General features: G+C 37.0%; 1 protein-coding gene and 1 long non-coding RNA gene across 2 annotated transcripts; both read right to left on the bottom strand.

Moving 5' to 3' along the window:
* Nucleotides 1-67,658: 67,658 nt before the first annotated feature.
* On the bottom strand, nt 67,659-109,213 carry LOC117417326 (uncharacterized). Its single transcript, XR_009330681.1, has 3 exons — nt 108,999-109,213; nt 90,044-90,289; nt 67,659-68,683 (listed from the first exon to the last, which is right to left on the bottom strand). It is a non-coding gene; the product is annotated as an uncharacterized LOC117417326 (long non-coding RNA).
* On the bottom strand, nt 81,128-83,312 carry LOC117423372 (transcription factor Sox-2). The gene has a single exon (XM_034039009.3). It carries the CDS (start codon nt 82,950-82,952, stop codon nt 82,005-82,007), a length of 948 nt encoding a protein of 315 aa, XP_033894900.2. The 5' UTR covers nt 82,953-83,312; the 3' UTR covers nt 81,128-82,004.
* Nucleotides 109,214-144,179: the final 34,966 nt, after the last annotated feature.

Genomic DNA, 144,179 nt, shown 5'->3' with positions numbered 1-144,179 from the left:
GTCAATAACCAATCAGCTGCTTCCCCTATTGACTGATATGCTTTCAGCCAGTAATATGCTTTGACCCAGAAAACACAGCTGGGGTGAAATAACCCTGGGAGTGCAAGTGCAAACAGATAACCCAAAATTATGATATAGCAACTGAGTGCTTTGTTTAACCTAAAATAGTAGCAGAAATCATGTTTTAAAATTAAAATGTGTGTTATAATAACAAAAAAAATGTTGTGTGCAAAATTGAGACCTATGTAGCTACCGGAAGTGTGTGCTGCGCTTAATTTGTTTTCCATTTTATTATATTATAAATACAAAAAAATATATATATATATATATATTTTAGATTATTGTATCTCATTTTGTTTAAGTTTAAATTACAAACATCTTAATTCCAGCTCAGATTGAGTTTAAATTTAAACCACAAAGGAAGATGATAAGTCGAGGTCACATCAGCTGCATTTCCTGCTCTAGAATGTGGAATTAAAGAGAGGACATAATACTGTGCTAAATGGTTTTAATATAAAGGGCTTTGTAACTGATATATTACCTCAGAATGGTCTGATCTCGTGATATGACTAATTGCTACTGGAAGCTCCGTATTCAGCACTGCAGCACAAAGAGGCAGGAAGAGCACCAAGATATCATTATTAATATTCACATTACACTTTCACATACACTATAGAATTTAGCATAATATAATATTCCATCTGAAAGAAAGAAAATATGATTAATTGGATAAAATGAGCCTACATACAATGTACATTAAAATGCTAAATTCATATTCAATTTATTTGTATTTCTTTGTAACTTATTCCCTTTATAATTGTGCTTAATCTTTCATATTTAGCCTACTATGGCAGGAATGTATGTATGTATCATGCTTGTATGTGACTGTAGCCCTTACAATATATAAGCCTGTTAAATTTTAAATGTAACCACAGTTTGAGATGATTATATCTGTATTTTCCGTGCAGCAAGATCTCATCTCAGTTAAATCAAGCCGGATTTAGCCACATCCATTTCTTTTTCTTGACCGCAATTAACTTTTTCAGTGGAGAAATGTAATTTGACTAATATAATTGGCATAATTATACACTGACAATATTGTGCAATTACCTGATTATGTCACACAAAAGCAAGTATATGGGTGTTCTTTTGGAGCCCAAGAACGTTGCAAGAATACAAAAAAAGTGACTGTCGATTGTCGAAGACAGTTGACAAGTGGTCTGGGATTGCTCAGGCTATAATTGGACACAAACTAACCAAGAGAGGAGACAGCCATATAGATGAAGGCACAAATTGTCAGCCGGATAGTTGTTTCAAAAAGGCTATGATTGTGCAGCCATTTATAAGTATCATTCTTGGTTTAATTTGGCCTAGGAGGTCAACAGCTGATAATAAAGAACCATTTAAAAATGAGAATGATGACTTTCTTTCCCCACAGACTTGAAAACATGCAAGAATGGAAGCAGTAGCATTTAGAGTATGTGCGCCTCAAAGGTTATTTCCTACATGTAATAAATATTAGTATTATACAGTATAACTGGGTGTAGTGCAGAGTTTGTTTGTTTTTTACATGAGAGATAAAACTTGTTTTCCTCTTGTATAGCCAAACTTTTACAAAAGTGAGGGTCTTATAGACAATCAAAAACATAAGAAATGAGATTGGTTTTATGAGAACCATTTGGTGTTTTTCCCAGACAGTCACCAAACCTCATCCACTGCTGTCAGTCAGAGTAGACAGTTGAAAGCAATATTAGAAGAGGTAATTACATATATCAATCACCAGCTTTTGTCCCAGAGCAACTGAGACTTACAGTAAAATGGGTTACAGGGAAACACTGTCCTGGATTAAAAGTGAGGGTGGCTTCACTCTACTTGCCTGCTGTTACTTTCAGCTCAAGGCTAGAAATGTTAGCAGTGCTTAAAGGAATGAAAATTATGCTGATAATAGCACTTTGGAAAAGTACAACATAAACCGAGCCTCTTCTTTTACAGGCATCTGACACTTCCCATGTCAGAGGGTTATCTCCTAACAAAGGTAGGTATAAGAAAGCATCCTCCAGCTTTAACCTTCACACAATGTGATCAACAGATCTGTCCAGTTGTCAGTTACCGTTTTAGAAGATAAAACCCAAATATCTTTCCATGTCCTGGTTGCATTTGACACTGGTGGCCATTCCACAGCTGTTTGCCTTAACGAAACCTGACTACTGAAATGTAACTGTCAAGTGTCTTAGTTGATATCATAATACAGTGCACTGAAAATAAATTTCTACCTTTAGCAAATTAAATCAGGTTAACGGTATGTTGCAGATCACCAACAATAGCCAAAACATTCAATTTGCCCCTACAAGACACTAATGCCTTCCAATGAGGATTACATTGCTTAAATATTGTTCTTTCAGAAACTTTCACAGGTAAAAGCTAATCAAGACTACTGAAACAAGACTACTAAAACAATTAGATTTTTCAAAGCGTTAGGTGTTACAACTTTTAAGCAAAGACTTAAAAAAAAACACTTTCTATTTGTATGTCCATGCTAGATCCAATGCAACATTAAGTAAAGTTTAAAGAATGCATAACAATACACAAAGGAAAAAGTTTGAACTTTGATCTGAATGCTGATCGTGATTTGAATGATGCTGCAGTATTTACATTACAGTACATCAGATGAAGTGGATCCACATGATATGATGTCACTTTTTAAGTCTTAATCTTTTTCAAGCAGTTCAAGCCAAACAGTATTCTCAACATGCTGTACTGCTTTAGTTAATCTTCATAATAGCAAACTGGGACAATTTGTGATATGTATGTGCTATTAATATTTAACCTATTGAGAAAACCTTACATCAACATAATGTTTAAGATGACATATTTATTTTAAAGTAAGCAGGGTTTACCTAAGACACAGTATATACAAAATAAAACAAAAATCCTAAAGAAATGTATTTTGGTTGTCTGACTCAGCATTTTCAAATGATGGTCATCGATATTTCAAAAGGACAACTTGCACTCACAAGTGATCTAGCAGGCCTGCATTTGTCTTTATTCATTTGTGGTTGACTTGAAAGAGCAAAGATTGACAATGCATGTAAGATTACCTCCTTTAGATTTCTTCCAACTCTGAATTACCTTACCCTCAATTATCTAAAATGACACATGTTGACAGGTATTTGTAATGGAGTTTAAATAGAAGATTTGGGATTGCTTTATTTCATGCAAATCTAACCAAATAGATTAAAGCTGATTTGGTTAACGTAAATAATAGAAGACAAACTGTATCTGTTTTATTTAAAAGTAAAACACTTTAATTTTAGTAAAGCACATCAACTTTTACTCACTGGGTTTTCTAATGAAAATTCCTTTGTTGGTTCTCCACAGGATTTCCCACCATTTTTCTCTCTCTGATGAACTCCCTATGGTTGGCCAGTAGGATTATCTAATTTTAGCCAATCAGCTTGGGAGCTGGCACAAAGGGAGAGAAGGTATCTGCAGCCCTGGCAACAGTTGGTTGTTCCATGCACATTTTCGGATCCGCTGACATATTGAAAGCCACTAGGTAGCTTTTTAGATGATTAATCTTTTCCCCTGTGAACCTGCTTGAATACATTAGTGAAACAAGTATGATAAATGTGTTTATCCCATGATAATCATTAGAAAATTACCTGCAAAAGCAATTCTCATTAGAGCTTGGTTTATGAATGGCAGACCATATGGTAGATGAAAGAAGCCAGAAGTAATGAAATCTGCCTGAATCTGCAACAGGTTACAACGTTTAGAATGCTGGACCATTTTCAGTTACACAACAAAAGGTAAAGAGCAAACATAAAATCTTTACAGCAAAAATCTTATTAACTGCATTTAGAAAACAAAACGTAGTTAAAATGAACGCTTTCAAATTGTAGATAAAAGCCCATAGCATTGGAATGCCATTTAATGTTGTTGTAGTTCCTTTTTGCTACAGTGCTGCCTCGCAATAAGGCTCTTGGTTATAACACGCCTCGGATATAACGCTCCTACAGCATGTCTCCCAATTCCCTATACTAGTGATTCATGCAATATTTCTTCAGTAAATACAGTATTGGTGTTGTTCAAACTATAATCAATTTCTCAGTCTAACTTCCGTTTCTGTCTCTCCCTTTTGATACAGTATCTGAACTGAAGAAAAGCTGCACTGGCACTTTATAACACAGACATCTTATTCAGCATTCGTTTTTTAACTAGATAAATATTAGGCCTATTACAGGGTTGTCTTTCCTAATATATTTACTTTTTTGCTGCGAGAGGAGCTGCAGCTTTCTCCGGGAGACGAGATGCTTCAGCTTCGCTTCAGCCCCACTCCGGCAGCCGAACCTGGGGCGAGCCCATTCCCTCTTCCCCTTTCCCAACCTGCTATCCTTCTCGCACTTGGTTTGCTTGTCTGTTGCTACGAACTGAACTCCCGACCACCGTTTACCCAGGCTATTTATAGTTTAAACTGCTAATTAAAATGATCCATGAGTAGGAATGTTACCATTTTTTCTTTCTTTTTTTTTGTAAAAAATATAGTGTTGATTACTTGGTGCTTTATGCATGGTTAATTCACAGAAAGTTACATTTTTGCTTCACTATATATGCATTATAGAGAGGGAGTTAATTTATTTTGTATTTTAGTCAGATGTGTGTTGTTATGTGTCCCACAGCGCCCCCCACCCCCTCCCCCGTTTATAACGCTCTTCGATTACAATGCTCATATTGTGTGTCCCTCAAAACCCGTGTTATAGCGAGGAAGCACTGTATTTTACAATACAATATCCAATGAATCCACTAATATAGGGTGAGATTATGATTAAGTACAATTAAAAATAAATCATTGTTATTCAAATGTTGTTAGATAAATATGATATTAATGTATTTATTTTAACTACCTATATATTATAGAAATACATACATATTCACACATGTAAATTGTTTTAGACATATAAAACAATTAACACATGTGAATAGGTATGTAAATCTAAGATATATTATATTAAGCAAACGGATGTGTCACAGAACTAGCAAATTTATGTGATTTCTTGCCGATATTTAAGAGTGTAAATTTGACATTTTTATGTAAGATTTTCTTTAATATCACTTAAAAATACATACAATTGTACATGTGAAATATTGTACTGTGCTGTATATAATAAAGCAAAATATATTGAAAAGTAAGTGCATTATATTAAATAAATACATAAATAAATAAATACATTTTAAAACAATTAAGTCCTGAAAAGGCGAAGTGCTGTATGGGAGAAATTAATCATAAAGGTCCTTTATTGTTTCACCTATTTGCCTATTTTATGTAAATCCTGCTAATTGTGTTGTGTTTTGAGTGTGTTTTGTTCACTGGGAATGGCAGTGATAACCTCAAGACATGTTTAAACTCTCAGAATCTTTAACCACTACAGTAGTGGTAACCATCCTGGTGAGATATTGTGTGCTGAGGGGCTGCTTGGAGGTAAACAAACGACAGATTAAAACTTTAATGTTTGACAAAGCATGTGCCCTGTGTGACCCCTGGCTATTTCAAAGGAAGTAATTCAAATCAAACATGTTTTTTGGGAATGCATCTTTTGTATTGGGGGTACTTACAGTAGATGTATACTTTGTTCCCTAATAAAGTTGATTATTACAAAAATAAGTAATAAGCCAGAAATTAATATAGTTCCAGTACATTTATTTATTTATTTTTATATAGTGTAGATAAAGTTTGATTTGTGATTGCTACACAGTTCAATATGGGGTCATATAGGCCTCTGTTTATTCAGGGTTGGCACGGAAATGCTCTGATACAGACAACACTGTTTTCACACTCTATTTCATCACTCATGGACACAAAATAACTGTCATTCATCATCTCAAGAAACACACGAGCTCACAGTATAGTATTAAAAGGTTAATAATTTAAGAGGAACAAATTTAAAATTTGACACCGATTGGTTCATGTTTTCAAAATCCATCCTGCATAAATTATTTAGGGTGAAAATCCAATGTGAGTGCACTGAACCATAGCAATAGATGGAGAGGACTGATCTGACATCACCCTGGCTGGAATGAACCAGGAGCATAAGGTTGCTGTATAACAATAGGTTTTACAGACTGTTCAAATGCACGCTCCTGCTGTAGGGATCCCTGGACAAACACACTTTTTATCTCTGTACTAACCTTAGTCATATGCAGAGCTCTGTCTAGCAACACCTGTCTATACATTAATGCTCAAAACCAAAGAATGTACTATGTTTTGTTAGTGTTAAGGTTAGAAGTTGGATTACACTGTTCATTTTTGAATGGTAAAATCTGCTGGATAATTTTTCTGACCCTAAAGAGATTTTTCTCAAACTATTTTGCTCCAGCCTATATGGCATACCTCACAAGAAAATGGGTATTACTTAAAACCTGAAAGCTTTTGTCATGACCAGAGCAGTCAGGCCTTTAAATATTAATGATATTATTAAACACATGATTTTCCCAAGATGCCTTTACTGGGAGTACATTACAGTGCTTCATTGACTGGTCCAAAACAATACTGCACAGGCTTCTGATTACCGATAACTCCTTGTTCTATGTGGAAACTTTCAATTCCAATTTCAATTTGTGCTCGTTAAATATCAAAATATCAAAGAAAACTATGCACCAAATTTAGACACAGATGAACAAAACCACCAAAAAACACTAAGCACGGGTGCCATGATGTTTAGAAGCCTGTGTGATTATATTTTTACAGCTGTAAACAACAAAGAGGGACCCCTATTGCTCAGGATCTTACTGTGTGTTGTGTTTTGATATTGCCATTCCTCTGTTTTTTTTTTTTTATGATATTTGATTTCCTCCAAACAGTGAAATGCTTGCGACTCTGGGCTACCGGTATTCACTTTTTTATTTCTGTGGGATTCTAGGTTCAAACTTGCTGCACTTGTTGAAGGGTATGTAAATGCACTCCAGTTCTGGATTAACTGTAAAAACATGCATTCAATTCCTAGTTCCGTTCCCTCATTTTCATAAGAAAACTGGTTTTTATTATTATTTAAAGCTGTTAACCTTCTAGTGAACTTTAACACGAAAGGGTTGAAAGAAATGTACCTTTAGAACCATCCCAATGAGTCACCACATCTTCTTAAAAAAACATAACAACAGCCTAATCTCTTTAATAAATGTCATTGTCACTGACTGGAAAAGTTGAAATGTTAAGACATGGGCATATGTTTTGTCCTCTATTTAGGATATGCGCTGTTACAAAAGACACTCATATATGAATATGCTCATACATCATTTGCCTGATGCCCAATCCACAACTTGAAGCAATAGGAGTCTCAATTTAGCTCAAGGAACTGTACACAAACAACTGTAGATAAATATTAACCTTGTTTAAATTGTATTATCAATGTCCATACCAATATCTATTCTGTAAATACATAAGAATGTAAAACATGTTGCTTGTTTTGTGTGCTTTGGTATTTAATAATAATAATAATAATAATATGATACAAATACTGATTAGCAACTATAATCATTTTATTAAAGGTATTGATGATTTTTATACAATTACCACTTTATTACCACACCATGAGTGGAAATATGAGTGTTATAAAGTAAGGAAAAAAGGTCTAGAATGTTTCAGTTATATATTTTAAAACATTGTGTATTAAACACATTCTATCACACTTATAGATTTTATGTACTAATTATTTTTATTACCCATTATAATACCAATAATAGATGTCAAACTAACTACAGTATGATTGTAAGCTGACAATAATAATAATAATAAAAAAAAAAAAAGAAAACAGCTAAAATCAAGTCACATTTAATTAACAAAGGCAACAATGTGAGGCATTTTGAGTTTTCATGTATTTATATTTATAGAGCTTCTTGACTAATATTTTTAAACTTAGTAGATCATGGCTTTCAGAGATATTACCTAACAGATGCATACTGTACTTGTTTTGTGTCTCAGCTGAGAATAAAAAAAAATAAAAAAAAAATAAAGCAAAACTCATTTACACACTGGTTTGATTGCAAGATAAATGGCAATGTTTAATTAAACTATTTATAGAACAGAATCCACAAATGATACATACTGGAACTGCAAATGTGATCGTGTTAAGGTATAAAATTATTCATTTTCAAACCATATGGAAATGATTATCGTCATTGAAATACAGTAAATTATCATCATTGAGACATGGTACATAAAATAATGAATAAACCTTTATACACTGTACCTATTTGAAAAAAAAAATCTTATGCACACATAAGAACTTTTTTTATTGCCGTTGCAATGAGTAAATCAGTCATGTTGGAGACAGTAGTAACATGGGTCAGTTCATTTTAAGTTTCAATGCGTGCTTGTTGCAGGTAGGAGAGCAAATAAATGGTGGCTGTAGTGCGTAACTAAATGTGGGTCATGAATGATGGTATGTGGAATGAATAGAAAACACTAGTCATCAGGTATGTCTGAAACTGTCTTCTGAACTAGGATTACAAATACCTCATCACTCACAACCATATTGTGCTCATTTCAATTATTTCAGACTGTCATGATAACTGATTGTGAGTATAGCGTAGTAAGCAAGTAAGACATCAGAACTTCAGTAAATGTATGTCTAGTAAAACATAGACAAGGATCATCCAATTTTGACCTTGATGTTTACTGTACTATCCCGTGATCATTAATAATTTCAATTTTTATTCATGATATTTATAAATCACGTTAACCAATCCCCACTGAGGAAAAAACATACGGCAAAGTTCAAAAAGTAGAAAAACAGTGCCAGACAAACAGATCCTTATTTCATCAGGAGGAAGGTTTGCTGCCGTGTCTTTTAACATGTTTAACTGGAACCCTTGTAACAGAGAGAGCAAACAATATTAAAAGACACGATCGAGAACAAGGTCAGTAATGGAAGTACACCAGTATCCATTACCAGTTGTTGCGTGAGTATGTTTTAGTGCTGTGTTTTAGTTTGATTTGTTGTAGTAGTTTTAACAAGGGAGGCAAACGCCATAAAAGAAAAGAGCACCACATGCTTTAGGTATGGTTTTTTTTTTCATTTTTAACACAGTCATCTCCAACAAGTCTAGAAAGCACTGCCTACTGTAGATCACAATACAGTACATCAGTAACCATGAACGGTATCCCACCATTTCTATCCTTGTTGTTTTGATGGATATTTTCCACATATTAGCTTTCAGAGACTTTCTCTGATCGAGGGCCCTTACTATGCAATGATCATGATTTTTAAGTTTACTTGTATAATCGTGAGCTGAGCCACCAGTGATCAACATGAACGTTCAAATTTGTTTTCCAAGTATGTGTTACTGTTTTTTAGCAATAGTAAAACAGAGATTAAAATTGTGCGTGCGTTCCATAGACAATGTGAAAAGGTGATCAGGCTACCTACCTGTCTGGTTTATTATTTTAGAGCTTATTCTGGATACTCATACCTGCTTATTTGGATCAGGGTAACATGATGACAGTTCTTTGTATTCCTTTCAGTCTTCCATCCCTCACAAGGCATTTCGGTGTAAATCTCTCAGTGAATAGTATTTACATATTTATAAACTAGATATGTGGGCAAGCATGTAACCTACCAGGTGGTGCTTTTCAGTGTTTTTTTGTTAAACACAGCAGATAAAAAAAAAAAAAAATCACTGTGTGGCTACATGTCAACAAAGCTGTGCATTAATCATGTCAGCAAGTCATGAGCACTTGGATTTTATATAAGCAGCAAGTCTCCTAATTCTAAGAATTACATTTGACCATGGGAGGTACTAAAAAGCTACTGCAATTACAACATCATTTAAATGTTTTGTCAATTTAAGTTATAGTTTTACAAATAATAATAATAATAATAATAATAAAATAGCTTGAACATTGTACATTCATATTGTTTGAATGTTAGTTTAAGCAAGTGTTTTATTGACCCTGCAAGAAAACAATTTGACAGGGTAAAGAAACAGCTTCTTTATGTCACATAACTACCGTTAGGCAGCATCCATGTCCATCAAATCCGGTCTGAATGTCAAGTTCTTGGATTACTTTTGTCAAAGTGGATAATCACTCATCAAACCAAGGGCCCTATTCCAGTAATATTTAGGAAAATAGAAGTGCAATTAAGAGTACATGGATGACATGTTCATTGAATGCAAATAAATATTACACCACCACGTCACTTATTTTATTGCATTTGAACTTCTCTGGGGACATTGGCATTGTTTAAATAAACACAGGTGGGGATAAAAGGAAATGTATTCCCATTAGAGTTGCTACTGTTTGTTAATCTCTGCAGGGTATATAACATGATGTTTTATTTTCTGTGTTTGCTTTACATTATGGCTAATCTGTTTTACTTCTGTATCAGCTATAGCCAGCACAGGTTTGCCTCAAAAGTTCAAAAAAACACAGAAGAATGTAAATACTGATACTCAAGGCTATTTAAAAACAGGACCCTGGGGGTTTGAACACCATTTTTCTTTGGTCAGTTAATTATAGAAAGGTGAACTATAGTTTATTTTGTTCCCCCATTGTTTAGGATGTTGTACAACATAGCTGAAGAATGCAACATACAGTATGCACATAGGGGTAGGTGGTGCGTCTGTCGCAAACCAGTTGCAAATGAGTCAGAAGTCTCGGGTGAAATGTACTAAACAAGTGCAATGCTGTTAGTGACTTTTTAGGGAATGCTTTGCGGCTTTTGGTTAAAGCGTAGATGAATGTGTAATTATGGGCACTCCTGCATAAATTCACAAAAAGGGGGTGGAGGGTGCAAATGAGGGTTCTTAAATATTATAATGAGATGTACGAAAGCAATGAGATGTGCAGGCAATTGCGACACTTGCAATTGCATCAATTTGTTAAGAACTTTTGAAAGCATGTTTTAAACAATTGTTGCTGGCATTTCACAGTCTGCCTTTTCTCATGCGTTGCCAGTTATGCACAATGCATTTTTGAGGCGAACAGCCAAATACCTATTTTTCCCTAAAAGCAGGGTGTTCTTACAAGCCTTGAAAACAAATTTCTATGACATTTCTGGTTTTCCTAATATGTTGGGAGCAATAGACTGCACACATGTGCTGCTAACCCCTCCAGCTCATTCTGAACATCTGTATAGGAATTGGAAGCACACCTATTCTATTAATGTGCAGGTGGTTTGTAATTGTGCACAATTTAGCACCCCTGACTAACTTAAATAAAAACAGACATTTGGCTTATAAGCTACTAATGATAATATGAATTAGTGGTATAATGCAAAATTTGTTGCTGGTCCTTTGAAATTTGTATTAACGAGAATTAACTGTCCTTCTGTAAGTCTCATAATGTCAATGCGGCACCATGATCTACTTTGTGTTAATTGTCTAGGCTGCCAAGGTAATAATAATAATAATAATAATAATAATAATAATAATAATAATAATAATTAAAAAAAAAAAAAAAAAAAAAAAAAAAAAAAACAACAGCTAAAATCATTTAGTTTCAATTTAAAATAATCTCTGTGTACAGTGCAACTGCATGATTTATTTTGTGTTACCATACCGGTAGCCTACAGGCTAAAGTAAAAAGAAAGTGTGCTAGGTGTTCATTTGATTTTACTACTGTACTGTATACTGTATAGGTGTACTGTACAGATTTATATTTTTGTTCAATGTAATGTGTAGCCTACCCAAAACACATTAGTGTTATTTCAGCATAATGATTTATACATTTAAAATACATTGAGCACTATCAATGTATGTGTGTGCGATTTTATTATATTTTTTTAAACCCAATATCTAATGTCGGACAAACATATCCAGTTTAGCGAGGGGCTACTGTGTGATTATGAAAAGCTTTTTGATAGAAACACATTTTTTATTTGGAGGTGAAGGTGGGGGCCCCTCTATAGAATCGGATGGTATTAAACTGCTTTTCATTTTTTATATATACAGTATAACAGTATTTAAATAGGTAAAATGAATACGGAACAGACTGCATTGTACAGAGGACATTTATTATTATTATTATTATTATTTGTTTATTTAGCAGACGCCTTTATCCAAGGCGACTTACAGAGACTAGGGTGTGTGAACCATGCATCAGCTGCAGAGTCACTTACAATTACATCTCACTCGAAAGACGGAGCACAAGGAGGTTAAGTGACTTGCTCAGGGTCACACAATGAGTCAGTGGCTGAGGTGGTTACAAGCCCTTTTCTTTAACCACTGGACCACACAATGTTATTTTGATTCTTGCACCCTTGCATGCATAGACGTTATCCTTCGGGCACCCTCTGCTGCAGCAAACCACAACTCGCTATTTATTTGAACAATCTCACTAAAAATATGCAACAAATATTTAAATTAATATATTGCAGCCCTTTTGATTAACATATTTTCTCTTAGTGTACTTAGAAAATGCAAATTGCGGTATGTTTGCGCTGCAACTGGCTCATCTTAGTACACCTACCCCAGTCTTTTGCTGAGCACTCCCAAGGTATGGCATTTCTAAGGTCATTTAGAGGTGACACTGTTAGAAAAGTGTCTTAACGTGAGAAGTTCTATTGATGTACATTCAGGTACAATAACATCACTTTCTGTATTTCAAACAGTATTTTTCACTCCTAACTGTAAATTTACAATCAATAAACAACTTGGCCATCTACTTATAAATTAATGTTTGGGTAAAAAACATGTTCCCGAACCAACAAAACCTAGTCATCTAAAACTGAAACCAACAGCATAACAAAACAACCTGTTTGTGAATTTGTTTCAAGTCAAACTGATGAAATGATCTGAAACATTACTTTGAGTTTGCTGCAATGCTACCTCTTCAGAGCGCTGTAGTCAGTTAGAGATCTATGCACTGTATTATGAGAATGCCATGCAAGTAAATTGGCATCATCACTTTTTTTCCAGTTCTGTACTATTAAGGGTTGCGCTGTATATTTTTGCATTGTACAATGACAAGATTCCTGTGTAATGTGAATTTCATTTGTCATGCCAACCCTAACACAAACATTTGCAGCTGTTCATCAGGAAGCTTGGTAATGATATGAAATCTGAAGCTCTGCTTGAACTTTTATACTAATTCAATAATTACTGCTGTGTCTAACATGGGCCCCTTGCCAGCAATTACACAACCTGCACTTTCAGTCACAGAGGTTAACACCTGAGTTCAGATTCTAATTAGCATGTTAGGTAGACTTTTGTTTAAATCATATCAGGCTATAGAGTTTTCCCAGAATAAGGTTTCAACAATCCACTCAGATAAATGTAGCCCTGCTCACTCTTTTTACCTCGGCATTGCATTATTAAATTCAAGTTTGGAGCCGCTAAAACTTCGAGATCTAGCAGTCTATGACTTATTTTTTAATGTCAATTTGAAAGTTACTTTTGATAAGAACAATAAACCTATTCAATTATATATATCATATCAGCATCATTGCTGAATGATCTGCAATCACAACAAATACACAGCCGTCTCTGATGTGCTACATGTAGAAACCCAAACACTAGATAAAATACGATAAGACAAAATGTCTTTTGTACAACACTGTACCCATGACAAGTACACATATGACCTAAGTGTCAGCAAAACAGGGAATTAAATATTGAGTTAAATATAAATACACGCTATGTGGACTTAACGACTTTAGATATACAGCTGTTATGTTTGAAATCGTTTTTAGCTATTCATACTGCAAATCCATAAAGCCTTGCCAAATGTAGGAATAATATAGTTATGAGGTATCTGATAACACTTGTTTGATTTTCAGGTTTATGAAGGAGTCAAAGCTTTATTCTGTCCAACAATTCATTTCATTCATTCAGTTGTTTGCTTTTCATAATTAATCCAAACTGATCACCTATTTGAGCAGACCCACCTAATTTAAATGTCTAGTGTAAATGTGTTGTACAGTATATAAACAGTTTAAAAAAAAGATTCACTGATTACTAGTCATGTTTAAACGGTCTGTGAGTCTATAGCTGCATAGAATTTATTCCATAGAGTTGTTTTTGTTTAATAAAACAATTATAATAATAAACGTGTATCGTATATTAAGGGCTTCTGTTATCTGTGTTTATTTTTAATCACTTTGTAAATGGCCAAATGTAAATGTTTATATGTGGTACTTTTGCACAATCTTGAGCGAAAAATGTAAAATCTTGTCCCAGAGTGGCTCACCTGGTAAAAGCACACCCACGTGGTGTGCAGGGTGAATCATACAGCGCAGGTTCACATCCTGGCTGTGCAGAGTTGCTGGTCTTTGCTGGGGAATCCATAGGGAGTTCAGCATTAGGGCTGCTACGACGATTGATTCCATTCCTTATTATATAAATACTGGACAATCAATTAAATAATTACATTTTTGTAATGCGCATAGTTAATAACGTTATTTAAAGGGAGGGAGAGGGAGGGGGGGAATCTTGTATACATATAAACAAGCACTACTGCTACAGTTCTATGTCAGTATAAAAAACATTAGAAAGACCACAACAATCACACAGTAAAAATAAAAATAAGTCAAACTAAACTCACCACAGCTGTGATCAGACAGTAATCCAAAACAAGGACAACAAAACGCAAATCTATAGTCTAGCAAAGTGTGTGTGTGTGTGTGTGTGTGTTTTCTTCTTTCTAAGTATGAACATGTCCATTATAGTTATCAGATGTATTTATGACAGAAATTAAAAGTCTTTGTTAAATAATTGTTTTATGGTTTTTAATAATCAGTTTTATTAAAAACATAATAGTACATCCTCTCTCAAGTTCCTGGGTGTAAAAGAGAAAGTGGCTAGGTTGGGATCGGAGGTCGCCCACTGAACCTTCGGTTCTCCTGAGCTGTGTGGGGGCAATCATCAGTCTAACAGCACAGCAAACTAAGGCACAAAACTCCATTATACTGCTGTGTTTACTTCAAAATACTAAAACACAAATCTTATCATTTAAAAAATACTTTTATGTTCTCCCTTTATCTAGATTTTGTTCAGCCAGTAAGGTAGTTTCCCCAGAGGCCAAAGTTGTTTATTCCGCATCAAATAACATTTTAGCAGAAAGCTCTTTAGCTCTTTATATATTTTAGCTCAAAGAGCCAGCTGCCCAACGTTTCGATATGTTGTACATATCTTTCATATATACGTTAATTGAGTATTCTATATTACATAACAAGTACAATGTAACAAGTACAAATTAATTCAATTAAACTCTCCGTAGCAATGCACAATATATTAACTAGAGCTTTATTTTAAAGGTATTTTTGAGACAGAATAGCTGAATACAGATTTGATGGTAAGCTATATTTAGTATGCACTGAATACAAAGGGTGAAGGTGTAGGTGTAAATACCATCGGACCAAAGTGGTACATAGAAAACATAAAACCAAGCGATCTCAGACCCAGCAAGCTCTAATTCAAAAGATAGTGTGTCAATATCAGCAGTACACACAGTTTAAATAACCTGTTCCACTTCACTTAATGTTTTTAAACCCGGAAAGCAATACTTTCCGGTCTGTCTGCTATAAAACTATATATATATATATATATATATATATATATATATATATATATATATATATTACATTTATATATTACATTTATATATTACATTTCTTGTATTATTACAGTAGGTTAAATATTGCTGTTTGTGTATTTTGTAATATATGCAAGTTGCTTCTTGCTTCATTGTTTAAAAAAAAAAGAGAAAAAAAAGTTGAAATCAGGTGCGGTCTATCTTATGATAACAGGGCTGCACTTTCTGTGACCTCTAAAGTCATACTTCCTGTAAACAGGTCCAATATCTAAAAAGAAGAAACATGACTCCCTTACTAGGGTGCACAAGCATTTGATATACTGACTACCTTCTTTGCTAGGGCAACGAGTCCTCCCCCTGGGAGAAGAAAAAACTTGTTGAGTCAATGGTATGAACTAGCCTGTGTAAAGAAATGGAGGTGCCACATAGCTCAGGTTTTTTGCCTTTTCCCGTCTCCAATTCATTCGTTAACCCTTCTCTGTTTGGATACAGCTGCAGCTAAAAGACTCACAGCTCTCCCCATTCCCTCTAACCAGCTGCTCACGGCTGCAGCACAGTAGAGAGATGTCACAGGCCATCTTTCTTGCTTCTTTGCAGAGCCATCACAGGTCATAATTTCTGCTTGACTTGCAGGTTGTCATAAGTTGTCGTTTTGGTTGCTATTTCGCGACAACTAATGAAGCTGATAATTGGAAGATAAATAACTTCATATACTCCAGCTAAACACAAACCAGAGAACTGTGAGAATAAGCTGGGTTAGTTATGTAGGGAACATAAGTGTAATAAATTAATACATCAATAATAACACATGTAGATGTTAACTGCTATACATTGTAAATGTTTATAGTTACTTAAGGAACCATGGATACAAATGATCTACAAGGAATAACTAGTTATTATATGGCAGCAGTGTGGAGTAGTGGTTAGGGCTCTGGACTCTTGACTGGAGGGTCGTGGGTTCAACCCCAGGTGGGGGACACTGCTGCTGTACCCTTGAGCAAGGTACTTTACCTAAATTGCTCCAGTAAAAACCCAACTGTATATATGGGTAATTGTATGTAAAATAATTGTGATATCTTGTAAGTCACCCTGGATAAGGGAATCTGCTAAGAAATTAATAATAATAATAAAATTTAATAGACATGAGGTTTATTTGGTTTTAAGCATTGTGGTCTAAGTTTTTATCCCAAACAGTCCTTTCAGACACAGACCAGTTTGGGGAAAAAAATACTCTAGTGTAGTCTCCAATGAATTATATATATATATGTTTTAAAACAATAATTAACTCACAATGTTTTTTTAGTGCTCTTAAATGCAACTACTTTGTTACTAGTGACAACTTATTCCTTTTAAAATAAACTGAAAACAAGCATTTTTTCCTGTGAGTCATTTGGTTAAAAGGTAAAAATGTAATACTGTATGAAAAAAAACAATTCATATTTGCATGTCTCTGAATGCACGTACAAGTTGTTTTTCGTAAGTGGAAACTACTGCAATGGCCACAAGTTTTGCATCAACTGGAATTTTAGGATTGAGACAAAAACTACATGAACATAATTTTTTTCTTTGATCATGTAAACAAAGAAACTACAAAATGATATTATAAAAGTCTACCGGAAGCCCTAATAGTAGTATAGTATTTCATGTTAGATTTCGAAATGTCATATTTTTACATTTTTGTTAGTTTTTCATTACATATATGGAAAACTAGAAAGCGGTATGTAATTCAATATGTTAACGTAACATTATTCAGTAGGTTTCATTCTACTTTATGAAGCAAAATTAGTTAATTCTATAGGGTGATGCAAAACTTTTAGCTATAGCTATAGATATATTTTTAATGAAGATGACATCAACTTCCAGTAGTATTAGTTTAGAGGGGCCTGTACAACACAGAAGAAATGTTTTAGTGTCTGGACGTTCAGTATTGATGCCACAGAAAACCAGTGGACACCCCAGACTAGTATTATAACTATTTATGAATATATTTATGGTATTTGTTAAGCTTTAACCATCTGTGGATTGATGCTGCAGGCACCCCTGCTGATTAGTTAGTAAGTCTGCTTAAGCCCATCTTCTATCACTTTAAGAACACCTTTTTCTTGTTTTCAGCAAAGCCCACCTCATTTTTCAGCTTAATTACACATTTTGCAAATAATACATTTAGAAGGTTAAGTATTAACCCCAAAAGCATGTTACTTACTAATTGGGCAATTAATGCCCAATGTAGACACTTTAAAAAATACCAGTATTGTAAATCTTTGCAATGTTGTTTGGCAATGTGCCATACATTTTAGTGTCAGGGTATAAATAACTAAATGTGTGGTGCTTTATTTTGATGATGTTTATTTTATTCAGTCAGATTCTGAAACAGCATTGCCATTTGTTACATTTTTGTAAATGTATTTATTCAATGTCTAGAGTGCTGTGGTTGCAAAACAACAGAAGTTTGTCCCATGGATTAACTTGCTGTCTTCTTTGAACGCCCTGCCAAGAAGCACTACCTCTATTCTATTTTTCCAGCAAATTAGTTTTGAGAAAAAACATCCTTCTCCCAGCTCAGGAGCCCTTGGTCTGACAGAACCTGTCAGGGAGATAAGATCTGTGAGTGAATTAAGAGGAGGGGAAAGGCCAATCCCTCGTAGTCATCTTGCAGCGATTAACATCAGGATAATTATAACTTTTATTGCTGTGGGAAATTGCCTCTACAGACCGGGGCAACGCTACAAGGAGGTAACTGGAAGAAGTTTTATTTTTTAATTACCGTAGCTAATATTTGTTTTAAAAACGACTGAACTTTGACCACTTATAGTACTCACTTTTATTCACTTTCATACCCAGCTAGAGTTGATAGTTTTATTCAATTAAACCATATATATGTATTTGTATAATTTTTACAATTTTTTTTTTTTAAATAAAATCCTTCACTAAAAAAAAAATAAACAGTGTTTGCTGTGTCTATCCATGTACACCTTTCTACTGAACAAAAACATTTAATGTCAGATCTTTTTCTTGTGGGCAGTCACATATTTTTATAGTGTGATTAGTCAGTCGTCACTTAGACACAATGCACACACACAAGCTTGACTTCTGATATGTTTTCCAGCCATCCATACTAATCTGATGTAACAAACAACCAAGAAAGTCCTGTGGCAAAGTGTAGTGCACAGGTGTAGAGGTGATGCAATGCGTAAACAGATGACAGACAACAAAGTTCACCGTCCAAACAATCCTTTATTTGTTTTTATAATCCCAGTTGTTTGGTGACCATAAATAATAATCCCAGGCAATACACAGCAATGTGTCAAAAGGTCCGAATGTGTGCATTTTGATTGTTCTGTTGCTGCTGCTTTTGCTGGTGCTGAGCTGATTTTAGATTGTCCTGGGCCAAACGACTGACCAAATCCAGGCGATCTCTGAGTAGGAGCACATGCTACACTACATTTTTGGATGAACCTTTGTGCTCTTCCCACCCCTCTCTCAATAGATCAAGGATGCCGCAAGGCTGTCGTCCGTACAAAAGCTCGAAGGGGGAGAACTCTGCGGCACCTCTCTCACTGCAAAAAGGAGGTAGGAAAGAAGCATTGCCCATTTTTGCTCTTGGTTCCACCAAACCGTCCATCTGTGGATGAAAACAGATGTCCGGATGGGACGTATTTTTTATATTTTATATACTTGCTGTAACGTCTGAGACAAAAAGTTAGTTTCATGATCAATCAGTATCTCTTTGGGGATCCCTATTCTAGACATAATCTGCACTAATTCCTTGGCTATTGCAGCTGCACTAGTAGATGTCAATGGAACTGCCTCTGGGTAACGCGTTGCATAATCTACCACCACTAATATATACGTATACCCAGAGTCAGAAGGTAGCAAATGGCCTACAATGTCCATTGCAATGCATTCAAAGGGAGTGGAAATGACTGGCAGTGGGACCAAAGGCACTTGACCAGGCGCTACTCGCTGGCAGTCTGGGCACGTGGCTACATATTTCAAAACTTCCTTATGAAGTCCTACCCGTGGCAGGGTTCACCCTGTATAATAATTGCCCATTGATAATGAAGTGTGGATATACTAGCGCCCCAGTGTCTTCAACATCCTTACCTTCAATAGATCAGACCTGTCCCCAAGCATGCACCAGTGTGGAGTCGTTGCGCTGGCACCACACTAGGCCCGCGCTTCGGTCCCACATGTCCAGTATATTGAGAGGGGCCGGAGTAACATCTGCCCTGGATGGCCCAGTAACCCCGCCCTCTCGGTCACACTGCGTACCGACTCCCTTTGATTGGCGTTTGATACCATCCAAGCTTTCTCCCACCAGACCCCAACCTCGTCTCATTGATGCACCTTCTCTCTTTTTTTGTTTTTCTAGGACGAAAAAGGGAAGAAAACAATCGTTTCCCCTTGTTTTTCTGCCACGTTTACGTGGACGGTCGGGACTGCCTTTTTAAGCAATTGTTTATACTCTGGCCAGTCCCGGCCCAGAATTACTGGGTGTGGTAGCTTTTCCACCACCCCCATTACGAGGTGACGCTGCATCGGTCCTGCCAATATATATATTTTTAGTGTGGGGTATGCAGCCGTATCTCCATGGATACAGGAGGAGATCACCACCTGACCTTGTGGCTGCCACACACACCGCCCAAGAGAGCTGTCCAAATTAAGGTCTGCCCACACCCTGAGTCCAATAATGCATGGGTACTCACTTTACCGACAACCACATCAATGATACAAGGCTCCTCCCGACCATTTACCCCTCTCTTACCCATTTCTGATGCCAGATAACATGCCGCCACGTTGCACTTTATTGCTGGGAGCACAGCTGGGCAGTATATCCTGTGGGATGGCACCTGGAATAGATAGGAGGGGCAGAAGGGACTGGGGTTACATATCTGTCCCGCTTCTGATAAGGCAGCGAGTCAGGGGCATTGAATCTACTCCAGCTGGGGGTCAGCCGTCGCCTCCATGGTAAGGAGGTTGGGCTGCCCATTGGGGTCGGTGATCTGGGAGGTCTGGAGAGGAGATGGTGGAAGTGGAGCCAGTCCCCTGCTACTGGGGAGCTAGCGATCAGTAGGCTGGTCGGAGAGGAGAGCAGGGAGTCCTCGAAGTCCTTAGCCAGTTGAATTGCGGCTTCCAGGGTGGCCGGATTGCGGCGCCGTATCCAAGTTTGGGTCTCGGTGCCAACCACATGGCAAAACTTCTCCAGAGCGATGGCTTCGCCCATTTGCACCCCTGTTTTCTCGCGAGGGCAAAGCCAGTGCACTATGTGGTCGCACAACTGCTGGGCAACCACCCTGGGGTGGGTCTCCGGTGTCTGCAGGTACTCCCTGAAGCACACCCATTGTGTTTCTCCAGTGATGTTCAGATGGCCTGCTTGACCATGTTGTACTTGCTGGCCTCTTCCTCGTCATAGCCTGGTAGACTGCTTGGGCATCCCCGATTAAGCAGCTGCACAGCTGGCTAGCCCAATATTCCTGAGGCCATGACACGGCGGTAGTCAGCCGTTCAAAGGCAACCAGGTATCCCTCTGGGTCATCCTCTGTTGTCATTTTCTGCGCCCGCGCTTTAGGGGGCAGCATCATGGGTCATGCTGGTATTTGATGCCGATCCTCTCGATCAGCGCCGTGTACCTCTCCTCTCTCTTTCTTTCTGTAGCCACCTGTCTCTGGTCCAGCGCTTCCTGCAGCACGGATAATGCAGCGACATCCATGATCCCATGTTCTGACACCACGTGTGGCAAAGTGGTTTGTAGTGCACAGGTGTAGGGGTGATGCAATGCGTAAACAGATGACAAACAACAAAGTTCAAAGTCTAAACAATTCTTTATTTGTTTTTATAATCCTGGTTGTTTGGCAACCGTAAATAATATTGCACAGTTTAAACCACGGGGTTCAGTCCCGAAATAATAAACATGGTATAAACACACACAGAACAAAAACACAATCACAAGTCCAGAGTGCGTGCTTTGGTGCAAGTGGTGAAATACAAGTTATTAGTGAACAGTAGTGCAGTGCTGTCCGGGTTAGTGCTGGCCTATAGCGACAGCTCCCGGCTAGTGTTAGCTGTCTAACAATGACAAACAATGATAACAAAGGAACAGATCACTCTGAGACATTCCCTGATATACCTCCAGTCACACCCCCTTTAGTAGCGAGTGCAATCACGTCTCCAATCCATGACTCACACATCGCCTACCGCAGTAAGGCACTGTCTTCTAGTATTGTGGCTTTGCCCCCTTTTTGGATGGCCGACTTCCGACTGACCCTGGAATGAACTGTCAAACCATCCAGTCCGGGGCACACTGTTCCTGTTATACAGCGCCCTCACAGGTCGGGAGGGAGATTGTTGATTAGGATTCTTTCGCTCTCTATCACAGGTCCACATACTTGTTTTTTCAGTGTGATTCCTACTGCATCATTACAGTGGGGTTAAAGGTCATTTTAAAACTATGGAACTGTCATGCTCCATTATTTACAACAATGGCTGAGAAGCCTAGCATTTAAAACAATGGGAAGTTGTTGAAAAGCTTTATAACAACTCCCTTCAGACACCCTGAATATCAATCTTTCCAGGAGATGGTTGTTACCACTGAAACTGATTGATGTGAAGAAATGTGGACAGCATATGGAGAAATATCCACTGATAGGCAAATGTATAAAAGTGACTCAAAATTAGGTTAAGAACTGTCAATTTATATATTCTGTAGTTTATAATGAGACATTATATAGCACAAGGTTTTTTGCCTAACACAGCAAATAACACCAATGTACGCTCGCAGCTGCTTAATAGCCTATGTGTAGGTCTTCAGGGTTTTTGGAGAATCCTTTGTTACAACAATCTGCAACTGTGCATTTTTTGTTCCCTCTCCATTATGAAGCTGTACACAAATTATCAGAACTATCCAAAAAGGAAGTTATACGCCCCACAAGAAAACATATAAAAACAGTGCTCTTGTTTTATATGCTTCCGGCATATAAAAATATCTTTGCTAATTTGGTTGTTGCCTCAGAATGCTCTGCTTGTAATAGTCCCTAAACAACACAGCCATTAAAAATTGCATTGTTCTTGGATTTTAAGACCAACTCTTTCCAAATTTGTGACGTATTAGGTGTCATTTATTTAGTGATATTTAGGAACCATTTATCTCTCAGCAGGAATAACCAGCAACTACCATCCAACCATTCACAAAGCTGTGAACTGTCTTGAATTTACACCAGACTGTCTGGCTAGGTAGACTTTGACACAAAAGATTTATTGTCCATTCTTTTATATTCTTCTCAGACACGATGGAAGAACTATGCTACATTGAGGCATATGTATAAATAAATCTTTTATTTTGCATATTTGCATGCAAGTGATATTAATTTAACAGAATGGCATCTCCGGTGAGTTTGTGTTTGTAACACTCAAGTCTCTTCCCATCAATCTCTGTATAAATATTGCTCAGAGTATTAGCTCCTCGGTGGGCCTTGTCTCAGCATAGCTTTTGAGAAAAGCAGGCTTGTTTAATTTTAAATCAGGCTTATTAGGAACAGGTACTCAAGGAAATGTAGAAATTGTAGCTATCTAATTAGAGGAGCAGGAACCCAGTCAGACTGAATGCAGGTAGCTCTCCTAAACATTATGGGAACTAATGAAAGGACCTGATTTCCTACTTTAAACAAAGAAGCAATCAGCTGCCTGTGGTAACCCTTAACAACTTACACAGAAAAGCAGATTACTAAGCAAATAACATTTTTTTTTTTTCAAAACCACAGCCAACAAGAATTGAAAAATTGTAATGTATTTCCCAGCTCATTTACTGACTTTTACTAAGGAAGAAATCTGTGCATTTTTTTTTACTAAAATACTTAAACCTCAATTGAGTTAAAGCTATTCTCTTTATGTTATAATTGTAGTCTGCAGTTCTCTTAAGTTTCCAAATGCTTAATGTATTATTGCTTTGTGCACTTACAGAAAAGTGGACAGTGGTTTTGATATGATAGAATACTGGTACTGCTACTGCAAGAAATTATTGGTCTGTATTGGGTCATTCCATTGTGATACTATGTGTATGTTAAAATATGATAGCCTCCTACCACTCATAAAATTGTATAAAAAGTATAGATTCCATTTTTAGAATCTTTTTTGGGTAAAGCAGTATGTTCTGTTAAAATGATTTTACTGCTCCTAACCTGATATCTACTGGCCTAATCTAAACTAATGTGGTAAAACCAGTACCGCAGTCCACCCTAATGTTCAATCAGAGGAAATCGAATATTTGTCTTGGTAACACCAAAACATCTGAGGCATCAAATTCAAATGAAAGACTAAAAAAATATGAACCTCAGATTGAATTAGCTTTGTGTGGCAGAGTGTCCAGTCCCTTTGTTTATTATTTATTTTATATTATGATTTATGTTTATATGACGGCAAAAGCCGATTATTGTTTGTTATTGTTTTGTATGTATATTTTTAAAAACCCTGTGAGGATGCGTGACTGATCAGCTAGTGATTTATTTAACTAGCTGACAGTCACGCATCCTTATTAAACTCGTGCAGACTATGACCGAGGGGTAATAGCATAATTAATTAACAGCTAGTTAACCCCTCGGCCAGAATATAAAAGCCTGCAGCTGTCCGCGCTCGGGAGAGAGAGACTGAGCGAATGCTATCGAGCAGAGAAAAGGTACACGTTATGGAAAAGCCATATTACTTAGTGTCTGTTTATTTGTTTATTTCTATTTGTTTGGCTAACATGCCTTTTTGGTTTGTAGTGTTTTGTTTTGTTTGAACTGTTTGTTGTATTTAATAAAACACTGAGCACCGTAGCGCTGCAGTTTCACCACCGCCATTCATTGTTTTGGTTTCTGTTCCTGGTCTGTGACGTCAGCACCCACACACCACTCAACAGCTCGGTTACACTTTGACATAATTTCCTTTTAGATATGAGTGTCATCTGTTTTAGTTTCAGTATATTTTCAAAGCAATTACCTGTCAGTCATTCTTTAGTGTCTCTCAGTGATGAACCATCACATGACAGATTCCCCATGGAATCAGTAGCATTGTCTCCACAATGGTCACCCATGATCCCTCCAATGAAAGAGAGAACATTTCTTAAACTTTTCATTTGACAGCCATGTAATATGGTGAAATATTGGTGGTTTCAGAGAATTGTAACAACAGAAGTTCAATTTATTTCCATTTGCCCCGTATCGAAAGGGCCTGTGTAAAACCGAGCAAGATTGCATTACATTTCCCTGTGCTGTTCAGAGAGCATCAGAAAAATGTTGGTTGTGTCCCAGACTGTGCATCTGCAACAAAATTAATAAACCCCACCCTCTCTCCCTCTCTCCCTCTTCCTCAGCTAAGAACCTTGGAGTCACCCTGGACCCCTGCCTCTCTTATTCCCAGCACATCTCCACTCTGGCACGCACTTGCAGATTCTTCCTGAGCAACATCCGAAGAATCCGACCCTTCCTCACCAACTATGCTACCCAGCTCCTGGTCCAGGCCCTGGTACTCTCCCGCCTAGACTACTGCAACTCCCTCCTGGCTGGCCTCCCTGCGTCCGCCACCCGTCCGCTCCAGCTCATCCAGAACTCTGCTGCTCGCCTGGTGTTCTCTCTACCTCGCTTCGCCCACGCTACTCCACTACTCCGCTCGCTCCACTGGCTCCCGATCACCGCTCGCATCCAGTTCAAGACTCTTGTACTAGCCTACAGATGCCTTGATCAGACTGCACCCAGCTACCTCCAGACCCTCATCTCTCCCTACACCCCCACTCGACCTCTCCGCTCCGCCTGCACTAGAAGACTGGCTCTACCTCCGCTACGCTCCCCTGCCTCCCGAGCCCGCTCCTTCTCCACCCTTGCTCCGCAGTGGTGGAACGACCTTCCTACAGATGTCAGGACTGCCCAGTCCCTGACCACATTCCGGCGCCTCCTTAAGACTCACCTCTTCAAACAGCACCTGTAGAACTCCTCTGTTGTATCCTGGGACACTATCACCCTTCATTTAAATATGCTTTATTTTGCTCTTATCCGCCCCCTATTTTACTGCATTTAATCCTGTACCTCAGAATATTGTAATCTGCCAAGTGTTTAATCTGTAGTATTTTGTACTTAATCATATCCTGATGTAACTATCACTATTTAATCATATCCTGATGTAACTTTCACTATTATCTGCTGTATTATTGAATTGTGGTTTGTCACACTTGAGAATTATTGTATTTCTTGTTCTTATTGTATGACTTATATTGTAACACTTGAATGTATTTGCTTGCGATTGTAAGTCGCCCTGGATAAGGGCGTCTGCTAAGAAATAAATAATAATAATAATAATAATAATAATTTAGTAGAATCCTAATCTGCTAATTATATTTATACCACAAAACACGAAAAATGATGTCATAACATACGGGGGGGGGGGGGGGGGTATGTTATGGAGCAAAAACTAGTTGTATTCAATGTATTCCTTTTAGATCATAATAATGTTTGTTATTTGAGTGTTCTGTTGAGTTAAATACAAAAAAATGTTGAAGAAAAATATGACACAATACAACGTGCCCAAGGCGTTTCATTTCAAGTGTTTTTTTTACATTATGTAGCACCCTGTCAATATAAATGTTTTGTGTGCCAGCATCTTGCATGGTGGTATCAAGATAAACAGCTTATGCATCCAAAAACATACAGAAATGGCTTGCTGCCTCCGTGGCACAGGAGACTGCCTGGGTGTTCCAGGCAGCCAGTCTTTTGGTCTGTTGCTAGCCTGCGGTAGGCCTTTCATCCACACCCCGCTCAACCAGTTCTACAAGAATACACCGAAATTATCAACGATGGTTTGAAGTCTAGACCATCATGAGGGCATGCATTTCTGTGGGGGCTGCTGACAAAAAAGGTGAATCCATCCACAGAAAAGGGTGTTGATGCTTCTCTGAAGCCAGAGGAACAGGTGGGCTTGACACCAACATGAAAACTGGACATAATTTGCTATATCCACTTCTGCATACAAAAGGCGTGCTTTAGGTCTGATTGTGTTTGACTTCCCCTTGTGACGTCTTGAAAGGACTGAAAGTGTGCTCTTTACTCTACTGTTACTCCAGCCACTGTATTATTTTCATACAATTAACCACAGTGTTGGATAATATAGTCTTGAAGTGCAAATAACAATTTGTCATTAGCAAAATATGTGCAGTGTGAAGGTAAGACCATATTTTACATGCAGCACAACAGGTATCAACAGTAGAGTTAAGAACAGAGTGGTCAAAATAATTAGATAATAAAATGGCACATGAACAAACTTGAAATTACTGTGGCTTTTTTTTGTTGAAAATGATTTTAGTCCTTTGAAAATTAACTCTTTGCCTTTGTACTAAAAATAAACCACTTTTAGTGTTAAATCTCTGATTAAGAACACAGCTTGTGTTACAGATGACACAAACTGAGATGCCCATAATCAAACACAAGCTGTGTTGCTTTTTGCATGTTTTTAAGAGTGTACATATTTTTTCATCACTGAAATATTTACTGAAATACTGTAGTACTGTAAGGAAAATAAAATATTAAAAATAAACATAAAATGAGTGATGCAAAATTAAATATGTCTCAGATTCCTGTTGCTGGCAAACATACCATTTCCCCATTGCACGGAAACTTAGGTAACTCTGGTAATAAAACCATATTTAACTAAGGGTGTGTATTTAGACTTGATCTTACCCCAGTGATTTATTCATTAGTTGGAATTCAGTGTTTAGTTTTTGGATTCTTATCAGTACTTAGCCAGTGTTTGCATTAGATTTTCACCTGATGGTGCAATGCTATCTGTTTTCACAAGGTAAAAAGGGTTCACCAGCTTTCTAAATCTAAATTCAGATGATGGCAATAACATTACGACCCATTTCAACTACCTGTATATATTATGAGGCATTAAAAACAAACAGACATAAATATATAATGTAGAGATATTTATTGTTTTAGATGTATACATATGTACTGTGGAGTAGTGGTTAGGGCACTGGACTCTTGACCGGAGGGTTGTGGGTTCAATCCCCAGTGGGGGACACTGCTGTTGTACCCTTGAGCAAGGTACTTTACCTAGATTGCTCCAGTAAAAACCCAACTGTATAAATGGGCAATTGTATGTAAAAAAATAATGTGATAACTGTATAATGTGAAATAATGTATAATGTGATATCTTGTAACAATTGTAAGTCGCCCTGGATAAGGGCCTCTGCTAAGAAATGAATAATAATAATAATGTACTGGCTTTGTGAATATACAGTGTTACTGCTCATTGTTTGGTATTTATATCATAGCCTATAGCGAATAATTCAGTTTCTTTTAATTTACAAACGCAGCACATTAACACAAACAGAAAATAACCACGTAAAAATAGCATAATGTCATACATTTACCAGTACTTTATATAAGATGGGCAATTTTACACAGGCAGTGAACATCATTTCAGAATGAATTTGAGTTTGTAAGTTTTCATTGCCTTGAGACCATGGCCGTAACTAGCTAGGAGGATACAGAGGTCGTGTCCTCGGTTGTTTTTTTGCATCATCAATGCTGGTGCTCATGTAAAATTTCTGGTACAGTACAAAAGACTCCTTAATTTTCTCTATTGGTTTGCCGTGTAACATAGAGTTGACGGTTGAATAGTAAATACCAAGCAGCCATATAAATACTGCAGCTATAGCTTGAATCCTACGTTTGGCCTCGGTAGAATGTCAACTCTGGTTACGACACTGCTTGAGACAATCAACTTGAAACACTAAATAAGAATGAGGAATGGGACAGATGAGTCTATTTGACTGATTTTCTTTTTTTTTGTTGCACTCCAAAATGTTGTCCCACCTTATTTCCGATTGATCATCCGATGCTTTAATGTGTGTTGTTTTTCATATATTTCTCCCACAGACCTGGCTACTCTTAGTTTTCAGTGTTTTTGACTGGCACACACCAGAATCTCTTTTGTTGGTGTTTCTAAGCAACTGAACAGCTGAAACTTACTGGAGGATAATTCTGAACTATTTGCGAAACAAAAAGGCAAAAAGAAAAGAAACAAAAAAAAATGTTTAGTGCATATGCTTTCTTTTAATATCACTGCAATGATATCTGCAGTTAAATTAAAATTAAATGATATGTAAATCTTATGAGTCGTTAAGAGAAAAGCCATTCCCAAAACTCAGGGTGGGCCCAAATACACCTGAAATTTAAACATTTGACTTGTTTGCTGTTGTTGATATTCATCAAAGTGTTAACTCTAGACAAATGTTTGTTAATATACAGGGGTGACAGTCTCATGTTAAAGTTAACCATGGTAAACTGTGATTTTTCAATCAATATATTACACATTACTTAACTTTTACCATGGTCTACCACAGTAATCTTTCTTAAGTGATATATTGTTAAAAACAAAACAAACAAAAAAACATTATTATTATTATTATTATTATTATTATTATTATTATAATAATAATAATAATAATAATAATAATAATAATAATAATAATAAACCTTTATAATTAGAAACCTATATTTGATGTGTTGGCTTTGCAGCATTTGTGAAAAGCATGTGATTTATTCAAATTCAGCATCTCCCAGACCAATTTATTTCAGTAAAATCAACATGATTAGCCAGCCAATAAACCTGACAGTATAAACAGATAACAGGTCCATTAATGAGCCTAAATTTGTGAAACATCGTTGCTGATCTGTTTGGAAAGGGATGAAGCAGATTTACAGCATTTTTCGAAGTTACTTGCACATCAGCCAGCAAGTGAAGAGATAATTCAGTTAAGAATTATATAATTACTTTCAGTTTGCTTAAAGCTGGGAAGAGTTGACACAGCGATTAGGCAAAATGAGATGGAAAAGTAGGGTTACATTATACCGCCTGAGCTCAGGTTGTTCAGAGGCCTAGTCCCAGGACTTGTTTGAGGACAGATTATCTTGACAAATTGGATAAACATCTTATGCATGACAGAACGCTGATGGAGAGTCTGTTCAGCAAGCACACCTGGTAATAGTTTGCTTAGTGTGTAACTAAGGTGTGCAACTAACCCTGGCTTCTCCCAGAATGCTTTGTTTACCAATGACAGGTAAAGGCAGGTACAGGGCCTAGGCCATGGAAATAGTTGAGGCAGCTTTGCAGATGTCTTTCCAGTGTTTTGGTGTCTAAAATATCTTGAGACTAGACCTGGGCACAAAAGAATACTGCTGACTTTTACAAACAGTTCCACCTGAGATGTTCAAAATGCTCTCAGTCTGGAATGCCCCAGGGCAGATTAAAATGGAAGGAGCAGACAAACAGTGCACAGAACGCTCCCTCCACTTCTTGGCTCCCTTCCATGGCTGTCATTTAACAAAGGTGAACTGTGCTCGTATGAAACATTATCAGTGAATTCAGTGTGTTGAAAATCAGCCACTCAGTGAGAATGGACACAGTTCCAGCAAGCATATTACCACATCTTTTAGATTAAATGCAATTACAAGTGCCCATTGCTTAAAACACAGGAACAGGTTGAAAGAGAAGCAGCTGAAAAGCCCAAGTATGTAACAAAATATTGATATATTTTACAGGAACAAGTTTATGTTATGTCAGGTACTTATACATGTTGATTATCATTGAATGTTACCAGCTGAATGGCGAGTAAGTAGGAATTTCGTGTCCAACTGATGATGTAGGATATGATCCCTACAACTAGTATTTTAACAATTGTCCTTGAAACATGCAGGGCAATATGTTTAAGTGTCATAGTTACATTGGTATCTCCATATATAGTATTCCAGTTACAAAACCATTATCAAGTTTTGTTTTACTTTTACTGAATCCAAGAATGACAAAAAAGTCTACTAATATTGGTTTGAAGGCTGGAAACAAATAACACATGCTTTTAAATCCTTTTGCTTGTATGTACCGGTAATAATGTTGGTTCACCTTAACATTACCAGTATGATTTTAGAAATGAGCCCTAGGATTACATTTGAATTATGGTAACACTTTTTAAAAAATTGCAAATTACAAAGCAAACAACAACCGTGATATAAAAAAAAAACTGATGGTGTTATAGCATTATATGAAATGTTAGCGTTGAATAATTGCATACAGTTATCACGTTTTTTGTGCTACATTTTAAAACATGAAAAATGATGTCACCACATCCAACAACATTTGAGTGTGCCCCTCTTGAATAATCTGTTGTCAGTGGTTAAAATTAAAATACTTAACAACCAAGATTGTGTTTTGTCCCTATTAAAAATAATGCCCCCTAATTACATTTAATTACAATGTAATTACAGATACAATACAATAGCATTTGTGAAACTACAAAAAAAGTTTTAGGACACTGCTAATATGTTTAATTAGATCATTGTAATGTACTTAAAGTGTAATATATATATATATATATATATATATATATATATATATATATATATATATATATATATATATATACAGTATAAGAACGTAAGAACATAAGAAAGTTTACAAACGAGAGGAGGCCATTCAGCCCATCTTGCTTGTTTGGTTGTTAGTAGCTTATTGAACCCAGAATCTCATCAAGCAGCTTCTTGAAGGATCCCAGAGTGTCAGCTTCAACAACATTACTGGGGAGTTGGTTCCATACCCTCACAATTCTCTGTGTAAAAAAGTGCCTCCTATTTTCTGTTCTGAATGCCCCTTTATCTAATCTACATTTGTGACCCCTGGTCCTTGTTTTTTTTTCAGGTCAAAAAAGTCCCCTGGGTCCACATTGTCTATACCTTTTAGGATTTTGAATGCTTGAATCAGATCACCGCGTAGTCTTCTTTGTTCAAGACTGAATAGATTCAATTCTTTTAGCCTGTCTGTATACGACATGCCTTTTAAACCTGGGATAATTCTGGTTGCTCTTCTTTGCACTCTTTCTACAGCAGCAATATCCTTTTTGTAACGAGGTGACTAGAACTGAACACAGTATTCTAGGTGAGGTCTTACGAATGCATTGCAAAGTTTTAACATTACTTCCCTTGATTTAAATTCAACACTTCTCACAATATATCCGAGCATCTTGTTGGCCTTTTTTATAGCTTCCCCACAATGTCTAGATGAAGACATTTCTGAGTCAACATAAACTCCTAGGTCTTTTTCATAGATTCCTTCTTCAATTTCAGTATCTCCCATATGATATTTATAATGCACATTTTTATTGCCTGCGTGCAATACTTTACACTTTTCTCTATTAAATGTAATTTGCCATGTGTCAGTTCTGAATGCTGTCTATATCATTTTGAATAACCTTTGCTGCTGCAGCAGTGTTTGCCACTCCTATTTTTGTGTCGTCTGCAAATTTAACAAGTTTGCTTACTATACCAGAATCTAAATCATTAATGTAGATTAGGAATAGCAGAGGACCTAATACTGATCCCTGTGGTACACCACTAGTTACCTCGCTCCATTCTGAGGTGACCATATGGCTCCATGTTCAGCAGGACAGTTTGGGATAGTTCAGGCTTTTCAACTCACAACCCAATGTATTTTGGTAAGCATAGTCCTGCTTCTCTTAAAGGAATGGTACCCGAGACAGGTAAAATGTACCAGAATGCATCGGGTTGTGAGTTGAAAAGCCTGAACTGTCCCAAACTGTCCCGCTGAACACAGAGCCATATGGTTTCACCCCACAGATACAGTATCTGACGTTTGCCAACATTTTCATCATAGAAGAAAAAATTTACAAAAATATGTAAAAGACCACTGGGATATGTTCTTTTGGTTCTTGAGTATATTTTGAAAGATGTCTTGTAATTTTAAATAACTCCGTAGTTGGTAAGTAAGTCATTCGTAATGTTCGAGATGTAACCTGCTTTCAAATGTGTACCAGTACTGTATGTCAAATATTTTTTTAAGTTTGAAAACATTTCCAATTTATAATGACTTCAAATGTTAGCATATCCTGTATTATATATATATATATATATATATATATATATATATATATATATATATATATATATATATATATATATATTACCTTTTACCTTTTTCTTTTTTTTTTTTTGAGAATTTGGCTTAATTTCAGTCACACGATTAAGAGTCGACCAGTACTTTAAAGCAATGGAGCTGTAAAAGTTCAGAATTAGAAGAAAGCAACACCACCAGCACATGTGTCACAATACTACATGTGAGTATGTGGCGGAGTGTCCCGCCCCTATTTATTATTATTTGTATTTTTGTTTGCGGCGCGGGTAAAAGCGCCGCGTCTTTTATTGTTATATTTAAAAACCCCGTGAGGATGCATGGCTGATCAGCTACTGATTATTTAACTAGCTGACAGTCATGCATCCTTACCAAACACGTGCAGACTCTGGCCGGGGGATAATAAGATAATTACCAACTAGTTAAATCCCTCGGCCAGAGTATATAAACCAGCAGCACTCTGCACTCGGGGTGTGGAGTGTTCGAGAGTGGAGAACGGGAGAGAGAGAGGAAGAAAACAATTGCTAAAACGTGCTGGAGTATCCAGCACGAAACTTACTTGTTTGTTTATTCGTTCGGCCCTCGTGCCCTTTTGTTTGGTGTTCTGTTAAATCTTTTGTTTTTGTTTTGTTTATTAAATACGCTGAGTGCACCAGCACTCAGCTTCAACCGCCCATCCACTGTTTTGGTTTGAATTACTTCCTGGTCCGTGACGTCATCCACATCACCACTGCGAGCCAGACTGCCACATATGGTGTCCTGCGTGGGACAAACAACGCCTCCAACAGCCGGACCAGGATTGAAAAGTGCGTTTTTTTTTGTTTGTTCGTTTTTTTTTTCTCAAATTAAAAATGGGGAAAAGTAGCCGGAGGAGAAAGCAGCAGCAGCAGCAACAACAGCAGCAGGAGGCGCAGCAACATCAGCCTTACCTTGCCACACTGGATATCTGCCTCACCTGCCTGAAGGGTGAGGAGTGGTGCTTCGCGGTTGGTGAGGTTGGGCACGTGGCACCAGACCAACCCCCTCCATGGCAGGAGAAAGAGGAGCCAGAGCGTCCAGTGAGGGAGGACCTGCATCCTCCAAAGAGGACGAATGCACTCTCCTCTGAGGGAGTCTGGGACTGGCTGGTGGAGCCGGGGAGGGATTATGAGGAAGCCCTCCCTGCAGTGATCAACCTCCTGTGGGCAAGAGATGGGGAGCGCTGGGAGGCCTGGGAACAGCAACACCACCCAGCTTCCCTCCCAGACATCGCAGCCATGGTGTTCAACTACCTGGCTGCGGATATGGGAGAGACCCTGCTGCTGCCATCTCCAGCACAAAAGGGAGAGGAGCCATCGCTACCGTCTCCACCAGCAGAGGGAGAGGAGCCATCGCTGCCGTCTCCAGCGCCAGAGGGAGAGGAGCCATCGCTGCCGTCTCCAGCGCCAGAGGGAGAGGAGCCATCGCTGCCGTCTCCAGCGCCAGAGGGAGAGGAGCCATCGCTGCCGTCTCCAGCGCCAGAGGGAGAGGAGCCATCGCTGCCGTCTCCAGCGCCAGAGGGAGAGGAGCCATCGCTGCCGTCTCCAGCGCCAGAGGGAGAGGAGCCATCGCTGCCGTCTCCAGCGCCAGAGGGAGAGGAGCCATCGCTGCCGTCTCCAGCGCCAGAGGGAGAGGAGCCATCGCTGCCGTCTCCAGCGCCAGAGGGAGAGGAGCCATCGCTGCCGTCTCCAGCGCCAGAGGGAGAGGAGCCATCGCTGCCGTCTCCAGCATCAGAGGGAGAGGAGCCATCGCTGCCGTCTCCAGCATCAGAGGGAGAGGAGCCATCGCTACCGTCTCCAGCATCAGAGGGAGAGGAGCCATCGCTACCGTCTCCACCAGCAGAGGGAGAATGCCTGCTGGTTCCACATCCACCGTCGTGGGAGGACTGCTTGCCCCTCCCACCTCCACCAGCAGAGGGTGAATGCCTGCTGGTTCCGCCTCCACCGTCGTGGGAGGACTGCTTGCCCCTCCCACCTCCACCAGCAGAGGATGAATGCCTGCTGGTTCTGCCTCAACCGTCGTGGGAGGACTGCTTGCCCCTCCCACCTCCACCAGCAGAGGATGAATACCTGCTGGTTCCGCCTCAGCCGCCGTGGGAGGACTGCTTGCCACTCCCAGCTCCACCAGCAGAGGGTGAATACCTGCTGGTTCCGTCTCAGCCGCTGTGGGAGGACTGCTTTCCCCTCCCACCTCCACCAGCAGAGGGTGAATACCTGCTGGTTCCACATCCACCGTCATGGGAAGGACTGCTCCTGCCCTGCCTCGCACCACCCAGGGATGCCTGCCTCGCATCGCCTGGGGCTGCCTGTTCCACATCGCCTGGGGTCGCCAGGGATCCTGCTTCGCCTGGGGTCGCCAGGGATCCTGCTTCGCCTGGGGTCGCCAGGGATCCTGCTTCGCCTGGGGTCGCCAGGGATCCTGCTTCGCCTGGGGTCGCCAGGGATCCTGCTTCGCCTGGGGTCGCCAGGGATCCTGCTTTGCCTGGGGTCGCCAGGGATCCTGCTTCGCCTGGGGTCACTACACTGTGGTCGGAGCCCCACGGAGGGGAGCTGCCGGCCATGAAGAAAGGGGGGGAGGTCAGGAGACCAGCTCCCCCAGCCGCACTTTCGCGGCCGGAGATCATGTGGTCAGAGCCCCACGAAGGGGAGCTGCCAGCCATGGAAAAGGGGGGGGAGGTCAGGAGACCAGCTCCCCCAGCCGCACTTTCGCGGCAGGAAATACTGTGGCTGGAGCCCCGTGAAGGGCAGCTGTCAGCCATGGAGAAGGGGGGGGAGGTCAGGAAACCAGCTTCCCCAGCCGCACTTTCGCGGCAGGAAATACTGTGGCTGGAGCCCCGTGAAGGGCAGCTGTCAGCCATGAAGAAGGGGGGGGAGGTCAGGAGACCATCTCCCCCCGCAGCAATTTCGCTGCAGGAGAAAGGGTGGCCAGAGCCCCACGGAGGGGAGCTGTCGGCCATGAAGAAGGGGGGGCAGGTCTGGAGACCACCCCCAAAAATTTTTTGGCCAGAGGAGCTGGCCGGTGCGCGGGCCATTGGAACACTACGGCTGTTTGGGTGGGAGGAGGACATCCCACCGTGGCCGCCACCTTTGGTCCGCTGCTGCCCCTGTTCCTGCGCCGGGACTGCTAACCGGGACTTTGGGGACTAAGGGGGGAGGTGGCCGAAAAGGCCATGTGTGCTGCGCACAAGGGGGGGCATGTGTGGCGGAGTGTCCCGCCCCTATTTATTATTATTTGTATTTTTGTTTGCGGCGCGGGTAAAAGCGCCGCGTCTTTTATTGTTATATTTAAAAACCCCGTGAGGATGCATGGCTGATCAGCTACTGATTATTTAACTAGCTGACAGTCATGCATCCTTACCAAACACGTGCAGACTCTGGCCGGGGGATAATAAGATAATTACCAACTAGTTAAATCCCTCGGCCAGAGTATATAAACCAGCAGCACTATGCACTCGGGGTGTGGAGTGTTCGAGAGTGGAGAACGGGAGAGAGAGAGGAAGAAAACAATTGCTAAAACGTGCTGGAGTATCCAGCACGAAACTTACTTGTTTGTTTATTCGTTCGGCCCTCGTGCCCTTTTGTTTGGTGTTCTGTTAAATCTTTTGTTTTTGTTTTGTTTATTAAATACGCTGAGTGCACCAGCACTCAGCTTCAACCGCCCATCCACTGTTTTGGTTTGAATTACTTCCTGGTCCGTGACGTCATCCACATCACCACTGCGAGCCAGACTGCCACAGAGTACAATTAACAATCTCAATAATTTCCATGTGGAGATCCCTTAGCACAATACATTGCATTCTGTGCTTTCCTAAAAATAATCCGAAAGCAAATAACTCCTTTTCTGCTGGTGAGAATGTGTGAAAGGGCCTACTAATTACGTGACAAAAGGACAGAAAAACAAGTGTAGAGGAAATACAGGGCTGACCATATAAAAGAGCTTTGTGTACTATTCTGTTTGCCTCCTACTGTCTAAGTGTATCATAGCTGACATTTCAGTTTCATTAGTGGGGCTCCATGAATAGAACCTGTAGGACGTGGTCTGAATAAAAGAAGGGGATATGACAGCAGTGTTTTCAAGTTAACTCTATTAAAAGAGGCAGCTTTCTCTTTCTAGATCAGTGTTCTGCATGGTCAGTGAAGAGATGCCTTTCCCTTTTTTGTAGTGACTTGTGGTTAAAACAGCCAATGAGACTGTGGTTTTCTTTGGTTTCTGTAATTCCTTTGTTACTCATTTATTCATAAACAGAACAACATATAAATTATATTTAAAAGTGTTGCAAGCCACCTCAGCATTAAATATGACATTTCAAGATGACATTTTAAGTACGGCATATGTATGTTCTACAAAACTGTGGTGGCCACATCGAAATACAGACATTTACAGTTTCTTTACCATTCTAGCAAAGAAAGCAAAGACTCTGCAGTCACTTTACTGTATCAAATCCAGCTGCATCATCAGAAATGTGGGGTCTTAAAGCTTAAAGCATCTATACAGTGAAAAAAATGTGCATCACATCTATATGGTTTGAGGCTCTTTGTTTTTAAAACAGGTAAACCTGATTGCAGAGCCATTACCATTTGCTGGCGCATCCATCTTTGTATCCTGCCTGCTTGTGTAGCAGTAGAGGCGTAGGCGCTAATATCATTTGTTGCAGGTGGGACTGTTTGATGGGTGCACAGGGTGTCAGAAGAGGTTCCCATTGAACCTCGGATCCATACAGAACTGCTTCCAACCTTGATCAGAACGCATTATAATTAACATTTTACAAAAGCAATGTTTTAATTTGGTGGTGAAATATTTTTCCACCATGGAAATACAGCTGACACTTACTTTTCCTAAACAAATTGCTCTTTTATAAGCATATTCATTTCCAAATGAATGCCCTAAATAGAACACATTCAGTTTATCACAAACATTTCACATATGCTATGTAAAGATTTGGTAGTGCTATTCATCAGTAAGTGTTTGAGCTAGGCTTTCCAAAACCCAATTCATTCCAGCCTTTATGTTTATGAAGAGATTGGCATTGACCAGGCTTTTTACTAGATGAGGAAGGTCATAATTAAAAGGAATTGAGCTTCAGCCAACCATTTTAATGGTGAATCACGAAGCCCATAAAAAAAAAAAAAAAATCTTCCTGATGTGTTTAAAAAAAAAATAGCAGGAACAGCATGGAATGAAACAGTATGACCAAGTCTTTTCATGGCTTTCTGCCATATGTGTATACAGTATATTTTTCTTTCACAATCTTTGCTTGGCCATGGCAAAAGGTGTAAAGGGTTTGACTTTATCGGTTGCTGATGCTTATTGATGCTAACTGGGACAGTGAATTGTTCTGCAGGTCTGCTATACCAGTGGCAGTCCAATTCCAGTTTAGGGAATGCTCAAAACTGCATTGACCACAGTTAGGGACAAAAATGCATGCTTGGTTTTATCAAATCTACCTAATTTTCAACCTGTTGTAGCACTTTTTTTTACTGTTTTATATTTTTTCCTTATAACTTTATTCGCTGTCATAAAATAATGTATCACCATTGCATCTTTCGGTGTACCCCATACTTGAAATACAGCAGCATAGGTTAAAAATATTCTGTATGCACAGAAAGAGGAATACACCATCTTAAATGGTGTATTCATTAAGTATGGTCTTTATTTCTTTTTAACATACAGCAGGTGATTTTTAAATGTATTTCTTAAGTCCTTGATCTGGTTTCAGATAGCGTTAAAATGGTCTTAGGATGTGGTCCTGTTCCTGTAGAATTTGTGGGGGACAGAGTTTAGTGACAATACTGTTATGCTGTTATCTGTTTATGTTTGCATTGTCTGGACTAGAGATTATCCATTGTAATAAAAGCACTGCATTAGCTCGCCTATGTTTATTAGCTGTTGGTTAAACAAGCACTATCTTCTTTGCTGTGCTAACATTCTGACTGAATAGTTTTGTATCTGTAATGTGTACTTTATAGACATACTCACACAGCATATCACTATATTGGTTGTCGAACTCTGCCTGCCCCAATGATGATTTGAGCATATGTGGCGGGGTGCCCCCGTCCCTGTGTGTATTTTTGTGTTTTATGTTGTATGTGGCATGTTAATGTTGGTGTATATGTACTGGTGCAGGGGATATAATGTGGGGCTATGTAGCACAAGTGTTGTTAAAATGTATATTTGTATTTAGGCACAGGGATTGCACAATCACTCCACTTGCAGAATAAAATGGGAGTTAATATGGAAGCACAGGGAGCACATTTAGTTCACGTGCAGATGTACTGAATGATTGATTAGCAATCGAGCCTTGGTACAGCTGCACAAAATATGTAGTGTTTCACTCACTTGGGGTTTGGGTGTACAGTGAGGAGGTATTGGAGAGAGAGGAGAGAAACAAAATAATAATAACATTTGCTATCCGTGCTGGAAACACAAACATGATACTTGTTTGGATGAGTGTTCATTTTGTTTTGTTTGTTCAGTGTGTTTCTGTTTGGTTTAAACCTTTTTAGTTTGTAATAAACCGGTGCAAGCAGCGCATTGACATTCACTGAACAGACTGTGTCCATTCAGTTCCTGGTCTGACGTCACCGCACGACCCATCGTGTAACAGCATATAATGAACATACAGAAACATTGCTCTCTGACCATTCAATATAATACATTTCTTTCCTTTTGGGAGGTGGATGAAAGATGTTTTAGGTAACAGAACTTGAGTAATCATGCAAAGAGATGGACAACTTACACTTTAAAACCCAGTTTAGTGCTAAAACCAGGAGGAAACACAAGGGACGAGAACGAACTTTCTTTTTTTTTTACACAAACATGCAGTGTACCCCATTCTCAGCACATTTTTCTTCAATTTGTTCTTCAGCTAACAAGAAATGGCTAACGTGTTTAGCCATTTCAGCACTGGGTAGAAATGTCTACACTTAATGAAACTTTTTATTTTGGGACATTAGGGCAGCAGTGTGGAGTAGTGGTTAGGCTTTGGACTCTTGACCGGAGGGTCGTGGGTTCAATCCCAGGTGGGGGACACTGCTGCTGTACCCTTGATCAAGGTACTTTACCTAGATTACTCCAGTAAAAACCCAACTGTATAAATGGGTAATTGTATGTAAAAATAATGTGATATCTTGTAACAATTGTAAGTCGCCCTGGAAAAGGGTGTCTGCTAAGAAATAAATAATAATAATGATACCAATACCCCCTCCCATGTACATACATACATAAAGTTTGTATGTACATGACATACAAACTTTATTTGGAAAATTGCACAATAATATACATTCACTGATCTACACTGATCATCAGTGAACTATGAGAAACAGAGTGATAATTTATTTTACTTTAACTTTATAAAATCTATCTATCTATCTATCTATCTATCTATCTATCTATCTATCTATCTATCTATCTATCTATCTTCTAATGGTTTTAGCCTTTAAACTATTGTCATTAAGACTTGAATACATCTTACATTCACAACCCTGAACATATATTGGTCATGACCTTAGCCAGCCATCTGCTGCACTATTATTATACATACTGTACGCACAGAAGGTCCATAACACCAAGCCAACCTCCTTGTGCAACAAATTGTTAAACGGCTGCATAGTTTGTTGGCTTTTTATAACATTATGAAATGCCTGAACGGATCTGCAAAGGTTCAGTGCCAGTTGGGAGGTTGGTTCAGAGTAGTGCCAAAGTTTAGATCTAATCCAAACTTGTGTCTCGGGAGTGTAAGCAGGATTTATGACAAGACAAAAGGGCCAGGGATCCTCATCCCCAGGGATGTGCATCCCGCTCTGGTCCATGTTTGGTTGTATAATGCTGTTTCATGGAGGAAACTGAGTCTTAGAAACTGTAATTTAAGTTTGAATTTCAACTGTGTGCTACAGGGCACCTCTGCTGCCCTGTACATTATTTATTCTGTAAATAAATTATTAAAACAAATACACCTCTCAGCAAAAGTGAGGATGATTATGATTCAGTATCAGTGGCTTCCATACTAGTATTCCAAAACTGGATTGAACACAGGGTTTACTATTATTATTATTATTATTATTATTATTATTATTATTATTATTATTATTATTATTATTATTATTATTGTCCTGTGACAGAGAAAGAATGAATCTTGGTTACAAATCTCCCTCCTGACCTGTAAGGGCGCTGTGTAAAGGGAACAGTGTGCCCCGGATTGGATGGTTTGGTAATTCATTCCAGGGAAAGGTGGAAATCGGCTATCTAGAAAGGGGGCGGGGCCACAGTACACCATGTCATCGCCCCAGACGGGAACTGATGTCTCAATCCTGGATTGGAGGAAAAGCGATTGCACTCGCTAACCAAGGGGGCGTGGCTGAAGGTACAAAAGGGGATGTGGCAAAGCGAACTTTTCCTTTGTTATGATTGCGAGAGAACCGCTGAAGGACTGTAGAGTAACCGTGAGTATTTCGTGTTTGTTTGTCATTTCTAATTGTATTTGTTTGTTCTTGTTAGACGGCTAACACGGTCCGGAGCTGTCGCTAAAGGCCAGCACCAACCCGGACAGCACTGCACTACTGTTCACTAACACATTGTATTTCACCACTTGCACGTTAGCACTCACTCTGGACTTGCGATCGTGTTAGTGTTCTCTGTGTGTTTATACTGTGTTTATTATGTCGGGACTGAACCCCGTGGTTTCACTGTGCAGTACACATTGCTGTGTATTACCAGGGATTATTATTGACGGTCGACAAATGGCCCAGATTATAAAAACAAATAAAGGATTGTTTGGACGGTGAACTTTGTTGTCTGTCATCTGTTTAAGCATTGCATCACCTCTACACCCACGCACTGCTAACCACTTATATCCATATTAAGATGTGGCTTGCAGTGCGCAGGTATAATTGGTGCAGTGCTCAAGAATAACACACACAAGACAGTGAAAGTTCAATAAATCAGCTCCTTTATTTGGCTAGGTTGCATGTCAACAACATATAAATAATAAGCATGGGCTCTACACAGCCATGTGTATCGCTCCATGCTCCAGACAGTGAGTGCTCGAGTGCAGGTGGGGTGAAAGACAACAGTTTGTGAAACAGCGGTGGAGTGTAATCCGGGCTTTGGTGCTGGCTAATAGCAACAGCTCTTGGTTTGTGCTAGCTGTCTAACAGTGACAAAAGACAAACAGTTAGCACAATCAAACAAACAAAACACTCACAATAATTAATGACTTCCGTTTCCTAAATGGGTCCTCTCAGTAACCATAAAAAAGGAACAAATTACATCGTCCCACCCCGTGTTATACCCTTAGTCACACCCCCTGAGATAGCTAGTTAAATCACATCTCCTCCAATCCATGACTGACACATTGCGTACTGCATTAGGGTGATGACTTCAGCCATTGTGACTCCACCCCCTTCCGACTGACCCTGGAATGAACTGCCAGACCATCCAGTACGAGGCACACTGTTCCTGTTATACAGCGCCCTCACAGGTCGGGAGGGAGATTGTTGACTAGGATTCATTCACTCTCTGTCACAGTATTTATCATAGTTTTTCTCATATGAGTTTTGCAAATAATGGTACTACACCTAAATGAAGATTTTACACACTTAATTCTAGAATAGTCTCTTTACTTTCAGAGTACCTCTTTAAATGTAGGTGTTTAGCATTAGTCACTGATACTACATAAATTGCCAGATATTCATACCATTTGATTGAGCCCCGCCCCATATCATTTTGACAATGTGAATTTACTGATGACACCTACTGTGGCAAAACAGGTTGAAAAAGTGTCTGTTTATTGCAACACCTACCAACCAATCATAATGAGATAGCTTCTTCTGACATAATCTTTTGAAACAATCTTATTTAAGAGTATGTAGCGGGGTTCCGAAAAATATAGCATTATTATTATTATATTATTTATTTCTTAGCAGGGTGACTTACAATTGTTACACAATTTCACATTATACAGATATCACATTATTTTTACATACAATTACCCATTTATACAGTTGAGTTTTTACTGGAGTAATCTAGGTAAAGTACCTTGCTCAAGGGTACAACAGCAGTGTCCCCCACTGGGGATTGAACCCACAACCCTCTGGTCAAGAGTCCAGAGCCCTAACCACTACTCCACACTGCTGCCCAGCATTATGCATCCCCAGTGTTGCTACAACTGTTTAAATAACGTACCAGTAATTATTTTTATTGTTAACACCCTGACAACTTTTTACACTTATAATTTAAACTATAAAATCTGTTTCAAAGCTCTTTTCAAAATGGCCACTCTATGGGATTATACATGCGATGTATGGGATTATTTATATTATTAACAGATGGATGAGAGTCTAAACTAAACACTAAAGGATTGTAGATGAAGATTCTGAAAGGAGAGTAATAGGAACAATTGCATAGATAGTATGGTGGTTTAAACAGTATAGATGACAGGCTGTTAGGTACAAATTTAATTAAAATAGCTCAGTCAGAAAGAGATATTTTCTCTCATATAGTACTGTTTACATTTGGGACAGCTCCACCCCAAAAGTAAACTTTAATGAACCAACACAGAGAGTGAATTGTAACAGAGCCCTTTAGTAAAGAAGGGAACGGATTCTGGTTTGCAATTAACAATTGCAATTTCTTTCCAAAATAACTTAAGGGAAAGTAACAAATATAAATATTGGTAACAACTCTATACAGAACCACCGTCTCTGTCTCACAAATGGAATTTACATTCCTGGGATTCAGGTTAATTGGAAAAGTATTTTTTTGTACAGTTGAGTATATACAGTATATAGTCAGTTGTTGGAAATTCTGGCCTGTGATTGGTTAAAACCTCAAGGAGAAAAAATAGTTTGAACTATTGCCCTAACATCCTTACACCACCGGGCAATAGTCTCCATCTGTCACGTGATTGGTTCACATCACTGTCAGTCCTGCCCCTTTTCCAAGGAATGCCCTCCACTTCCACTCCAACAACAAGATAAAATGGCTGAATGAAAAAACTATTGAATGGCGATTCTGTGACTTAGCAGAAAATGAATTACAAAACATACTACAAAAGAAAGAAAAAAAACTTGTGGTATGAACTTCAAAAACATTTTCTGTTATTTATTTATGCAGTTTATTAGTTATTTATTTATGCTGTATTAGCTATATTTAAACAAAATACTGTAAAGCCATAAATATTTGTGACCAAAATATTTGTCGAATCACACTCATAAAACCTATTGTGCTCCAGAAATGTTGGCAACCTGTTGCACTGGTAGTAGTATATTACTTCATTATATGTACAGCACTAAGATATTCATACCAAAAATCTTTAGTTTTTTTTTTTCATACAGGAAAAACACATAATAAAAGGCCAGCAAATATTTGTGGCTTTACTTTATATAAAGTCATTTTTACTATCCAACCTTGCCTGTCTTATTATTTTGACTGACTCATATATTAATTACGTACTGCAGACTGAGCTTATAGTTGAAAATTAAATGCCCTTGGGGCACCTTTACGTACACAGGCAGAGAAATTGTGAAAAAAAAAAATATATATATTTTAGGACTTTACTCCAATATTCTGGGAAATTGAAAGAAGTCATCTCTAGGGTTTATTATTCACGGCAAACAGATGTTCTAAGGGGGAAACGTTATAGATTAGGATAGTACCAGTAATAATGATAATACTGGTTCGCTAGGTTCACCGGGTTTTCATCATGAGAGGTTAGTGCTTTTTCAATTAGCGGGAGTCTTTTAAGCCTCAAGCTGCATACTCAGATGTTTTTACAACACACGCCACTGTTACACTACACATCTGTCAAGTGGAAAATGTACAGATTCCAAATTATTTAAAATGTGTCATGCTCCCAGGCCAGGGGTGACTGACACTAAATAATTTGTGTTACATGGTAATCCACCAACGTTCACCTCCTCATACGAAAACACAGTATACAGTTACAAATGCAGCTTTCACTGCTTCTGTTGTAATGCTGTGTTCACCATCGAAGTGGAACATAATGAAAATATAAAGTAAGAAAAGAATAGCAATTTAAGAATCCACTTTTTTTATTTTAAAGGCAAAATAGTTGGTGCTTCTAATATTAACAATGACATAAAAAAAACATAAGAGAGATAATCATCTTTTACGTTATAGATTAATTATTTTTTGGAAGGAGAAAAATACCTGGTTATTAGCAGTATAATACAAGGGGGTCTATTCAATTGATCTCAACTATGGGGGATCCAAATAATGCCTTTGTTTAAATATTAAATTAGGAGCAAACATGGAATTTTACTTCCATTCACAGATATAAAATCAGTTACTTGGTTTTCTCAGATGATTTAAAAGATGATGTTATTTTGATATGCCACCGTTTAGAAATGGAATAGACCACAAGGTCTCTCAAGCACTCTAGTTTTATAATGTTAACATGGAATTTTCTTCTTAATAATACTACTACGAGAGGTCACACTTTTTCAGAGCTCCTCCAGTAGTGCAATAAAAACATTAAAAACAGTTGTTTAAACTTTTTATTTTTCAAATCTTTTTATGTTTTCTTTTTTTTTCTATAGTAGGGCACCTTTTTGTTAAAAATCATTTGATGTAGGTGTTTTATTTTTATAAAAAAAAACACAGTTTTGTCTTTTTCTTTCTCTCCCTGTACTTGTGCTTGTTTGCAAGTGCAGGAGGGATTTTTTTAACACTTCTTTTATTTATATTTTAATTTTACCTTAAAGGCATTTGGTTTTTGTTTGTATATATTTTATTTTTATACACAAAACTGTTTTTAGTTTTTATTTAAAAATGGAATAGTTTTTTCAACCCACATTTCTCAGGATTGTAGTTGAGTTGGAACACGCCGGAGGGCTGTTCCGGTACTTTTTTCAATAGGCAGAACCTTGATTTAAGAATTAACTGAAAAATCTTTTTATGAAAATGTTTTTATAGCGCCCGACCGCTATAATTTTCAATGCGTGCGCACTGATGAAGCAATCTCTGTTCCATGTGGAAATCAAAATAGTCTTTCTGTACCATGCCATTGAATAAGCATTAGGAACCAAAAAAATCAGTGTCCGTCTCCAAAAACTGCAGCGTATTTTAAATGTTTGCAGTCAAGTCACACACATCTCCTGATTCCCGCATAATTGTATGATTCAGTCAGTTGTCATTGTGATGCAATGAAGAGAACATTAGGAACTTGTATTACAAACTACAGTACTAAAGTTTATCAAGCTAGTTTTTCTAGTAAAAATGCTGACGAAGAAGTAGCCAAAGTGTGTTTTTTAATCTAGCCAAAAACCACACTTACATTTAAGATTTAATATATATTACAAAAGCATAAATAAGTGCTACACATTCATTTAAAATAATAAAAAAACACAGTAATGTTAAAAACTATGTATTTATTTATCTGTTTTGCTTGTTTTTTTTCTCAAAATTTACAGTACCAGAACCGTGTTTTTTTTTTTTATCTGATGAGATCAGATGCGGTAGGTCAAAGAAAAAATGTATTCAGAATGTCCTGTAAAATTAAATTATCCAGAACTGTTAGCGGGTATAAATTCTTTAAAAATAAATTTAAAAACAATTGCAATTGTAATGATACAGTTCTTAAATTGGTGATGAATAAAAAAATAACAGTATTTGTGTAATTCGTAATTTTATTGAATGCAATTAAAAAAGACAGAGGGAGGATGTGATATACTATACAGGGCATCATGGTGATTGAAGTTCTGCGCTGGTGATGACCTTATAAACGAAAGGAATAGAAAAAGAACATGCACGATAAAAATAACCAAACAGTATTTACCCGCAAGATGTTTTCAAAACAAGACACATTTGGCTGGAAAACTGACTGGGGGAATAGCCTATTATAGTCACATGCAAGACGCATGCATTACCTATTAAATGTTACCTCAAGCTCAATGAACAAATAAAACATGAATTCGTTTCATTTTTGTTTAAGAAAATCTATATTTTATTGGCGTTCAGGTACTTTCAGATTTAAGACTACACCACTGACATTTCTGCTGAGTGGGGGAGGGGCAGGCCGGTAGCACAGGCCGTGTGCTCCTTTGTTTGGCTCCTGCCCTTTTATTATTTTTTAATTTTTTTAGTTTAAAACTATTTTTTGTTTTAAACTTTGATTTGTTTGTTTTTCCTTTTTTAAAGAAAAAAAAAGTCCTTTTTGTGTTTGTCTTGTGTTTTTGTGTGCCCCTCCACTGATTACAGTGTAGGCTGTTATTTGTCCTGTGTTGTTATTATTATTTGTTTATTTAGCAGACGCCTTTATCCAAGGTGACTTACAGAGACTAGGGTGTGTGAACTATGCATCAGCTGCAGAGTCACTTACAATTACATCTCACCCGAAAGATGGAGCACAAGGAGGTTAAGTGACTTGCTCAAGGTCACACAATGAGTCAGTGGCTGAGGTGGGATTTGAACCGGGGACCTCCGGGTTATAGGGCTGTTTCTTTAACCACTGGACCACACAGCCTCCTGTGTGTAGAGGTCTTCACGGGTCCAAATTAATCAACCCGACCCGACCACGAACCGACAATTATTTACCCGGCCTGACCCGACCTGATGTCAAATTCTTGTTATTAGATCCGGATCCGACCTGGCCTGAAAAAACAGTGGAACGCTTTTCCTTTCCCCAGCTTAGTGTATGCACTGACTAGATAGGTTTTTTCCAGTCAACCTGGAAATCTGGCTGAACTACAGACAGTGTTTATTCCATCATGAACCTACAGAGAGGACTGTAAATTTTAATATATAGTATGTTTGTGTAAAAGATGCAATGATAAATACATTATCTGAAAAGCAAATTAACTGAAGTACGATCTCGTAAATGCATGATTTTATTACAAACTTAACACAAGAGCAAATGGAATTATGATGTAAGATCTAGTGGTGAGTTAGAGGGTGTCCCTGAGAAAGAGACACTCACTGGAGCCCCTGAAAGGAAGGGTGGGAAAGCCGTCTGTAAAACAAAACACCTCACCCCCAGGGGCTTGAGCCTTCCACCACCAGAGGAGGAACTGTTGTGCCTCCCGGGACGCAGCAGGGGGTCTCTTCCGGTGGGATAAGGGGGAAGAGGATCTAGCGTCCGTGACGGTGGCCATGGTGCCAGTTGAGCACGCCACTGCCTACTGTTGTTTTGTGTGGTCTTTCTGGGACTTCTGGATGGCCTGGCACAGCAGGCGATCTCACATTCCCATGTGGAGTCAGTGGTGCTTGATCTGGAGAGCCGCCTGGCTCGCGGGGACCAACTCCATCAGAGCTCGTATGAAGAGAAGAAGAGCACCTAGCGGGACCTGCAGCTCCAGCGGTCCCTGGGGGCGTTTGTGCGCTTGCGGGTCCAGTTCCTTCGGGAGATGGACCGCAGCACACACTTCTTCTATATGTTGAAGGAGAAGAAGGGAGACCGCAAGAACATCACCTGCCTTCTAAATGAAGTTAACTGTAGAGGAATCCAAGTGGAGGTACAGCCCTTTTGAATAAAGACACTGAATTGGAGAAGAAGAAGAAGAAGAAGAAGAAGAAGAAGAAGAAGAAGAAGAAGAAGAAATTGCTGCGTAGTGATATTAAACCACAAAAGCTTATACAATGGCATGCTTTTTAGGAGTTTAAAGACCTTAATTTAACAAAATAATCTTTTGGAATAGTCAACATATTGAAACTCTTGGTAGCGCATAACTTCTTCTTGTCAATAAGCTACAGGTTTTGTTACATTATTGGCTGCTGATTTGTTAAATGTTAGAAGAAACTGAACTTGTCTCAGCATTGAAAATGGTTTATTCACAAGCCCATACAAGCACTGGCAGAGAGAAAGGGCTGCTACGTTTGAATTGTATACCAAGACAGAGCCCACAGGTGTGTGTCTAATCATCATTTCCCAAGACAAACATTTTGATTGGGAATTTAAGCAGCCTTAGCATGATGAGGAGCACTATCTTTGCCTGCCAGGCCATTTATCTTATTATTTAAAGGAAGTCACACCTGGGAAGACAAACATGAATACAAGCACTATAATTACTGCAAAGACAAAAAGTTAAACATTTACAGGCCTCTTTTTGACATGGATGGATCACAGCCAGTGTTAATGGATTTACTACCTCATCATGAATTACAATATATTTGCTCAGTGTTCTTTTAGTGACAGGAAAGGTAAGGGACTGATAGCGAGTAGCGACTTCATCTAATTGTGGACACTTTTGCGGGGCCTGTCTGAGTGTATGAGAAATATTTTTGGGGTAGTTGGTAAGAACATTCAATAGGACTCTTCAAAGTGCAATTTAGTATAAGACCACTTAAATGGAAACCGCCTGGTCAAAATGTTGTTTTCTTTTTGAAGTGTTAAGGGTTCTAAAGGTTGTAAACATGCATCTCTGTAAAATTCATGTTGACAAACATTTTGGGAAATGCCTTCATCAGTGTGGATAACTGGAATCACAATCTAAATGCATCTAAATGCATTGGTTAAAATGTTTGTCTATGCGTTTTGTTTTAGGTCTAATGTTTCGCAATGTCAGCAGTGTTTCAAAAGCTTTTTTTTCTGTAGTTGTTCCCATATGTATCAAATACAAAACCTTTTTTTTTTTTTAAAGCAATAGAAAATTGTGAAATGTAGAAAGTCTTTAAATTACTTCTAGTACAGGCTGATACTGGACTTGAAAAACTGCACTTACTGAGTTTTTTTTTCTCCTAAACTGATGGGGAGAGAGCCTAGGGGCCTCTCCAGTTGCTATTGTGAGTCCTTTACTCAGTTCTGTTTGGGGTCATTGTTCTGAACAAATCATCCATGGAGAATCGAGCCCTCCAGCTCATTACATATTCTCAATTCGAGGTGACCATGGGAAGTTAGTAAAGCCTGGTCTTGGCTGCTAATTACCTGTTCAAACACCTTGTAAATACCACTATAAACCCCCCCAGAGACTGAAATCAGCTTTTTAACCACAGACACTAGGGCCTGTACCTCCTCCAAACCCCCAGTTCTAAAGCCGACCAGGTTATCTTTCCTTTGGGGTCATTATTCTGTGATGTGATGAGTTGTTTACAAACACTAGACTATTTATTCTTCCTATAAAACAACATTAAGACCCATACCTGCGCAACTGGTCTGAAAGAAACATGCCCAAACCTGATGTGTAACTATGTTGTTGTAAAGCAGACTGTAAGAATGCAATTAGTAAAGACTGCAAGATAGCCATTTAGGGGATTATTTGACATCTGACATTTAGAGGGCATAGTTCAGGTTGCACAAATTATTACAGAATATCCAGGACTTGAAAGATGGAATGTATAAATTAACCCATTTTATTTGAACAATTACAGATATGGCCAGAAGTTTTGCATCACCTAGAATGTTAGGCTTGAGACAAATTTAAAATGATTAGATGTAACATTTTTATATTTTTGTCATTTTTTCATTAAGTATATGGAAAACTAGAAAGTGGTAATTCAATATGTTTACATAACAGTTTTCCATTTGCAAATTGGATTCCATAGTTTACATTGCAATAACTTGTTGCACTTTCTTTCTCAAGGGAACATGTGTTTGAATCAAAACATTGGAGGTATTTATAGGTTTTTGATGGCATGACAACTACTTATTGTTTATGTTCAAATCCATGATTTATTCTTACATGATGTAATTGTGTTCTATATATTGTGACATCATTTTTACTTCTATCTTTGAATCTGTATTCATTCTAATTAACATTACTTTATATACACTTATATTTATATTATCATGCAATGCTGGCTCTGAGAATCAGCCTTGATTTTAGCTGTTCTAATACTACAAACTATTATACTATATTAGGGCTGCCAATCAATTGCAGTTAATCGCACTCCTCTGTTTTGACCCTCTTAGCATACCGTAACTCATTCCCTGTGGCACCATTTTTGAGTATGTGCAACGCAATGAGTGCAGTCGATGTTTGCATAGAAAATTTGTCATATAACTGTATTAGGAGCAAAGTACTACAAGTATAATACTATAATAGTATTTACAATTAAGGAGAATATAACCCTTACTCAACGAATGTTTTATTTTATTGAGACCATTTTAAGTTATTAATAAAATAAAATGTTTTTCAGTAAAGGATACCTTTTAAAAGGAAACTGATAAGACAATATGCAGTATAATTTCAAATGCATTAAGGAGTAATAAACTGACTCCATTGTCATTTAGCAGTTGGTTCAAACAATTTCACAGCAAATGCTGGAGTTTTCGCAAGACACAAGATACATTTTTTTTTTAATCGCTTAACAGTCCTAATATATATAGTTATTTATAAATTGTATATGTGGACACAATTCCACTCATGGTTGCATCACTCTTGTTTCTTATAATTAATGATTTTTCTCGTGCTTTAATGTTGTGAGACACATCCTCAAAAGTGCTTAAGAAAGACCTCTATGGTGTTGAAATGATACACTGTTGATCCTTGATGCGTCAATCAACGTTATCATCAAACTCATCTCTTGTTAGTAAACAAACTCACCCCACTATTTATTCTCCTAGAAAATATTGTTTGTGTTGGTGCATGGCATATCGAGCAGATTCATTCTTTTCAGTGTGAGAGAAAGTAATGCTTAAGAATGGAGAGATGAGCTTGGAAGGTTGAAGAAGAAGAAGAAGAAGAAGAAGAAGAAGAAGAAGAAGAAGAAGAAGAAGAAGAAGAAGATGCTGGAATATGTCAATATGAGGTATAGTGGGATAAGTGACCACTGCAGTGGAACAGAAAGACCTTATGAAGCTTAAAACAGTTTGCAAGGAGGAAGCAACCATCCACTGGGCTGTGGTAAATAAAATAACATCAGTGGGGTGATTTGCAAGCATGTAATGTGCTTTTGTCTAGTTCTCTTGGGGGGGGGGGGAGTCTTTGCATTTCCTTCCCGGCAGGGTCCCAATGTTTCTCCTGCTGGATACAAAGACCAAGAGCCCTGACCACTCCTCCAGGCCATTCAGCCCCTGTGCAGCCCATGCTCAAGTCCAGCCAGGTTCAAGGGAAGAGACAGAACTGTCCACATCAGTTTCTTTTTGCAATGCATGTTAAAATGTAAAACACCAGAGTGAGCACAGCTGGAAGAAACTTTCACCAAGTGGATTTGTGCCAGATTTCCTTTTTTAAGAACAGAATTTAAATCAAATTTATTTCTTTTGTTTTTATGTATCCCCCAACTCCCCTTGAAACTACTTAAAAAAAGGTCCCTTGCTGACTGAAATGAACTATGTTCCTAGATGAAGGAAGGTTATAATATTATGGGTTAATGGAAGCTGTTGGTTTTCAGGTGTCACACAATGGGTCACTACATGGAGCCTACGAAAACCATGGATGGGTTCAAAAGAATCTTAGAGACAGCCTTGTGAGAGGGTGTTGGACTTGCAAATACAAGCACGCCAATCCCAGTGTACCATTGAAATGTAATTGGTATTCTTCAAAATCAACTTTTATTGAGAACAATATAATTCAAATAAATCTGATTTTCTTTGTCCTCAAGAATAATATTTTTATCAGCTTTTTTGGTGAAGGAAACTGAGTGAATTTGGACCATACCTCTTCAAATAGGGAAAGATTGATTTTAGTGGAGAATATTCATGAACTATAATAATTTCATAGTTTGCTAAAGAAGTAACATTATAGCTAATTCACTTGCTTCTTGTGCCTTTCACACCTCTGAAAGCCTGGCTGTCAAAACAACTCAGAACCAAAGAGAAATATAGGGTCCACCACAGGACCAAAGGACATTTGTGTAATATATAACATGCAATCTAAACCATAGTGCTGGTGCTACTTCACATGAACATTTCAATGGTCATTTCAGACACAAACTGCCCCAGTTGCTATCTTGATCCGCCAGATACCAATTTCCATATATTTTGGGAATACCCCAGTGCTCTGAGGTCACTGCCTTTCCTTCTCTATTGTGTGCTAAATCAGGGGTACTATACACTTGCAAGCAGACCTGCAACAAAAAACATGATATTGTCATGAAATGGATTCTGGTTTGCAGAGGTATCATTTTCTGGCATGAACCATGCCAAATGATCTCGTCCTCAATAACAGCCTGGCTGTCTGCTGTGGTTGAGTGGTTAAATTGGTATTATATATTATTGAGCTTTACTTTATGTGTATTTGTTTGAATGTTTGTTTTCCAATCTGTGTTGTTGTTCGCATATCATGATGAGATTTAGTGGTTGTAAAAAAAAACTAAACAATATGAAACACACTCACAGAGTAGCCTTGGATTACTTGCAATGTGCACCTTGAAAATTCTACTATAGTATATCAAATACTGTTATCAGTATCGGTGTCGGCTTGTGCAAATTTGTAAAACAACACTTTAATAATATAATCACAGTAAACAATTGCATATAATAATTATGCACTTAAACTTTAAGCAGACTTTTTCCTATGGAATCCTTTACATGCAGCAAAGAGAAAAAAAATTAAAGGGAAACCTTTACATGTCTATATAAAAAAACAACTTACAGGCATTCACTGCATTCCTGTGAAATAACAATTACAATCTCAAAGACTAGCAGCTCTCCTTAAAGAAGGTTAGTCAATCAAACAAACAAGCAAACAAAGCTGTGGTAACCAGAACAAAGGCCCGTGACAGTTGCAGATGTGGCTCTCCCTGTGGGTCTCTCTGAAATGCCACCACCTGCAAGAACTCCAGGATGTCTGATTTTCTTTCACTCGGCTGCATCAGAGCCTTGTGACACTTGCGTTCGCAGTGAAAGGAACTCTGGAATTTACAGTATTCTATCCCTGTGGGGAGAGACAAAGGGGTAAGGGGGAAGGGTTAGGGGTTTACATTGGTGCTACCATGATGCCTTGCACCTGGCTTGTAAATGACAGGAATGCAAGGTGGGCATGTAGCACTGATTTGTGACCTCAGGCACTGATATTCAACTGCAAAATATTATTTCTGTTGCTTTCAAGTCCTCTGATGTTTGGACCAAGGCTGTTGTTTTTTTTCGTTCTGAACACTTAGGAAAACACTTGGAGAGTGTATGCTTTCTTTACAATCGCCCTACTGAGTGTTTTTCCCCATTTATATGATTTGAATGCATGTAAAACAGACTTCAAGGAACTTTAATGGATACTGCAAAATAAATAAGTACATACATATAATGATAATTATAATAATGATTTATCTTAAGAAGAGTGTAGTGCTGTTTGTGGAAGTCCATCCTAAACACTGGGGTAGCTCAATAGGCTGTAAGGTAAACCTAAATGAAGAACTAGCTTTTCGATAACAAGTTGTTTTGAGCTGGTAATCCCATTACTTACCTACTTTTCTGTTCTTCAGCCATGAAGGGTGTGGTTAATGGGAGGGAAAGAGACAGCTATTGAGAGATAGTGTGAGGGTGAGAGAGGGATAGAAACAGAATATTCTCAAATGGAATTAATTATAAATACACATAAAAACAGCTCTAAATACCACCACCAGTGAAAAATGACTCCTTGTGTACCAAGGTTAGGAAACACAATTTAACTGTGCATATCTTTTTATTGATAGAAATCTGTTTTATCATGTGGTATTTATATTTCTCAGTAATAAGATGAAGCGGAGCCACATTTTATTAAGTTAAAATCTATAAAAACTACATTTTTAAAGAATATCATTCTTTTCTAAGGCTGACAGGTATACAGAAGTGTATGTGCTTCACTGTGCTTTATCAATCTTAACTTTCCCTTTTTAGTCCGATTTTATACGCGGCCCATTTAAAGAGAAACTGTCCTTGGCCCCAAAACCTCTTTTGGAATCTGAGGGCAGGACTGTATATTCACAAAGAATTTCAGAGAGACGGGCTGCCCAGCAGCAAATTAAAAAAGTTTAGGCCTCAAAGAATGAGCAGCCTTGTTTGGCTCTACACTCTGCAGCTGCCTCTTTTTTTGGTGGTTTATTACACACGGGCATCTAATGAATGGGAGCTGCTGTTTTACAGTACGTCACAGTTACTTGTCTCCTAGCCCACCACAGATCTGACTGATCAACTGCAAGGCACTGCCATCATAATTCTTCCTAGGAATGGGAGTATAAAGAGGGTTTGTTGGTGGTTGGCTAGACCTACAAAGTCCTGCCTTTAGGGCCTGTTGATGCCATCCCTAGTTGTATTCTTTGGCATAGTAAGGTACAGAAACATGGATTGTTCCCTTGTTTGAGAGAACGAAAATAGTGTAATGACGGACATTAGAGGAGTCAGTCCTCAGGTTCAAGCTGGGTTAGGACTTCCAAGAGTTACATTGCATGTGTATGTGGGGGGGGGGGGGGAGCTTTCTCATAGTGTTCGTTTATACTTTGTTGTATCACTTCTACTAGGACCACATGAGGATGACAACTGACAATCTATGATCTTTGAAGAATGGTGTGCTTGATATATGGTCAAGATTTTGCTGTATTATTTTATTATTTTTATTTTTGTACAAATTGCTTTTAATCGTATGCTTAAACCCATCTTCAGGCTGTAGGGAATAAGGGACCCCCCACTGTGCAGGTACTCTGAATGGGATATACCTTGGGATGGCACAACTTTAAAAATATCATTGGTGACCATTAAAATTCCTTAAGCACATATTATCTACAAGATTATTCAAACTATGCATACAGGTGGGATTTGTATCTAGATGTAAAATCCATTTGCATTTTAATCCCACTGCTGTTCTTTTGCTGGACCCGATTTGTGGTAAAACTGTATTCCTTGCCTAATTTACATGACAAGAAACAAGCAGATTCCAATTAACCCTGCAGGCCAATCTCACATTTATATGAACAAGTATAATTACCTAAAGAATGTGCTCCAGGCTTTTAGATCTTTCTTTGATCATGCCTCTAGATAATGTACATTTTCATTACTTAACAAACAGATATTATCTTGCACATTTTTATTGTCAAGTAGTTCTGATTTATTACAGTTTATCTCCTAAAAGGTTCCAAAGACCTACATTGCAATATGTGTTAGCCGTAATCATTAGGTCTAGATCTTTTACTTTATGAAGTAATGCATTTTCTGTCACGCTTAAGAACACATTGATCATTAAATAAAGGAGCAGCAGTTTAAGGAAGCATTATAAGCCACTTTTATTTTTGGAAACAGTATATTATTATTATTATTATTATTATTATTATTATTATTATTATTATTATTATTATTATTATTAATTAGTCATTTAGCAGATGACTTACATAGACTAGGGGGTGAACTATGCATCACTGCTGCTGCAGAGTCACTTACAATAGTACCTCAGTTTTACATCTCATCAAAGGACAGGAAGTATATTACACATCCTTCCTTTCCATAACAGAATTCTACAAATGTGTATCCCATTTGATTTTGAAGTTCATTAAAAAAAAAAAAAAATGTAATTTTAATTCAAAAGCACATGCAGTTTTCCTGTTCATGAATGGAGTAATCCAGACAACCCAAATTTAACTCATATGTCCACTTTCTCTGTTTTATTTGTTTACATATTTATTGTCTCCTAATTCTACCTTAAAAAGTGAATGACTGATTAGACTCTATATATTTAATATCCAGCCACAGTTACAGAATCAACCATGCATAAATGAGACCAAATTCCTTCATTGATTCAGGTGTTTTCATGCTCACTCTTGCTTCAAGGCCTTGATGGGGCTTGTTCAGGCAGTGAGTCTACTTCTAATCTATTCTTCATTACAGATTTTTACATGGAATAAATTTGACCTTGCTCTCTTTGCAGCTTGTATGTTGACCCAGCACCCAACACGTTGTCCAGTTGTTGTGCTGGGTGAAAATCTTCTCCAGTTCGTTCCAAATTAAACAATCTCCAATCCTGCCTTTCCATCATGTTTTGCTGTTTTCATGTACCATTTCCATCAGCAGATGTTTGAACGATGTCCATCGCATTGCTTTTGCACCGGACGTTCTTGTAGAGCCCAGTATACATAGATCCATATGCTCCATCAGATTGGTCAGACCTGAGCACACTCACACAAGAAACAACATTTTTACTATTAGCTGGCCTTGTGATTCGAGCAGCAGCTGCAGTCCCAGTTCAGTTCAAGCCAGTGATATACCTGTTGACTCTGCTACCTTTTCATACCCCACGAATGCACCTGTTGCTGCTTTATTGTAACCAGCTCAGAGCTGCAATCAAGATCAAGGAACAATTTACTGGCATCTGCATTGGCCTCTCTCTCTCTCTCTCTCTCTCTCTCTCTCTCTCTCTCTCTCTCTCTCTCTCTCTCTCTCTCTCTCTTGTTCTCTCTCTCTCTCTCTCTCTCTCTCTCTCTCTCTCTCTCTCTCTCTCTCTCCATTGCCTATAGTCAAACAGTGTAGGGTGGGTGCTACGTGAGCTTCCACACAAAGCTCTGCCCATTCTTCCAATCCCAATATGAAAGACCACCCTGGATAGTCAGCACTGGGCTTACCTCAAAGAAACACTGGCAACGGAGTCTAATTGAGCAGAATTGTATTTGAGGGCTAAGTGGAGACCCACAAACAAGCTCGTACCACTTATGGCTTAAGACAGATTTGAACACTGGTTAAAAGGAGAGAATGCTAGTGCATAGTAACTGCTGTGTCACCCACCGTCTTGCTTTTGTTATATAGTGACACAAATTTTTTGGTGCCTTTTGGGCAAAGTGTTGCAACCTTTATTGGCTATTATTTATACCTCAGTAATTTTCCTTGTATAGCTTGACAGTTTAACAACTGACACTTATCAGTAAAATGTCTGTTCTGTATATTGCAATATTCATATCTCACATAGAAAATAATTTTTTGGCTTTGGGGTCGTACTTGGTTTACTTTCACAATGAGCAAGAAATTAAATCTCTTTGATCAATTTTAGAGCACTGAGAGACGTAAAACTATCAATAATTCCGGAAAATACCGTCAACGCACCGGAGATGCACGAAGTTGGCGTGACGTCACTAGGGGAAAACATACCAGAAACAGCTGAGAGATATACATGTCTTCAGACTATGAAAACGATCATTACGAATTTCTCCAACGTTTTGAGTAGTCTGTATTACAATAAGGACAGCGGGAGTGGGGTGTGTAATGAAAGAAATTGTGGGGAGGAACAATAAGTGGTTTGAGGCCCGATTCTGAACTGTTTTGAACCTCCAGCGGGAGAAAATAACCACGCTGGCATGAGGAATGCGAGCGACACGCCCCCTTGTCTGCAGGTCAGCAATTCTGAATGTTGTTCTTGTATACAGTTAACCCCAGCTAGCAGTTCATTTATTGCAATTTTAAAAAATAAAAAAAATAAAACAACAAAAAAAATTGTGTATTTCTATATTTGGTTTGTTTTACCATTTATATCTTGCAAATGGTGTTTTCAGTTTCCCATCCACTTCAAAAATAAAGCATTGAATATTACAGGGCGGAGATGACTTGCATGGTCATGTATAGCTCTTCAACTTCATTCATGAAATAAACACTTATGCTTTCTCCGATTTAGTGAAATTAAATAGGCCTAACCTCCTTGTGAACTACACGTAATTATTATTATTATTTCTTGGCAAATGCCCTTACCCAGTAATGTGCATATGAACATTACTTTAAAGATAAAACTGAAAATCGTAAGCTTACCTAAAAAAGATGGATTAGTGGATTAATTCTTTTGATTTCTGCATCAGAAATCTTGAGCACGCAATGTGTTTGTACTGGTTTATAGTACTGTGACGTTATTGTTTTTATTAAGTCAGCAATATGAAAGCCTTGCTCATGTTTATTTTCTTTGGGTAGTTTTGGGCCACTGAGTTTATTTGATAACGGTATATTGTATAATAATAATTATGATAATAATAATAATATCTGACGTCTGAAAAAACAAATGCAACCCTTGCAGATAACTGATTATGTGCAGTGGATAGCCTAGTAGTATTGAGCACTAGTGCACAGGGTAAGAAAAAAAATCTATGGTATGAAGTGTCTTATAGATGCAGCTATTTAAAAATGTAGTTTTGATATACAAGTAAACGGTACAAAATTGTTTAATTAGGCTGGTAAAAAAAAAAAGTTTCTAAATGGTTCCGCTGTTGTCAGGGGAACGTGAATCAATGGTCATCACTAGATGATTGTCTTCATGAACAGCTGTCTTTGTAAAGGTCTCCGTGTGTTTGTGAACTTGTGTACCAGTGTCTTCCAAAAGAGAAAAACTCAAATTTGTACCTGCCAGAAACCAACAAACAAAAGCTTTAGTCTCCGTGTTCCGTGTTGTACGAAATGATCATTGCATTGTGCACTGACGAACTTGTGGACTTCACAGGAAGTCATTTAGAGATATTTTGAAATTACTTCCTGCTCATTTCGAGATATCTCTAAATGATTTTATCTCTAAATGAACAGGAAGTTATTTCAAGATATCTTCAAATGATTTAGAGATATCTTTAAATAATATGGAAACCATGTGGATTTTGCTAGCCAAACTGTCATTTAGAGATATCTTAAAATGAGTATTTTAAAGATATCTCTAAATCATTTGACGATATTGCTAAATGACTTTCTGTTATAGAGCATTTCACAGAAAGTCATTGAGAGATATCTCTTAATGATTTAGAGATATCTGAACAGGAAGCCATTTAGAGATATCTTCAAATGATTTAGAAATATCTTTAGAACCCTCATTTTAAGATATCTCTAAATGACAGTTTGGCATACCATGCTAGTAAAATATGATTTAAATATATCTCTAAATCATCAGAAGATATCTCAAAATAACTTCATGTTCATTTAGAAATATCTCTAAATCATTTTAAGATATCTTCAAATGAACAAGAAGCCGTTTCAATATATCTCGAAATGACTTCCTGTGAAAATGCTTTATGTGAACAGGGAGTTATTTAAAGATATATCTAAATGATTTAGAGATATCTTTAAATTAACAGGAAGTTACTTAGATATATCTGAAAATTATTTAAAGATATCTCAAAAACATTTTGAGATATCTTAAAATGATTTAAAGATATCTGAAAATGCATTTTAGATATCTCATTTAAAGCTCCATTTAAAGATATCTGGAAATGATTTAGAGATATATTAAAATATTTAGAGATATCTAAAAATTAATTTGAGATATCTCTAAATGATAATTTGGCTTGCCATATAGAGCAGGCAAGACACCTTAGCATATAACATGATGGCCATTTGTGATTAATAATTTTATATACGCATTCATGCATTGAGCATTAATACTCAGGTAAATGCTATTAGTGTGTTTGTGTGTTTTATATCCCTTTCACATGACTGTACATATACGGACACATATACACAGAGATAACACCAACACTTCTAATTATTGCATGCATAGTATTATTCAGGCATACCACTCCATTGACATCAATTAATCTTCTGTGCAAATAATCATAACATTATAAAATTATACATACACTGCTGTGCAAAAGACATGTTGCATTTTTCTACTCTGATGCATTATGAGCATCAGCAATTTACTCAAAGCCTCCACTAGTGTTTCTACTATTATAACAGCCTTGACTTGCATAAAGAGGGAAAAACATTGAGCGAAATAGCTCGGATCACTTGATTTTCAAGGTGTGGTATCTGAAGCATAATCAACAAGTACAGAGAAACATCATCTGTAATTGACAAACCCAGGACTGGAATACCCAAAAAGCTGTCTGACAAGGATGAGCAATACTTGAAGATAATATCCTTAAGGAATATAAAGAAGACAAGCGTTGAATTGATAACAGAACTGGCAAAAGGCACAGGTGTCGTTGTCCATCCATCAACAGTCCAAAGCACTTTTGACTATTGTTCCATTGTCCAATTTCGGTGTTCTTGTACATATTTTAGTCTTGTTCCCCTTTCTTAACAGAGGTATTCTTACTGCAACACATATATATATACAGTGCCTTGCGAAAGTATTCGGCCCCCTTGAACTTTGCGACCTTTTGCCACATTTCAGGCTTCAAACATAAAGATATGAAACTGTAATTTTTTGTGAAGAATCAACAACAAGTGGGACACAATCATGAAGTGGAACGAAATTTATTGGATATTTCAAACTTTTTTAACAAATAAAAAACTGAAAAATTGGGCGTGCAAAATTATTCAGCCCCTTTACTTTCAGTGCAGCAAACTCTCTCCAGAAGTCCAGTGAGGATCTCTGAATGATCCAATGTTGACCTAAATGACTAATGATGATAAATAGAATCCACCTGTGTGTAATCAAGTCTCCGTATAAATGCACCTGCACTGTGATAGTCTCAGAGGTCAGTTTAAAGCGCAGAGAGCATCATGAAGAACAAGGAACACACCAGGCAGGTCCGAGATACTGTTGTGGAGAAGTTTAAAGCCGGATTTGGATACAAAAAGATTTCCCAAGCTTTAAACATCCCAAGGAGCACTGTGCAAGCGATAATATTGAAATGGAAGGAGTATCAGACCATTGCAAATCTACCAAGACCTGGCCGTCCCTCTAAACTTTCAGCTCATACAAGGAGAAGACTGATCAGAGATGCAGCCAAGAGGCCCATGATCACTCTGGATGAACTGCAGAGATCTACAGCTGAGGTGGGAGACTCTGTCCATAGGACAACAATCAGTCGTATACTGCACAAATCTGGCCTTTATGGAAGAGTGGCAAGAAGAAAGCCATTTCTTAAAGATATCCATAAAAAGTGTCGTTTACAGTTTGCCACAAGCCACCTGGGAGACACACCAAACATGTGGAAGAAGGTGCTCTGGTCAGATGAAACCAAAATCGAACTTTTTGGCAACAATGCAAAACGTTATGTTTGGCGTAAAAGCAACACAGCTCATCACCCTGAACACACCATCCCCACTGTCAAACATGGTGGTGGCAGCATCATGGTTTGGGCCTGCTTTTCTTCAGCAGGGACAGGGAAGATGGTTAAAATTGATGGGAAGATGGATGGAGCCAAATACAGGACCATTCTGGAAGAAAACCTGATGGAGTCTGCAAAAGACCTGAGACTGGGACGGAGATTTGTCTTCCAACAAGACAATGATCCAAAACATAAAGCAAAATCTACAATGGAATGGTTCACAAATAAACATATCCAGGTGTTAGAATGGCCAAGTCAAAGTCCAGACCTGAATCCAATCGAGAATCTGTGGAAAGAACTGAAAACTGCTGTTCACAAATGCTCTCCATCCAACCTCACTGAGCTCGAGCTGTTTTGCAAGGAGGAATGGGCAAAAATTTCATTCTCTCGATGTGCAAAACTGATAGAGACATACCCCAAGTGACTTACAGCTGTAATCGCAGCAAAAGGTGGCGCTACAAAGTATTAACTTAAGGGGGCTGAATAATTTTGCACGCCCAATTTTTCAGTTTTTTATTTGTTAAAAAAGTTTGAAATATCCAATAAATTTCGTTCCACTTCATGATTGTGTCCCACTTGTTGTTGATTCTTCACAAAAAATTACAGTTTCATATCTTTATGTTTGAAGCCTGAAATGTGGCAAAAGGTCGCAAAGTTCAAGGGGGCCGAATACTTTCGCAAGGCACTGTATATATATATATATATATATATAATACAAAATTGCAAAACTGTGTGAAACATTCAAGAATTGGCTATACTTAAAGAAAAGTATTAATTATTTTTCTTCAGAAAACTGAGAAACAGCTTAAAAACACTGTTTAAATAATAAAATTAAAATGTTAATCATTTATAACAACATACCTAATGCATTATTTAAATAAATTACAGTATGTATTATTATTATTATTATAATAATAATTATTATTATTATTATTATTATTATTATTATTATTAGTAGTAGTAGTAGTAGTAGTAGTAGTAGTAGTAGTAGTAGTAGTAGTAGTAGTAGTAGTAGTATTTTTCATTTATTTATTTCCCCTCAAACAAGAACTGTGTTCCTCCAAGCTGGGCCCCATGTAATGCTGCAAACTCCACTGAAATGTTGAGTTCTCTTTTGTTGTGCTGTGCTTCTGCTCCATGCTGACATCATACACTGCTAATCTGTTAAAAACCCTCTTTCTCCAACAGCAGCAGTTTTGAAACAAAACTGCCATGACACCGATGAGTAATGCCAACTTGCCAAAAAATAAAACAGGCTGCTAATCATTGCACACAACTGAGTCCAACTGACTATTTCAAAGGTAATCAGAAATGTATCTCAGCTGCCATCGACATTTTGTATTAATACAACTAGGGGAGGGAAAGTTGTCTTTGATCAGATTTTAAAGTTTTAAACAGGGAATATGAATATATCAGGGCTTATGCTGAGTCTTTTGTTTTAATATTTACTGACAGAAAAGCAAAATTAAGGAAAAAAAGCCTCTTGAAAAAGCTGCATATATGCTAGTATATTTTACAGCCAGATTTTTTTTTTCCTTTTACAGTGCTAAGTTTTTAAAAAGGAAAAAAATAACACTGAAAATGTGACAAACCTACAGTATTAAGGAATGTAATGTTATTTTCAGTCCAGTTAAATAAAAAAAAAAATATATATATATATATGTTTTATACATTAATATATATGTTTTATATATTATATATATATATATATATATATATATATATATATATATATATATATGTTTTTAACAGGAACATCAGCAAATAAATAAATAAATAACACCCTAAAGTAAAGCACAAATCATAAACTTTTGACTGATTGTTAAAACAAGAAACAATGGTTCCCAAATCCCTGCTGTATCCTTAATCTTTAAAAGAATGATACTGCAAAACATCTTTGCTTTAAAATGAAAAAGTGCTTTAGAAAGTAAATACCCTCACTGTACCTTGTTTTGCCATTATACATATCTGTGATTCTTTCTAATAGGCTTTTTTTTCTCATTTCATGTATGTCTTGTTACAGATGGCTTTCCATAAATAAATCTACACTCTACAAATGATATCCAGCACTGTAAATCAAATGTTTAAGTACATTAGTATGCTTTACTCAATAATGTATTTTGGTAGCACTTGAGTTGTGTGCATATAAAGTATTTTCTCTAAATGTATTTATAAGCTGTTGCAGATCTATGTTACAGTGCAGTTGATTTGACTGCCTTCAAAGTCACCTATTTAAACAAGTCCAGATAATCTGTAGTGTGTTCGGGGTGCATTGCTGCCTAAATAAAATGCAAAGGGCAAAATAATTAGAATACTGTACTGTATATTCTGTGTTAAAGTAGCCTACCAAAATAATCCTAACTACTGTACATCAAGGACTGACCAATCACATTGAAGTGTAGGTGAGATGGGAGTGGTCAGCAACAAGAACACTTGGAAGTTCATAGAATATTGTATTGAACTCTGAGCAGATCTACCAGACATTTTAACATAGAATGGCTGGAGATTTAGCAGAAATATTGAAATACTATTTAATATTGAAACTTTTTATATTATTGCTATGTTACATGGGTAACATAATAGTTGCTTATATGTAAAAGGCTTCTAATCATCCTCAATAGGTCTTCTTTGTTCTCAGGCATTAAAGAGCTGTATCTGGCAATTGGGATATAAAAACTTTGGTGCACTTTTAATGACTATAAAAGCTATAATTTCTTCAGTAGAATTAGATTAAATTAGTTTTACTAGAATTAGTTAACAACTTGGTTGTAGAATTGTCACTCTTGAAGATACATTAATTCCACCACATAAAATAATTTCTGTCATAAGTGACTTCAGCAATTTGTACTTAATTTTCTCAGGTATAAATGTATCATGGTTTCTGTAACTAAGGGTGATTTCTTGTTTATTGTGTCTCTAACCAGCATTTGTCTAACAGCCAGGACACCGATGACAAGTCTAGCATGGTGACAATGTGTTGGATCACATCTTCAGTGGTCACACGTCTTTCATTTGTGAGGTCAGAATTATTTCTCTGATTTGTAAAATGCTGAAAATGGAGCTCAGCAGACCAGCCAAGATGACTGAATCTAGCTATACAATTATTAAGCAATTGTTTTAACTGAGCTAATATCTCATGAAAGCTTAATGTTCCATCAATCTATAATACGTACCAGAAGCAAACAACTTATCTTTGTTAAAACCCCATACTCTTCTTGTAAAAGTAAATTACAATGTGATTTAAAGATTAGTTTTGTGGAAGGTAGCACATGTATCTCTGCATACATTGTACATTTTGAGTTATATGTTGCAGAACTAAAAGTGTTCAGAGTTGATTAATACTCTGAGATTAGCAGTACTACTAATGCACATGCATTCAGTAACTATTTTCTTAGCTATTGAAAATGTTTAATAAGCTTTTAATGACCACCTAGCACACATCCACTTCTGAAGGGCCCCCTCACAGCACTCAGTAGAAATCTGTCATTGCCAGCTAAATCCTTGCCTAGGTTGTCAACCATGCCTGTGCTAGACAGGGTCACAGGGTCAAAATCGATTTGACAGGCCACCTGGAGAGCCCAGGCTGTGAACTGACTCAAAAAATGTATATCAGAGTTGGAATGGCTTACCACTAAGGGCTAGGCCTGGGCTAACACCCCAACTGCAGTCCTAGGCCCAACAGAAGCTGGCTCAGGGAGAGGCCGGAGTTGTTGACCTTGCAAGCTGACCCCTTCAAACTTTAGCTGAATTATTCTGGCAGTTTCCACGGTGACTAGGCACCCCAAGCTTATCCAACTTACTGAAAAAACGGGAAACAACATTTCAAGAATCTAATAAGCAGTAATGCAAATGTTACTTCCATTTTTTGGTTGACTAATGGTCAAAACCTGGTCATCTTGGCATCTCTTTAGGCTTTGACAGTGTTTTTTTTATTATTATTAATTTATTCACAATTTGTTTTTGTTGTTATTCCAGATTGTACCTTTACTTTTGAAAGAAACCAACTACATATGTCAGTGATTATTGGAATAAATCGGGGATTACAGCTTCCATTGACCATGGAACACATTGTGATGAAAATCAACACAAAAAAGGTCTTTGACTTTCTTAACCCTTTTGTTGTTTTTAGAATTAAGGAATTGTTCATGCTCAGGCTATAAAACAGAACTTCCTCAACAGCCTAGAACACAGAGTTAATGGAGGCCATGACAATGGGAAATACTTCTGAAAAGAGCAAATATTGACTTTGACAGTGAAATCACCAGAAAAGAATAATAAACACCTTCTTTTTAGAATTTGGAGCTGTTTTTTTCAGAAAGAAAAGATTCTTTACACTATAGTTGTTCTGTGTTTTTTTTTTTTTTTGTTTTACTGCTTATTATGCTTCATCATGCACGGTACAAAATCTAGTATTGCATTTGTTTGGACTACTCTAGTAGCCTACCTTTCCATTTTGATTTCTGAAAATCTTATAGTTGATGTCTGACTGTTACAGATTTTAGAAGTAGTTTAACTGATGAATAAGCCCATACTGTTGTTGGGCTGTTATGCCCTGTGAATGTTTTTCAGTTGAAGTGAGGTTAGTAAGGCTGTGTGGTCCAGTGGTTAAAGAAATGGGCTTGTAACTAGGAGGTCCCCGGTTCAAATCCCACCTCAGCCACTAACTCATTGTGTGACCCTGAGCAAGTCACTTAACCTCCTTGTGCTCCGTCTTTCGGTTGAGACGTAGTTGTAAGTGACTCTGCAGCTGATGCATAGTTCACACACCCTCGACTCTGTAAGTCGCCTTGGATAAAGGCGTCTGCTAAATAAACTAATAATAATAGTAAACTGTGTGCTATAACACTCCTAATGCACTAACCCTAGCTTGACCAGGTTGACCCTGTGTCTGCTGTCTTAAGCCGTGTAAGTAATGAGTGATGATGGATGAGATGGTTAGGAAATGGTTGCAAATACTCGATGGTCATCACTTTCCATAGACAAACCAGTTTCTAAATCCAACTGCTAACCAACTTTTTTTTTTTTTTTTTTTTTTTTTTTTTATTCAATGTGGGATGCTACAAATATCTGATATTTCCCCACTGGTTGCTAGCATGTTATTTATAAAAAATAAATAAATAAATAAATAAATAAATAAAACTTTCACTAACTGTTATTTTAAAAAAATGTATTCATAAAAACAAAAACAAATAAAAACAAATGCCTAAATAACTCATATGTTTAGTGTGAAAAGGACCCATTATTAAAAAAATATTAAGAATAATAAGTTCCCCCAATAAATGATTGTACTCATTATTATTATCACCCAAGGTTTGGTCATTGTGAAGTAGAGCAGTGGATAATTTGTCGATTCTGTAATGCTGTGAGCTAATCCTAAAGCTCAAGTGTCCGTAAGCAAAACTTCAGAAAAATTTATTGAATGTGACAAATACAAGGTGACAAACAATCAATAGTGGCACATTTCAAAATCTTCTTTTGTTTGCAGGTGCTGTCTCAAATATCTGCTTTAGGTTGTGTGTGTATATAGCCATTAATTGGTTTAAGCTAAGATGAATGCAATACATTGACTTTTTGGGAATAACTGCGGTGATTTTGAAGTTATATTGGGAAAATAAATACTGGCTAGACCTGATTCTACAAGCAGTGAATGGGTGGCCTCAGTGAAATAAAACTACAAATGCTTTTAAATGTACACACACACCGAGAGCCACATTCACATAGTGAAAAAGTAACAATTAAAAAAGAAGGAAACAGCATTGATATTAAAAATAATTAAGATTAATTTAACGGCTTTTTCGCACAGCTTTGCTTAATTTGTCAAATGTTTCGCTTTATACAAAAAAAGTGTAAACTCACTTTGTAGACATGCTTTGTAAATATACTACTAAAAAAGCGCAAAACCCCATTAAAAAAAAAAAAAAAAACATCACAAGCAACAGTAATCACAAACATCCATGTTGCCCTTTCTTTTCTTTTTCTACCATAACTTTAATATAAGAATTAATACTTTTAGCATTAAAAATCAGAAAATAATTTAAATTAGGACTTTTTTTCTCTCTCGTATGAATATCTCACAGTAAGACATCCCTTTTGCTTTATCATTTAAGTAGTCACTCTATCTCCAAACAATACCAGTGTTTCAGGATACACGTGTAGGATATATTATAAAGGCATAATGTCCATCAAGATTGAAGCAAACGAAATATGACCATGTCCGAAACGATGTTACCTGATTGCCTACAATTTGCTAGCACTGACGTTTAAACAAAGTAAGCCTATCTCTATAAACTATTCGGCTCTATGTGTGTGTACCAGATGCAGTGTTTAAATCAAAGTGTGGAGATGAGCGACACCATTCAAGACAATTTCAACAATAGAATTTATTCCATACACTGTAAAATGAAAAACAACAACGTATTTTTACGTACATTTCCTTAACATTGAGTTGATAAAACCGTATTTTGTATAACCGTATTCTGCGTCGTCAATATTTCTGTAGCAAGGTGAAAGTGGCATTGCACGTTATTTTAATGCAGAAAGTGAAAAATGATACTACATCGTTACAGCCTACATGCCCAGGACACACACAGGGCTCGTTTGACTGCGCATGGTAATAGTGGAATTTTAGTGCAGTAGACAGTGAAATCTCATCCAGGGACCTGATTCACGTTTCTGAGGGAACTGTCATTTCCAGGAGGGGGACACAATGACGAGCCCAGGAGTGATAGAGCTCTGATCTCCACGATGAGGAGATAACCACCTGATTAAAATGACTCGCTTGTTCTCTTCAGTCACTCGATCAGCGTGTGAACTCTCCTTATTTACAATCAAATGCAATGACCGATTGCCATATTTCTGCCCTTGTTGTACCTTACCTGTCCCATATTTCGTTGTGTGCAGGTGCAAATCACAAGTTACAATTGAGTTTGACCAGAAATACAACTCAAAAGTGTATTTATGGACGTATGCGTTTATTTATTATCTCAAGGCATTTGCACGCATACTATTATTATTATTATTATTATTATTATTATTATTATTATTATTATTATTATTATTATTATTATTATTTATTTCTTAGCAGACGCCCTTATCCAGGGCGACTTACAATTGCTTTCACATTATACATTATTTCACATTATACAGATATCACATTATTTTACATACAGTATTTAACTGTTCTACACAATTAGCGACAAAGAAATTCTCCTGGAGGCTGGGCATCCTCATTCTGTGTAACAGTGCAGTATCTTTGGGATTCTGTCAAAGAAACTGATTAAGCGTTCTTTTATAAATAAATCAAAATCGCATTGCAGGGATTAGCAGTCCTAAAATGTGATGCAGAATGACTGTCTCCTTGAAGTTGCTCTTCGGTGCAACAGGTGCCTGTGGAAATAAATGAGAAATTTGATGAGTTTTTTCTTAACAATCATGAAGCCTTTGACTGCAATAATGTGACGTGAAAAGCAGTTAGGATAGCGTGCAGGTGTGAGGTTGAAAGGGACAGCTAACATACAGTGAGGCTACTTTAGAATGAAGAGAAATTACACTCCTAAACCTCTAAACTGGTTTTGAGGAAACTTGACAACGACAGACATCATGTAATTTTATTTTGATAATAACTGAAAATATGTTTTTAATGTCCATTGAAATTCCCCAAAGGGTAGGCCTACTCATATATATATATATATATATATATATATATATATATATATATATATATATATATATATATATATATATACACACACACACACACACACAAAATGTGTTTAATTAGGAATGCCTTAATTTAAGAGTTAAAGAAAAAATGAGCAAATAATGAAAAGGAAGAAAAAAAAGGAAGAAATTGCTATAATATATGCCTACGAATAAAGTTTGAAGCTATTTATTATAGATGGTGAGTTTTCTTTGCTGGTTATATAGCATGCACGTTCTATTAAGTTTTATGTTGTTCTAATGCGCACATTGCAACGCGTATGTCTATGATACATACCTAATTATTTTACAAAAAAAAAAATTAGCAGCCCCCGCATCCTTCGTTTTTATTTTGCAGCTGATTTATCTTGCTTTATGTCTCTCATTGCTTACTACCTCTCCCATCAAAGACTCGAATTGACCCCCTGAGAATAAATGAAAGAGACCTCTTACATTCCAGCACTGTCTCCAATAGGGTTGTAGAAAATGAACCATTCAGAGTTTTAGACCCATGGACCACAATGGAGCATTAATTGGGTTGATGAAATCCACAGAAATGTATGGATTCGACATAATCGAGTTTCCAGTGCTGGCTGTATATAGAAAAGGCAAGCAGCTGGAGAATAGAAGTTACTGTTGGAGTGAAGTCATGCATATAATTGAGTATATTTAACACAACCATTTTAAAATGATCAATGATTAAGATTTTATGCTGCTGGATTTTTTTCACGTGTTATGTGAGTTTGAACGACGGAACGAGCCAGAAGCAGACGTGAAAGCATACCTTATGCACGATCAAAAAAAAAAAAAGTATTTAGCCTATAATAAAAATAAAAAATAATAGTCAGTATTATATTGGACTTGCCACATATATAAAATAATCTTTTTCGTCTTAGTTTACCATTACTAGTAATCTATAAGTCTCTGACACAATGCAACAACCTACGTTCTTTTGCTTTTGAGTTCAAATCAATTTAATAAACAAACTGTGGGATTCGTCTTTGGATAAGATGGAGTGTTTATAACTTAGATTAAGGACATAATGAAAAACGATTGTAATTTATTAGAAACAAATGTGAATGTTAGTCATTTAATATTATGTATAAGGCACTATAATCTGTTCAAATCCACAATGAATTAACCGTTTTTATTCAGCTAGCTGGGTTGTAAACAAGCCCACGCGTTTGGGGATGAGTTCTCCTCTTATTTCCATTCACAGTACTCAGGCTGTGCAAAGGAAATAAAAAAGGCCATTGTGGGGTCCATTGACAAACCAGACCAACTTTTGTAAACCCTTTCTCCTAAAAGCACACAAATCGCTGATCGCTTAAAAAAAATATGAGTGTGTGTGTGTGTGGGGGGGGGGGGGGGGGGGGGGGGGGGAGGGGGACGAACTGTTGAGAGTTTTAGTAAATGATAGATCCACAAATACATATACGCTCCCATACAAGATTATGGCCAATTTTATGGCCATTTGGCGGGTTGCGCGTGATACAATTGGGAATTATTTTAAGTGACTGCGGCATAATACATAGGTTTTTATAGAAAGTGTTTATCAAAAATGATCAATGTCACGTTTAAAATGTATTAAGTTTACGCACAAGTCAGTTTCAACCCCGAGATTTCTCTATTATTAGTGTTTTCTTTTTAAGTTCGAACATAACCCATTCACATTAAGAGGTTACTAAAATTGAAAGCCTCTTTGTTATAGGCATGTTGGCACTTTAATGCTAATTCGGACAATGAAAATTGAAGATTTATATCTCTTGGAAAGTAGGACAAGCCAGATGGTAATAGCGTCATTAACAAACAAACTTAGGACGTACAAGTGAAGCCTGAAATTGGGAGGGATTCTGAGAACAATGAGATCTGCTGTTGGAAAATACCTCATTTCTGCCCGCTGAAGAGCTGCGTCAGAAAAAGAAAGTTTGATCTGCGGGTATATGTACCTCTGCACCCCAGTTAAAAAATAATATCCACTCTATACTTTTTAATATCGTGTCATTTCATGCTGAATAATAATAATAATAATAATAATAATAATAATAATAATAATAATAATAATAATAATAATAATAATAATGTCAAGTTAATTTGGTTGTGGGTGTCTTGGAGTAAAACTAGACAAATGTTTCGGGTAATTCCTTCAACAGTATCGTTAATAAATTACACAAATAACGGGCGTTGCTATAATATATTATACAGCTTACTTTACTGCATTCTGACACAAGCTCCCAAATGTGCCACCAGCCACCAAATACTCGTTTTATTACAAATGTAAAATATTGAAAACATCTTTAACAAATCTTAAAACACTACTACTACTACTACTACTACTCCTACAAAAACAAAACATAACTGCTTTGGAAAATCATGTCTCAACGTCAGTAACCAAATAGTGAAAGTAATCAAATCCAAACTTAACGATGCTCTTTTTTTCTATATTGAGCGGATCTTAAAGAGCCTATGGGACATACCCTCGGGAAATAATTTACCAAAAATAGAATGCTCACAGTTTGTCACAGGCTGTTTTCCTGGATTCTAAAGGCCCCGATCAAACAGGGTTTGAAGTAATCTACATAATATATCCGGATGGCAGTGTTACAACATGCACCTGCAGGGAAGCTGTATCTCTGTCCCTCACAGCGTTTGTTACAAACCGTGACTACAGGAATCTACTTGAGGTGGATAAATGCAACAGTTGCTTGGGCAAATACATACACACATAAAATAAAATAAAACACACACACACGTACGCACGCACGCACGCACGCACACACACATACACATATTCGTTTCTTTATAGTAACCATATTATGACAAACAGTTTACATACATGTATTTTTTCTATAAAGAAAAGACAAAACACGAGGTTAATAGTGTGGATACTTAAACAGTATTTACATAGATCGTTGTGCTGTGTAACATGCTCTCAAAAAAAACATTTTAAAGGCCTTTTAGTAGAAAGCTGGTCTTTTTCCATTGCCATACTGATACGACGACTACTACTACAAAGCACACGTGCATCTTACTTAAGAATTGTCTATAAACCTTAAAACTGCACACTAAATAGTCCGATAAGAAGGAAGCGAATCGGGAATCTTAACGCTGTTTAACATTTGTTGAACAAACCCTGCAAATTATTCTGTTTGCGAGAATGGCATGAACGTATTACTTTCGCCTCAAGGCAACCTTAAGAAATTAGCACAAATGATTAATGTTTACAGCAGGGTTCCTGGGTATGCCGTCTTAGAGTATTATACACGGTCTTTAGTAGAAGAAAGGGGATTCAGCTTGCGGTTATATGCCAACAAAAGTTTTAGTTATTTATAGTTACAATGTACAAAACAGTAATTATTGATCAACCTATATAGTTATCCCAAGTTGTTGTTATACATAGACCAAAAGAAGCTGTTAATTTAACAGGCCTTAGATAACGATAATCAAGAAGTAACCCATTTTACAAACCACACCACACACACAATCAGCTGATGATAGCTTGGAAACAATAGATTCGGTGTATTTGTAAAATATACAGTCTAATAACATAATAAATAAATAAATAAATAAATACCATCAATTTGTATTTAAACTTACACCTGTTGATGAGAATAATATGTGCGCCAAACTTGGTTAAAAACGTTTTGTTATTTCCAAAATGCACTTTTGATCTTTACGTCGTTTACGTTCTATTTACTTGCATTGCATCACCCCTTTCTGACTTGACAACAATCAGACAACTTCCTGTAGCTTCTTCCGTGTGTGCGTTTCACAGAAAAAAAATACTTATCATTACTTTCAGGAACAGCTAGACATTTTCTAATTGTTTTTACAAAAGATGTTGGTTTCTCTTGTCTTTAAATATACTAAAAACGTGTGGAATTATATAGTGTATAATGCCTTCCGGTCTTCTTGAAGAACATTCTTAAATAATTATCTTATCTTGCAAAGTCAAAACAACATGTATTGGGAGATCATTTCAGCTTGACAAAACCTCTAGTTCTAGTTTCACAAACTATTTTACAGTGATTCATTCTGTTGTTCCATATAGAATACTCCAATGACGCTGCTTAATAAACATGTGATGACAAATATCTAAAACATAAAACATAAACATATTATTTAGTTTAGAAAAGTGTAGGTAAAAGTCATCAATATAGCCTGATAAACTGCACACGTACTCAAGGATTATTATTATTATTATTATTATTATTATTATTATTATTATTATTATTATTATTATTAATTATCCATTCTGTAATTGTATAGCATTGGTTAATTAAATTATCAAAATATGCTAATGCATTCAGGCCTACACACACACACACACACACACACACACACACACACACTTTACATGATGCGTCATTGTGGTTCGATTTTAAGTTAAATGTGAAGGCACTCAAATGAAACACATTTTCTCTGCTTGGTATTTTGTATACTTCCCTGAACATGGTTGTGATGCATTAAGACTGAGTGCACAAAACATCACCCTAAACCCCCTGCAGACCGAGCTCTTGCATCAAAGAATATATTGTTCCAAGCATGGTGTGACCCAAAAGCAGAGGATACAGATGCACGCTGCTGCTTACAACTATTGTTGTTCACATATAAACTTTGTTGCCGTACACTAAATAACCAGAAGCCAATAATAACAAAAAACATATTTTAAATGTCTGTATTGATTGATTTGTGGTGAATCTCACATCGTTCATAAGGGTATACGTGATAATGCACCAGGTTTATTTTAAAGGTAACACATTAACTAACCAATAAACATTTATGTGTTTTCAAACAGTTTCCAGTTGTTTGAAAAAAAAGAAAACTTTTCTTTTCGATTAATTATTATAGCAGTTGTAGTTTGTAAGTTATGGTGAAAAGTTATTCTAGTAACACGGTAGTCTTTGACATCTTGTAAATTGTCTAATATAAAATGATATGTTGAAACCGTGGAAAGCATTTATTTCTTCAGGGAGATTTAGGGTGTTGCTAGGATCTGAGAACAAAAATTCTGCAGTAAGTCGTGGGTGTCTATGTGTGGTTTGGGATTGTCAGAAGAGAGAAAAAAATGCAGACATCTGCTTGAACTTCCATATCTTTGCTGTTCACTTACAGGAGCCAACTTCTGAAATATCCACAATTAGATCTGCATTGTTCCTTCACAACAACACTGCCTAGAAAGAAAAGATCTTCCCTGTCGGAGCCAATCCAACGAAGCGTTTGACGTTATTAAATAATAAAGCGATGGTGATTTACATTGTTGTCCAAAAAAAGGGCCAATTATCCGCTGTTATATTGCCATAAAGATCGCATTAACTCGAATTAGTAATCAAACAGTTTTTGTATTAAAGTATAAAATGACTGTACTAAGTGTTATTTTTCTCCCCATTAAATTAATGCCACAATAAACGGCAATAAAATGAAATGCCAAACAACAATGCTTTTCCATACAGATAGGCTATAGTTTTGGCTTAAAAAGCTCTTCATTGGCAATATAGAATGGTTTATTAAAATGTTAAGAAAATAAAGTAATGCTAGTCGCTTACAAATGTTGCGCTTCATAAACACATTTGTGTAGTAATTTAATAATTTTCAATTGGATTGATATGCATGCAGTCACTTTTGATAACTAGTGAATGGCATTAGTGTTATTTTTCTTAAACTTAGATAGGCCTGCTAGTGGTGAACCAGAAAACTTGTTTTCACATCACGAAACGATGATGCATAAATGTAATCGCCAGGTGCTTATTTTCTCAACGTTTTGCTTGTGACACCTTTGCTGGATCTCTCAAAAACGAGTTTTCTATATATGTTCATTCAACACCTCCACTAAAAAAAAGTTAAATATATTTAAATAAGATTAAGGGCCACTGTAGTCCCACGCAAAGCAGGCAATACAGAGGATTAATTGTGGGTGTGTTCATCAATACAACACAAAGGCTATCAAGTAGCACTTTGCTTGGTAAAGTGGAAATCTACAGCCGAGTAGCTAAGGGTTGAGTAGCAGCAGTTTGCTCCTCGTTGTCACAGATTGTATTTGACACCATATGCATTCGTAATCTGATGAATAATGGCGCACAATGTAAACGACATCTTTTAAGATTCCGAATGGTAGTTTGAAATAATTTGGTTCCCGCACAGCTGTCCCTTCCATATCATAAAGCTGGTTACAAGGACAACCGGCCACTTAAAGATTCGCTGCTTTGTTACTGTTTCAAACAAACAAGGAGGATGAAAGAAAACGGCTTCATAGTTTAAGAATGGAACACTTGACAGTAAACGTGTTTCGGTTGCTGTGAGAAGTTTTGCAAAGTTGAACTCGTTCAAACTTTGACTTGTTTTTCTACAATAACAGAATGGGAGATATTTTGTAAACACACAAAATTTAGAGGTTGACATTGCAGCCTACATGTGCCATTCCAATAAGCATAACTTGAAATAATCCTTCTATATGGCTGTTTCGTGGTGATATCATGTAATGTGGAGAAGCTTTCTCAATCCACTTGCATGCAATAATGCATCAGTGTTACAGCAGATAGCTGTTTGGAAAATACGTACAAGGACTTACACGATAGAGATGTAAAGGACTCTAGGATTCGGTTAAGCAGTGATAACGGTGTTGCTGCCCAGAAATGTATTAACACTACTCCAATGTTATCCTTAAAATGATTTCATAAAGTTAATTCATATTTGGAATGTCACCATTTGTTTACTGCAGGCAAAAAACGAACAGGGACCCGAAGTTACATACTGTAGAACCTTATTCGTCGATTTAGATAGACACAATCATAGTTGTCTTGATACATTCTGAAGAACAGTGCTTTCTCTAAAACACGCACACTCGGATTTGTGTGTGGAGTCCTGCGCTGGAGAAGTATAGTGTGGAGTTGATGCCATGCTGGCTGACAGTGTGTGGTCTATTGAACAGAATGTGCATTTTGGCTGAACAGAAAAAAAAAAAAAAAAAAAAAACATCCCCCAGCTCTGCACCTGCACTGGATCAGGCAGCCAGTACCATTCACCCCATGAGAGATTGTTAAAATAGACGACATCTCTGACAGGGTTCAATTCACTACATTTCACAATGGATTAAAGCACACAAAAAATGGACTAACACATAACTAAATGAGAATTACTTCAGTTTTAATCTGAAAATGTAAATGGAAGTGTTTCTCTTGGTCTGTAAAAGTTTGCAATGTTTTCCTTCATATGTGTAGTGAGTCATGTTTTACAAGAGTAGTTCACATACTGTGTGTTGAGGATATATGTACAAAGCAACACAAATATTACTAACGTAAATTATATTTAAAACTGATATATACGATACAAAATATAGTGGAAATAAATACAGTGAAATTACTTTGCTATGTGTTTACATAGTAAGTCGATAATCAAAGAGGTTAGTCGAACTTTCAGTACAGTTTTAGACTATTAGTTGTAAGCATTCCAGTCTACATACATATCTAAAATAAACTGATGTTTTGTTTTCATTGGATGTACACAAAAAGTTTAATTGATTATATATATATATATATATATATATATATATATATATATATATATATATATATATATATATATATATGTGTGTGTGTGTGTGTGTGTGTGTGTGTGTGTGTGTGTGTTTATATGTGTGTATATATGCTAAAAAATAGTAGGTAGCCATACACGGTGTCTCGCTTGGCCCAGGTGTTTTTGCTCAAAATATATTTTAAAAGGACATACCCCCGCCGTTTCTATACCAGAAGAAAACAGTAATCTCATAACAGACTTGGTAAATGTCGGGGACGTTACTGTTCTATAATTAGCATACCGAAAGAATATAATGAATCTGGTTGAAGATGATAAGGTCCTCCGGAGAAATTCTTCGCTTGTATAATACATTAATTACTTTTCATCTCCTAGGCCCTGCAACTTTAAATCTTTCAAAAATACAAACAAAACTGATCCTACTAAAACATGTTTTAGTATAAAATGATTTGGACTATCAAAGTGCATTTTATTTATTTATTAATGAAAAGGTGCCTTATCTAAATAATTCTACTAGACAAAAAATAACATTTAAACCACTAAATGTTGATTCATTTTCAATGTAGAAATATAGGCTAGGTCTACTTGTGTTTTGCAGTTGGATAAATATGTTAAAGAACAGCTTGATGCATTGTATGGCAAACTAAGCATAAAGAAACATAAATAATGTTGTTTAAAAACTAAATATAATCACATTGTGTGTGTGTGTGTGTGTGTGTTTTGTAATCTGCACCATGCATTTATATGATTATATTCTCGTTTCTTGCCATTAAAATACAATAGGCTATGGGGAATCGGTTTTATTTACGGTGAAACACTGTGATTAATTGCTTGATTTCTTTTTCAACCACAATGAGACTGAATGCAACACAATTAAATACATGGGAACGAAAAACGTCTATATTATTACGTGTCAAGATTGTTTGAATACGTCTTGGAGGGGACGTATTATAAATGCGTATGTAATAAAAATCAACTTTGAAGTTGTATCATATGAAATCTTGTGGTGACGTATTTCTCAGCCTGTTGTAAAATGGAAGAGCAAACGGTCCTCGTTTTCATTTTTCAGTACAGTACAGAGCTTTTAGACATAGATAATATATATGTCAACGTATTATTAAATTGCAGTCATGATTACATTTAAATAAATTTTGAAGAAAAAAAACATAACTACACGAGCCTACATAAAACGAATATAATATAATATATTTTAGATTTGACACACATTTTACATTGTCAACTTATAGTGTACCCTTACTGTACATATTTCAATATGTTTCAATATTGGCTTGTCGATAAAACAAATTATCAACATTTTAAAACAATGTTTGCCATGGCTTTTGAGTTATGTTTATTTGAATAAAACATGGGAAGGAATCTAGGCCTACAGAAGGGTTCTTTAATTATTCTGGGGTCTAAGGGGTAAACTAATTTCATTAAGCACGTCAGTTAAAAAAAATAAGAAACATAAAAACAAATTGATTATTATTATTGTTAATAAGAACATGTGTCAATAAAACCGACGGTCTATAATTGTAGGCTAATTAGACAACACCCGTAACAGCCTACCACCTGTTGCTCAAAACGGTTTCAAAGATTTTATTGTAAAACCCTCGCGCGATCACCAAGCTAAAGTAACACATATTTGACTTTTCTCAAGCATTAGGCCCAATTGTCTTCACACTTCCGTAAAACTATGAAATGCCCACTAAGTACCCTCTATATTTAACACTTACAGCAATTGTTATGAAGTCTCGGGTTCCACTGGGTGTTGACATGCAATGGTGGTTTCAAATAGAAACACTTTTTAATTCAGATTTGTATTCATGTATTTCAGTTAGGACTCAAAAAGAACTGGATGGAAATTCAGATTTGTGGTTTCACAGGTGCCAAAAGCTATCCACCCATAATCAAAACTCACTTAAGAGAGACCTCAGTATAAACTCCCAGCAATTGAAAGTAAACCCAAAGCGTTGATTGTTTTTCGTCTTGTAATGGCTCGAAATGAGAATGCCATCTCTATACAGTTAAGCGGTGTTTCTAGTCCCCCTGAGGCGTTTGATCGTTCTTTTTTAATGCGAGGAAGCTGTCAGCTCCCAAACCTCAATGGAGCTCAAATACAAAAGTCCTCGAAGTTGAATTAATACACTAATGTAATTATTAGTATGCTCCTTTATGGCTTATACTAAATATTGCCACCCAATCTCGCTCAGCAATTAAAGTGTTTCTCAATAACGACGCCAATGTGTTTGTTTATGATTGAAAATAAAATAACATATAGCCTATATCAGTTTATTCTGTAGTGCTAAATGTGAATAGCGTTATGTGATCATCATTACATTTAAAAAATGCTTTGTTTCTTGTTTATAGGTGTATTTTTTAACAACAACAAAAAATCATATCCAGTTTGTTCCTATGAAATCTTATCTCGGCTCTTCTCTCACTGCATTATAAATTTAATCCAGCTGCATTCGACCTTTGCAATTCCTTAGTTTATCAAACATGTTCAGCTATTACAACCAATTCCACTGGATGTATAAATGATTAATTGAACCACTGCTCCCTGACCCTTTGAAAGTCCAGTAGGGACACGTTTGTAGTAATAATACTTTGGAATGAGCGCTCGTCAAATATTCATTTAGCGGTTAATGTGAGCTCTTCTCCCTTGAGACGGTGTGTAATAGCAGCATCTCAACCTTGGCAAACAACTGTGCTAATCTACCTCTGCAGTTCAGCAAAATATTTTAACACCCCTCAGATTTTAAACGCTGTTAAATTCACAGGGGATTCTATAATCTTATCCTTGGGCTCATTTTAAAAGACGGGATGACATTAAATTTAGCGTTAACACAGGAGAACGCTTATATAAATTGGACGTTTAGGAATTAAACCGTATAATACACATTGACACATTAAACTATCCACTTTGGAAAATAACATGGACAAAGTTATTTGTACATTTAGAATACGCTGAAATAAAGGAAACCCAACGCCTGACTGATGATAGCATCATAAAAAAAAATGCGAATGTTTCCTGTCTTGCAGATGTTACAAGAACGGGGTCGATGAAACTTTATCAAAATCCATTTTTAAATTAATATATTCTCATAAAAGGAAAACGCGCCCATTGCCACGTGAATAATCCGTGCATCACAACTATTTTGCAACTGAGAGATTATTTCAATGTAAAATACATGCTTAGATAGGCCTTCTTAACAAGGACACTGCTGCCTGTCTTGCTGCTGCTTCCTAATAAACGGGGTTAAATAAGACAGCAAAACACACCATTGTAATACACGACCCATTAGCAAAAAACAGCAAGACAAATAACTAAGCACGTTTTAATAAGCACATCTGTAAATGAATTTGAATCTTAACAGAAACCATGCGCTGTCGTGCTTATCTGAAACACTGTTTATATTTTAAATCCATACGATACCTTTTCACCATATCCTTGAAAAAAAAAGTATTTAAATATTTTGCTTAGCCTGTTCAATATATAGAACCGTTACTCTTTTAGTCTGTTGATTTCTTGATTTAAAATATGTTGGTACTGTTCATATCTGCACAGCACAACTACCCATAAACCTCAAGGCAGTTAGAAAATACATACAGAACTTCCAGGATAGTGAATTTCAAGCTGCAGAATTATAGTTTAAACTAAGAATAGTCTACTGAAGCATATCTAATCTATCTATCTATCTATCTATCTATCTATCTATCTATCTATCTATCTATCTATCTATCTATCTATCTATCTATATATATATATATATATATATATATATATATATATATATATATATATATTTATTACAGGTGCTGCAACTTCAAGATTAAGCGGCCGTGATCACAATAGAGCAATTTATGTATGTGCACTTTAAATAACAGACAATATTTTAGAATTTTAAAAATGTATGTTTAACGAGATTTAATGTAATATTTCTAGTTTGATAACACAACTGAATAACCAGCATAGTTATATGTAAACAAACAAACAAACAACAACAAAAAAACATAAATATTTTAAAAATGTTTTTTTTTTTTTTTTTTTTTTTTTTAAACTACCTTTGTCTGTGTATCTTCTCGTGTTAGGTCGATGTCAAATCTTGTCTCTGACAGCTCTACCAAAGGAAACAAACTTGGTGTACGGTTCTTCTCAGACAGACTTGAGGCTTGTTACCACTAAAAAATAGAAATGCTGTAACCTGGATATCTCATTCTGATGCAAGATGGAAACAGATTCTAGCAATCATAACATTACTATTGGTTATTTGGTAGTATACAATATTCTAATACTTACAATAAGGTGTATTTAATACCTTTTTTTTGGAATAGCCTATGGTTCACATCAACAAGTGGCAAACAAACGTGAATAATGATCACATAATGTGCACTCATAGTAAGTTTTGTAGAATTAGTATTCAAGTGTGTCAATAAATAAACCAATATTTATTTGCTACACCGCAGTTTGTAATATAACATCTGATTTTCTACTACATTCCCAGTGTCTTTACATTTTAAAAAAGATATAAGTTACCCCCGTGGTACTTTTGTAACTTTAAAATAAATAAAATCAAAACTCAAAACAATATTCAAGTATCCAAATTTCAAAAATTTATTTATTTCAACTCTGCATAATGAAAAAAAAAAAAGGATGAAAACGTAACTGTTATAATGATATTATTAGTTCAAATATATACACGGAGTGTCGGCACTGTTTCAAAAATGCAGAGCCACATTTTAAAATACAACTACGAAAATGAAAATAAAATAAAATAAAATAAACAACTTAAAATATCACATTCAATTTACAGACATATAACAAACCATGAGAAAATAATAAACACATAAACTTCATGTTTTAACAGGACAAAAAAATATGGAAACAAAATATAAATTAACAATGTGCCATAATATTTTTTGTTTCTTTTTTAAACATAAGTAAAACGTCTATTTTGCCCCTTTAAAGAAAAATCTTTATTGTGTTTAATGAGCCTTTTCCTGTATTTGTTTTGTACAATTTAGAACCCCGATTATGTGTGTAATTTTATATATATATATATATATATATATATATATATATATATATATATATATATATATATATATATATATATATATATATGCACTACTGTTTATAAAATTGGCAACTTCTCAGTTGACAAACATTGGAACTTTTGATTGCCATGTTTCTTTGATAAATACTGTACAAAAAGTTGCTTGCAATAATAAAACATGTAATTGATTGAGACTAGCTCTAAATATTACTGGTAAACACTTTTGCAAAGTTCCTAACTTTTTTTTGTTTGTTTTGTTTTGTGTTTGGTTTTTCCCTTTATAGTTCTATACAATTCGCCCCCACCCCCGTCCCCGTCCCCCCCACGTCCCCTCCAAAAAAAAAAAAAAAAAAAAAAAGTTCTGTACAAAAATAGTCAAAATAGTCCAAAGAAGTCCAGTTTCTATAGTAAAGGTTAATTTACATATGTGATAGAGGAAGTGTGCCATTAATGGTTGTACCAGGCACAGGTGCGCTCTGGTAATGTTGTGACATGTGAAGTCTGCTTTGGGCAGTTGATTCTGGTACTTCAGCTCCGGGCAGATACATGCTGATCATGTCCCGAAGGTCCCCGGGCTGACACTGGGGAGCCCTCGAATGAGAGGATGATGTGACAACCGGTGGACTTGAGCTGGATTCTGACTTGACCACCGCACCCATGGAGCCCAGAGTCATTCCAGGGGTGCTCTGCTGGGAGTACGACATGCTGTAGGTGGGGGACCCGTTCATGTAGGTCTGTGAATTGGTCATAGAATTGTACTGAAGGGCGCTCATGTCATAGCGGTGCATTGGCTGCATCTGTGCAGCGCTGTGAGCATTTAAACCCGGGTGCTGCGGGTAGCCCAGCTGCTCCTGCATCATACCATAGCCTCCGTTGGCCCAGCCATTCATATGTGCATAACTGTCCATCCTTTGATTGACCCCGGCGCCCATGCCAGCCCCTACACCTACCCCGCTGTTCATCGCATTGCCGCCCGGAGCGAGAAGTCCACCTGGCAGAGTGTACTTGTCCTTCTTCATCAGGGTCTTGGTTTTCCGCCTCGGTCTGTATTTGTAATCCGGGTGTTCCTTCATGTGGAGAGCTCTGAGTCGCTTGGCTTCGTCGATAAAAGGTCGCTTCTCAGATTCGGATAAAAGTTTCCACTCGGCCCCGAGTCTTTTGCTGATTTCTGAATTGTGCATTTTCGGGTTCTCCTGCGCCATTTTTCTCCTTTGCCCTCTCGACCACACCATAAACGCGTTCATGGGTCTCTTCACTCGGTCCGGGCTGTTTTTCTGGTTGTTTGCATTCGAGTTAGAGTTGCCCGTACCCCCAGAATGTGTCTGAGGGGCAGGGGGTTTGAGCTCGGTTTCCATCATGCTGTACATTCAAACTGATTTTTGTGATACCTCTTACACACACTAATAATAATAATAATAATAATAATAATAATAATAATAATAATAATAATAATAATAATAATAATAAATCTGTCCAAACCAGAGGTAGTTCACGGTTTTGTTACGTTGCAGCTTTCAGTAACTTTACTAAACTCTATAGTAAACGTCTTCTGTCTGTTTTTCTGCTGGTCTTGCTGTGTCCACAAACTTGGTCTTTAAGAATCAACAAACTACTTTTCCTCCTTTCAGTAGAGCCTTGACAACTCCTGATACTTTTTGAACAAGTTAATAGACAACCATCCATGTGATGAGGGCTGTCAGGCAATAAATGGGTTTTACCTGACCAATCAGAGCGCGACTGTTCCCTTGGCCAGGATTGTGTCTTTTATTAGCATAAAGGGGCGGGGTTACTCGCGGTCAGAGCGGTTGTTCAGGGAGGCTGAGGCTGCATTTAGTAGTCAGCCAATAGGAATCTAATACATTATTACAGCTAGAGTTCACTTACCCATTTGGAGGAAGTAGAGATATACCAACGTGTTAGATAGAAATGCTGTATTCTTTCATTTATAGGAATACTGTATTTTACAGACAGTTAGGTGAGTTTTCTCAATGTCACAATGCATGCTTTTAAAATCAGGTAACATGGGTTTTGTTATCAACTGTGAACAATACATGCAAAAGGGAGATGAACCGTTTAATAACAACAACAAACAATATATATAGAGTTGGCTGCTATCAACAATTGTATTCCATAACTGTCCTGTAGTATATTTTTAAAATGTAGTTTATGTTATATATGCTATATTGCCTTAGCTATTTATTAACTGAAACATGTACTACTGAAATAGTTCACATACTACTATGACGACGACAACGACTACTACGACGACTACTACTACTACTACTAATAATAATACATTTACTCAGCGCCGGCTATTGCGTTTTACACATTTTGTTCCCATGATAAGATCGCGGCAGACTTATTCTGTTATAGCGTGTCAAATATAGAAGGCGATATGTATTTCAGTATTCCAGTATTTTATATGGTATGTAGCCTATATTGTGTAGGTTATAGATCAACTAGGGATTTATAAAATTAGAAGATAGAACAAGCAACATCAAAGGCATCCATTCGAGCCTAAAAGAGTTTGTTACATTTGTAACCTATCGCATTTTAATACATCTTGTCTGCATAACACAGCACAGTTATATTTATTGAACCACATATTAAGCGATTCTGAACGTGTGTTCGTTTTTTCGATGAATGCGCAAAGGTTAAAGGTAATTTCAGATTGCCCCCCCCCCCTCCATTGTCAGAATGTAAGAATTTGAATAGACCTCAATGTCAATAGAAACGGCAGCACGTCAGTCACAAATAGGTAGTTTGGTTTCCCTTGTTGTCGCTACATCAGGCCAAACAAAGACTCGTCTAAGTTTACTTCCACTCTGTTGTTTTGGAAGTTTGATGCTAAAATGCACTTGACCACAAATAAAAAGAAAAGACTAATGCTATTTCTTCTCTATCAAGTACTTTCACCATCTGCTTCTCAGATGAAAATGTAGCAATTCGCCTCAAAAGACACGCTCGGTGTGTTACTTGGCATTGAATTAAACAGAATGCACCTTCTGCTACAAAACCATTCTCAACTTTAGAATAGAGTCTTCGACGTCCATTTGAGTTAAAACAAACCTTAGGCAAGGAAAGGTTTAAAATATGATCACTGGAATCAAGACCATATCTTTAGTCGTTTTTTCTTCCCTTGCCGGCCAAACTACAGTCTAAAAAGTAGGTGTTTTCTCAATTAAAACGCATAACTATGTTTAACTGCTTGAGGCAAATCTTAATGCCATATTTGTTTCAATATTTGTTTCAAAACCAAAACTAGTGTAATTATCACAGGCAGTGTGGGTTGAAGCAACCAAGTTTTAGAAGTTATGTGGCAATAGCGCCGTCTACTGACCATTTTTAAAATAGTACTTAGGAAAAACATAATGGAAATATACAAACAAATTACAGAGAATTCGTCAAAGCCAAGAATGCATTTTTATCTTAACCATAGACTATTTATGCGGTATGTCCTTATCTGTTTTATAAAACAACATACATTAAAATTGTACACAATACCCAGATTATATTTACTGCGATTGCGATTTCAATTATTTTCATTTAGGCTAAGAGTTGATTTATTTTCTGCCTGCAATAAGTAATAAACTACAGTTTATATATGTTTCAACCTGTCTAAATGTCTATTCCCGGTTGGGTTATCTCTTCTAACTAATGTAATCTGAGTGTTGTTAATTAGACTAAATTAATCTGATATTGTGTCACACAGGAACATATACCAAAAGTACATAATTTATATCATTACAAAACATTTACACAGTGTCATCTAAATACATATATTATGCAGGCGTTTTATTAAAAATATATGTCATTTAGGCTTTATATATTGTAAAGGCACTGTATTCGTGTAATCAGTTCTAAAAGAAAGAAATAGGCTATTCATCAAAACAAACCGCTCTCTTTAACAGAAGCATCGAGGTGCAAGTAAGTATAATTACCAGGTGCATTGCACACCAAGCATACAACCGAAAACATAAGGACAGTCCCTCAAATATGTATTCAGCTGTCATTAGCGCCGTTATATTGTTAAAAAAAAACAAAAAAAACGTGTATGGGCTTTAGGCATAGCAGCCAATATACTTTTTATGTTAATGATAACTGTTTGAAACACCACCAGCCTTAATTTGCATTTGAAATTAAATTAAGTCTAGTACACACTGCATTTTCCTGTACACAATTCCACACACACACACACACACACACACACACACACACACACACACACACACACACACACACACACACTTATTCTACAGCGATGGTGTTGTTTGTTTGTTTTTAACACAAGTGTGTTGTCCCTATATAAAAAGAATACATTTAATATGAAAAAAAACAGACAAACAATTAAAATATATTTTATTCAACATAAAATATTACCTAACGCTATAGGGATTGCAGTAAGAATGGTGTCTTTAAATGCAAATAGAGGTTTAACTTGTGGGGTAATTGGGTGAGAACTAACCAAGCATCTGACTATTATGATGCTTGTTAAAAAACGCTTCTTTTCTGCATCTGCATTTGAGTGTGTTCCCCTCCACTCTTAATCTTCTTATGGAAATGAAGGCGAGCAGCAGGGTTCCTGCAGAGACTTGGAGGGAGAATGGCCTTGTTAACTGGAATTTCTCAGCATTGCTAATTAGCAGAGAGTTTGAGGACCACCAGTATTGGACGTGTTTAACCACTCACAGACACATCATAGAGGACAGAATATTTTTTTTATTCCGTAATTCAAATCCAAATGCCAGTATAAGGTTGTATAAATCCCAGAATAATTATTAACTGCATTGGTGTTCTAATTGGTTTGAAAATACTACGACTACTACTACTACTACTACTACTACTAATATATGAATAGTGTTAATGGGATTACAAAACCATACTGAAATGAACTTAACTAAAACTATATACTTCTATTTTTGTCTTTTAGGCTACAAGTAAAATATTAACCTAGGATTGATACAAAAAAAATAAATAAATAATAAAAAAATGATATAGCCTAAGGGATATTATATAGCCAAGTTGTGCACAACGCAATTCAGACAACCTGCGCGTTCCAAATACCGCTCCCCACCTGTGCACCTTTGCATTATTGATCGGTAAAATGTATATATTTTTTTAAATACCCACCATGCTATTTTTTATACGGGGTTCAAGTAAGCTTACAACATAACTAAACGTTTTACTAAACTTCTAAATACTAAACTGTCTTTTATATAAACATTTCTTTGTATTTACAGTATTGTTTTGCGAATATGGAAATGGAATTAGAAAAATGTGCACCGTTTCGTTTGCCAGTGTATGCTCAACAGGCTGTCGTAATCATTCACAGAAGTGGTATTAAATGTCCGAACTAACAAGGGGGATAGACTTGTCTGCCAAACCCAATATTACCAAATCATTACATTCAAGAACTGGAAGAGTACTTGAAATCTGGAGAAATGTATACAGCCCGCAATTCATTTTTTTTCCCGTTTTCACAATTAAATCGAAAACAAACCAGATGCACTTGCACAAAGAAAATGATTCAGACATATATTCCGAATTCTAAAGTTATTTAACCCATATTAGGTGGTTTAAAAATATAGCGCCAATGACATATGTATATATAAAAAAACACCTTTGATAATCGATTGTCTTGTTGAACACCATACTGATCAGCGCATATCTCCCCACATCTTATTTTTTAACACAAAAACATCATTGGTGAAGGGGAGCGGTCTAAACTAAGTTTTGCGCAAGAGGTCTGTCTAAAACAATAACCGTATGAAATTATACATCTTATCTCTTTTCATATGAATGAAGCATTTCGATGGCCTTTTCTAATCTTTTCCGTGGAACACTGAATATATTTTTGGCATTTGTTTACACCACTGTACATCACTGTAATCCAGTCATAATTTCACAACTTGAATTTTAACCTTTTATAATTGAATTAAAAGCGCTCATCCAAAACACAGTAACATAATGTACAAAAAAGCCTATACTGTACCTTCTCGCATGTTTTTACTATGCGGCTCATACAAAATAAATAAATAAATAAATAAATAAAAACATGCTAAACCTTATCAAAATATAATATTGTAAAACACCATATATTCTGATAAAATAAGGTGCATTGAAACAATATAATTGAGCAACACGGATACTGCATTAAAAGTTACAAAATAAACTGCCTTTTTTGAATAAAAGTCTGTAAAGTACATTATGATTTTTTTTATTGAACATATATATATATATATATATATATATATATATATATATATATATATATATAATCAAAATATTATTTTGCTCATGAACCTAAAGTAATTATACAAATAAACCTCTTATCAATGCAAACCTTACCATTAGTGCAATATTAAACTATTTAGGTTTCAACCGTTTTTTTCAATGAAATTACACGATAAGAACATATTGTATCTTATTTGCGTATAGCCCATACTGGATAATATATATAGACACATTAAAGTCGCTTAAGAAAATAAATATCCTAGATACAGAAATTCAAAAATGTTACTTTTCTGAACACTGGGTAAAAATGTACAGCTAGTTGTATACACCTTATCGATATTATGAATAAAATATCAGAGTAGTCATGAGCGTATTGTCTTATGTAGTCTATTTGTATATATGTATTTATATAGTAAATGCTTACAATTCCAAAATCAATGCTGTATGCTGCTTTAAAATGTTTGAATTTAGCGTTGATTCATATTAGTCTAATGTAATACCTTAGACCTCTTTGTAATGTGTTTAGTTTTGTTATTTCAGCTTCCATATCAAACACAAAAAACACTTTTGAAATATCATGGTAATATCGTTTCTTAAAAAAACTGCTACTGAATATTAACGTGCAATATTGCTGATTACTATTATGTACCTTTTACTGCATGAAATTAATAGACCGTTAACAAAACTTTCACCACTTGTTTAATGTATCTTCTTCAGGCTATTTCAGAGGATGCTTGTGAACTGTACTTTGTCCACTAGAGGCCATGGTAGCGAATACACATTTCCTACTTGAAATACAAATGACAGTAGAATCTTTCCAAGTAGGATGACTCTGCCTTTTTTAATTCTTGAACATTCCAAGTAAAGTTTTGATCCTTAAGAAGATACCTGTCAAAATATGAAATGGTGTATCGTGTAGTTAATTAATTCCAGTCAATGGAATGGGGTGTTTTTATAAAATAAAGATGTACATAATTTTGAATGTCTATAAAGACAGTTGCCTTCCTTGCTTATTGGGTACATACTGTATTTATTAGGCTGTTTCTTGCAAGCTCTTTCATATGTATGTGAAGCAAGGGCCAGGAAGCAATCTAAATAAACCTATATAATCTACCGCTTAAAATACTCTCTACCTGAATTGTAATAGCACCCTTTTAATTACAGAAGCTGACAATGTATAATAGAGGAATGAAATTAGCAGTCATTACTAGTATTTTAACTCGGGGGTGCTTTTGATCAGCCGTAAATTAGCTTTCCAGTCCTAACAAAGACCATAGCCAGTGATGGGCCATAAATAAGGCAGCTCGACCTCCACTCAACACCCTTTCTCTTGTCAATCATAACTCTATCATTCAGCTTGAGATTAACCTTTATCTTCAATATTTAAAAAAACTTGCTGTCTCAGTGGCTAATATTTAACTATGAAGATGTATGAAAAATATTCTAAAGCAAACTGAATCAAGTCTGTATATCATTAATTAAGTAAGATAGAGACGTGTATTTTTTTTAAAAAACTTAATCACTTTCCTATTTTTATAACGGTAAAAAGTCAGATATTAAACTGCCACATCCACGTGTTTATTCAGAGATATATTGCTGTCTGCTTTCACTTCCGTGTTGTGTTCATGGATGCTGCTCTAGGAAAGCCATTTCCTTATTTCCCCTTTTTAAAATTAAAAATCACATATGCAATATACTATAGCAAGAACATTATAAAACAGATACATGGGATCGTCTTTATTAACCAAAAGGGGGCGATAGGGGGCGCCTAAAGGTGCTATCTGTTTTCTTGGCTCTTAAAATGCTACTCTGATTCTATATTCTCCGTATGCATATACGTTAGGTTAAAAAAAAAACAAAAAAAAAAACACTGTTTTCACGAACATGACAGATCTTGTTTGACACATTACGTTTTCTGTTTGAAAAACAAGTTTAAACCTTAAAGTAAAATTAACTTCCTTATTGAGCAAAAACATGACAGGCATGGCTGTGAAACATTGCACCATTGCAGTGTCTTAGTGTATTGTATTTCAATTACTTATGCTTAGACTATTTGCGTTTAGAAGTAACGGTTTCAGTTTGTTTACCAGGGTTTACATAACACACATCACTAAAATACCAACGGGGAAAAAAAAAATCTTTAAATAAGGTTCCACGTTTTTACACGACTGCTTGGCAAGCTTAAGTCTCATCATAGCTCGTCAGTCGTCTTTTAGCTACTTACCCGCCAGTTAGGGTGTTGTCCTCATCACATCTTGATTGGCAGGAAAGGTTACTACATCCCCCGACTCAAGAGCCGCACTTCAGCGGTCTCTGAACCCGTTTGATCGGGGCTGAGACTCGCATCCTTCCTTTGCAGTAATAGTTCCAGGGCTGCGATCCACCGCTGACTTTGCCCAGATACGGCATTCTCAATCCAGCCTTTCCAGCACCTACACTCCACGTTAAACGTTATCCTCTGCATGCTAGCCTGGAACAAGAAAAGACGTTTATGCCTAAAAAATCTAGAAAGGGCTGATTTAAAAAGACGAAGAATGCATCAAGAACAACAAAAAGTCAGTTATACAAAGTCTGCTTTATACCCCCACCGTACAGGACGAGAAGAAAAAGCTTTATATTTTTTCAGTGGGTATTCAAAGATAATTTGAAGCCATTGTTTCTGCTACAGATGGTTCTTTTTAATACAATAACACTGCTCTTTGTGAGTACTACCCACAATAAAAAATCTAAAGCGTTCTCCTCAATAACCATTTTGTTCTCGCTTGTATAGGGCCAACAAAGGCTACCGTGAGGTAATGGGTTCTGTTTATTGAAGCCATAGAATATGGGTTTGATAAAGATTTTTCAGAAAAGACGATTCCATGGTCAAATGATAGTCCTCTTTTTTTTAAACGGGTTATATATAAAGAATATATTTTATCTGCATAGGGTCACTTAATTCAGACAAACGAATGTTTTACTTTATTTCTGGCCGTTCTTGTTTCTTTGATATTGCAATACATAACGACTGCAAACGCTTCTATCTGATAGCAATTGCTTAAGCCTACCAGTACAAATTATTATTCCTGCGAGATATGCCTAAACAATTTAGCAATTTTCAGTCTTTTTAATTGATTAATGCATGTGTTTCCAGCCAATGCACAATGCATTTTATATTAAACAGAAGGTTATGTATATGTCGTTACAGTGACAGTATTTTTTAAATTAGAAGTAGCGCAATTATCGTTTTTGTTTCTAGTTAAAGATAATTGAATTTGACTTTTACAAAGAATGTGCCAGAAAAGGGAGATGTACAGTTATTTGGCGCACCGGTGTTCCATTTACATCGGAACACTTTTAATTAAGCAATAGGTAATCGATAAAGTGGTTATGGTGTTACAATAGGGTTACCCAAACAAAATATATGACATGTCACTGGCCATTAAGAACGACTTCAGTCTCCATGTCACCTAGACTTTGGATTTGGCTGGGGCTAAGGTCTTTATCAGTTCTGACAGTGAGCGCTAAAAGAAAGGGAAAGTCTTAGACAAAAGATCTCCGCGGGGAAAGTTGTTAGTCGCTGACTGTGTTTATCTATCTTTGTATAGGAATTACTGCCTCATTCTACCTTCCTATAGCTCCATACTGACAGTAATCTACTCCCGTGACTTTTACCCTTTGGTCCCTATTTTGAAGCAAGTGTAAACGCAAAAACACATTTTGATAACAGTTTTTAAGTACTCATTCCTGTAAGAGTTCATGTCTTGTTAATCGTAACAATTGCTTTATTCCAGAAATGCGCATTTGACTTGACTTTGCACTTGTTTCTGAATAATCCCAGTCTGTACAGAACATGGTTCACTCTTAATCTCCAAGGTCCCACAACAAGATGATGCCATAAATACTTCAATTAAGTACTACTTCCTGTAATTAGCCTTTAAATTGTACACACTACAGGTATTGACTTAACACTGATACCACAATGAGAAATAAAAACAGTATAGTTAGGACCAATTCATTATGATGAGGCAATATTCACAATCATGTCTTTATACATTTACTTCAGATCATGTTTTTTGCTTATAAGTGAATAACCTTGAAGTTTTTCTTTGAATGATGTTTCTTATATTTATTTTCTATGGTATAATAAGTCTCTTCTGATATAGGTAAATAATAATAATAATAATAATAATAATAATAATAATAATAATAATAATAATAATAATAATAATAATAATAATGCACAACAAAGGTCAAGGAAAAAGGAAATGCTTGTCAAAAGTTTTTAGTAAAGTTTCCAAAATGCATAACTAATAGAACACAACAGAATTAAAACATCATAAATGGTGTATGTGTATTCAATTGTACTGCCAAATAAATGACTCATGCATAATTTACATTTTAACCAGTCTTACATAGCCATGGGCAGCAATACCTGCATTAGATCAGGCTGATCAGCAATTACAAAAATACTACATCAAATCAGACTTTTCCAATAATAATTATTTTGGTAAGGTCCAATGCCAAGGAGGGAAGGGGTTTGTTAAATTTTTTTCTTGAGTGGTAGTAGATTTCAATCATTGTAACACTATCCGAATAATGGTTCCATACAAATACAAATACAAATAAAACAACATGTAAACTGAAACTTGAATTTTACAACATAACATCAGTTCTATTCATCAGTGTTTATTTTGTTAATTTCTTTAAAGCCATCGTAAAGATAGCAGCACCATAATTAACTATATAGAGTAGGCATTCTTTGTTGTCATAGGATTTGGTACATGTCTGATTAAAAGTTGCATTCCCTCAATCAGATTAAGCTTTATGGAAATATACCTCAAACAGCGATAAGGATTTCTATTTTGTGCATGCCTGTTCTTTATGGTATATTTAATCAGATAAATGTATGCTTCAACTTAAACACCTGGCACATGTCTGGACACCAGTCTGCATCTTATCTGCCTCCCAAGTTAGACTAAACATCCTGGTTGCTAAAAAAAAACCCTCAATGATCCTGTTATGTTGGTAAACAGCTTTTTTGTCTTTACAGAGGAACAGGAAAGCAGAGACCTGGAAACACAGATTCAGATTTGTTGGGGCTGTTGCCATTAACAGAAACAACAAGAACAAGAAAAAAACTCCAAGCAGACCAAACGACGGTATGGTTAAGTGCAGCCGAGTGGTTGAATATCTATACAGATTGTTACAGCAGGATTTCAAGCTTGATTCACAGAAAGATGAACATCTGTCAGAAGATCAACCAAGCAATTGGATATCTAGACATGTGACTAAAACACGCTGTTTACAGTTTTTATTAAAGGGAGTGATAACCGAATATTTCAAATGCACATTACTGCATATTGTTAGCACCAGAAACATAATCTCTGATCAACCTCCTGTTGTGCTAAAGATCATTAAATTCACTGCTTGCTTTTTTCAATGTATGTAGATTAAACCTAATAATGTCCTGCACTTTAGGTCATTTGGCAGTTAGACCACTGGTGGTGTGCACCTGACCTGATGCAATACTGGTGCCCTTCCAGTGTTGAGGAGGATTATTTCTATGAGTTGTTTTGAAGAAGGTTCATAGGCAAAAGCAGATGTTCTGAATTTAACAAGCAAATGAGCTGCTGGAAGGAGTAGTTATATTATTGTTCTGTGTCAGCTATCTTTTAACTTTAGAAGTCTGAACAACTCCCTCAATCACAAACAAACTTTCCACAGACAGTTGTTTTTCCAAATCTATGGAAGTGAGGGGACTGCACAGTGACTGCAACTCAGTTTAATGTCTTATTTGACAGACAGCACATCCAATGGCAAAAGCAGCCCTGACATCATGCAAGACAGGGGGAGTGCCACCACAACTGTCCACTTCAACAAACCACTACCTGGAATACCAACAGTGACCAGGACTAACTTCAAAAGAGAGCTCACCAAAATTCAGACTACAATACAAGGTGGCAACGTGGCAAAAGAATGTCATGATAGCTTCCATGTATTGCCTCCAGCTTTAACCACTGGTAAACATATTTTATAAGTAAACCCCACAAATGGTACTGAGTATCTCAAAGAATTTGAAGTCTGCAGGTAGTTAAAGTCAATAGATCTGATACTTTTGATCTACATTTGAAATAATTTTATATACATTCCACCAAATAACAAACATAAAGCATATCTTTGGACAATCTAATCTTTTGATTTTGCTTGATCAAATAACAAAAAAATTAAACAACATGGCAATTTAGACAGGTCTATAAGTAAGATGGAGGCCAGTTAAAACTCAGAACCATTTAGAATGATTGCAAATACTGAAACAAGAGGTAAAAAAAACACATTTTTTTAAATGGCACTTGTAGGTATAGAGCCTTTAAAAGATACATTTTGAAGCCAAAAGTAGTAATTTTATTATTTCAGATCAATGCACGCAAGAGAAAAAAAATATATAATAATCTTCTGGCTTGGAAATATTATCTCCCATGTAAATAATGAATGAACAATGAACATATGTCTTATATTTGCCTAACTTTCCTCGCTTGAGTAGCACTGAATAGAAAGCCTGTTACTTTCTTCATGGAAAATACAAGCATAATAACAGGAGACTGAAAGGTGGCAGAAAGGATATTAGAACATCGTGCTGTTTTTAACTTTTAAGTGTTGTGCAGTCTGAAAATATCAATAATTAAAAAGCAGTGATATAATGACATCTGTTACAAAAGTCTTTAATTATCCAATGAAGTGAAAGTACAATATTAATAGTTGAATATGTCATGCAGTTATCTGCATGCATTTATTTTATTTTAATTGTTTTAACAGGAAATAACTTATAGGCTAGATTCTCAGAAAGAAAAAAGCCAATAAAGTTATCTAACTATAAATAAACAGCTCTTTTAATTTAGGGGCATGTAAGTAGTAATACATGTTTTATGTAATTAGTTTTCAACTTGTAATTGGTGTTCTTTCAGTAAAAAGAAAAAGTGCTAATAATAATTTGAATTGGAAAGCTTTGAGAAGCCAGGGAGTAAGGCAACTTCATTACTGAGGGGTGAGGGTGAGACAGCCATGGTTATAGCAATTATAGTTAAACTCCATTTAAAGACAAAAGACTCACCTTTGGACTATACTATACCCTAAAAAATAATATAACACTTATTTTTGAGCAACACCATTAAGCATTCAATAATGCAAAAAATAATGACTAATGCTAAAATACATATGTGCATGCACATATTAAAATCTCAAAATGTCTTTAAAATAATAATAATAATAATAATAATAATAATAATAATAATAATAATAATAATAATAATAATAATAATAATAATAATAACCTTATTAGGGACTTACATACTCCTTTTAACTTGAGGACATTACTGCATTTCATTATTGTTAAATGTTATTAAAAGGGTCAGCATATAAATAAATAAATAAACAAACAAATAAACAAATAAATAACAACATAAATATACAGACATACACAGAGAATATAGTTACAGATGCTGTCACTGTGTTAACTGTAGACAGTTATTCTCACCACTAGACATACCAATGGTTTTGTTTACCAGCCAATTTGAATTAAAATAAAGCTTTTCTTCTGCTGACTGCACATCATTATCCATGAGACTATAATCCCACTAGCAAATCCTATAGCTTCCAGAGCCAGGCCTTTTGTTTGGGATTACTGAAAGCTTAGCCTATAACAAAGAGAAATGAGGCATTCCTCTCATCCTCTATAATTAAGTGTGGAGAGTAATTTAGAAACTAACCAGGAAAGAAATACATCATAAAGAGGTACATTTCTGATTGTGGTGTCAGACAAGACAGACAGCAGCACCTCATTCTCAATGTGCGAAAGATCAAAAAGTTGACATCAATTTAAACAAAATTTCACCTCGCCATGTAATACTTATTAATTTGTATGTTGTTACTTTATTCATATTCAGAAATAGTTGTTGAAGAGATTTGAATTGGGTCCCAATCTTGGTAACCAATCTCCATGACATTCAGATATAAGTGTCATGTAACCTAGGCCCCCTTTTTGGATTTCAACCGACACCTTTGACACCAGATTCTTCCCTATCAAAAAAAAAAAAGATGTGTCCCTACGGAATTCGATTCTATTAGATGGCGCAAAAGGGGCGAGCTGCGATGGCCTGACCTTTCCCTTCTCAATCCCAACATTTCTTATGTTTGGAAGAAGGATGGTCCTTGAGACCTCTGGACACCTTTCAGCATCTTGCAGACACCATACCCAATGGTGCCTTTGTTCCAGGGATGACCACAGTTTTGACTCAGTAGCAAGCAAAGCTGAGTAACACTTACTTTGGGAGCCAGATTTTTCCACAGTGGACAAATTAGCCATGTGATACATTTACTATGATGAGGGAAATTTGTCTGCGATTTACCAATCGGGGAAAATTTAGAGCTAGTTATTTTCATTTCTAAATTTCTAAGGAACTGTTTACTACTTTCTTGTTTATACAAACACAATAGAAATATCTTATATGGGTCTTAGTATTAAACAAAAACAAATTACCTGAGTTATATTTAACAAAAATAACATTTACAGTAATTTTAAGCTATGCTGTTTTCCAAAGTAGTCTGTATTTCATCTTTGAATTACTGTAAAGTAACAAAAGCACAAGTGGATTAAAGAATTAACATAAGCAAAATAATAATAATAATAATAATAATAATAATAATAATAATAATAATAATAATAATAATAATAAAGCTGGTAAAACACTCTAATTTGTACCATATCCAGGAACACAACCCAGTGGAGATTATTGTATTGTACTTTTAAAGAAATTGCATAGTAAATATCACACCTATTTTGGAATATGAGCACCCAGCTATGAAATATATTATCAGGGTTTGTAAATCTGTTTCACAAACAGATGAGCTCATCAGAGAGCTTAAACTTTGGAATACAAATAGGGAGTAGAGAATGAGCAATTAAAGCGACTGCTTACATGATTTCAGAATGAACAGGGAATGTTTCCTGTCAGCGGTACGCAGTCAGCATTTTAACTAAGTCCAGGGAATAACCACACAATACATCTACGTGAACATCAGGGAAGTCCAGACCACGTAAGCTCAGCTAGTAGACAAGCCGTGACTTAAAGCATATTTCTCTGTCCGTTGCTTTATTTCCCCTATTTAAACACTAGTTGTTGAATTTCACAACTAGTCTATAAAAGAAGAAAACTCGACAGGAGACAGATCACTGGTGTCCGCTGGTCTAGGAGAAGTAAAGAAAGACTTGATTTATAGCTGTCTCCGACATTGATTCTCGCCAAATGGAATGGCAAGAACTCATGGGAAAGGCTTGGTTGATCATAAAGAAGGTTCTAAAACTTTAAAAAAAAACTAAAAGTGTATGCAACAGTTTGAAACATCTGCTATCCTTCTGTCTGAGTACAGATTGTATGCCAGAGAATGCTCAGCTGTAAGCATCCTTTACCTCCTACTGTTAACATCTGCTATAGTTATTCTGCCATGTAATATTTTCTGTAATGATTAATGCTAATTGAACTTTATCACTCACTACCAAAATTGCATTATCTTTCTACATTGCATTGATATCTGTCTGAAAGAATAAATCATGTTAAAAAAAAGTAACTCTACACATGATTTCTTCATGTTGTGACAAATTGCTGACAGAGTAATTCATTTGTAAATGTGTTGGAAAAAATACCTATAAAGCATTTTTTTTAAATACATTTTCAAATAACGTTTGACTAGACGTCCACTAGAATAAGACATTATTTGATTTAAATATTCAATATATACTGGCATATACTTAAATAGAGAATACTGCTGTTATTACACGAATGAGGACAGCCTTTAATATTCTATAGTGAATTCAGGCAGTGTCATCTAAAGTAGATCTTGCCCCACTCTCTGATTTCCTCCTACTATGTTAACAGTACCCTCTTGTTACCATTGAAATAGTTATTAAGGCAGAAAAGGGCAGAATATGTACTGTATGACAATGGGTTATATTGTATTTATCTAACTAGTAGTGGATCTAAATACTGCTATTATTTAAGCTACATTAAAATCTGCTACCGTTTAACCTCCAGCAATGCATTAACATTGCTAAATAAAATATAACAGTGGGAAAAGGTTCTCAAAAAAGCATAATATGTTTATTGTTCTGAATATGACAATATCAGTGGTTTCCAACATTTCCTGTGCTGTAGAGGGCTAAGAAATACCCAATGCCTGCATAATACCTAACATACCAAACGAAAGCCATGATTTAAAATGTTTTCTATGCTATCTCACAAGTAAATCCCGCTACGCAAAGCACTGTATGCTTCTTTTGAAAAGTTACTGAAGTACAGACATTTACCAATAAAACACATGTTATCTTCAAGCAACCTTTTTCTCCTAATGCAGTGCTACTGGAACATCCCCACTCCCAAGTGTCTCACTGATGCTCTGTTAAAATCAATACAAAATCAACATGGAGTCCGTATACCATTTGGAGGCTCCATCTTGTGGTTTCTTCCTTTAGACTAGTATGGGCTGGATACAATGGAGCAGGCAAGCACGTATAATTTGTCAAACAAATCTGAAGCACTCTTACATTGATTTTTTGTCCTTGGTGATGTTTAGCCTCTAGTCATTAGACACACACAAAAAAACATCTTAATCATACAGTGTGTTAATGTATGGGGCATAATAATGTCCACTTCTTGCCCTCTGGAAAGGTTTTGTGCTTTTTCAGATGCCTTTTTTTTTAGGTCACTCTCTTTATACTTTACAAGGTAGAAATCCACACAACTTGAAGTGTTCTACAGCTGTATACTGCGTACATTTCACTAAATATACAACAAGGTTTACTTAGAATGCTTACGTAGAATGTAGAAGGACAGAACTTGGTAAATCTCTCTTAAGACACACAATCGTATGACAGACCACTAAAACTGTATTACTGTGTGTAGTACTGCCAAAAATTGCCTTTCCAAAATCCAATTTTATCCGACGCTGAATCTCTGCTCCTAATGAAAACACATAGTCAATTAGTCTGGAGCCAAATGCTTCAGGAACATCCACTCAACACATAGACCTAGCCTTAAATCACAGCTGTACTTCAAACATTTAACTTACTCCAAACCTTAGAAGATTACAAAATGACTATTCAGTCCCCCAGCAGGATAACTGAAATATTATGCTCTATACAACATATGCTATTCCAAGTGTGGATGTTCCCGGTGCATTTAGTACCAGACTTATCGACAACTTGCATAACAACCATTCTCTGACAAAGGAATCAACTGGCTTGTACAGTTGTAATGTCCTTACACAGTTGTACATGCTTAAATGCATTTTGTATTTTTTGGAGTGGAAAGCATGCTTTTGCTATTACTAAATTGTTTTGAAGAAACAGCAAATATACATATATATATATATATATATATATATATATATATATATATATATATATATATACAGTATATATATATACACACACACACACACTTACTTATATATCTTTTATATATAAATACATAAATTATTCTTGTAAATCTTGAACATATCATAGAACTTAATCCTGTGTCAAAGTAATGCATTACATTGCATTGTATGTGCATCTCTAGTACATATCATGTTCTCAAGTGAATAAACCAGTGCTGGAAAAATGCTATTACAATCAGATATCTTATTAAATAATCCAAGCATATCCCGAACATGTGCATATTACACATACCAAACGTGTGTTGTTTTTTTTTGTTTACCCAAAGTATTATTTCCACTAAAGCTCCATAACCTCTTGTGGCATGTATGTCACCCACTCTCTTAAAGCCTTTAGCCCTTGTGTTCTTATCTACTGCAGTCAAATGTATTTCTTATCGAAAAGTGAGTGAGTAGCCTTACAATACACTGTTATCAAATTTCTTCAGCTGAGTCCCCATGTCATTCAGAACTCAGATGGGCTTGTATTTGATTGATGGATGGGTTCTAACAAATACAACTAGGATCAACAGCTTTGCACCTCTTTCCCCATCAGAGACCCAAGCAAAAACATTCCACAATAACAAAGGCAGGATTAGGGATGCATTAGCTCTCGATCGACCACAACCTTCCAGTTCCATCAATACTTTGCACATAATAACCTGAAGCTATGATAAGGAAACAAAGAAAGAGAAAGGAACAGGAGAAAACAAATCAATGAAAGCAGGGGAAAGTTTGAAAGACATACTGTCAAATTGAAGAAAAATTTCAGGCGAATTGCTGTGATAATGGCCCCTGACAAGAGATCAATGCATCTTCCAGGTTCATCTGTGAGGCAGCTGCATTGCCTGAATAGATGGCATTAGATACAGTATGTGTGAAAGGTGGCCACCCAAAGACGATAGTGGTTTAGACAGAATTATGTCACTGCCACTCTCATAGCTCTACAACCATTGATATTCCATAGTCATATATGCACATCTGAACGTAAATATACACTGCAAATATGTTACCAATACAAAGGCGAGTAATGCACTGTTACCCAGCATCTCCATTCCTTCACATTGGTCCTGTAGTTCATGTCGTTCATTGTTACAGGAATAGCAAATAAAGCCAAATACTGTGCGACTCATTTTCAAGATACACAGTTGTATTTATTTTAGGAAGATTCGACTGTGATCCAAGTAAAGTAATAAAAAAATAAATAATTTAAAAAGATAAATGAAAGAAAAGTCATTAAATACAATTTATTTGGATTGCAAAAAAAAAAAAAAACATTTATAAAATTAAAATGTATGCTGACATTTTAGACAGACTACCTAAACAGGTGTTATAGGACATGCTGCTTAATTAAACAGATTAATGTAATTGAACAGAAATAAAAAAGATGACTTGAAAAAAAAAGAAGCTTAAATATACTGCACTGTATAAAACTAATATTAAGTCAAAGGTTAAGACAACTGTATGAATCATTTTGTTGTCATTTGATTTCATACCTTACTTATTTTACTCAGGAACAGTCAAATTAAACTTTCTTTCTTAAATTGTACATTGGCCAGTTGATACTACCCTTTACAGATTTTGTAAAGGGTAGTATCAAACCCTGTGAAAATGGCAATATAATGTGAACGTTTTATTTCTATATACAATTGTTTTACAGTATTTTGTACAGGTATTTCCCTGCCATAATTATTCCAGTTTTTTAAAGGTCAAGATGAAATATTTGATTGTTGCGCTACAACTGAAATGTGTAAAATCATAACCAAGCTTAAATACAAATTCAAACTTTTCATTTGTGGTAAAATATTAATGTCATTGTAACTTGAACTGATCTTCACAGCCTTGTAGTGTTAACAAGTGTATAAATGAGAGAAAGCCAAAGCAATGGGGCTCTGAGTTACTAATGAATTAATTAACTTAATTCTGTTTTACCTAAACCTTTAATATGCGGTCTTTACGGACGAGCAGTAGGGCTGACAGGAGGAAATAAAAAAAAAAAACAGACCTAGGCGTTGGAAAATTAATGAGAATTGAGAAAATAGTCAATGTGTGTCTGTGGAGGGCTGACACAAAAAGAAACAATGAACCTATGAACAAACACAGTCACTTAAAAAAAAAAAAAAAAAAAGCTCGGAAATAGTGGGAAAAATCAATTACAGAAGTAATTAGAAGATATAGGGCAAGGCTGTCTTTTGGGACTGTGCCAGACAACATGAATTAATAAGAGTGAATGGAAGGAGCCTGGTGTAGTAATTAAGAGGCAATCACCTATGTCAATGAATACCTAAAAACAGGCTGCAAACTATTAATTCAGTGATCAAAAATATATTTTTTAAAGATGATTAATACAGCAAATTCATTTAAAAAGACTAATTTCTGGAAAGATAGCAAGACAATTGCACATTATGTGCTCCTTCTGGCATTTATATTGCTAATTAAATTTGATAATTTGCCAAGGCGTTTTAAATTATCGGTAAAACAGCAATGACAGCATTTGCTAAACATTCCATCTGCAGTGCTTTCTTTTTTTTCTTTCCCACCAACAGACCTCACAAGTAAATGTGTAATCAAAGCAAACTTCAGCTGTAGCCAAGTATTATGTTTTGGTCGTAAGGTGTCATCAAATTTTAAAGAAAATTATTTTGTGCAATCTCAATCTACATCTAGAGCAACTCTTGCATTATTTAAACCTTTTGACTAAAAAGCTGCATCCTGATTAATTATATTTAAACACATTTAATATACCATAAAAGTCCAGATAAAAAAGGAAGAGGGCACAATCTGTGTTCTGAATAAAAAATAAATAAATAAAACAAATATCTGTGGCTTTAAGATGTATTTAAATAAGCATTTAATCATATAAAAAGGATGGAGAAAACAAAACAAATATGATAATACCCCAGAGATATACTTTCCCATAATCACAGCCTATGCTGTCTGTTTAGCTCATATTTCTACTGATCACTATTCAGTGCCATGCAAATTCTTTAAATGGCAGTATTAAGAGTACGGTTAAGTTTTATTTTTTAAATCACTGAGCAGCCTTGAAAAGTGACAGTTATTTTGCCAGTTGCGCCTTTATTAAAATCTTTACTCCAAACAAAAATTGAGCAAAGAATGAGAGGTTTGAACCACTGAATGGAAATGCCATTTATTTTTTTGTATTTGCACATTAAACATATTTTAAACTATTACTAGATTATGTGCAAATGCATTTACAGAGACACAAACAAACTAAATGCTTAGTTTACAAATACAGGTATCAAAGCTATTGCATGTTTCCACAGTATTTATTATACATTAAATCATACTTTGATTTAATAAATTGAAAACAAAAAGATTAAAATACATTTGAAGATCTTTAAGTGGGATTATTGTTATTTTTTGTTATGTTTATGTTTTAATGATTTCCATATTGGCTTCAAAACAGTTACATATCCAAATGTTTGCTAAAGACACTTTTTAGAAGCCAAAGTCCACTTGCTAGTATCACAGCAGAGAATCTGAATTAATCAAAGAGTACAGACCTATGGAAAAACATTTTAAAAGGGATGTTTGAGTATTATTTTAACCTTGGAATATACCATTGGATGATTCATGTCACTTAAAGAGTGTGCTGTATTTAATTTAAGGCAAAGGTTATCACACTATTTGGGGACCCCTTATTTAAAATGATTTTGAATAGGGACTCCCAGCTGAAAACTTAAGAAAAGGCAAATCACAAACAAGAAAGAGAAACTGCACTGTGGTTTGTAAGCAAGGCCTCTATTTCACCACCAGTTAAAGACCACTTTTCATACATTAGATATGTGCGCTGTTTAATAAAAGAGAATTGTATGGGGTTCCTCGGACAGCCACTGGGTTAAGGGACCTATACAGTGCTTTCAAATTAAATATTTCAGAAATTCAGTTAATTCACGGATAGGCCATGCTGACAGTACATTACTTCATCAAGGGACACATACTTAATTCTAGTTAAATATGTCTTTACTCTTTGATGTGAAGTCAGATAGAAAAATAATGTATGTAGAGGTAGTTTTGGTACAAAGTTTTCAAATGACTAATGAAGTATTTTTAAACCATTATTCTTCTGGTTCCCTAAAAAACATCTATCTTCATGGTAATGTATATTACCAATTTCCCAATATACATACACAACATTAAACTACAGGTGATAAAGATTCATAGGTATGAATTAAGAACATTTATAAAAAAAATAACATTTAAATTGCACCCCAACAAGCATTGAAAGTTATATAACCCTTCTACATTTCCTTTCCGAATATCATTAATATGTGTAAAGATGTAATATCTTCCACTAAAAAGTAAAATAATAAGTACAAGCAGTAGTATTTAACCCAAAATTTAAAACACCTGTCAGAGCTTGTCTTGTAGACTCCTACGATAGCTGTGTTGTGTGCCTGTTAAAATAATCTGGATTAGAAGATGCTGCATTCCCCAATTTAAATGATGCAGTAACACTCCTGTTGTTAATGAACCATAATCAAAGAACATGCATACAAGGCTACATACATACTGCATGGTGACTGTTTAGTAGGACAGTTCAATTCCTCCGAATGTCAACACAATCACTTCATAGCCACCATTAATCCATCATAAATATACTGTGTAGGAGCAGGTTTTTGTGTGTGTGTGTGTGTGTGTGTGTGTGTGTGTGTGTGTGTTTCTTTATAACAAAAAAAGTATCTGTATCTATCTGCAAGTTGTTTTACCATTAACAATGCTTTTATTCCTTTCAGAAAATAATCTTTTTTTGTCTTTGCATTTTTGGAGCATTTTTTTTAAGTGCACTTTTCTATTAAAACATAATGCTAATATGCACTCTGATGCTAGCAACCAGACACAACCCAGCTGTCAGAAAACATGTGTGTCTTGCACCTAATTTGATCCCACTTCTAAAAAGAAAGACTAAATGCTCACCTCTTCACAATCTCCTTTTGGGTAAAATGCTTCAACTTAGGCCACAGTGTCTAAAACAGGCAAATTGAAAAAAGCTGTTCTTGCCATATATTTAGCTAGTGCTGTGTCAATCTGTCTCTTGTATAAGCATTTCTAATGTATTAGAAATATGGACAAGCCTGACATTTCCCCATGTTAAATATATCTGCCCTCCAAATAACTGTCAGCCAAGGTGTCTTTCAATCACAGCAGTGCCCTTAGTCCTTACAGCAAGCTTTGCTGTCTGACTGTGCTCTCACAAAACGCAAGTGGAAAACATTTACAATGACATTTAGGAAAACTGCAGAAATGATATAACAAAAAGCCATTTGATTTGGAGTCCCATCAGCAAAATGAGGCAATAACAGATTTTAATGGACCATTATACTATAGGGAAAGAGGCAAATAACAAACAAGGTCATTTTTACTAATCTAAAGTATAGTACTTGTTAAAACCTCTCATTTAAAAGCATGCTAGTGTTAGAGGCTAAGGTTATCATCATAGTTACTTCCTGCAGGAATGACAATGCTAAGCTCTAACCGAAGGCACGTAATAATCTGCATTAAATATTGATGAATAACGCCCAAGTGGTTATAATCCTGGGCCACTTTATCCTATTCTGATACTAAATAGGGACAAAACTTTGCAAGATTTTGAGTACATTATCACACTCACTAATAACAGCAATGTAGTAAGTTTTGTTTATTCTAACCTAAATGTATATTCTGTATTACTCAGTTTAATGATGCTGTAAATTATATCATCCTCTTTGTGGGTGTGAGTTACACTGCAATCAGGTAGACAAGCACCATAAACAACTAGATAACAACCCTCCAAAGAAACTACACACAAACCACAGGATTACATTAATTAACAAAGGAGATCTGTCTGCATAAAACCAGTCCTGTGTGTCTTCCTGTACTTTCACCAAAGTCAGAATTAAGACTTAAGGAGATGTCCATGTTAGGCTTTGCTTGCGCCATGTTTTATCTTTTTTGGCTGGATAGGGCAAGGGTATTGATAGCCTGAGGCAGACAAAGATGAAGTGGTTAATACAGATAAATATTAAGAGACAGCACAGTAAAACTAAAAGCCATTGAAGTTGGACCTGTAAACATATATTTTAATTGTAATTTCTACAGAACAAGCAGCCAGCCACAGAACCTCTCAGCAGCTCGATGCAGCAGCTCTGGGGCTCATACCACAGCAAACCATCTTCTAGCTGGCTCTCAAAGTAGCTGTTGTTGTCTACAACATTATTTACAGAATTTCAAAGAACATCAATCTAGTACATATTATCACATTGTTCCACTTGTGTCAAAAAGGTCAAGCGAACTGTCTGCTTATTTATTTTTCTGAATGCTGGAATCCGTCTGCTTTTCACAGCTCTCTCTCTCTCTCTCTCTCTCTCTCTCTCTCTCTCTCCTTTTCACAGCTCTCTCTTTTTCTCTCCACTCAAGGTCAGTCACCAGTGTCATGCCAAATAGCTCCCTTTACCGCAGACCGTAATAAATAGGGAATACAGCAAACAGATCTTTGCTTGTCTTGCCTTCAATAATGTATGTGTGTGAGAATTAAGACTGTCCCTAGCAAAACAAAAAAGAATGAAAAATAAGAAAAACAGAAACTCCAAAAAATAACAATAAACCTCCAATGTGATCTTGATATAGTTTTTTTCATTTTTTTGTTCTTCTACCACTTATTTATACTAAACTTTACAGCCTAGTCTACAGCACTAGGCTATACAGTACTTGGTTAAAAAAAGCTGGTATTTTTGTCCTACTGTAAATATGAAAAGATTACTCCAATAACTTAATTACGTCACATCAACCCAGAATTAAGATCCTCTTTAAAAGGAAAACAAGTGGCAAGGCAAAGGTGCATTTTCTAAAAGGAATAAATAATGCTAGCCCAGTTTAGATTGACTGGCAATGATTGCATTATTCCAGTGCCCAGAGTAAAATGCAGGATCTGTGTTTGAGTCTCAGCCCTGAGGATAAATGTTCACATCACCAAACCACCTCCACAAATTGCATTTATTGAACAGCTAATTTGGCAGTCTCAGTTCAGAGAGGCCAAAAGGAAGGAGAGTGTGAAGAGAATGTACACAAAGCCAGGAAAACAAAGACTGCTCCATTGAGGTTAGGCAGAGGTGCATTTCTGGGATCTGGGAGAAGGAATCTTGGATTGCTGCTGCCTGCCTGTTCTGTATTATCAGGCCTTAAGGAGCATCCACATATCCAGTTAGAAACACAAATGGTGAGTTGAACAAAGGGTCTAGTTTAAATAAAAAATGTCAAATGAACAACAGTTGTAGTACACCACATTTAATCCACAGCATCATACTCATCAAAACTGTAGTGCTTTGTATTTATATCCATTAGTTTTTTGGAGAATAAATGATTAGGCAAGCAAATGAAGATTGACCTATAATAAATAAGTTGCGAGTATTTAATCCTCGAACATCTATTTATAATCAGTAAAATATATGCTGCTTCCATCATTTTGACGAGGACTGGACATGAAAAAGACAGTTTTGGAGTAACAATGTTAATGCTGAACACTGAAATTACAGATTTGCTATGGTTTAGGGCTTTTGGAAGCTCTTTGAACTTCATTAAAAAACAGAATGCCAAATGAACTGCTGAATATGGGCTGTACCTCTATTCACCAGTGCATACAATCACACCACAGAAAAGTTTTTGAAGTGTACAGACTATGTAAGGTTTCCAATAGTGGAGCAGAATACACTCAGTAAAGTCATCATAACATTACTATTAATTTTTATCTAATGTTTCGACAGCAAGTATAATGTCTGGGTTCTACCATAAGAAAACACTAGTGTATTTTATTATTTCGGTACAATAAAAATGCACTTGCAGTAGTGCTAGTTCATGCCATCAATATTGATTCTTCATCCCAACATAGCAGTTTTCACAATGTTATATTTTGGATCTATAACTATTAAACAAACACTCACTGTTAATGTACAGCAAAGTTTATAAATACTAGAATTACGTTCAATAACAAAAGTTATTAAAAAAAAAAAAAAGAAGAAGAAAAAAAAACTGTCCATAAGGCTTACTGTCAAGCTTGCAAATAATAATAATACAAAACTACTCTACTTAAAGAAGTCAGGTTCTTATACTGTTGCTAACTTGGTCCTTTGTGTCTACACTCACAATGGGTCTGTGTAATGGTCAAATTGATAAAAAGAGAAATTGACAATATAAGAGTTGAAAAGAAAAAGAAGAAAAAGATTCATAAAGAGAAGTCCCATAATGTGGTACTTTCCTGCACAGTCCTGAAGGGTAGGAGCTAGAATCTTTAGGGTGTAGCCAACCAGCACTAACAGCCAGTGTCCGTGCCCAATCAAAGCTATTTTTTTCTAGCTGCTGGGGCTCCTGCATCCCTGCCTGTACACTACACTGAAAACCCTTTATACTAATTGCCAGATTGTACCAGATTTTCTAGTTCAGTTCCACCCTATAATTGGCTGACAATGATGGGCAAGGAAGGGGAAAACTTCAAGCTCATCACTGCAGGCACAGGATCAAAAATGAGTTTCATTCCACTGTGTGAGGGAGGGTTAAGCGAGCACAGGGTTTGCTACTACTGCACCACTAGTGTTCCTTCTGTAACCAGAGCCTACATACGATACGGTAAGCACTGCAGAACATTCTTACCTCCCTCCACATTTCAATTAAAGGCATGCTTAAAAACAAAGAGACTTTTTATTAACACAATTTATTTAAAATGTTTTTATATGTTTACCTTTAAATTTAATTAAAACGTACAGAGATTAAGAAAGTAACCCAAATGTTTATCGACTTAACTTTATTATAAGTTTTACCTTAGGTTTTGAAGTATGTATGAACTTGTTGTATAATAAAATAAAAATCAAATAAAAATAAGCATCAACAGAATAAAAGGCGTACAATAAAAGGCTTATAACAACAACAACATACAATACTGATATAACCAACAATCTAAGCAAACTATAAGCACTGCTTAAGTTTTACATTCATATTTGGTCAATAATTAATTAGTTACTATTACAACAAAAAGTACAACAAACTAATGTGATTGCTAAAATATCGACGAGTGATTTGAATAAAACTGACAACAAATTAATTCATGATTACACTAAAAGAATCTTAACCTAACACTAAGAGAAGCCTTTCAGTTTACATTAAACTGCTCCCCTCCCCATTCCAACCACAACATCGAACACACCCCCACTGAATATCAGCTGTACTTCTCTTTCTGTTCACTGCAGAAACCAGGCTACCACGTTTCAGAAACATCTGATTTTTTAATTAAAAAGGAATGCAAGGCATCTTGCTGCCTTCACAAATCTTATTTTTTTTAAAAAAACACAACTTCTTCCTTCACAAACATATTTTGTTGCTAATTTCTTTTGTTTATTGAAGTGCAGACATGTGAAACACCTGCGATTATAAGAAAAATAACCAGCATCAAGTTTTCTATTCAGGTGCAAGTCGCAGTCAACGGCCGTGAAGCCAAAGAAAAAGCACAAGCTGAGCCAGGTACTCATATAACCCCCACTCCCCTTGCCCGGACTTGTCTCTACTCTGGAGGCATGCTTATTTGCTTTCAGTACAGAAATCCAAAACAACCCCCATCTTTCTTTGGTGGCTCCAAATAATGGAGCACTTTGTATCTGATCGCACCTGAGCACAAAGTTTCTACAGTAGGCCAGATAATTTGGCACACTTAACTGGCGATAGCAAAGCAGTTTCACACAGCTTACCTTTCACACTCAGGACACAGCTGCCTTTATAGGGCCTAGACCAGCAGATATATCCAGGGATTTTCCCAGACTCAGAGCCCATGCAGGTGGAACCAGGACAAAGTACCTGAATGCAACACCACAGGACTTTTAAGAAAGAAACAGAGCACAAGAGTTATATGTCTTCCCACAGCCTCAGTCAGCCTTAGTGCAAGGGGAGTTAGGAATGCACTGGCTACAGACTTTTGTCCAAGCTGTAGGTCTTTTTTTAGTGAAGCAAGATTAGTTCATACAAAACTCAACAATACAGCACTGAAACCCATTGTTGATATTCAACATTTTTCACATAGCGGAACAGAATAGACAATATGGTAGCTAGGAAACCATGGGCTGGATTACAAGCTGATGGTATCTCATCCTTTTGCAGGCCTGTAATCCTTTTCATTCACCCACTAAAGGAATAGACCAAAATCAATATCAGTGAAACTCTGCAAGAAGGGAAAACAGGATGTTTTCAAATACAAGCAGCATTCTCAATAAACATTTTTTAAGATTTAAATATGCCGATATCAGCATGCACTTGATTCTAAAGTATACTCCAGCTGACTCAGGTTCAGTTTTGCTCTAAAATGAAAATGTACACACTGTATTTATGAGAAGAATCCTAGCACTCTAATGATATATAAAGTTAAACAGTAGACGTCCCTTCCTTACTCAATTGCTTATATTACAGTAACTGTAAATAGAAGTGGTCATACAAATAGTACACAACTAAACAAAAATATACATTTTGTAAAATAGTAACCAGAAATCAAAATGTCTAACAGTCTAGAAAGTTTTTTTTTACTTTTTTAGATACATTTAATTTGGTCCAGCAGACAGCACTGCACTAAGCAATAGCAATACACTAACAAATCTGCTTTGACGGTTATATGGAATGGTCAAATATTCTACATTTAAATATTTCACTAATTTCAACCCAGAGTACTACAAAGCTTTTGTGGCCTAATATATATATATATATATATATATATATATATATATATATATATATATATATATATATATATATATATATATTCAATTACAGAAACTCTAGGATTATCGCACCTGGATGCCCGTTCTGCTTGTAAAAAATCCACTTTCCGTGTTTTCCTGACACTGCTGAATACTCTAGGTGTCCACAGTAGTGATTGTTCAACCACTTTCTTTTCATCACTTCTGCAATTGACCAACTGACAACTGATTGATGGTTATCTTTTCACACCTACAAAGGATGAAATTACCATCACTAAAGCTACGTACAGTAAAAGCCTTGAGAGTAAATTACATGTTTTTAAAATTCTCCTTCGCTCACTTTGCACAAAGGCAACCCAACAAAAAAGTTTCCTTTCTGTCACTTCTGTTGTACTGTAGATGTGGTCTTTTCTGCCAAGTGGAGAAAGAACTTGACAGCTTCTTTAAACAGAGGCGCATAAAAGACCTTGAATGAGGGATGGCACTGGGCCGGTCTCTAGAAAAGACCATTCTCTGCATTGAAAACAGTAGGCATGTGAAAAAAAGATAAGCCATATCTGAATAGACCCTGAAAGATACTCATAGTGACTTTGAGATCTTTTTTTCCCACCTCTTAAACCATTTAACCTAGAGCTTTATATATTCCTTGTTTTATAAAACATATACAAAAAAATAAAAAGAAATACATTTTTTTTGTGTGTGGTGCACAGCAAAAATATAACAGGATGTAGTTTATTCATGAAGATTATTTTCTTTTTTCCACTGGGAGCACAACTTCATATAGGCTATATTCTACCATTAAAATACAAATTATACTGAATTACTGGATATAATTTGTTAGCTTCAACTGTAATAGAATATTTAATATAGTGAAACAGCAGGGAACACATTATGAAGGCAGCATGGAGGCATTATAAGGGAAAGAGTGTGGCAGTAATGTGGATTTCTCTTCTGCTCCCCTGTGGAACATAGAAAATAAAACAAGTAACACTTAGCTGTTCTGACAGCACCTGTCAAATTTACTTAATCAGAAAGGAAGTGGAAAAAAAAAAGTATTTATTATGTTACATACTATAAGTATCATATCTCTCAACAGGGTTATATGTTATGATCCAAACAGCAGCACTGGTATTAATATATATATATATATATATATATATATATATATATATATATATATATATATATATATATATATATATATATATTAACAGAGAGAGAAATGCCAAGTGACATAACAGGCTCTATTTGAATTATCTAAAGTGCTAACATCAGATTCACCACTGTTTTGATCAACTACCCATGCCATTAACAGTATGTCAACAAAGCATTTGTCAGTTGTTGAAATCTCTGCACACTCATAACCATAGCGCAGCTGAGTTTAACTGTAATATTCAAGCAAAATTATCATATCAACATCACAGTCAGCACATACAAGCTGATAACTTGCTGAAGGCCAATTTATTCTGAATTAATAAGTGATAATTGTCAACCAAAAATACCTAAAATGATTATATTATAACCAACAGGTAATTTATATAATAGCCGCATGCTTAAATGTGTCTTGTTTCCTCTTTGAAAGTCGTTTATGACAAATTGTTGTTTACTTTGGCATCACCCTGATTCTTACCATATTGCACCCAGTTCTGTTCAGCTCAATGATTCGGAAAGAATACATAAATAAGTGGCTCTATTTTTAGATATATATAAAAAAAAAATTCCAGTGCTACTGGGTTCATGTTACCATGGAAATCAGGGAACAATGCCTAGGATTACATTTTTTCTTAGACACAGCTCCATATATAATTACAATGAAGACTGAATTTTGTTGTTTTATAAAAGAAAGAAAAAAATAGAGCTTTAAAAATGCTCAAAATATTACGTTTCTTGAAGCACAAAAAATACTGTATTTGTATTTTTTATTGTATGGATATTTGTATGCATGTTTGTTTGTTTTTCATGGATGCTTGGGACTATTATAACTTGTGAAAATTTGGTTGTATACACCTTCATAATGGTAGGGGAGTGAAACAGATGTACTCTTGTAACAAAGCATTTCCCCCCAAACACTAAAATATTGGCCTATGAACATAATAGCTTGCAAGCACAGATTGGTTTTATGTTAGGCAAAACCTGTCCGAGTCATAGAATACAGCCGAGAATGGAATTGGAAAGAAATATCAGGAAATATGACAATAATATAAGGTGAAGTTAATTCCATTACCTTATATAATGTAACAAATTAAATAATTTTAATAGATAAAGTACATAGTATGACCAGAGGCTGCAATAGGGTTAAATTTTTTTGGACAACAACCATTATGAAAATGAACTTAGAATACAGCTGTGCATCAAATGTGAAGATACTATCTCAAAGCATATGCTCTCTAACGTTATTATTATTATTATTTGTTTATTTAGCAGACGCCTTTATCCAAGGTGACTTACAGAGACTAGGGTGTGTGAACTATGCATCAGCTGCAGAGTCACTTACAAGTACATCTCACCTGAAAGACGGAGCACAAGGAGGTTAAGTGACTTGCTCAGGGTCACACAATGAGTCAGTGGCTGAGGTGGGATTTGAACCGGGGACGTCCTGGTTACAAGCTCTTTTCTTTCACCACCGGACCACACAGCCTCACATATATGGCCAGTGGTTAAAACAATACATTTAAAATGTATAAACCAGGACATATGAAGTCACAGTCGTCAACTGTACTTTTTATCCAGGTTTTCACATTTGCTGTTTTAGAAAATGAAGTGATGTACCATTCTCTGTACAAAAGGTGGCTTTGGGGAGATCTCTGCAATAGATGATATCTGTTTTTGCAGAACAGAGAACTGAAAAGGATGACACATGGAAATGTCAGCAGTCTTATGGAAAATGAACATGGCTAGCATGTGCAATAAATATTTATAAAACAGTAATTGTTTCAAGCTTTATACTTTGTATTCAAATTTGTACTAAATAATAATATCATTTTTATTTGAGTGAAAAAAAAACCTTGGACAGACCTTAAGGGTAAATCCTAAAAAAATATATATTTACCACAGAATAAAACAGACAAATGCCAGATTTCTGAGTAAACCAATAGACATCGCTGATTTCATGACGTATGTATTTGTTTGTTTGTTTGTATGTATTTCAATTATTTAACCACTGTGTATCCTACCTATTAAATAATTTCATTTTTAAGGAAGTGTAGAAACCAGAAGTACAAAATACAAAACACAATTACTATATATATATATATATATATATATATATATATATATATATATATATATATATATATATATATATATATATATATATTCTGGAGAGCCCCATAGCTCTGAACACCTGTTAACAGCATGAAGCCATGCCTCTCCAGGCAAAGCTGATAACTAACGCATGTCTAGAAGGGCCAGGTGTGAAGCAGAAGCCATTTAGTCACTTCCAGGCACACTTTGTCACCCCCCTGTAAAGATCATTGTGCTCACTAGTCACTTCCTAATGTGAAGCAAACACCTTCATTGTTTCATTCGTCGTAAATCTCTGTTTATAAACAAGGTAAGCCCTTGCCTGAGGTGAATGCTTTCCTCATAACAAAGGACAATGAGAAATACTGTAAACTACAAACCAACAAGAAATCAAGTAAAGGGACTTTTTCTTCTTCTTCTCTCAAATGATCTGGCTGATTTCTAATTCCTTTTATACACACACACACACACACATATACACATATATATATATATATATATATATATATATATATATATATATATATAATTGATTAAAAATATATTTGTGCCCTAGAGTATCATTCATTTATAATTAATTGATTCTTCCAGAACAATGACAATCCTTGCTGTGACAGGAGATGTTAGCTGGCACAAAACAGAATAAGAGGATTGTGTTATATGGCATTTGACCTCAACATCTCAACATAAATATGTCAGTATACAATGGCAGATCAAATTTATTCTGGTGAACTCCCAATTGTAGCAACAATAACAGCTTCAGATAAACAAAACGGAAAATAACATGTACAAGACCCTTATCACAATGATTTATGACACCCTAAAAAATTTAGAAATTGTGAACTAGAAGAAATTCTCTAATCAGTCCAGGTACTCCAGGAAACAGTCCAGTTTGAAATCCAAAACAAGAAAGTTAGATTTAAAAAGAAATATGGAATAAGGTTTATACTGGCAATGGTTGACTGTACCAGAAAAAATAAATTAAAAAAAATAAAATAAAATAACCTTCATCTTTCTGCCACTGTCAGTAACACTACAAATTATTATTCAAGGTCAAAATATTAGTTGCATCAGAACCTATTTCTAAGGTAAACGATTGAAAATGGCTGAGGGTGTCATAACACATAATTTGTAGGATGTTAGTTTCTGCGACTCCTACACGCTTCACATGGCATCTTAAATAACATTTCACAAGCTAACACACCTAATTGTTCAGATCATAATGAATTGTATAGGGGTATAATGTGATTCTGTTTGACTTGTGCATTGCTCCCTTGTGACTGATAAATAAAATCACTTTGAAGTGAAGGGGCTTTGAGGTAACACGATATAGTAGTTCTGTGAAGTACTCAGGCTTGTCAACTGGTTTCCAAATAAAAAAAGATTATACTGAAACGATAGTGATTTTTTTGTGACAATCAAAGCCACTACAATAGTTTTACCTGCACAGATGAAACTCTCCGGTATATTTAACTTGATTCTCAAAGTACCGGTATTTGTAAATTATGTTCCCAATTAAAACACAATGTTAAGGTAGTCCAAGGTTAATGCTAATCAGGGTCTGTGAAACCAGTCAAATATGGTACAGACTTAATTTACAAGCAAGTGAACTCTTTAAATTGCATTTGGTAAATCTGTGCTGACCTCCAAAAAAACCTCCAATAGAATTGAAGCCTAATAATACAGAACAACATACATCCACCCATAGCCTACACACATATAATACAGAACAACATACAGCCACCGATAGCCTACACACATATAATACAGAACAATATACAGCCACCGATAGCCTACACACATATAATACAGAGCAATATACAGCCACAGATAGCCTACACACATTGTTTAAAACAAGTATGACTAATTGTAAATTCAACCCAGAAAGAAAACACCTGAAAAATAAATAAATTACTATTATTTGTTTATTTAGCAGACACCATTATCCAAGGCGACTTACAGAGACTAGGTTGTGTGAACAATGCATCAGCTGCAGAGTCACTTACAACAACATCTCACCCGAAAGACGGAGCACAAGGAAATTAAGTGACTTGCTCAGGGTCACACAATGAGTCAGTGGCTAAGGTGGGATTTGAACTGGGGACCTCCTGGTTACAAGCCCTTTTCTTTAACCACTGGAACACACAGCCTCACATAAATGCTATTGAACACAAGCATAGCTCCCCATGACTGTCCACAAATGCACATGTGGGGTCTATATGCATATGTTATAAAGCAGTGGGGTCTATTCAGGTTTTTTAAACTGCCCCAGATCTAAATGCCATCATAGTTTGAATCAAATGAAGAGCTCTTTGTGTAAACCAGCATTTCTAACATATCTTATATGGACAAGGGTTTGGCTTTTGTCATATACTGTCCAGTAGAGCTTTCACTACGTGTCGATATGGTTTCCTTTATTCAACAATGTTTTTACAAGGTAGGTCCTATTCATTTGTTTCAAGGGGATTACATAAGAGACTACGATTTCCATTACACGAGAGTAGATGTTAAAACTTCATGCTGATTTGAACTCGGCTCTCGCCAAGATAAGCACCAACTAAGACGTAGCTTTACAGTAAACTAATGTGATCCATGTGTGTCTCCATCCATTTACGTTTCCTTCCATATGATGATGTAGATATCCTTCTGTCTGGTGTTAATGGCTGAAGTGTAATGCTGGCTCCAGGGATCAGCTTATTTTGCCTCCCTGGCGCATCAGCACACACAACGGCTGCGATGCTGGCTCCGGGGATCAACCAAAGTGCGGCCTCCCCAGCGCATCAGCATGACAACCGTCTGGATTGAGCTAAGTAGGGTACATCTCTGGGGTTTTCAAGTGGGCACCTTCCATCCTCAGTGTTTCGTCGACTAGCCCACGACACCTCAAGAGGGCTCGACGGTGATTCTGGCGTCCCAGCATCACCCCCCTCCGTCCCCCACTCAACTCAGCCCAGCTTACTTACCTGTCCCCAGCCAGAATCTTTCCGTCTCAACCACAGCCAGTTGCTGCTCCTCTCTACTGCTTCAGATAAGTTCTTCACTGTGCGACGCAACTCTTGGCCACTGAATCCGACGTCTCTGAGAAACCGGGTTGTAGAGTGTGCCACAAATCCTCGACAACCCACTTCCACTGGGTAAACCCGAACTCTCCATCCTCGCTGTTCCGCTTCAGTGGCTAGTTGAGCATACCGCAGTTTCTTCCTCTCATACGCCTCATCTACAGCATCCTCCCATGGCACTGTTAACTCTACCAGGTGAACAAGGCGTGCTGATCCAGACCACAAGACAATATCTGGTCGAAGGTTAGTGGTGGCAATCTCAGGTGGAAAAATAAGCCGTTGACCAACATCTGCCAGCATATTCCAGTCTCTAGCAGCTTCCAGTTGTCCTGGGCGAGGATTGGTTTTAACACCTTTTCTTGGTGGTTGCTCTCCTGGGCGGAGGAATGTTGTCTTTTGTGTGTAATGTTTTGATGGAACAGGTGGCAACTTATTGGTCATTTTACGCTTGTCTTCCAATGCTAAGGCCAAACATCGCAGCACCTGGTCATGGCGCCAAGTAAACCGTCCTTGGCTAAGAGCCACCTTACATCCTGTCAAAATGTGCCTTAATGTTGCAGGTGATGAACACAAAGGACATGAGGGATCCTCTCCTACCCAGAGGTTTAGGTTCTGTGGTGATGGGAGAACATCATATGTTGACCTGATGAGGAAACTGATCCTGCTCTGTTCCATTGACCATAGGTCTTGCCAGCCAATCTTGCGTTGTTCCACACTCTCCCATCTCATCCATTCTCCCTGTTTGGCCTGGGAAATGGCCTTTATACACCTCATCCTCTCCTCCTGTTTTTGCACCTCGTTGACTACCAGCTTCCTCCTTTGAGCTGGGGCCGCCTTGTGCCATGTAGGAGGAGTTGAACTGAAACCAAGACCCCCTCTTCCATGCTGAACTTGTCCCATGATATCACCAATTCGAAGGGCAGCCTTTGCATCTTCCACAGCTTTCTTTGCCGCCCACTTTCTTCCAGTTTTCAACACAGGTGCTGCCTCCCTTACGCATTTATCGCGTGACTCTACTAATGTCATTTCCAGTCTGACCTTGGCGCACTTAAACTCCTCGGTTAGAGCAGAGACTGGTAGCTGCAGTATTCCTTTACCATAAAGTCCCACTCTGCTGAGGCAGCGTGGAACTCCCAACCATTTCCTGATGTATGAACTGATTAAAGCTTCCAGCTTCTCTACTGTTATCAAAGAAACCTCGTACACAGTCAGTGGCCACAGCAACCTCGGCAGTAGACCAAACTGAAAGCACCAGAGTTTTAGTTTACCTGGTAGAGCGCAGCTGTCTATGCTCTTCAACCCTTCCACTGCTTGTTGTCTAACTTCTCCCACACGAACTGTGTCCTTTAGATCCCCGTCGTACCATCTCCCAAGACTCTTCACTGGCTTCTCAGACACTGTTGGTATTGCCTCACCATTAATGAAGAATGTTTTATCTACTACTTTGCCTTTAATTATAGAGATGCTCCTTGATTTAGTGGGCTTGAATTGCATTCGTGCCCATTCAATGTTATTGGTTAATTTGCCCAATAATCGATTAGTGCAGGCTACTGTTGTAGTCATGGTTGTCATGTCATCCATATATGCTCGAATTGGTGGTAATCGCATTCCAGAAGCCAAGCGCTCTCCTCCTACTACCCATTTTGATGCCCTAATGATTACTTCCATTGCCATGGTAAAAGCCAGTGGAGAAATGGTGCATCCTGCCATTATTCCAACCTCTAGGCATTGCCATGTAGTGCTGAATTCTGAAGTTGAAAAACTGAATTGCAAATCTCCAAAATAGGCCTTCACTAAATTTGTTATTGTCATCGGTACACTGAAAAAATCAAATGCTGCCCAAAGTAGTTCATGTGGCACTGAACCATATGCATTAGCCAAATCCAGGAATGTCACATGGAGCTCCACTAAGAAGGTGAGCATGTAAAGGTTTAAATACTGTACAAGACTCCTGCTGTGTCTTAAACAGTAAACAGTAGCTACTATATAAATGCACCAGGTGTTATCTTGTATGGGTCACTTTAGCCTCAGTATTCAAACCCATGCAAATGGTTTTAAAGAATTAGTAACACCAACAAAACTGTTTTATCATTAGTTAATTTCAGCAAGTACCTATATACTGTCAGGCTTGTGTATTTGTTTGGGTTAACAAAAATAGTTTCTGTGCTGCAAGTTAATGGTTAGCACACTTAGGGCAGCGTGTTATGAATAGAATGATAATATAAGAAAGAATTAACAGTATTTGCTAAAAACAAACATTTATGCAATTGATACTATGAGATTATTCCTATACAGTAGAATTGTGTTTTCAAGTATACAATTTAGGAGTCACATATTAAATTATGATTATCATGATTAATATTATTATTAATAATAATAATAATAATAATAATAATAATAATAATAATAATAATAATAATAATAATAATAATAATAATAATAATATGTTGATGTGTGGATTTAAAACTGTTTTCTGCCTTTTTAACATGAATGGAAAAAAAATCCTAGGCACATTTTTTATTTTTATAATTGCTTGCAATTTGAAACCATGTAAATTCTCTTTATGTCTTTATTTTTCGTATTAAGAACATTTTACACCCATAGCTTAAAATGCTGTGTTATTTGTTCAATTGCTTATTTCCCACAGAGGTTACAGATGTTACTCCCTCCTAATTTTAAGATACTAATAACCAACAGAGTTTATAAGTATTGAGTTTTTAGGTAGGGCTTGTGTTTTGCATACAACAAATTAGTAGAAACTGTGTCCCTACTTAGTCATTACTTAACCTGCTAAATACTTGTTAATCTCTTTCCAAGTGAGAACCTGTCAGGTAATTAGCTGAATTTCCCTCCAAGCTAAGATTGTAAAACAAAGCAGCGCTGGTAAGGGGAGGAGGAAACCGTTCCCATGGATTTGCATGACAGTTTGGATTACTAAACTAGAAACCCCTGGAAAAGCCATTGTTCAGCAAAGTGAGAACGCTCTTTGTGCGGTGCCCCTGGAACTCATTGTCAAGTAGTTGGCACCTTGGTAAATGCAACACATTTATGCATTACAATGGCGCATACCGTTTTTTGTCAATCAATTTTGTCCCATAGGCTATTCTCGCTTATAGGCAGTTTTGCCAGCCTGACATTGAATGCATGCTAATGACATCACACAGGCAGCACTTCTCAAAGGCAGCACTTAATGGTTTTAAATATTAAGGGAAATAACATTCCAGAGACTTTTTGGGAGGTCTCAAAACCTCTCCTGAATGTCATTATATTATTAAACATTGCTTTCTAAAAATTCTAACTTACTTGTATTCACAGACACTTCAACATGGTATTTTGTATTTAATATTTGCTATTCGGGATCAGAATTCAGTTACTTTTATCAAATGAAAAGATATAAATGAAAACAAGATATTATATATTAGCTTATTATAGTTAAGATTGACTTCAGGTTAAAATTAGCGGGGGGACAGAGTTTTGTAGACGCAGTTATTATGTATATATTAAATTAAGTTGGTATGAGCCTGAACGTTAGGTTACCTACCGTAACCCTGGTTCCCTGAAAGAGAAGACGACCACCAACATTAAGTATGGGATATTCCCTGCCCTAGAGGTAGGTAATACTGAGCTCTCTATATCAGAGCTGCCGAAGGCCCCTTCCTGTGATGACGCACTCGGTCCCGCCAACCGAGGGTATAAAACCGTCACTCACCGGAAGATCTCCCTCTTTTTCCGCCGAACCCATGAGGGCGACCGGAGCGACCTAATGGTTGGTGGCCGTCTTCTCTTTCAGGGAACCAGGGTTACGGTAAGTAACCTAACGTTCCCTTTCAAGTCGAAGACGACCACCAACATTAAGTATAGGATAATGTATACCAGAGCCGTCACGAGGGAGAAGGAACGGCAGCATATGAGGGACGCACAAGCACTGTCTAACCCAGAGGTTAGCGGTGTGAACTTACACCCTCAAGGACCCTTGTGCCCACAGACGGCACAGCAGGATCTACCACATTAATGCGGTAGAATCTGGTGAAAGTATGCGGCGTAGCCCAGCTAGCCGCAGTACAAATCTCAGACATCGAAGCGCCCTTAAAAAGGACCCATGATGTAGCCAACCCTCTAGTCGAATGCGCAGCTACTCTACCAGGTGGGGGTAACCCAGCACCACCATATGCAGTCGACAACCGTGTCTGCAATCCAGTGTGACAGATGCTGCTTAAAGGGGCTGTCCTAGGGTCCGTGTTCCGTGACAGACAAAGAGCTGGTCAGATTGACACAGCGCTCTTGTCCTAAGCACGTAACATCTCAATGCCCGCACTGGGCAGAGAAAATTAAATCTCTCATCCTCCGTTGAAGCAACGGAAGTGGATGAAAAGACTCCAGTTCCACAGACTGGTTAATGTGGGAAGCTGTAATCACCTTGGGGAGGAAAGCGGTGTTGGTGCGCAGCGACACTCCGCTTCCATCCTCCCACACGCGCATGCAGGAGCTGTGCAGACAGCACCTGCAGCTCACTGATCCACTTTAAGGAGGTGATAACTAAGAGGAAGGCTGTCTTCATAGACAGATACTTCAGCTCAATGGAGTTTAAGGGCTCAAACAGGCCTTCGTGAGACCCTCTAGTACAATATTAAGGCTCCATTCGGGGAGAACAGTCCTCCTAGGAGGGCGTAATCACCGTGCGCCTTTAAGGAAATGGGCATGGCAAGCAGAGATAGCTGCTGAATACACCTGCAAGGTGGAAGGTGACCTTCCATCACCAAGCAGTTCCTGCAGGAACTGCAATATGACTGGCCTAGGGCAAGTGATGGGGTCATGGTTTCTAGCCAGACACTAAGCTTGAAAATACTTCCACTTATAGGTATACAAAACCTAGTGGAGTCCGCCCTAGTGCTCTGCATGGTACCCACAGCTGCGTCCGATAGCCCTAGGGCTAGCCAGCAGTCCCTTACAGGGGCCAGACCCATAGCTGGAACCTGCGTGGCTCCGAGTGCGAAAGAGAGCCTTCCGCCTGACTGAGGAGATCCAACAAAGTTGAATCTCCCAGGGCTGGCTCTGCAACAGCTGGCACAGGGTCGAAAACCACATTCTCCTGGCCACCTGGAGAACTGACGCTTTCTCTAACCCTAGTTGGGTGGGTGATGAAGCCGAGGCCATCAGACCCAATAGTTTTTAACACAACACCAATTATACTGTGAACCCTAGTTGAACAGGGCCAGACAGTTGCAAATGGCAGCCACTCTGTCGTCCGACAGGTAGACTTGCACTGTGTGGGCCACTGCTCCTTCCTGCGACTGGGCAGATCGTTCAGCTAATTCATCACCCTGATCACTTACAGCCTCAAGGGAGCTAGGATGGCATCCATGCACTTTGAAACGTGTGGGGGCTAAGGAGAGGTTGAACCACAGCACAGAAAACTCAGGACGCTCCCCTGTAAAGCGAAGCGGAGATACTTCCTGTGTACTAGACGAATAGCAACGTGGAATCCGCGTTCTTTCAGTCCAGTGTGATAATCCATTCGCCCGGCCAGATAGCCTGGCGAGTACGGCAGATGCCAGCACGTAACATCCGGGGCAACCACCGGTGCAGGCGGGGTCAGCTCCGGGGCCGGTGTTATTGGCTGAGCTAGGGCCACAGAAAGAGCTTGCCTGGCCAGGCCCAGCGCCGCGTACAGCTCAGCCGTGTACTGAAGCACTCAGGCACCAAGGCTGCAGACGCACTGAGGACACTGAGTGAGGTAGAATACAGTACTGGTGCAACGAAGCATCGGGGCACCGAGTGCAGGTATTATTCACATGCTGTGGTGCTAAACACTGAGGCATGGAGCATCTAAACACAGAGGGCGCCGACTGGGGGGGCCCAGCCTTAACCGCGTGAAGTCAACACAACCTGGGGTAGCGCAAAGCATACACCAGGGTGGATACCCAGACTCGAGTGGCTGCGGTAGGCAACCAGGAGAGCAGTACAGGGGAGTGCACGGTGCTGCACCATGGTTTTGTTTTCCCAACCCACCGAGTATGTGGGCTGAAGCAAGCCTGTGTATGTAATTCAACAGAGAGGCGCAGCACAGCTGCCGGTGGATATCATACTACATTTTATTTATTTATTTATTTATTTATTTATTTATTTATTTATTTATTTTTCTAAACTGCAAGGCAGTAAGAAAAAACACATAACACACACACACACAACAGCAAGGTTGTGAGGGTAAAATAGCGGTCACCACGGCAGCGCGTAAGACTGCTTTTAAACAGCGCACCGAGTAGGCGGTCTGAGACAAGCCAGCAGAAGTCGCTTAACAGCGGGGCCAGCAGCGCTGGGACCCGGTGGAAATAACGCTGTATTATTTTTTATTTCTAAACTGCAAGACAGTAAAGAAACGAAAATACACACCCTCCATGCAAGCTGTGCGGGTAAAAATAATAGTTACCACGGCAATGCTGGTAACTGATTTTGTTTTGTTTTTACCAACCCACCGAGTAGGCGGGCTGAAACAAGCCGGCGTAAGCATCTCGACTGCGGGGCTCAGCATAGCTGGGTCCCGATGGAGGAATCGCGCTTATATTGTTTTTTATTATTTTTAAAAACGCAAGGCAGTGAAATAAAAACACACATACATGCACACAACAGCAAGCTGTGAGTGTAATAAAGCAGACACCACGGCAACTTGGGTGAACTGAATATTTTAAGCGCACCGAGAGGGTGGGCTGAGGCAGTCCAGCAGAGTCAATTCCACAGCGGGGCACGGCAAAGCCGGGGCCCGGTGGAGGAACACGTGTCTCTTTTTCTTTTAAACTGCAACATTATTATTTTATTGCTTAGCAGACGCCCTGGATAAGGCTTTCAGCAGACTGCAATCGCAAAGCGATGTAGGCTGTTAAGCAGAAAAAAGAGTAAACACAGCGTAGTAACTGGACAGGGGCGTCTAGCCTGGACTACGTGCAGTCACACGACCGGGGCAGCGTGTAGCTTACCGCGGAGTGAAGCACCTTCTACAGGCAGAAGGCAACGAGGCACCTGTGTATTGAGCACGCGAGGCGCTATGCGCCCTGATGTACCAACCTCCTGCCTACCGAGCACCATACGTCCTGTGGGTATGATGCGTCGCAGGCCATACAGGGAAGGACTTCCCGATATGGTGCTGACTTTGTGCATTAGCTCGCACTACGTTGAACACTGGTAAGTGTTAACGTAGTGTGTCCACTCACTAGCGTTACAGCAAGGTATGCTGAGCCCCGTGCGCACCGAGTGTCCTGTTTTCACAGATACTGTGCAGCGCCGTGAGCTATGTGCCAGGTTGAGCAGTGCTTACGCAATAACCCGTGCGTCCCAAGCGCACTGTGTACTGCATTCGAGATGCTAGGCAGAGAGTCCTGAGACAGGACGTCTGGCTTGTGCATAGCACTAAGCACTGCTTTCACTGTGTTTGACCCACAGGTACTAACACAGTGTAAATTTCGCTAGCGCTACAGCTAAGGCTATTAACACCGCTTACCCTGCGCCGGGTACCATGGGCACAAGTGCACCGTGTACTACGCAGCCTATGGGCACTAGTGTACAACCAACTACACCTGCACCGTGTAATATGTACACCGTGTGCAGTGCTTGAGCTGAGCTCAGTGCGCACTGGTATTACCGTGCAGCACCACGAGCTATGCGCTAGTAGAGCAGTACTTACGCAACGAGCACAACGTGACCGCACTGCTTGCCTCGAGCGTTCCAAACGCATTGCACAATGGGTACCGTACACTGCGTGAACTGCGTACCGTGCGCACTGTGCGTAACTTTAGAACGAGCGCAACGTGCACAGCACTGCTTGTCTCAAACATTCTAGAAGCCTCGCGCAGCGGGAGCGTAACTGCGTACCCTGCGCTCTGCGTAACTTTTTGGAAGGAGCAACGAGCACCTGCGCGTTATGTGCGCTGTGAATATCGTTCTGCGTACACTGCGTACTGGGAACCAAGTAAATACGTAGCCTGTGGAAATACGCAGCCTGTGTCAAGAGAAATCAGGCTATGCGTGCGCTGCGGTACCGCAGCACCAGAGAGGACGCTACGCAAAGTGCGTACCCAGACCGCGTGGTCAACACACACACCTGGTCAGTGCAAAGCGTGTACCAGGGGGGGACAGAGGCCGAAGCCGCGGTGGGTGAAGTTTTTGTCAAGCAAAAAATACAGTTTATAAGAAGGAAGGAAAGAGAGAGTACACCGAACGCACATGAACCGACTGACCGCAGTGGTCAGGTTCGGCCGCCGGCTCCGCTCGGACGGGGATACGGCAGTACCTAGCCCCGAGGAAGGGAGCGTGGCTGGGTCACTCGACAGCGGGGATGCAGCCAGGCCTTGCCCCGAGGAGGATACTTGTCTCTTTAGGAAAAGACAACTCACTCGCGGGTGGCTGCACAGACAGCCGCTCACATACGACAGACAGTAAAAGAGAGCGGCCCACCAAGGGGGGCCGTTGAAAGACAGAAAGATGAAAGACTTTTTCAAGAGTCGTTGATTCCAGGAAAGCGGCAAGCCAGCTTTCAGCACGAATGCTAGGAACTACAACCGACCCAAATCGACTGGAGGGCTCTTCCTATCAACACGCTCAGTTCTAGACACAGAGGTCTTACCTTACCGTCTTGAGAAGGATAAAGAGGGAGATCTTCCGGTGAGTGACGGTTTTGTATTCTCGGTAGGCGGGATCGAGTGCGTCATCACAGGAAGGGGCCTTCGGCAGCTCTGATATAGAGAGCTCAGTATTACCTACCTCAAGGGCAGGGAATATCCCATACTTAATGTTGGTGGTCGTCTTCGACTTGAAAGGGAAATGTGAGTTATCTTAACATGTATTCTACTTATTCCCTTCAATACACTTACCACACTCTGCGCCTACTGGATGTAAGTAATATCACAACCGTTCTACGTGGTATTTCTTACTACCGTACGGTACTTTTTACATGATCCATAAAAGGCAATGTTGCAGGAGGACAGTTTAATGGTTACACTATGGTGTACTATCTGTACTTTGTTAGACATGATTCCGAGAGCTCTATTGTGGCCACGGCGGGGGGGCTTCATTCAGGGATGTGATGACAAACAGAAATTATGCAATCCAGTTAATCCATTATTTAATAAAACAAATATTTGCTTTTTAAAATGTCATTTTAATTGTAAGGTTCAATAATATAATTCTATATTGAATGCTAAAAGAACATATATTGCAAGAGGAAAATCATTGTAGAACTATTCCTGCATCAAAAACAACCATCAAATATGTTTTTTTTAAATCTTTGCTTGACAAGAAATTTAGGTACTTTTGTACTGGCATTTGTTGTTGTAGAAAATTAAAGATCACCTCGTATCTTCTAAAAGACAATATTTTGATAAGTTGACCGTGTGCAAATTTTCCCCCTTGTACATTTCTGCACACATTACACAGGATCAAAGACATGTTTTCAAAATAATCAAGTAAAAACAAGCTGCATTCTACCGCTACACTGTAATGGGAACTGAAAGAGCCTGTTCACACGTAGTTCTTCCATCTGGCAGGTTTACAACAGACAGCCCTGATGGAAATTACTTTGTTACAGAAAATAAATCCCAAACTGCAAATGGTCTAATGAGAAACATGCTACAATTGTTCCCTGTCGACATATATTATCAACATCAGCTTGGAAAATAACAGAATTTTACCTCTGTCTGACAAATAATTCTAAAATCATATTTGAACAGATGCCAAGAGATGGTTAAGAAAATGATTTTTCTAGAACAACCAAACAGATAAATTGTGGTCTTTTATCATTTATACCAGTGGTGCTAATTAATCATCTGGTATTGTCAATACAAACAAGTCAATACAAAATTAAATTACATCCACGTTGTTCAAACCCTGGGTACTAGGAGTAACATGTAACACTCCCCTTTGTTACAAATACTAAATTGATAAAAATGTCAATTGGTTCATCAACAATGAGTCTATACTATTAACAACACCTCACTTAAGGTACCATCAATTTCTATGGCAACACAAATTAAAACCGAAATTATGTTCACCTTTTACAACAAACCAAAATAGAACTTCACAGGAAATCTGATAATACTTAGATTTTATAAATTACTAAATCCTTTTACCTGAGGTTAAATGAGACAAAATCAACTGGCGCAATCTAATGAAAATCAATCCTGCATTTTACTACTGTGGGGGCACACTTACGTTAAAAGCACTGGTATTTTATGCCGAATTTAGATCTTTGTTTTTGCTGTCATGTTGAAGGTTATCTCAGTGGCCACTATGAAAATCAGGTGACAGCCATTTCCCATGATGCTCTAGAAACCGTCAAGCTGTCCATCCAACTGTCACCTGACCAATCGTTCCCATGGTTCCCTAAGGCCTCCACTATGATAAATTGAAAGCCACTATTATCTGACTGTGGTGAAGAGGAACTGTTTAGGCTTTGATAAGCTATCACTGGTCCCAGGTGAGACGAGACAGCACATTATGGAAAAACAACACTTGAAGCATGGGCTTTATCATCTGTTGTCAATACACTGTAGTTTAGCCTCTACTTCAAACTATATGTACGGTATGCATTTGTGTGTTTTTTTTATTTGTATCCCGCAAAAGGACTTTTTAAATGTTTAAGGACACAGGGCAACATAGGCTGGGTATATATATATATATATATATATATATATATATATATATATATATATAGAGAGAGAGAGAGAGAGAGAGAGAGAGAGAGAGAGAGAGAGAGAGAGAGAGAGAGAGAGAGTATTTTTAAATGTCAAATGTAACAGTTATTTAACCCTATATTTAAACAAGTCATAAGAGACAAACAGTAAGAACATGCTACACAGAAGAATTTAATAACAATGGGATGGGTAGTTAATTGTATACTTTAAAACAATAACTTAGTAAAATGGGAATCTTAACTATAGGTTGGAGTGAAAGTATTATCAAAGGTTAACAAGCAAACAACATATTTTAACACAAACTTTTTGTTGCTTCAAATTAGTTAATTACCTGTATTCATATTTCAAAACATATATATTTGTATAAGGTACAGTAAATGACAACCAACCTATAATTGTATTGTATATATTCTATTTTTCTGCATAGATTCCTAACAGTTATATTAAATATTTTGAATATAGTCTATTATTGAACATATGTAAAACACAGTATATTATATTTTTTGCTATAATTACTGGGAAAAAATAGTGTTACTACCACCACCTTGTGTACAGACATTTATTTGCACTGACAATGTTTTTTTTTTTTTTTTTTATCATACTTTAAACTGATTTCTTTTTAATTTTGATCATAAACCAAGAATACAATTTTAACGATGACAAACGTGAAATTGGGCTTAAAAACCAAACTGAACACAGATTTGTATATAAATGTAGGATGTACATAAATACGTCACAATAACTTAAAATAGATTCTGTCAGGTGACTCAGTTTCCTGTGATTTCTTACTTTTACACCATTTCACACGGTACTGATTACCATTTATTCACCTTTATAGTAAAATGTCTGGATGTTAAATCACTGCTTATGTTTTCACAATTTTTATTCACTTGATTTTCTAAGTTTTTTTAACAGTTCCCTGCAGTCTGAAAAGGTGTATTTTTTTCTAAGTGATGGCATACAGATTGGTTTTACGAATTCCATAACAAACCACGCTGCAATGAATACCTGTACCAGCAGCAGGAATGACAGGAAATAAATGAGTTTCGACAAAGAACAGAAAAGACTGAAAAGCAAAGCAAAGACAAAACGGGAATAAAATTTCATATTTTTCCACGTTGTTTGCCAAAAAAAAAGAAAATATGGAAAAAAAGAAAAGAAGGGAATAATTGATTCTTCTTTGTTTTCCTCCTCTGTTGCTATCATCTCATCTAGTCATATCTTTCCTCAGTTTGAATTACACTCTTTTCCCATTCTGGTACAGCAGTGAAAGGTTGTTTGTTCTGCTAATTAACTTTATTACCCTGATAGCTCCCCGCAGCCTTTGACGAAAACAATTACCGTTCCTTTTTTCACTGGCAAAATGACTATTAATTAGAAATGGGGCCCGGTCTTTGCCATGTTAGCCTGCCACGTTCCCAGGCCCTCAAGCAGGGTAGCATTACATTGTCAGTAGTAATTTAGCTCTCATCTGTCTCTGCTAATTATTGTCACATTCATCAAATTCATCAAGGAAAGTGCTCTCAGAAGGATTGCATATTTGCAGTTAATATAGCATAAACTGGTATTACCCATCACCACATTTGCGATGATGAGAGGGACACAACTTATTCATCCCTAATTAGAGCAAGCTGGGTAATTAATTATACATTCCGCCTTATTACTTCTGAGTCCCAGATATTGTTTGTCGAAAAACTGGAGAGAGAGAGAGAGAGAGAGAGAGAGAGAGAGAGAGAGAGAGAGAGAGAGAGAGAGAGAGAGAGAGAGAGAGAGAGAGAGACAGAGGAACTGCAGTAAGGGTGATGTGTTTTGTCACATGTGCTATGCCATAATTCCCACCTGACACACTAGCTGAATCAGTGGAAAATTGCAACTTGTCAGCCACCAAATAAACTGCAGTAATAACTGATTAATGATCAGCACCTGTGACAGGTGTTGTACAGGACGATGAACTTGGTTTGATTAACAGTCACACAATTAATACATGATTATGATGGCAGCTTAACCATAACCTGTTCCCATTTCATGAGTAAATACACAAAATATTCTCTGCAGATTTGTTATTTTGGGTTTCCTTCAATGAATTGTTTTCTTTGTACTGAGTCTAGGGAGGAGGTCACCTGTGTAGCCAAGAAATGTTTAGAATGACTGAATAGGACATTTGTTCATAATTTTTCCATCAACATTTGGATTTTTATTTTTAAAAAGATGACAAATACGACTGGTGGAGCATGCAGATTGCAATTTGGTACTAGTAATAAACCAGTGTTTAAGAGAACAAATGATGAACACATGCCCCAGTTGTTACGCATCGTACATTTATGGTACCACAAGTTAATGGCTATAAGAAACTACCCTTAAGTATTAGTGTTCCAAGTGCGCCCAGATAATCTGAGAAAGCACACTTATGTGAGCATCTGACATTCAAGGGTGGTTTCTGAATATTGAGTGTTGAGTTCACAGAAACAGGCATTGCATTTCTATCAAACAGTGCACACTTCAGAAACATTAACGCATGCATCACGGTCCCCTATGGGTTTTCATTGGGATACCTCATTGTGTTTTAACACTTCAGCAGTAGTAATTTAGGATGCTAATCCAGCTCACTTGTTTGTGACAAGCCATAAGTATTGAGTCTTGATTACTAAAGGAAAATAAGCAATTACATGACTTAAAATAATACAATATGTATTAGAAAATGTCATTCTGTATTCTAAAATAATAAATGGAGAAAGTGAGTGGGGTCCTACTCACCCAGTGTCCCTGTATACAAAGTGCCCACAACCTCAGGAAACTGCTCACCTCATTTATACAATTCAAATACATGCTAAAAAACGCCCAGGCGTTAACTAAAATGAATACACAATTCACAGTTTATGTGAAATAGCAGCTCCAGGAATTTGAAGAGCTTTACAGTTCCTGTAATGTTTACTTTGACCTTGAGTAGCAGAAAACAAGAAGTACTCTGAGAGAAATGCAATTTAATTCCTGACCTATTGAAGGTCATTTGCTTAGCAATTATTACAAGTAGCAATGTTTTACAATGAAACTGTGATAAACATGTCCAAATATATATGCTTTGTTGATGTGACAAATTATATTCCCTTTTTTATTTTAGGTGTATGAAATCATGGAGGGTACTGGATGTTAGTGAAATGAAGTTGCTTGAAACAATAAAGCCCATGCATATGTGTGTGTGTGTGTGTGTGTGTGTGTGTGTGTGTGTGTGTGCGCGTATAAACAGTATGTACAGTGTATGTATTTATGTATATATGTACTTCCTTTACAGAGTAAACATTATACACAAGCTGTGTGTTATAGTCTAGAAATTATGGTAAATTAAAGGCAAAAATATGTTTAAAGACATAACTAAAACATAAACTTTAGAAAATGATAAAAGTGGGTATTATAGTTTTGCAAATGTACTCATAATCCAAAACTGTACTGTACAAATATTAGGACAAACTTCAACTACTATGTATTTAGTAAAATAAATTGCAGCTTAATACTGTATACAGTTGTTTTAAATGTATAATGGTTTTATACAACAAACTGAAGAAGAATGGGGAGCATGGGTAGTGAACCTAGCTCGTGTAAACACAGCTATTTTGTATAAACAAAATTATATATATATTATAATTCTGCCAAAGAGCCCAGATCAGCTCAAGAACTCTGGAAGAGGAGAGTGTACATTCCTTTAGCATGTCAGATTAAACTAACATGTGCCTGTCAATATTGGTACACTGTGACCCACGATACCTCTAAAGAAAAACTATTAAGTCCAACATTTTCCCCTGTAAGTGTTTATCTGTAAGGATGGCTTACATGTCCTCTGAAGCAGATATTGAAACTGATTGGACAATGGTAAGATACCAGACAGGGGACCACAAGGCCGACCTCTGGAAATAGGGGAAGAAAATCTTAATCTGCAACACAATGGTGCTCTCTTGAAACCCTATCATTTTCACTTCCAGTGTGTCTGCTGCCTGACTGTGAATGAAGTGAAAGGAATGGTTAGTGCTGAAAATTGGATCAGAGCTAACATTCTCTCATTTTTATCAGCAGCTGCCAAAGGTCATCTGACATAATAGCTGATGAATTTAAGCCCGGCGGATTTCATTTGCAATTTTCAATTTAGCGAGGCCTCCAAACCCCATGATGATAAGAGCTTTCCCCTATCGTGGCCTGTCACAAGCATCAAGAATCTGTACAAACCCACAGGAAAGAAAAAAGGAGAAAGCTGCATATCATCAGAATTAAAGATAAGGCGGAAACAGGGACAAATAACGTCATGCAAAAGTTGTGAAGCATCATGTGTGTTCTCCAAATGTCATTCCTAATGAAAAGCTACCATGAAGACTAATCAAATGACATGAAATAAATGGTATCTTTTTTATTATATAACTACCAGAAACTATGGTTTTATTATTGAAAAACAACAAGGGAAATCTGTGCAGCTAATGCCTTGGATATAATAAAAACACCAAGCTTAGCTTAAACTGCTGTGCCACACTTTCTAATTCCATGTATAATACATATACTGTTGTACTATGTCTGCAATAAGAAATATGATTTATATAACTACAAAAAGTGGGAACTGTATAATAGATTTGGAAGTATATTCTTTATCAAAGCTTAGGCTGTTTTGTTGAGAATGTGCTTTAAATTGGTTGTGTGGAGTTTAGTGTCCTTACCTACACACATTTTTACAGTACTACTACAGTACAGTCACCTGACATACAGTACAAATAAAGATTATGATTTGAGAAATAAATTAGAACTCTTTCTATTGTATTGTAGTTCTACATTTCTTAACCTCAGGCATCTACCTCAAACATGAAAACAGTTTTCCGCTACCTGTAATTCTTTGAGTTAAATAGCATAAAAAAAACACATTTTAAAGCCAGACACAGGGCAGCTGTCAGCCTTAACAATGCTATGCAACTACTAAGGTACAATATAATTACAGTCTGCTTCAGCCAAATGTATTATTATTATTATTTTAAATCTGTGCTATGACACAAAAGCACTTTGATGTCAATATATTTGTTAAAACTGAAACAAACAAACTAGTTGTTGCTAGACGTCATTAAACTGCAGGGGAAATGTGTACTGGCAATAGGATACTGAAACTTTCACCCTTTCCAGCTCCTATTAGAAGTCAGCTCATGTGAAGTGAGCTCTATTCACACAGTGGAAAGAGATCCATGCTAATGTACAGCCACCAGGGCCGGACTGAGCCAGTAAAGGGAATCTCATATACCACATGCATTACTGTGGATAAGGCTTCCCAGTCTAGTGTAGTCAATCTAAAGAGCGGCTAAATTCATTTTAAAAAGGCACAGATTAGACAAAGGAGTGTCAGATCTATCTGTGGTCACTGATGGTTGACAATGGATGGCCCAGTTCTTGTGATTTTTTTTCTTTAGTTTGTCATTTACTGTATTATAGTATTAAAACATTATATTTTGTTAACACTGATTGTTTCTGTATGTCCGTCCGTCTGTCTGTTACACTTAATATGGTGAACACGATCTTCACCAAAATTTTATTATACCCTCCTAGCCTAGACGTTTCAGACTGCATTAGGCTACAATCCATTAAACTATATATGTACGATTGTATGTGCAGACACTGGTTACCAATAATCGTAAATAAGCCAAAATTGACATCTTAGTTTGTTTTTTTTGTCAGTCTATAAGTTAGCTGTGCCTATGAAATTACCTCATCAACACTGAGTTATGGCTCTGCCAGGGAATCTAACGAACATATAAAGTACAATTCAAACCCTACATGGAAGAGCTGATTGTGTGAGAAATATGGAACTGCTTCGGCAAAAAGCTAAGTGACTGCTAACAGCACTTAGAGGCACTTGGCAAAGATGTGGGCCCAAGAAGAAATGGAAATTGCACAGAACAGCTGTGACTATAAGTGAAAGATGCATAGAATGGACAGAACAGATTTCCTCATAAACTAAAAGTTGAAATACTCACCTGCTTTACGAATACTTAAACTCAATTACCTCTGTAGAACTGATCTATGCAGCTGAAATAATAATATCCAAACAATTTAAGAAACTCCCTAACTGATTACTGTATTACGTATTATGTTTATGGTTATTTTTAAAAATGTACTGTATGTGAAAATGACACACCACTGATTTGAATATGATTGCAAAAAAGACTTATGTTGCCATGGAAACAGAATGCTATAGGGATGGAAATAAGACTGCTCTTGCATAGCAGTTTCATCTATTTCAGATTTTAATACAAGCTTGATTAGCCACAGCGTATCGGTAACAAGCTCAAATGTGTCTTATTGATAAACTTATAGTAAATTCAGGAATGGATCAAACTGCTATGAATTGGGAGTCTTATTTTCATCCCTTTGATATACTGAAAAAATAGCCTTCTAATCTTCATGTACATACTGTAGGTACGTGCAAAAAAATATATACCTATAATAAACATGTTCCGATGTCATGATGCCCCATGGACGCCCCAAACCGCTGCCATTATCACAAAAAGAAAAAGGACTACTAGAACTCAAAAGTGGACATCTTCTCTTCTACCGAGGCACTACAGATGGACAAACAGGCGCTGGAGTGCCTTTGGAAGTTTAAGCATGGTTCTGAAAGAGAAACTACCCTTATGCCTCATGAGGAAAGACCGACCAATGCATGCTGCCAGTGATACTTACAGTAACCTTGACCCTCAATGCAAAAATTACAAACAACTCAACGGAGTATGTAAAGATGCATGCTGGGAATAACAAGAAGAGACAGGAAAAGGAAGGAAAACACAAATAAAAGTATGCAATGTTATTATGTGGTCCAGTGGCTAAAGAAAAGGGCTTGTAAACAGGAGATCCCCGGTTCAAATTCCACCTCAGCCACTGACTCATTGTGTGACCCTGAGCAAGTCACTTAACCTCCTTGTGCTCCGTCTTTCGGGTGAGACGTAATTGTAAGTGACTCTGCAGCTGATGCATAGTTCACACACCCTAGTCTCTGTAAGTCGCCTTGGATAAAGGCGTCTGCTAAATAAATAAATAATAATTATAAGAGAATAAAACTGAAATGGCAGTGGGCCGGACATATAGCAAGAAGAACAGACCATCGCTGGAACAAGGAGATACTAGACTGGATCCCAAGAGATATAAATTAACCAAGAAGAAAATCTCCAGGAAGATGGCAAGATGAAATTAGGAAACATGCCGGAGCAACGTGGATGAGGGACGCAGCAGACAGGCTTTTGTGGAAGAATGTTGGGGAGGCCTTCATCCATCAGTGGATTGAAAAATGATGATGATGATACATTATTAGATATACAAATCCTCCTGATATGTAAACCTCCTGTCTAAGCAACTATCATTACCATGATCACATTTAATAGCTAAGCCTACCTGTATTAACTGCTAAGGCACCTCACACCTGGGCACCTCCTCCATCTACTATACCTCCCAGTGAAGCAGGTGGAGCCTGAAAGTCTAAGTATCACAGGATTTTTTTTCACCTGAAAATTACAAAATGTCAAAAGCTTTCACTTAATATCAACTTAGTAATTAAAAAATATAAATGAGATATGTTTGTGTATTTTGTGTTATCACTTTTTTTTACCACCACTGGCAAAGTTTTGTAATTCAGAGTACTGAATATAAATCTATGAGTGTTTAGTCCTGCTACTAGTTAGCAGTGGCAGCGGAAGCTTTTTACGATTGGGAGGGCGAAGCTTCCTCTGTGCTATTTTTAGTGTTCCCACCGAAACACAATTCATGACTTAATATTGAAATTAATTAAGGCCCAACATGGCGAGATCTTTAAAAAATGCAACTCGATATCGACCAAAGCATGAAAAATCTAAAAAATGCTGTTCTAGTGCCTTAATTATAAAGGTAATTTAAAAAGCCTTACAAACGGCAGAAACATGAAACAACTACTATTTATTTTTAATGGCAATTTTATAAAAATGTATATGTAGAAATGTTTTACAGTAAATCATACATAATACAAAAAATCAAGTCCAGCAAACTTTGTAGAGTGGCCGGTGCATTTACAGTATTTCACAGTAATAAAGTTGGAACACAAAAGAGAGCACAGGCATACCAGTATATTTTAATTTACAGTTTACAGACATTCAATTTCAAACAAAAATGTGCTCACTACATTTTTCAGATACTGCCAAGCACGGTCTAGCACTGACAAACATACCTTTTTTTTTTTAAACTGTTGCAGACTTTCTTTTTGTTTGACTTCGTGCTCTACTGTCTGTAGAGGAACACGTGATCATGTGAGCATTCCCTAGGGCTTTACTGGAAACCCTTCTTCACTTAAGTTTGGTACCTCCTACATAACAGCGAACATGGGGGCTCTCGAGTGGTTCCTCCAGTAAAAGGCTATTCTATTGAGCGCCATTTGTGCCAAGACTATCCAGCCGTTAGTTTGTCAATTTGTTTGTCAATTCATGAATTGGTCAATTTGCTGGTTTTCGCCATGTTAAAAAAATGCATAAAACTTTTGAAGTAGATTTCTTATTTGCCCAAGGCCTTTTGAAGAAAACGGCAACATTAGCAAATTATGACAATACGTAGTTATTAAGAAAAATGCTATTTTCTGAGCACTGTCCCGTTCGTTGGCACGTGCGCAGAAACATCGCTCTAAAGAAGCGTATTGATTAAATCATTTAACAGTCCGGTAACACCGGTTACTTTAGAAATACATAACAACATAAAATATTATAGAGACACAGCAATATAGTACAGTAAACAAACTACCGGCATTTTTTTTAACATGGCGAAAACCAGCAACATTTCTTACGCCTGCATTAACTCTCCATATAATTTTTTTGCCGAACTCTCTATATACCACAATGCTTTACGCGCAGTGAGACGGAAGTCTCCACTGAAAATCAGCGGAGGTGAGTATCTTGTTAAATAGAATATCTTTTGAAACGCCCTTCTAAATATTATTGGCTGAAGCAGTTTTGAGTGAGGCTGGATTTTCGTTGATTAAAATATTAGTGTGTGCTCCCATTGGCTAGAAAGGTTGCAGTGTTTTTGGCACAGTGCAAGATTGACAGTTGGATGTTTGTCTGTTTGTTGGGAAGTTTGTCTGGTTGATTAGAAATTTGACAAATTAATTAATGAATTATTAGATTAATTAACAAATAAGTTTATGAATTACTGTATGAATTGACAAATTTATGGACGGAATTCTGTACAAATTGACCAATTCACGACTTGACAAACGTATTGACAAACATATTGACAAATTCATGAATTGACAAACAAATTGACAAACTAACGGCTGGATAGTTTTGGCACAAATGGTGCTCCATACTATTCCAGTGCCGGCGGTGGACGGGAGTTCCCAGGGGGCGGCGCACAATTGGCAGAGCACCTGCAGGCATGCCTTTAATCGGCCCAGACTCTGTAGCTCTGAAGGTACGGCTGACGGCACACGTTTCGGAGGACGCGTGTGCTCGTCTTCGTCTCTCTAGTCAGCACGGGGGTTGCAGCGGTGAGCCAGGCTTAAAAAGAATTAGGCATTTCAAATTGGGAGAAGATGGGGTAAAAAAACAAAACAATTGGCGGTTCCAAATTTAAAAATAAATAAATAAATAAATAAATAAATAAATAAATAAATAAATAAAAGCGAACATGGTTTGTGAACTGTTTTTAAAAACATGTAAAAGAATAAAAGCACTAGTAACTTTTTGTTTTTCAATTTGGAGTTTAGTGAACGTTCATGAAGGTGCTAAAATGTATTAGCAAAAGCAATATACAGTTATATCATTTTTAGTAATTAATAATATCTAGTAGACTACATGTGTAAATGCTGATTGTACTGTTTGTTCAGTAACTTGTTCAGTGTGTGTTCATAAAAGTTTATTCAGGTAATCAGTCTGCATCCAGTTGTTGATTTCTACAACTTGTCATTCAAACTGGAGACTATTCCTGCTATTCTATTCCTGTTGGGCTTACATTCAGAGGGTGTGTACTAGAACGGAGATTTCCTTTCATGAAGCAGAAAAAGGTCACATACATAGAAGAATACTGTATCTGTACTGTATTTACACATTTTTCAGGTTAAAAGAAATCTCAGTTCCGTTTTTTAATATACAGATATACCCCTAACATGTCAAAAAGACACAGAGTTGGGGGGGGGTGAAAACATATCTCCTGCCCCAGCCAGTGCTATTTCGATTACTTAAATAGCTTCTTCTGCTATATTGCTACCTTAGTTATGATTACCCACAATATTCATATCCTTTACATAAAACTTGACCAAGAACAAAAATACATTAATAAAAATCATCAAAAACCGCTTTAGGCCAATTTTGCTTTAGGCGTACCATTAATAACATTTCAATGAACTGTGCTAATAATGTGTTTTGCATGAAAATTAAAAGCAAGGCGCCTATTACAATTTAATGTGCAGTCTTCCATGCCGCACCAGAATATGGCTCGAGTCCTACCAGCAACAAACAATAAGCCTGGATGCAGCTAACCCTGGGAAACATGACAAAGTAAGTGTCTTCATCTTGCATTAATTGCTCAAATTGAAGCTATGCCACATCTCTCCAAGCTAGATGTTGCTTCGTATCCCTTTGATATGATAATGGCATGCTTCTTAGCAGATGAATATGCAAATTGCAGGCAGTAATTTGGTGACATGCACCTGCCGACACTGCACTCCTGCGCTTCTACTCCACTGTAACTCCAAGCACACAAAAGCATCACAGAGGTAACATTACATTCAAATGTCCTACATTTTAAACAGATGCGTCCTCTCTTCATTGTAAAGCTATTCTTCCAGAATTTGCCAATGTAATCTATTTAGTTCTCACTCCACGTTAATAATTGGTCAACATTTACATTGCACATGCAGGATTGAATTATAAATGCACTTTAAGGGTCCATTGAAAATTTCCAATAGAGTACACGTTATAAGTAGACAAAGCATACTATCTATGTGTGTTTATGTATGTAAATATGTTATTATCCTTATCCTGTTTTGTTAGATTCCTCTTTTAAATAGATATTTATACTCTAAACAGCTTCCGGAGGCCACTCAGAAAATCAAATTGCTCTTTAGACTGGAATTATATCAAAGAATCCTTGCTGGTTTGAAACCTGATTACCAGTATGTCGAAATGCAGCCTGATATTGAAAATGAAATTAGAATATTCAATATTCTAAATATATATATTTGCAATATCAGTAGTTTTTGGGGGATGTGAATCAGAGTACTCTGATTGAGCATAATCCTGAATGTGTAATGTGTGGAATATGGCTAAAATATTTTGAATATTGGGAATACTTATGTATGGTATTGTGTACTGTGCATTTTGACTATGGCATGGGTCTAACCCTGTGACCTGTCTTTCAAACATGCACAGAAGTTTGCTTTTACATTGATGAGGAACATGCAGAGCACTGTAATATCTGAAAGATTATATTTAAAGCAAAAAAAAAAAACTAAGCATAAGCAGGTTGGTTGAAATAATAAGAGAAATTAACCATTTTAAAGAACCGTCAACAGTGTGCAATTTAATGCTATGAATAATAATTAAAATTATCTCCATTCTCAATTTTCGACAGCAGTATTTTGATTTCTTCAACAAAGTTTTTAAAAAAGCATTGTTGAATTAAATGTTTTACTAAAAATATAATTATTGAATGAGTATATTTTCTGAACTTTCTGTATCACCGATATTACTGTATTGGGAATATTGAGCCACAGGCATGCATTTGTGATTGACAGTGAAATCTTTGTGGTCATGGCAAGATGGAAGACATACCAAATGGTCGCCATGGCAGTCCTGTTCCATTGTGTTTGGGTCTTGCTTCACAAGAACACAATCACCTTCACGAGACCTCAGGCTTTGCTGATTACTAATTAAAAGTCACCTATCACAAAAAGCCAACTCTTATTGTGCAGAAAAAAACAGATGTGTCCTTGGATGAAGCAGCAGCATAAACAGAAAATCAGCCAGAGTGCAAAAAGAGTAAGTAGATTCGAATGTTATTTTAATTGCTTTTTTACATTTTCCTTACCATATTATGGCGTTTGCAATCCCTCCGAGTGGTTCTGGGTTTTACGCCAATGTTGAGTTACTGTATTATTATTTGCCAAAGCCAGGTAAAGGACGATTTATAGAAAAATTATAACGCAATATCGGAGTTACATTACCCAGAACCAATAATTGCACACACCATAAAATAAAGAATAAAAATACAAAAAAATAAAAATAAAGGACATTTTAGACATTTTAGCTGAAAATCTTTTTGAGAATTGGTCATTTTAACCTTTAGGTTAAATCAATCAATCAATCTATATTTTATATAGGGCCTTTCATAAAGGACTACCATCACAAAACGCTTTACAAGATGCAGTAATAAGAAAATTAATAATACTTTAAATACAGATAAATGCATAATACATGATATACAGTAAAAAAAACCAAAAAAAAAAACCAATGCATAATACATTAAATAGTGAAAAATGCTTAATACATGACATAGCAGCAACAACACAGCAGCTAATAGCAGATATCAGACTTAAAGAGCATGGAAAACAAGAGAACAAGTGGGTCTTGAGAGTTGATTTGAGTTCCAAAGAGTCGGAGCCATGAAGCTAAACGATAACAAGGTGATAACAAGCAGGCCAGAGTCTGAGGACCTCAGCTTGTGGGCAGGGACATAGCGGGTCAGCAAGTCAAGGAGGTACTCGGGACCTGTGTGATGAAGGGCCTTGTAGGTGAGCAGGAGAGTTTTGAAAGTAATCCTGAACTTTACAGGTAGCCAGTGCAGCTGGGCAAGACATGGGGCGATGTGATCACGTTTTTTACATCTGGTAAGGATCTTTGCAGTGGCATTCTGAACTAGCTGCAGTCGGTTTATGGTGCGTGCTGGGAGACCACCATAAAAATGAGTTGCAGTAGTCGGGTCGAGAGCAGACAAATGCATGACAAAGTATCTCCACATACGTGAGGGAAAGGTAGGGACGGACTTTGGATATGTTTCGAAGATTGCAGAAGGAAGATTTGACCACGGAGGAGATGTGGGTATCAAAGGAGAGGTTGCGATCAAGAAGAACACCAAGGCTTCCTTCCAGGGTCGAGTTTTAAGTAGAGCTGGGTGTCGTGAAACATGAGGCTGTGTTGGCGGATGAGGTGACCCAAGGGAAGCATGTAGATATTGAAGAGAAGAGGCCCAAGAACAGATCCTTGGGGGACATCACACGTAACTGGGTTTGCAACACCACTGCATCCAGCACAGAAAACAGACTGCATGCGCCTGGATAGGTAAGGTGAAATGAAGGTGAAAGGAAATGCTGGTTTGATTCTCAGAAAATTGGCATTTGCCTTCCCCACTTAATTCAAAATGAAGTTCAGAAGGGCACAGCGGTAACAAAGAGGTAGCTCTGGACTGACAGTCAAGACATCCTGGTCAGTTTATATGGAGAAATAATTCATTTATTATATTAATTATTTGTTTATTTAGCAGACGCCTTTATCCAAGGCGACTTCCAGAGACCTTTTCTTAACTTACAAAACATCCCCTCATGACTGACACAATTCTAAAACATCCCTTTCCCATTCCCAACAGACTGGGCTGTTTTACATACACAAATAGCTACTGGCTGTGAGCAACACATATGTACGTTAAGACTTTATTTGACGTCTGAAGAAATCTTCCACCTGATATGCTTTGACTGAGGTTTAGACTTAAATCTAAAAGCAGTACCACCTTCAAACAGAAGCAAAATCTCAACGGTATGATATGGTTCGAGTTTAAATACACCACTCTGCAATGAATGTGTTTTCAAAAGCAAACATGCTCCCATTTACAAAAGGACAGACATCAGACGCGGTTCACAGGCATACATAAAAGTGAGGTATTTCAAACCAAACTACAAAAACCTGAAAGGTTGCTAACATTTTATAAAGAAGAAAACACTGGGATGTAAAGTGCAAACCAGAATCCACCAGCACAATACTTTTTTTTTTTTTTTTTTTTTTTTTTTCAATTTTCTCTGACATTCCGGATTTTCAGCATACAGTCAATATTGTATTTTTAAACTTAGAATGTGGAATGTTCTGTATTGTACTGGTAATCTATTTAGTAGGACAGTCACAGAGAATTCAGGCAACAATAACATTCCATGAAGAAATTACTGTCACTGTTGACCGGAAACATTCTATTCACAGTTGCCATAGTCACAGCACACACAACCACAAATTGCTGTAGTAAATGTTGGGGGTGCTTACTAATCACAAAAAACAAACCAAAAAAACCCACTGTTTTAAAAGAAAGCTAAACTCTTTAGTAGCTTTATATTTACAGTTATTTGTATTGGTATTAATCCTGTATAGTATTATTCTAATTATTTATGATGATCATATAAAATGACTAAGCAACATCACATTTGTTCAAAATACTACTGTTTAATTTAATGAATTAATGTATTTACTGTAAGAGTAACACAGATAAGGAGAATGCATTGTAATAACATTTATTAACACTTGATTTGTTGAACACACAAAAGCACAGCCTACCTTACTGGTTCTTGGTTTTGATAACTGCCATGCAAACACAAAGCACATTGTAGGAAACTGTAGTAAAGAATAGCAAAAACACAGCAAAGCACAGCACAGCAAGATAAAGGTGCACTCCACTTGTAAAGGATCATGCTGTTTGCATCACCTTCAATAGCTACTGTATGCCACCCTCAAATCACAAATCAACTGTAGAGGTGTAACAATGAATCGGTTATTGATAGCCATAGACAATTAAGCATTCATTAATCGATTAATCACCCTGGGACCCTATCTGGAGCTTCATGTTGATAGCCAAAAACAGGAGCTTTGCTATTTGTATTTGTTTTGTGATGAGAAAAGTCAGAATGCAAATAAAGCAATGGTTGCTTCTTGCTTTTTAATAACTGTATTTTGTTTTTCAGAGCAGATGAAAAAAACATTAGGTTACTTACGGTAACCTTGGTTCCCTGAAAGAGAAGACGACCACCAATATTAGGTATGAAATATGCCTGCCTATTGGTAGGTATTTTCTGAGCTCTCTATACCAGAGCTGCCAATAGGCCCCTTCCTGGGATGACGGCCTCGGTCCCGCCTACCGAGGGATTAAAACCGTCATGCTGAGGAAGCCATTTCTCTTTTTGCATCGAACTCGTGAGGGCGACCGATGCGAACTCGCGGTCGGTGGTCGTCTTCTCTTTCAGGGAACCACGGTTACAGTAAGTAACCTAGCGTTCCCTTTCAATTCGAAGACGACCACCAACAACATTATGTATGGGATAATGTATACCAGAGCCGTCACGAGGAAGAAGGAACGGCAGCTTACGAGGGATGCATCAGAACTGTATAACCGAAGGTTAGCGGTGCGAGCGTGCAACCTCAAGGACCCTCGTGCCTATTGAAGGTAACGAAGGATCTACCACATTCAAGCGGTAGAACCTGGAGAATGTATGCGGCGTAGCCCAGCTAGCCACCGTACATATATCGGACAGTGAGGCCCCTCTGAAGAGGGCCCAAGATGCAACCAACCCTCTAGTAGAGTGCGCAGCTACTCTGCCAGGCGGGGGAAAGCCAGCACTGTTGTACACCGCAGAGACTGTATCTGCAATCCAATGCGACAGTCGCTGCTTTGACAGGGGCTGTCCTAGGGTCCGTATACCGTGACAGACAAAGAGCTGGTCAGTATGACGCAGAGTTCTTGTCCTATCCATGACAACACTCACTCCTTTAAATCAATACTGCACAAGCAGTCGACTCACGTATCACAGATAGGAAGCAGCAGGTTGCTGAGGAAGAAAGAAAGAAAACAGCTAAATCAGTGATTCCGTGAAAGCGGCAAGCCAGCTTTCAGCCTGAAAGGCAAGGGAACTGCAGTAGACTTAAAGCTCTTTTTCACAAGATGCTCAGTCTTACCCTTACCGCCTTGAGAGGCAAAAAGAGAAATGGCTTCCTCCGTATGACGGTTTTAATCGCTTGGGAGGCAGGAGTGAGTGCTTCATCCCAGGAAGGGGACTATCGGCAGCTCTGGTATAGAGAGCTCAGAAAATACCTACCAATAGGCAGGCATATCCCATACCTAATTGTTGGTGGTTGTCTTTGAATTGAAAGGGAACTAAAGCCACAAATGCTTGTTGGGAGGTCAAGCTTCTTTACTTAAAACATAACCAAAGCAGCAGCAGTAATCTCCAGCTATAACTATACCCTTTATGTACATTTAATATTTTAGCATTGTGATCCTTTTCTTACTTGACTCGTATGTGCTTTAGGTGACTAGAAAACTGAGCAAAACGTATGTACATTGTTATACTGCTGTACTATTGATACCACTACCAATTAATTGCAATTACTATACAAGGGCAGACCTTTTGAGTGATGCTGAAGGCCATGTTAGGAGCTGGATACAAAACTGAAGGGCTGATTAATTTTTGTGTTTGGATGTTGCAGGCCAGACCTTTTGAGAGATGCTGAAGATGAATAAATGGTATTGCTTCTGACCCACTTTCCGTGGATCATTACCCTGTATAATACAAGACAAGATACAATCTCTACAAATAGGGTAATCAATAAGAAATTGTATATGTTTTAATTATTCCATACAAATAATTAAAACAGAAAACAAAGCAAAACGGTACAAACCAATTGAGAAGGGGAATATACTGCCATGTTCCTATCACTTTCTCACAATGTGGTGAATGCTGGAATCAAATCTGAGTTACCAGGTTCAATCCCCAGCTCAGTTGACTGCAAAACACAAGTGATGTATGGTCTTAATGCACCAAAGCACCATGGTATTGCCCACTCCCAATGTGAATTGGTGACCGTCACATAACAGGTCCAGGGACCTACAATACACTATACTAATCGACTGGTGTTACTGACACCCTCTTTGCAATATAGAATGCTCCAATTCACGTTGATATGATTACCACTTACTAAATGTGGATCTCTCTGTACTAAAACATCAGATTTATAGTTCTAAATAATAGCAAGAAAAGAAAGAAAAATCTAATTTTTTTAAGTGTTGTAGTACTATTATTCTATGATTTTTGTATTATATATATATATATATATATATATATATATATATATATATATATATATATATGCTTTACACTACAATTCTGAGCATACAAGAGCACTACAAGTGTTATAAATAGTTTTTAT

This window comes from Acipenser ruthenus, chromosome 12 (genome assembly GCF_902713425.1).
Source record: "Acipenser ruthenus chromosome 12, fAciRut3.2 maternal haplotype, whole genome shotgun sequence".
Taxonomy (NCBI): Eukaryota; Metazoa; Chordata; class Actinopteri; order Acipenseriformes; family Acipenseridae; genus Acipenser; species Acipenser ruthenus.
This window is presented reverse-complemented; position numbering and strand designations above follow the sequence as displayed.

Coding starts and splice junctions, on each gene's coding strand:
- LOC117423372 (XM_034039009.3), bottom strand. CDS start 82,952: ATGTACAGCATGATGGAAACCGAGCTCAAACCCCCTGCCCCTCAGACA.